The 142,769-nt window shown below is 51.7% G+C and overlaps 3 protein-coding genes across 5 annotated transcripts in view; all 3 read right to left on the bottom strand.

Annotated features, from left to right (window-relative positions):
- Positions 1-24,543: 24,543 nt before the first annotated feature.
- Positions 24,544-98,748, bottom strand: DHX35 (DEAH-box helicase 35). Its single transcript, XM_004612629.2, has 22 exons — positions 98,608-98,748; positions 91,760-91,893; positions 88,998-89,090; positions 75,643-75,720; positions 67,113-67,217; positions 64,550-64,611; positions 63,619-63,688; positions 60,385-60,444; positions 55,800-55,912; positions 54,616-54,712; positions 52,871-53,029; positions 49,981-50,191; positions 46,049-46,173; positions 42,920-42,974; positions 39,382-39,477; positions 37,253-37,347; positions 35,571-35,648; positions 33,730-33,859; positions 30,720-30,801; positions 28,794-28,865; positions 27,856-27,967; positions 24,544-25,454 (listed from the first exon to the last, which is right to left on the bottom strand). The coding sequence occupies exons 1-22, from the start codon at positions 98,645-98,647 to the stop codon at positions 25,401-25,403; spliced, it is 2,121 nt and encodes a 706-aa protein (XP_004612686.1). The 5' UTR covers positions 98,648-98,748; the 3' UTR covers positions 24,544-25,400.
- A 10,589-nt stretch (positions 98,749-109,337) lies between these two features.
- FAM83D (family with sequence similarity 83 member D) lies at positions 109,338-134,540 on the bottom strand. Its single transcript, XM_004612491.2, has 4 exons — positions 134,056-134,540; positions 119,775-119,942; positions 114,177-114,301; positions 109,338-110,941 (listed from the first exon to the last, which is right to left on the bottom strand). Exons 1-4 carry the CDS (start codon positions 134,536-134,538, stop codon positions 109,972-109,974), a joined length of 1,746 nt encoding a protein of 581 aa, XP_004612548.2. The 5' UTR covers positions 134,539-134,540; the 3' UTR covers positions 109,338-109,971.
- Positions 134,541-139,984: 5,444 nt separating this feature from the next.
- Positions 139,985-142,769, bottom strand: part of PPP1R16B (protein phosphatase 1 regulatory subunit 16B) — a 114,019-nt gene continuing 111,234 nt past the window's right edge. For 2 of the 3 annotated variants that reach the window (XM_004612493.2, XM_055137352.1), the window contains exon 11: positions 139,985-142,582. In XM_004612493.2, coding sequence (XP_004612550.1) covers positions 142,073-142,582 — 510 coding nt within the window. In that variant the 3' untranslated portion in view covers positions 139,985-142,072. The remainder of the gene's footprint in view (positions 142,583-142,769) is intronic. The other variant, XM_055137353.1, reaches the window with a different exon arrangement.

The raw sequence follows: 142,769 nt of genomic DNA, 5'->3' as shown, positions 1-142,769 counted from the left end.
CCCCAGGGAGTTCACCAGCACACGGCACCCTTCGACATGCTTTTCTGCGCCTGGGAGAGATTTATATTCATTCTTCGATGATTTATAGGGTTTTGTCCTTTGCTCCTTTAATTTATTGCCAGGGGGTTTCTGTATGAATTTACGGACATTAACCTTTTGCTGTTAGCGATGTTCAAAAGGCTTTGTCAGTTTGACTTTTGGCCTTTCCCTGGCGGTTATGTCTTGACATCCAGGCAGGCAAACAGTCTTTTTCACTGAGGTTCTACCCCAGGATATGGATAAAACTAACTTCCTCGGGAGATTCAATCATTCTCTTTGTAGATGTCCTGTAAACTGGAATTCTTTTTTTTTTTTAAGACTTTCAACTCTTCCACCCATCTGGTTTTCCACTCTTGGACCAAGAATGAGATGTAACTCTACACGAAGTGATTTCCAAATAACCCCATTTACCAGCAACATTTGCTGAATAAACGTCCTGTTGAGGCACAATCCTCCCCTTTTCTCAGACCCAGCTCAAGAATTTAATTTATCCCATTGATTTGTCTGCCTCACCCTCCGGTCACACACTGGTTTTATTATTGTAGCTCTAGAATGCCTTTTAATACCTGCCTAGGCAAGCACACCTTTTACCACATCGATTCAGCTATTCTCATCTTGTTTAGGTCTGTCTCCTATGTGTAGTTTAGAATCTGTTTTTAATCCCTTTTTTTCCCCACTTGTCTTGACGGGACTGTGATCTGGTGAATTTTAGGGCAGCCCCAGGGGTCTTGACCAGAGTTTCTCCCTAGCCATGAGCAGTGGACACTGGGTGACGGAAGGGCCTCTGGGCACAGAGAGCAGGGACAGAAACGTGTGTTCCTTCCGTCCGACCATTTTAGTGTTTCTGCTAAATAAAAGTCCATTTTTATTCTTACAGGAGCTGAGCAGGGAGATGTTTTACACCCTGGTTTTCACCCGCCGTGATCTATGTCCCTTTTACAAACTTATCTCTGGGTTTTTGCTCAGTTTATAAGCGAGGGGCCATCTTTCTTCCCTAAAGCCTCCTTCCACCGGAGGCCGCAGGAACCTTGAGACTTCCTGCCGATGATTTAAAGGGCTATAACACTCGCAGGCTAGATTTGTTTTAGTGTCCATAAAACTCAAAAATTTCATAAAACAATTGGTGAAAATAAAATTACCCAAAAATGATATAGTGCCAGCAGACTGTATAATAGTTACGGGAGAAATGGAGACCATGATTCACTGGGGAATAAAAATGACAATGTATTTATTGCAGTGCACTGACAAGAAACTAATTTGTCCCTTTTACTTTTGAGACAGGGCAAGAATCCCGATTTTTCTCCTGTGGCTCTAACTCTGACAGGGGAGCAGAAGGTGGCAGCAAATAGTTCTCTGCGCGTGTGTGCACACGCACACACGTACTAACATGAGGAAAGGTTTCAATACAAACTATTTTTGCTTTACCTTGGTCTATATCTTTTGGAGCCTCAAAAAAAAAAAAAAGGTTCCAGGGCCAGACAGATAGTACATGGGTAGGGTATTTGCCTTGCATAAGCCAAGTCTGGCTTAATCCCTGGCACTGAGCACCACCAGGAGTGATCCCTGAGCACAGCCAGGTGTGGTTCAAACATCCCCAAAAAATCCCAAAAAAAAATCTCCTTGACCTAAAATATGTAGGTCTGTTCATGGTACATATGTGTGTGAATACATGAGTGTTTCTCATGACCATCATAACGCAGGTGTGTGTGTGTGTGTGTGTGTGTGTGTGTGTGTGTGTGTGTGTGTGTTGTATCTGGCATTCATTCTAGCTATGGTGGAGGCAGGGCGGTGGGAGAAATGGAAGACCCGTTTGCCCAGGACATGAGGGCTCTAGATCAGATTCCCAGTCAAGCACCATATGCCCCCCCCCCCGCCTCTAGGACACTCCAAGGGGGTCTCAGGTGAAAATCTCATCAGTGGGAGCCATGCATGAGACTAGGGGGTCAGGTGTAGCAGGGGGAGGAAGGCAGAGGAAGGAAACAAGATAGAAAGAAGGCCTTGGGGGGTACAGGGGTGAGAAGTACTAGTCTAAGAGGGGAACAAACTGCCATCCAAAGGGGCTGACACCCAAGGACAGTAGATACAAGGGCCGGGAGGATTGCCCCATAGCTGGAAGACTGCACCATGAGCGGAGGGGAGAAGGCAGATGGAACAGAGAAGGGATCACTAAGAAAATGATGGCTGGAGGAATCAGTCGGGATGGGAGATATGTGCCGAAATAATGGACCAAACATGATGACCTCTCAGTGTCGGTGTTGCAAGCCATAATGCCCAAAAGTAGAGAGAGAATATGGGGAATATTGTCTGCCATGGAGGCAGGGGGAGGGTGGGAAAGGGGGTGTATACCGGGGATGGTGGTGGTGGGGAATGTGCATGGTGGAAGGATGGGTGTTTGATCATTGTTTGAGTGTAACACAAACATGAAAGCTTGTAACTATCTCACAGTGATTCAATAAAATTTGAAAAAAAAAAAAGAGGGGGGAGGGGGCAGATAGTGGAAATCAGACCAGCGCCACCTGGTGGTAGGGGGTGGGAGAGTGACCTCTGCAGGGGCTGGAAGTCAGGGAAATACTCCAGATCGGGAGGTGGGTTACTCACGGTAGCCACGTGTCAAAAAGCACAGACCCAATCACCTGAACGGTCTGGGTTTTATCTTCTGCAAATTTAATTTCAAGGGAGTTTATTTTCTTTCTTAATTCCTAGACTGGAAGGAGGGAGCAAAGGGAAGGGAGCTAGCTGCCTCTAGCGTGATGGAGAAGGGGCTCAGTGGGAGTGGCTCTGTGGGGAGGGGGGCAGAAGGCATCCCCTGCAGATGCAAATCCAGACAACAATGAGGTGTCATCTCACACCACAGAGACTGGCACACATCAAAAAGAACAAGAACAACCAGTGCTGGTTCGGATGTGGGGAGAAAGGGACTCTCTTTCACTGTTGGTGGGAATGCCGACTGGTCCAGCCTTTTTGGAAAACAATATGGGCATTTCTTAAAAAACTAGAAATTGAGTTTCCATATGACCCAGCAATACCACTTCTGGGAATATGTCCTGAGGGTGCAAAAAAGCACAGTAGAAATGACATCTGTACCTGTATGTTCATTGCAGCACTGTTCGCAGTAGCCAGAATCTGGAAAAAAAAACCTGAGTGCCCAAGAACAGATGACTGGCTAAAGAAACTTTATTACATCTATACAATGGAATATTATGCAGCTGTTAGGAAAGATGAAGTTATGAAATTTGCTTATAAGTGAATGGACATGGGGAGTATTATGCTAAGTGAAATGAGTCAGAAAGAGAGGGACAGACATAGAATGACTGCACTCATTTGTGAAATTTAAAATAACAGAATATGAAACTGACACCCAAGGACAGTAGACACAAGAGCCAGGAACATTGCTCTGTGGTTGGAAGTCTGTCTCATGAGCTGGGAGAGAAGGCAGCTGGAATAGAGAGGGGATCACCAAGTCAATGATGGTTAGAGGGATCGTTCAGGATGGAAGATGTGTGCTGAAAGAAGATAAAGGATCAAACATGATAGTTTCTCACTACCTGTATTGCAAACCATAATGCCCAAAAGTAGAGAGAGAGTAGGGGGGAAATTTCCATGCCATAGAGGTAGGGGGAGGGTTGGGGTGGGGTGAGTGATACTGGGGACATTAGTGATGGGAAATGTGCACTGGTGGAGGGATGGGTGTGCAATCATTGTGTGACTGAAACTCAAACATGAAAGCTTTGTAACTGTATCTCACAGTGAGGAGGAGGAGGAGAGGAGGAGGAGGAGGAGGAGGAGAAGGAGAAGGAGAAGGAGAAGAAGAAGAAGAAGAAGAAGAAGAAGAAGAAGAAGAAGAAGAAGAAGAAGAAGAAGAAGAAGAAGAAGAAGAAGAAGAAGAGGAGGAGGAGGAGGAGGAGGAGGAGGAAGAAGAAGAAGAAGAGGAGAAGGAATAAGAGGAAGAGGAAGAAGAAGAGGAGGAAAAGGAAGAAGAAGAAGAGGAAGAAGAGGTGGAGGAAGAAGAGGAAGAGGAGGAGGAAGAAGAAGAAGAAGAGGAGGAGGAGGAGGAGGAGAAGGAAGAAGAGGAAGAAGAAGAAGAAGAGGCAGAGGAGAAGGAAGAAGAGGAAGAAGAAGAAGAAGAGGAGGAGGAAGAAGAGGAAGAAGAGGAAGAGGAGGAAGAAGAAGAGGAGGAGGAGGAGAAATAAGAGGAAGAGGAAGAAGAAGAAGAGGAAGAGGAGGAGGAGAAGGAAGAAGAAGAAGAAGAAGAAGAAGAAGAAGGAGGAGGAGGAGGAGGAGGAGGAGGAGGAGGAGGAGGAGGAGGAGGAGGTAGTCCCTGCATGAGAATGAGCGAGTGCAGGGGTGAGTGAAAGCATGAATGAGTGGATGAGTGGATGCAGGGGTGGCTGAGTGCAGGGGTGGGTGAATGCAGGAGTGAGTGGATGTGGGAGTGAGCGAATGCAACTGGCAGCTGCTGGGCTCCTGGGAAGTCAGAGCAAGCAGAAGAGGTTCAGGCAAAGTTTTCTGCACCAAAGGAGAATGAGAGGGAGGGTGAGGCCACCCCAGGGAGCCTGGGAGTCACAGCCAATCTTGCTGCCCACTGCCATCCCTCTGTCCAGCCTGCAGTGCTGGGCCTTGGCTCTGTGCACCATCCCACCCCCTTCCTCTCAGGCCCTGGGGCTCAAGCTAGGCTGACCAACCCTCAGGGCCAGCCTGGTCAGGTCAAATGCCACATCCAGCGAGACCCAGGGCGGTTTGCCGAGAGAGTCAGTCCTGGGTGAGTCTAGAGCCGTGGTAAGCAGGAAACGCCTCCTCAGCTCCGGGGCTAAGCCGGGAAGGGCAAGCCCAGGGGTGCAGCTGACACTTTGAAAAATCAGGAAGCCAGAAAGGAAAGGAAACGAAAGATGAAGCAGAGCCGGCTCCTGATGCCACGGGCCAGTCCCCTGGATCCAGCCCTTCCTGAAGGCAGACGGGGCTTAAGATGTCTTCATTCCATAAATCAATAAAATCCTGACAAACGCGGGACTCAGAAGGTAAAGCAGGAACAAAGGGGAAAGGTGGAGGGGAGGGAGAGCGGGAAGGGGGCAGGCAGTCCTGAAATGAGCAGGGGCTTGAGGGAGTAGGGACCAGGAGGGAGAGGGGCGCCCTGGAGTTTCAGGATGCCCGACACCCATCATTCTAGAGAGAGCGCGGGAGGCCCCCTCCGGTAGCCAAGGTCAGTGTGTGCTGGTCTCATCAGAGCTGGGCGGGGCGACAGCGCGCATGTGCCTTAGACAGTACCTGGCAAGCGCTCAGTACTCCCGCGACCTTTGCGAGGATGCAAGGCTCACCAACTTCCTGCGCCCCTCCCCCACCTGATCCCTCCGAGTCCCCCCAGCTCACCCACGGCGCCCTGCAGCCTCTGCCACTCCCCTGCGCCCTCCTCCATACTCTGCCCAACCGAGTCCAAACCCTCCCAGGTCACGCTGACCCCAAGGTGTCCTCTCTCCTCCCTGGGGGAGGGGTCGCTGAGGCCACCGTCCACATGTGGGCCCCTATGCGCAGCGCCTCGTTCCCCACCTCCCCGCCGGCAGCAGGAAGCCAGCACCCCAAGACCATCCTGCTCCATCACCCACCCTCTCCTCCCCGGCCCCCGCAGACTGCCTTTACTACAGAGGAAAGGGCAAAGGCCAGGAGGCTTAAAAGAGAAAGCCTCAGTTTCCCCTTGCCAGTGAGACAGAAAGCCAGACTCCCAGTTTGTGCCGCGGGGTCATGAGTTTGCCACCTAATAAATTAAAATATTCCAGACCCCCCCCCCAAGGGCACAGACCTGAACACCCAGACATTAGACCACAGACAAGGGATGATTCAAGTAAATGTAACCAGACGTGTTACATTTACTTGTTTCGCTTCTGGACCTCCCTCGCTTGCTCAAGGCTATGAGAATGCACCAGCAGGGGGCACCCAAACCCGAAGCAAGCACCCAGGACCCACAGCAAGCACCAGAAACGCAGCCAGGAGGGCATAGGGCTCAAAAACCTCTCCCGTCTGCCTTCAGGAAGGGCTGGATCCAGGGGACCAGCCCGTGGCATCAGATGCTCTGCTTCATCCTTCCCTTCCCTTCCCTTCCCTTCCCTTCCCTTCCCTTCCCTTCCCTTCCCTTCCCTTCCCTTCCCTTCCCTTCCCTTCCCTTCCCTTCCCTTCCCTTCCCTTCCCTTCCCTTCCCTTCCCTTCCCTTCCCTTCCCTTCCCTTCCCTTCCCTTCCCTTCCCTTCCCTTCCCTTCCCTTCCCTTCCCTTCCCTTCCCTTCCCTTCCCTTCCCTTCCCTTCCCTTCCCTTCCCTTCCCTTCCCTTCCCTTCCCTTCCCTTCCCTTCCCTTCCCTTCCCTTCCTTTCCTTTCCTTTCTTGGTTCCTGATTTTTCAAAGCGTCGACTGCACCCCTGGATTTACCCTTCCCGGCTTAGGCCTGGAGCTGAGGAGGCGTTTCCTGCTTATCATGGTTCTAGGCACCACCCAGGACTGACTCCCGTGGCAAACAGCCCTGGGTCTTACTGGATGTGGCATTTGCCCTGACCAGGCTGGCTCCGAGGGTTGGTCACTGTCAGGGTCCCCAGCCCAGGGAGCCATCCCAGCTTGTGAACCCTCAGCGCTGAGTCCTTGTATGGTGTGTGAACAAAACTTTGAGATCTCTGTCCTGTCTCTGTGCATTTCAGTCGGCGGCTGAGCTCCAACCTGTGGCCCCTTAACACCCACCTGAGGAGCTATTATTCTTTTCTCTTCTACTTCCCAACTCTGAGTCTGAGCATCTTCATTACTCAATATTCTTATTCTTGAAAATATGGACGAACCTGGGGATCGCGCAGCAACAGAGCCTGCCCCTCCCCCTCCCGCCTGACCTGCGTTTGGTTCCAGATCCCCAACACATCAGTGCATGCAGCCCCCAGACTTTTCAAAAGAGACCCAAAGGGGGCTGGAGCAGTAGCACAGCGGGGAGGGCGTTTGCTTTGCACGTGGCTGACCGGGGTTCGATTTCCAGCATCCCATATAGTCTCCTGAGCACCGCCAGGAGTAATTCCTGAGTGCAGAGCCAGGAGTAACCCCTGTGCATCGCCGGATGTGACCCCCCCCCGCCAAAAAAAAAAAGAGGCACAGAAGTGGCCCCTCAAGCCCACTACCGGTCACCGCCCCACAAGGTCAGAGGGGCTCGGTGGCGCCCCCAGTGGCACTGGCGCTTGCTGCACTCTCACTTCCTGAGAGGGTCCCCTGGCAGGGCCCCAGCTGGGGAACTTGGGCACCACAGTCCGCCCGCTGGCCCTGTCCACTGCACGTGCTGACTCTGAGTCCCCGGGAGCGGCTGAGAAGTGTGTCAGCCACCCACGGACACAGGATGCCCTATTCAGGAGCAGGGGGGCGCCTGTGGCTCTGTGCTCAGGGATCACTTCTGGCAGGGCACCTGGGACCACCATATGCCGCATCATATGGAACCAGGGTCAGCAGCAGGCAAGGCAAAAGCCTCCGCGCCCGTCCTGGCCCCAGCCCGTAAAATGCTTTTTCATAGACAGAAAACAGTTGCTTCTCCTGAGTCTGGTCGTGGCGAGGCGCCAGGGGAAGGTTTCAGGCCTGCTGCTTGAGCAGGAAGGACATTCTCAGAGGGATAGGGGGATGTCCAGGGGGAGGCTGGACTTAAGAGAGGCCAGAGGCACCCAGTGAAGCCAGACGCTAACTTAGGCCCAGAATCAAGCATTTATTTTTTTAATTTATTTATTTTTAATTAGAGAATCACCGTGAGGGTACAGTTACAGATTTATACACTTTTGTGCTTATGCTTCCCTCATACAAAGTTCGGGAACCCATCCCTTCACCAGTGCCCATTCTCCACCACCAGTAAACCCAGCGTCCCTCCCACCCTCCCCAATCCCATCTCCCCCCCACCCCACCCTGCCACTGTGGCAGGGCATTCCCTTCTGTTCTCTCTCTCTCTATTTAGCTTCTACGGCCCGCAATAAAGGTGTTGAGTGGCCACTGTGCTCAGTCTCTAGCCCTCATTCAGCCCGCAACTCCCTTCCCCCGCATGGCCTTCGACTACATTATAGTTGGTGATCGCTTCTCTGAGTTGCCCTTTCCCCAGAACGTGAGGCCAGCCTCAAAGCCATGGAGTCAACCTCCTGGTACTTATTTCTACAGTTCTTGGGTGTTAGTCTCCCACTCTGTTATTCTATATACCATAGATGAGTGCAATCTTTCTATATCTGTCTCTCTCTTTCTGACTCATTTCACTCAGCATGAAACTTTTCATGCCCATCCACTTAACTACAAAATTCTTGACCTCCTTTTTTCTAAAAGCTGCATAGTATTCCATTGTATAGATGTACCAAAGTTTCCTCAACCAGTCATCCCATTCTGGGGCATTCGGGTTTTTTCCAGATTCTGGCTATTGTAAACAGTGCTGCGATGAACATACATGTGCAGATGTCGTTTCGATTATACTTTTTTGCCTCTCTGGGATATATTCCCAGCAGTGGTATTGCTGGGTCAAATGGGAGTTCAATATCTAATTTTTTGAGAATCGTCCAAATTGTTTTCCAGAAGGGCTGAACCAGTCGGCATTCCCACCAGCAGTGAAGAAGGGTCCCTTTCTCCCCACATCCTCTCCAACAGTGGTTGCTTTTGTTCTTTGAATCAAGCATTTCTTATAGAAGATTCCAAATCTGGGGCGGGGAGGGGTGTTGGAGGGGGGGGTCAGGAAAATTTCATGGAGCAGAAGAAAGGTCACGACCCCGGCCCCCAGAGCCAGCTAGGCTGTAGCCTGCCTGCAACACAGGCCCGCCCCATGTCCACCCACAGCGTCCCCAGTGGCCGTCCCTAAGTGACGGCCACTGCACAGCTGCACCCAGTGCACAGACATCAAGCAACTCTGACTGCTCCCCAGGGAGGTCAGAGACGGCCAGTCCCCCGGAAGGTGAGTCAGCGCAGTTGACCTTGGCTGGACTCGAGCATCCCCAGACCCCGGGAAGCCTCAGCCGGAACAACTGGTCCCAAGTGACCGTCATCCTCTAGCAGGCTGGCACACACGGGCCGCGGGGCAGCTGGTGAGGCCGCCACGTCCTCAGCCAGCCCTCGGGAGCTTCGGGCCACTTTGAGGCGGTAGTGCAGTGTCCCTCCCACTCGCCCCACTGTCCAAAGCGAGTCTCCAGTTCAGGCCCGTTCGGGGGAAGTAGCAAAGTCAGATGTGGGGGGCCTGGGTCCAGCCAGCGGCAAAGCAGACTTTTGTCATCCACTCGAGCTCCCCGGATGTGTGGCGTGCAGCCCAACGAAGAGCCTCTTAGCTTCAGCCCTGGGGTCTCGGTCTGTGGGAAGCACCCTGGGGGGAGGGATTGGGGGTCTGTGGGTGCACAGCCTGAACTCATGAGAAGTTTCTGTTTGGAAACAGCGTGGGCTGTGTGCTGGCACCGGACAAGACGGACACGCAGGCAGCTGTGTTCAGTGAGTGCAGAGCGATGGGTGTGCACGCGCACACATGTGCACACACGTGTACACATGCACACACGCACACACACACCAGCAGGGCTCCCTGGTTTTCTACCGAATGTACGGCTCAGCCCCCCAGTACCTACCTTCGGGCACACCCAGTTTGGAAAGCCTGGAGCCAGACATGCACACATGCAAGGTCATACGTGCTATGAAGCACGTATGCACACATGTTCACAAGTGTGTGCACAGATGGTTGAAGCTGCCCACGACGTACACACAGTCATCATTGGCCATGTGCTGGGCACTGGCTCCCACCCCCTGGGCACCGTCCAGACCCACACGGGACTGTTGAATGCCTCTCCTCACGCTGCCTTCTGCTTCCAGAAAACACATGTTCTCCTCTCAGAGATGAGGGGCGACCCCTCCCAGCACTGCCCCTTGGCTCCTGTGCCTCCTGGCCCCCAACGCTCCCCCATTACTCGTCCGAAGGAAAGACGCAGAGAGTGATAATTGGACAAGGACAGATCACCTGGGGTTGGGGGTGGCTCCTCTGGGCAAAGGGCGAAGGGCATTTCCCCAGCAAACAGGGCAGGGGACCGAGAAGACCCTCAGTGTGTGGGAATATGGGGAGCTGCAGGCCAGTGCTCAGCCGAGGACTCTGTCCAGCAGACACTTAGGGGTGCTCAGGCCGAGGAAACCTGGAGAATCCAGCACCAACCCCCGGCACCCTCATAAATTTTGCTTTGGAGTCACACACGCGGTGAAGGGAGATGGATGGCTCCCTGTCAGGGCTTCTATTCCACATTAAATGGTGCAAATCTTGCTGGGTTTTTTTTTCCCCCTCAAAAGCCTCTCTTCTGGGGGCTGGAGCAATAGTACAGAGGGTAGGGCATTTGCCTTGTCTGCAGCCAGCCCAGGTTCAATCCCCGGCATCCCATAGGGACCCCTGAGCACCACCAGGAACAATTCCCAACACAGAGCCAGGAGTTACCCAGAGCACCGCTGAATGTGGCCCCCCAAAAAACAAATAAACAAAAGCATCTCTTTTGCTTCTAAAGAGTTAAAATTCTAAGGAAAATGTTTTCTTTCAAAAATATTACATGTGTTAGATGCTTGCTTAAAATTCTTTAAGTAATTTCCTTAAATCAAACCCATTAAACTGAAATATTTTGAATCATCAGTGAGAACACTTGTTAAATTTTATGATAATAGTGCAAGTGACAATTGATGGTAAAATTACTAACTAAATTAATGAATCAATGTAATATTGTAAAAATGAATAGTCATTTTGTTACATTTTGTAAATGATAATATTGTAAAGAATTGAGTAAGTTAAGATGACTGCCTAATGATAGAATTAGATGATGTGAAAACTTTATCCCCTTCACTGTTTCCCCTGAAGTCTACTTCAGGGGAAAGTCTTTACTTTAAAAGGCTGTTGCACAGAATAGAAAGTTTCCAATCTAGACCAAGCGAACACTGTAGCTCTAAAAAACAACATGCTACATAGGTTTGTTTCTTCTTGCTCTTGAAAATGTTCTAAGTCATGTTCTCAGAAAAAAAAATTCTTTAATACGAAATTCATATACAATAAAGAGTAAAGATCCTCTCCTGTAAGCCCCGGGCCGGCTCCCCTAAAACAGCATCATTATCTATTTCTAAACCTTTCTACAGACACTGTTACTCTATACCCAAAACCAGATACACCTGCAGGACAATAGCAGGCGGATCTTTGGGAGTCACTCCCAGACTGCTCTTGGCACTTTTTTTTTTTTTTTTTGCTTTTTGGGTCACACCTGGCAATGCACAGGGGTGACTCCTGGCTCTGCACTCAGAAACCCTGGCGGGGCTCAGGGGACCATATGGGATGCTGGGATTCGAACCCGGGTTGGCCGTGTGCAAGGCAAACGCCCTACCCGCTGTGCTATCACTCCAGCCCCGCTCTTGGCACTTTGTGCAGAGATCATACCTGGCGGGGCCCAAGGGACCAGATGGCTGCCAGGGACTGGTACGTGCAAGAACACCCTACCCACTCGACTCTCTTCACGGCCCTAATATAACCTGAGCATTTGGGACCTGGGGTCGGGCCATTCTTGTGTCTCTCTAGCCCTAGCCCAGACCTTGTAGGGGACTGGACGTTTTCACAACGCGCCCCCTCCACACACACACACACACACACCAATTCCTATGTTGGCGCCCTGAGGCTATACCAATGGGTGGGTTCAGGGGTGGTGCCTTTGCCATCCTGCTGATGGGAGGTGACCAGCTGCAGAAGAGGCTATAAGGATGGGGTCCCCACACGGGAGGTGGGCTCTGACAAGGAGAGGAAGACCACAGATCTCTCTCCATGAGGAAGGGCCTGTAGTCCCCCGTCCCCCGCCCCGCTGCTGTATCTGGTCCAGGAGGCAAGTTCTCGGCTGACCCCAGCCCTGCCGGGCCCCTGACGCTCTGCTCACAGCCTCCAGAACTCTGTGAAAGCACTGTGGCCCCAGGTCACCTGCTGGCAGAGTTTCTTTCTCTCAGCCTCAGTTACCTCTGCAAAGACCCTGGTTCCAAACAGAGGCACATCCATAGGCGTCGAGGGGTCAGAACTCACACTTAAGTCAGGGGGCACACAGTTCCACCTGCAACAGAGCAGTAGCAAAACGGGCTTGAGACGCCCAGCTCCGGGGACCCCCACTCCCTCTCCTGTCTCTTGTGGGGGCTGCTGGAAGCCTGCCCACCCCCATCTCCAGTGCAGGGGGGGTGGCGGGGGAGGTATTGGTCCACCAACCTCTCTCCTAACAATGGTCTGAGCCGATTCAGAAAAAGTTGTGGAGGGGTGCCTGGGGGCTCCCACCTCAAGAGGGTGCCGCATGTTGATGCGACCACATCAGAAACGTCCACTCAGAGACACAGACACACACTGAGCCCCAGACTCTCTCTTCTGGGACCCAGAGAAATGCACCCCGGGTACTTGCGGTCACCTGCTGTAAGTTCATGGCTCCTGGCAGCACTGTTAGCAATCGTTCAAAGTAGGACATCGGCCCTAGACGCAGGGAGCAAGGGGAGCCAGTGAGCAGCTTTCCTCTGTGTCACAGCCGGCGACTGCCTTAGAGTCCCAGGCAAACTCGCACCAGGGAGACAACGTCCACACCCCAAGCGTGATGAGCCTCCACACCGGGATGCTAGTAAATGAGGCGAGACAGAAGGCTAGACGTGACACCATTCCTCTCCCGTCACAAGCCAACAGCCAGCACACAACCCTGGGGCCCGGACAGGCAGGCGAGGACGGGAAGGGCGACAGGGAGGCCCTGGCCAGGGAGCCGTCTGCAGTGTCCGGCCGTGAAATCGAGACTGAGAGGCCACTGTGTGCCGAGGTGGCCTGAAGGGGCCAGGGCTGGCTCCTGAGATGGAAAAACAGAACCCTGGAGGGAGACCGGGCAAGGGGCCTCCTGTCTGCAGCTGTGTACCATCAGGAGGTCCTTCGGCGCCTACATGCCTCCCCCCCACCCCCAACAAGAGCACAAGCTCCCAAGGAAAGGATGGGAATTCTGGAGTCTGAGAGGGCTCAGAGGGCAGGAGCACAGGCTTGGCCTGAGGGAGGTTCAGTCTGCAGGACAGCTCCCCGACCCCTGCCCGCCTCGGTTCGGGGCTCGGGGCTTCTCCTGAAGCCCGCGCCTGGCACCTTTCCGCCCGCCGCCGTCGGATCCTGACCAATCCCCACTCCGCTGCTTAGGGGCGTGTCCTCATCTTAGGGGCGTGGCCTAAAAGTGGGCGTGGCCTCTTTCCAGAGCGGCCGCAGTTAATTTTTTTTTACCATTCCATGCATTGTCCTTTGGCCACAATTGATAGAATTCATTCCTCCTAAGAACTCCCTGATCATCTTAGTTACTATATGTTAATGCTCAACTAACCCACCCTATCGTAACTTCACGAAAACTGTCAATGAACACATCAACTTGCACACAAAAGTCCTTTGGCAAAGGAGCATAGCCCAAAATCTTCAGTTGAGGTTCCTCCCGAGCTAACGAGAGCTCCAGACAGTAAAGCCCATAACAACATGAAGAAACAGAGAAAATTCCCACCACCAGGAGAGAAACAAGAAAACATTAACCTCAGCAGCGACCTCCCAGAAATACATCCTCCTATCAGATAAAGAATTCAGAGAGGAAATTGTGAGGATGGTTCACGAACTCAACACAACTATGGAACGAACATCCAATAAATTAAGGGAGGATATGGATGCAGCATTGGAACGCTCCACCAAGATAATCCAGGAAGAAATGAGAGCAGAAATTTCAAAGCTACGAACAGAAGTCACACCACACACACACGAGCACACTCAGCTTGTGATGAGGGGCTCGTGCCTGACACCAAGTAGGCTCACTCACCGGACACGATTCAGAGACTCAGACAGAAATTTTGAAAGAGACCAACAAGTTGCAGAGATTCTTCCAGCCTCCCATAAGGCTGAGTTGTCCATGGCACCCCAGATCTGGGGCAGAGGGGTTGTGTGAGCCCAGTGCCCTCCCCCCACAAACAGAGCCCGGGCAACCAAAACCCTCCACACTCCACAACTGCCGCCAGGCTCCAAGCTGGACCCCACTGTTAGGTTGAGCCTCATCCAGAAATCAATCTGTTGAAAAATTCAAGTAGGTAGGTTTGGTGATTGAAACCTCCAGGCTCTCACAGAGTCAGTGATGAGCTACCTCCCCCATCTCCCTGTACTTCTAGAAGCCCTGGCAGTCACACACACACCCCAAAGCTGCCACTTGGTTAATATTTTAACTCCATCTGATCACCCCATCAAAAATTTTGGATTTCTTAGAGCACACAGATGCACCCGCAGCCACACAACGTCTCAAACTCTGCACACTGATGAACGAGGAGTAGCACACCAGATTGGATGGGATGTAATGTAGAAGGCCACCAATCTCAATTAACAAAATATAAACAAGGAAGGCTTAACCTGTAACAACATCTTAGTAATCTCTTTTACAAAGGCTTAATGGCTTCATGGTGAGATATAACAACCTTCACTAAATTTCTTCTAAGGAAATATTTTTTGATCATTCTTGGTTTGTTTTGTTGTTGTTGTTGTTGTTGTTGTTTTTGCTTTTTGGGTCACACTCGGCGATGCACAGGGGTTACTCCTGGCTATGCACTCAGTAATTACTCCTGGAGGTGCTCAGGGGACCATATGGGATGCTGGTATTCGAACCCGGGTTGGCCGCGAGCAAGGCAAACACCCTCACCACTGTGCTATCACTCCAGCCCCATTTTTCAATCATTCTTTTAGCAAAATCTTTATCACAAGCAATATAAAATAAATTATTGAGAGCCTGCTAAGGGGGCCGGTAGGCGTAAGGGGTGGTTGAAAACATCAGGACTAAGGTGGCGGAAAGGTGCGACAGTGGTGGGATTGGTGCTGGGATACTGAATGTCTGTAGCAAATCGTCATGAACAGCTCTGTAAACCGGTGTCCATATAAAGCATAAGGGGGAAATAAAATTTAAAAAGTAAGAAGAAAATAAATAAATTAGAATGTGCCGAGGGAGGACCTGAGGCATTTTTCAATGTCAATCCCTTCTTCTTAGGCCCAGGATCCTGTTTATAAAACCCCAAAGGCTTGAGAGCTTAAGGCCAACACCTCCTAGGTCAGCTGCAGGGCCTAGAGGCATAGCACAGCGGGGAGGGTGCTTGCCTTGCACACGGCCGGCCCAGGTTCAATCCCCGGCATCCCATATGGTCCCCCAAGCACCGCCAGGAGTCATTCCTGAGTGCAGAGCCAGGAGTAACCCCTGAGCATCGCTGGGTGTGACACAAAAAGCAAAAAAATCAAATCAAATCAAAAATCAAAAAATAAAGTCAGCTGCCAGGGTAATGGGTCACCGCAGCCCCTCCCATGCACCGAGGTGACCCAGCAGCTAGAGAGAGACGTGGGTACCCACCCGGGAGCTCTTGGAGAGGGGGTGCCCTCCCTGCTGGTGGACGTTGGCTCCAGACAGTTCCTGAGCCCCAGTGCTCAGCCCTTCCCCACCTTTCTCTCTCAGGGACCAAGTGCGATGCTGGGGAACATCCCTACCTCCAGGCCCAGGCTCAGTCTATCTCCCTGGTCCCCGGCACCTGTACTGCACCCGTCAAGGTCTCAGAAATAAAGATGGAGGTAGCCGTGGGCTCTGAGCGAGCCCAGCCCCCGCCTCTGTACTGCCGCATGATTCACACGGTGAAACCACCACAGTCCCAGGAAGCCACCGAGGCCGGGGGAGGAAGCAGTGCCCGAGGACTGGGAAGAGCGGAGGCCGCGTAAGAAAGCAACTTACCAGCGCCCGGAAGCTTCCCCTGCTGGGCTGTCCCTAAGCCACATAAACGCAGCAGGCGCACAGGCCAGTGGCCCCGGGTTGAAGCAGTCTCTCCTTGCTCCACGCAGCCCCCTCTGGCAGTGTCCCTCCCCGCCCCCACCCCCGAACAACCCTCTGTGCTTGCCTGCCCCCCAGGTGCCCCCCAGCACAGCTCACCACCCCGACTTCCCGGCTCCGTGGGCCCCGCGTGCACAGCCTGCACGCCTCCTTCCCGGGCCCACACCTGCTCCCTGCTGCCAGCGAGCCCCAGCCCTCACTCCTCTGTCCCACCCTCCACCCCGTCCCAGCCTGACCCCCAGCACAGATGTCTGCTTCCCGGGGCCACAAGCAGAAGGGGTGCCCTTAGTGGCCAAGTGAAGACAAGAGTCCGTCCTGGGCAGAGGTGCCTGCCCCACAGACACACCTGCACCCACAGACACAGCCTGCACCCACAGACACACCTGCACCCACAGACACAGCCTGTACCCACAGACACAGCCTGCACCCACAGACACAGCCTGCACCCACAGACACACCTGCACCCACAGACACAGCCTGCACCCACAGACACACCTGCACCCACAGACACAGCCTGCACCCACAGATACACCTGCACCCACAGACACAACCTGTACCCACAGACACAGCCTGCACCCACAGACACAGCCTGCACCCACAGACACACCTGCACCCACAGACACAGCCTGCACCCACAGACACACCTGCACCCACAGACACAGCCTGCACCCACAGACACACCTGCACCCACAGACACACCTGCACCCACAGACACAGCCTGCACCCACAGACACAGCCGGCACCCACAGACACAGCCGGCACCCACAGACACAGCCTGCACCCACAGACACACCTGCACCCACAGACACAGCCTGCACGCGCCTGCTCAGATGTGTATGTGGACCCTCCCATGCACACGGGCGTGCCCAGTCACGCGTGCACACGCTCCACACATGGCTCACGCATGACCAGGCAAGTGTCACACGCTGTGCACACAGGGGCTGCGTGTGCAAGGATGTGCACCCACACGCCAGTGCTGTCGATGGGTGCCCTGTGGGCGCCACAACTCGGGCCGTGTCAGACCTGGACGCAGGCCACGCTCCCACCGCTGTCACACAGCGCCCGGCCCGTCCTCAGCCTCCTGAGCCCCCAGAAACAAAGACGGTTCAGCAAGAACTCCCCAGCTAAGCGGTTTTTTTAAGACCTTCAGCAGCAGCCGCTGGGCTGAGCTAAACGTCTCACTTTATTAGTGAGTTTGGCCTTGGGCGTCTGGCTGTTTGATCAATCCTGCCGGGGGTCAGTGATATTTCCTCTGGCCCCCCGGCCCCCCTCCCCCCCGCGAGCACCTGATGAACAGCGGTGCCCCTGGACGCTGATCACCTATTGATTTTCCAGCCCCAGCCTGCGTCTGCCGCCAGCTGCCATCTCCAGCCCTGTCACCAGCCCCTCCTGGTGACTAACTGGTCCCCTGGGACTCTCTCTCTCTCTCTCTCTCTCTCTCTCTCTGCACATCAGACTCAGCACCTACACACACACACACACACACTCTGACCGGCCCTGCCTGGCCAGCTTTGTCCCCTCCCCGCTCTGCTTCCCAGGGCTGAGTGTGGGGACACAGGCACTGACCCCCGGCAAGGAAGCAGGCCCAGGCGGCTGGGCTGGGCTTTGCTTCCCAGCTGCATGAGTCACCACACCTCATGCCCTGCAGGCCTCAGTTTCTTCATTTGTAAGACTGGGACATCTTCAAACCTGCCCAGAGTGGACAGAAGAGAGCCGTGTCCAGAGCAGGGAGACAGCGGGTAGGACACTCTCCTTGCACACAGCCAGACCCAGTTCAATCCCTTGTGGTTTCCCCAGGTCTCACGGGGAGTGATCCCTGAGCACAGAGCCAGGAGTGAAATCTGAGTAGGACAAGGAAGGAGGAAGAGGAGGAAGAGGAGGAGGGGGGGGAGGAGGAGGAGGAAGAGAGGGGGAGGAGGAGGAGGAGGAAGAGAGGGGGAGGAGGAGGAGGAGGAGGAAGAGGAGGAGGAGGGGGGAGGAGGAGGAGGAGGAGGAGGGAGAAGAAGAAGAGTGTCTGGAGACAGAGCACAGCGGGAAGCAAATCCGAGTTCAATCCCTGGTTCCCCATATGGTCCCCAAGCCCCACCAGGAGTGACCCCTGAGTGCAGAGCCAGGAGTAAGCCTTGAGCACCACTAGGAATGCTCCTCCCACCTCCAAAAAGGAAAGAAACTGCAGGGGGGTTGGGGGCTAGGAGTCTTGCCCACCATCTGCTGTCCAGGGAAGGCAGCAGAGTGAGACCAGAGGGCACGCCCCTAACCAGCAGGCCACACTGCCTCTGCAGAGCTCTTCCTGGCCTGTACCCGCTCCTGGACCTGGTGGGCAGGTCCTGCAGGCTCAGGGCTGCACAGAAGGGCGTGGCTGGCCCTGAGCACCAGCCCTGGGCTTGTACCCGCTCCTGGGTCCTCCTGCCCAGGCACTCTGGCCTCTCCGGGCTGCGCAGGGGAGAGCGGGTGTGGGGTGGCCAGGGCTGGCCCCCGCTGCGGGGTTTACTGTGGCCCCGCAGCTCCAGGGCCTTGACCGTGGTGCAGAGGGGATGGGTGTCCACTCGCCGGGCGGAGGTCACTTTCTGGCGCTGGTTGCCCTGGGCTGGGTCTCCCCGCTGGAGCTGGCCGGACCTGAAGGGTCGGACCCATCTCTGCGCAGAGGGGCTCGGTCCTGGGCGGTGCGGGACTGACCGTTCCCTTTGCGGGGGCCCAGGCAGCTGCAGGCGTCCCCCGCGCCGCCGGACTTACTGGGACGAAGCGGTCCCCGGGGTGCAAACGCGGGTCACCAGCGCCCCCTGCCGGCCGCCGTGCGCGGCACCGGCCCGCGGCGTCCGGCCACTCCTGCCGGTACCCGCCGGAAGCCCCAGCCGGCAGCGCGCGGTCCCAGGCTGTGAGTCCCGCGGGACACAAGCACGGGCCGCATCATCCTCGGAGGGGGTTCCCGACCCTGCAGGGCAGGTGGTACTACAGGGAGCTCAGGGCTAGGGAGAGAGGACAGGAGTTAGGGTGCAGCCTTGTGTGGACCCAACCTGGGCTCCATCCCGAGCACCACAGGATCTTCTGAACATCGCTGGGTGCAGCCCTGAAGACCAACCCGCACCCACCAGCACCGCTGGAGTGGCCCAGACGGTCCCTAGAACCCCAGGACCCAAGGACTGCACCGCAGGCCCAATTGCCAGGAGAGGCCCCCAGGCCCCTGAACATCGCTTGGGAACGCTCCCCCACCCCCTCAAAAATCACAAGGGGGTCAGAGCACAGGGATACAGTCTTGGCACTGTCCCTGCCCCTACAGGTTGGCGAGAAACACGGGCCCAAACCAGCGCCACCTGCATCCTCTCAGCCGCGATGGCCCGTTTGGGAGTCGCTGTCTCACGGTGGCCAGCAGAGGGCAGCACAGCCCCATTGCCTCGCAGCCTGAGGCTGCAGACGGGCAGGACTTCAGGGGCTCAAACTCCCCATCAGGGGTCATGATCCGGATTCTCTACACTCCAGGAAAGAAGGGGTGCAAAGCTCGAACACAGGGTGAGGGGTTTCACTGTCTTCCTGCCACGGCTCCCCCAGTGCCTGGTACACAGGAGACGGCCACTGGGCACTGGCTGTTGGCTGTCCCCTGACCTGAGCCCGCTTGCACAGCACCTGATGCCTGCGGGTCTGCATCTAAGCATGGAGACTCTGGAGCTGTCCTGTTCCCCCCGGGTGGCTGGCCCACAGCCTCACACACTTGTCCCCAGATGTCCAGGCCCAAGATGGCCCCTCTCGGCCTGGGTGACCGCCTCTTCTCAGGGGCTGGCTGCTCGGTCCGGCTGGGGGTCCACGCGGCTGTATCAAGACCCTTTCCTGCCGTGCTTCTGTGTCTCACTTAAGCAAAAGGGGGTGTGGGGAGCTGCAGGAGGCACGATGAGCTGTGAGCGGCCTGGCCAGCACCTTCCGGAGCCCCCCGCCCGTACCCCCCCCCTCCAAGAGCAAGCCCAGCTCCCACACTGGTATCTGGGCACAAGCTCTTACCCTCAGTTTACAGACAAGGCAGCGGAGGGGAAGCCGGAAGCTGCATCTCACCCGGCTGCCAGACATCCTGAAACCCAGGTCTTACCTGGACGGGGACGACTGCATTCATTTTCTATAAATAATCCATTTATAAAAAATTCTAGAAAAGACAAAGTTCATCCACAGTAACAGTCGTGTTCTAACTCCTGAGGCTGGGGGAGGTGGGGGCCTGGGGGGCAACTATGGAGACGGGAGGCGGGGGAAGCTGGGCCTAGAGATGTCTGAGACTTTGTTGGGGCAGCCATGGGGGGAAGAGAGAGAGAGAGAGAGAGGGGGGGGGGGGGGAGGGAGAGGGAGAGGGAGAGGGAGAGAGAGAGAGAGAGATCAAACCATCTTTAGAAATGAGTGCATGGGGTTGGAGCGATAATACAGCAGGTAGGGCATTTGTCTTGCACACGGCCGACCTGGGTTCCATACCCAGCATCCCATATGGTCCCCCAAGCACCACCAGGAGTCATTCCTGAGTGCAAAGCCAGGAGTATAGCCGGGTGTGACCCCCCCAAAAAAAAGAGTTCTTTTGGGTCACACTTGGCAATGCTCAGGGGTTACTCCTGGCTCTGCACTCAGAAATTACTCCTGGCGGTTACTGGAGGACTATATGGGGTGTCAGGGATCGAACCCAGGTCGGTTGCATGCAAGGCAAATGCCCAACCCGCCATACTATCACTCCAGCCCACCCAAGTGCATGCCATTTATTAAAAGGTTTTGTTGGCATAAGCAATATTAAGTAAATTCGTTATACACCTAAGGGGGCAAGTTGGAGACAGGAGGGAAATGGGATACTGGTGGAGGGAAGGTCGCAGTTGTGGTGTTGGAACACTCAATGCTTGAAACAACTGTACAATGAATGACTTTGTAAATCATCACCATCCCGTTGATCGTCGATTTTCTCAAGCGGTCTCAGTAATGTCTCCATTCGTCCTAGCCCTGAGGTTTTAGAAGCCTCTCTTTACTCGTCCTTTCCAATGGTGCCGCATTGGAGGCTCTTTCAGGGTCAGGGGAATGAGACCCATCATTGTTACTGGTTTTGGCACATGAATACGCCACAGGGAGCTTGCCAGGCTCTCCCATGTGGGCAGGAAACTCTCAGTAGCTTGCCAGGTTCTCCCAGAGGGAGAACTAGGCTATAAGATATCTACTTCTGGGAGCTTGCCTTTTTAAGTCTCTGGATGTTGGCAGTTAGTGGGATTACACGGCGCCAGGGGCAGTCCCTGTGTGTGACTGCCTAACTACTGGAAAATGGGGAATCTGGGTGGAAGAGGTCCAGTCTCAATCCGAGCAGTCTTGAAGATCTCAGCCCCGGGTCCCACACACCTGGGTTCCTCTGCCGGTTCCTCCATACATGAGGCTCATCTGAACATGTGGAGAGGGGCCCTGAGCATGGCTGTGGCTAGGCGGGGAAGGTCTTTGGACACGGGAGCTCTGCTCGGGGCGGGGAGGGAAGCTGGAGCCCACCCCTTCCAAGGGACCCCAGGGAAAGACAGCCAGGGCAGCCAAGAGACTCTGCGTCGCTCTCTTCCGGGAGCTTGGTGTTATAGTATACATAGTTTTTATTGTTTGTAAATCCATGTTTTTTAATGAGCACATGAGCTGGGGATGGGACGGCATTTGGGCCACACTCCTGAGCCCTGGTGCTCGGTGGCTCTCCCTACTCTGTGCTTGGGAGTGGTTCCCGGCAGTGTTCGGGGACCGTATTTGTCTAGGGATGCAAACTGGTCGACACAAGGCAAGTACCTGACGCCCTTTACCCTCTCGGGCCCGAAATGAGCTCATTTATAGCCAAGATTCCCAGAGAAAGGTTTCCTCACCTCTGAGGACAGGGCTGATGCCCCAGGTCCTCCCGCAAGTGACAGCCAGTCACGGGGTCACTGACACGACCCCGGGTCCTGCGAGCGTTACTCCCGCCCTTCCGGGGCGTGAGAAACTCCTCTGCCCCACCCCCAGGAGTGGCGGGGCCCCGGAACCAGGTCGGCCATGACAGAGGCCCCATCCGTGGGCAGAACTCAAACATAGCTTTGCCTCCACCTGGGCTCCCTCCGGGCCTGGCACAGTCCGGAGAGCTGAGCTGGCCCAACCCCTGAGCCGCTGGGCTCCCGGGACCCCATTCGCTCTGTCCCCGAGCGGCAGAGCCCGGTCCCCGGGGAGCCCCTCTCCAGTGGCAGCACGCAGAGACGAAAAGCGTCCTGGAGGCCCCTCCCCAAGTGAGCGTTGTCTCGCAGACCGAGCCCCGGCCTCCTGGGGAGACCAGACGCCAGCTGACCACGCAGGCTAAGGGCGGCCTGCCCTCCTTGAGCCGCAGACATGTGTCCCCCAAGTGCAAAGGTCACGGAGGCACCCGAGGGTCACCCCTGTCCTGTGCTCTTTACCCTTGGTGAAAGTTCCAGAAGCCGCATGCCCGCAGCTGAAAGGGGACGGTGGTCCCTGTGGGCGGTGGACATAAGCCCCGGGTGCTGCCTGGCATGGACTCGTGGGGGCCACAGCCAATCTGGGAATCTGGATGACCGTGACCCAGCCGACCCCGGGGAGCAGCCGGCCCCGCGGCCTCCACAGGGCCACCCTCCCATCCGCTGGCTCGGTTTCCCTGGAGGCGGGTGAGGCGCTTGGTCTTCTCCCGTCACACGGGCTGACGCTCGAGCTCGCGCTGTAGCCCACGCTCCTCCTTCACTGAGGGAAGCGGGAAAGGCGACTGGGGGCCGGGGGCACGGCCTGCCCGAGCTGAATGCAAAGCCTGCTGAGCACGGTGTGGGGGTGGGTGGTGCGGCCCGTGGCAGGGCACACGCCGTGCAGAAACCAGCTCAGCACTGCCCCTCGCGCCCAGGTGCCGGCTCACCTCCCTCCCTCCCGGCTCCCGGTCCTGGCCTCGGACCTTCACTCCCATCCCCTTAACCGCCGGCGCCCAGGACACCAGGCTGGGGCCAGCACAGTGGGGATGGAGCCCAGCGGGGAGCAGCTGCCTTGCGCATACACACAAGGCCCTGGCTCAATCAGCATCCCCCAACACACACACACACACACACACACACACTCACACACACACACATATACATACACACACACTCACACACACATACACACACACACACTCACACACACATACACACACACATACACACACGGCTGGGGAGCAGCTGCCTTGCACCTACACACAAGGCCTTCGGCTCAATCCCAGCATCCCCCAACACACACATACACACACACACACACACACACACACACACACACACACACACACAGAGCAAAGGGCAAAAACCAAAAACGCAACGACCCCTGGGCTCAGGGGTGGCTCAGGGGTGGCTCTACCGGATATGAGGCCTGGCCACTCCTGCACGGGGTCCCAGGCAGAACCCGTGTCCCGGCTGCAGGCCCAGGAGATGGCTCACCAGAAGCTGAGCACCGGACCCTGCCAAGGGCAGCCGAGCAAAGCCAGAGCTGACGTGCTGGGGACAGGACGGCCCCCAGGCCCCCAGGGGGTGCAGGCCACAGCAATGCTGGCAAGTCTCACAGCCCGCGGGGAGAGGCCCCCGGGGAGCCTAGGAGTCTCTCCGCAAGAGTCTTGGGGACATAGGCATCGGTGTGTGGCCGAGCACTGGGCCCTGCCGCCTGCCCCAGCCGGGCCAGGTCACCCCTTGGCCACAAGCCTGCTCCCAGCCCCGTCAGGACCCACAGCTGTAGCTCGGGCCAGAAAGACCCTCTCCCACCCTGGGCCACAGCGTGCCTGGGGCAGAGCTCAGGGGCCGGGGGCTGGCTTTCCCAGGCACCCTCGCATGTCCCCACCCATGGGTTGGAGCCCCCTGTAGGAACTGCCCCTTCAGTCCACACAGCAGATTCCACTCCCTTTTCCTCCCTCCACCCCCAACACAAGCTTAGTAGGAGCAGTTCTGGTCCCAACCATAGTTTTTAAATAGTTGTGGCCCCAGTCATAGACCTTAAATAGTTCTGGGTTGGGACTATGGCTCAGTGGTAGAGCACTTGGCCCGTGTGTGTGCAGTCTAGGTCCCATTCCTGGGATAAGCAAAAAGAAAAGAAAAAGAAAAAGAAAGAAAAGAAAAGAAGAAAGAAAGAAAGAAAGAAAGGAAGGAAGAAAGGAAGGAAGGAGAGGGGGGAGGGAGGGAGGGAGGAAGGAAGGAAGGAAGGAAGGAAGGAAGGAAGGAAGGAAGGAAGGAAGGAAGGAAGGAAGGAAGGAAGGAAGGAAGGAAGGAAGGGAGGGAAAGGAAGGAAGGAAGGGAAAGGAACGAAGGAAAGAAGGAAGGAAGGAAGGAAGGAAGGAAGGAAGGAAGGAAGGAAGGAAGGAAGGAAGGAAGGAAGGAAGGAAGGAAGGGAGGGAGGGAGGGAGGGAGGGAGGGAGGGAGGGAGGGAGGGAGGGAGGGAGGGAAAGGAAGGAAGGAAAGAAAGCAAAAAGAGAGAGAGAGAGACTACTTGAAGAAATAAGCATGTCTGCCCTCTGCAGAAAGACCCAGTGAGGGCAGGCGCCACCCTTGGGTCTGCGTTTGGTGCTGATAAGGTCCTGCTGCCATCCGGACCCCTGGGCTTGCTGTGCGGGGCTTCCCGGGTCCATGCAGGCGGCCCTGAAAGCTGCCCCGGCCGGTCAGGCCCTCCCCAGGCCCCCTGCAAACACGAAGGCGAGACCGAGTGTGGGAGGGAACGTGTTTACTTCCGGTACAAAGGCTTCCTGTTATCGACAAGTTGCCGCTATTATTTACAAGTTTTATAAAACGGAAATTAAAAATGATGGGCCCGTTTGGCGCCAAAAGTGGCGTGTCCAAACAAATCAGTAGAAAAATAAATGTTCAAGCTATGTGGGTTCAAAATAAACATCACTGGGACGGAGGGGGGGCCCGCACCGGTCAGGGCTGGGACTTGAACATCACCTCAGCAAAGATGCAGCGGGTGCGGGTGGCCGGGGGCAGCCCTGGGCCCAGAGCCTGCTGGAAGAGGCGCCCCGGGGGCCACAGGCACCCGAGCAGACACACAGAAGAGGGGTCATGAGCCGTGTTCCCAGGCTGCACTGCGGCGGGCCCCGCCTGGGGGCTGTGCTAAGAGCTGGGGGCCGCCCCGGTGCTCGGCTGGTGGCATCGGGACTGGGTCCCGCCGTGGAGAAAGCTAAGCCACTTGGGGATAGAAAACTCCTTATTGCTAACGAGGAACAGGACCCTGGCGGGGGTCACCAACGCCCGCCAGAGAAACAGTGACACGGACAGCAGGGAGAAGGCTGGGGGGCGCCGGGGTCTGGGCCGCGGTGGGCACATGCGTGCTCCCACCCGCCATCGAGCCTCGGGTCACCCGGCCAGCCCTGCCCCAGCCCGGCAGGTGCCCGCGGTGGCTCTCTCGTCGCTGCCCGCAGCGCAGGGTCAGGGAGAGGCGCGTGGGACGGACGAGCAGCTGAGCAGCAGGCGGCACAGCCCCGCCAGGCCCCACCCGGACAGGCGCGCACCCTCCGGGACCCCGGGCGGGAAGGAGCCCTTGAAGGGGCCGGGTGGGCGGGCGGCTCCAGCAGCTGAGGTCAGGGTCTCTCACTGTCCTGCAGTTTGGCCCTTTTCGCCTTCAGGGACAGGTGCTGGAAGAGAAGAGAGAACGTGTGACTGGGGTGAGCAGCCGGGCCGGTCTCGGCATCGACCCTCCGCAAACAGCACCGGCGCCCACCCCAAACCCTTCCGCAGCGAACCACACGCCTAGGGGAGGGGTCTGGGGGGAAAGGCCAAGGTGACCCGACTGACACCTGGTACTGGCCCCTAGGGACTCAGCTCACAGGACAGCACCAAGGCCAGACGGGCTCAGGGGACGGGCTCGGGGAGCTTCCACGGGCAACAAGTCCCTGTCCGTCCCCTCGAGTGACCTGGGCTCCTTGGGGTCAGGCCTACACCTCCCTGCCCATCCCCTCTCGTGACCTGGGCTCCTTGGGGTCAGGCCTACACCTCCCTGCCCGTCCCCTCGAGTGACCTGGGCTCCTCGGGGTCAGGCCTGCACCTCCCTGCCCGTCCCCTCGTGTGACCCCGGGGAGGTCAGGCCTGCACCGTCCCTGCCCGTCCCCTCGTGTGACCCCGGGGAGGTCAGGCCTGCACCGTCCCTGCCTGTCCCCTCGTGTGACCCCGGGGAGGTCAGGCCTGCACCGTCCCTGCCCGTCCCCTCGTGTGACCCTGGGGAGGTCAGGCCTGCACCATCCCTGCCCGTCCCCTCGCGTGACCCTGGCAGCTGAGGCCCGCCACCCCCAGTCCTGGCTGGGAAGAGGGAGGTGATGTCACGGGGCCAGAGGGACCATTTTTGGCGTCCTCTCAGGGAAGAATGCTGAGTGTAAACACAGCTGAGCCTCCTCTGGCCCGAGAGGGCGCACGGCCATGGAAAGTTCCGCAGGGGCCGGAGGGACGCGAGGCCCCAGATCGACCCGCTCTCCGCCTGCAAGCTGACGGCAGCCCTGGGGCGGGGCGTGGGGGGGGGCAAACACGGGCGGTTTCTACCCCCTGGGCCAGAGTGAAGCTGGGCGCCCCAGCCCGGCCCTCGGAGGGAAGCAGCCAGCGGGGCTGCAGCCGTCCCTGACCCTGGGGGCTGCCTGTTCTCTGCTCTCGCACCCGGGGCTTGGCCTGAGTGTCTGTCGTCTGGGGCTGAGTATCTGACAGTTTCGGCTCTGTTCTGAGTCCAAAGCGTCCAGGACCCCTGCAGGGGGACTTCCCCGTGTCCGTCCTGTCCTCAACGGCGCCCGGCGACCATGCCAACCTCTCCCCTTCTCGAGTGTCTCTTCCAGAAGGTTCTCGTGGTCTCTGAGTGTGGCCGCACGGCACTCAGTTCACCCTGGCTGGGCTGAGTGAGGAGGGGGAGAAGGCGCTTCCCGGATGCTGCCAGCGGGACACAGACGCCCACGGCCCCAGGTGGGCGGTGGCGGGCACAGCGGGCGACAGGGGGAACCTGGCATCCAGGAGAACGAGGAACCCCAAGTCCAGGGTCACTGCGAACCATGGTTTCAACACAGCCAGCACAGCCCGGGCCTGGGCTTCCCTCCGGGGCAAACCCCTCAAGCAACTGAGTCCAAGCCCAGGACCAGGGGGAGAGAAACAGCCCAGGCCAGCTGGACACCAGGACTCAGGCTTGGGCGTGGACAGGAGCTGAACAGACCACGGCCGCGGCTGGGCAGGAGAGGGAAAGAGGGAGAGGGAGAGGGAGGGAGAGGGAGAGGAGCGGGGTGGGTAAGAGAGAAAGAGAGGAGAGAGAGAGAGAGAGAAAGGGAGGAGAGAGGGAGAGAGAAGAAGAGGAGAGAGGGAGAGGGGAGAGGAGAGAGGGGGAAGAGAGAGAGGTAGAGAGGGAGGAAGGGAGGAAGGGAGGGAGGAAGGGTGAGAGGGAGGGAGAGAGGGGAGAAAGGGAAGAAGGGAGAGGGGAACGGAGAGAGGGACAGAGAGAGAACAGGAGGGAGGAAGGTGCGTGCAGCCTCCAGGGCTGAGAGCCGGCCGGGATGTCAGGGCAGAGTTTGGGTTCCCGTGAATGTTTCTGTGCGTTTCGCAGCACGGGGGCCAGTTCTCACGAACACGAACAGGAGGAAACTGCCCCGGGCCCTCCCGCAGGAAAGCGGGTGCCCTGGGCCACGTGCGGGGAGCATAGGCGCCTTCCTCCTGCGCCGGTGACAGGGCGGAGGTGCTGGGGACGTCCGGTCTGCAAGAGCAGGGGGGCCGGAGGGCCAACCACACGCTGTGTTGGCTCTGCGTCAGGGGGGCTCAGTCCCCAGTGCTCTGTGTTCACCAGGAACGCGTGCTGCTGGCGGAGCACCACGGGTGGCACGCGGTGCAAATGCCGGCTACCCACGGACAACCCGGCGCGCTCACACCGACCAGGGGGTGCGCGATGGTCTGACCCCCCTCCCCCGCACAGTGGAGGGGGCCTAACTCAGGGTCTGCACTGAGGAGACACGGGAGCTCCGGGAACACGGAGGCGCAGGAAGCCGGCGGCCCGGGGCAGACGGCGCTCGCTCCTACCGTGCCCTGCTGGTAGAAGTGCGGCGCCAGCTCCAGCAGCCACGCGGACTCGACGGCGGTCACGTCCCGCATGTAATACTTGGAGGTCTGGATGACCTCGTTGTAGATGACCCTGCAGGGAGAGAAGCGCGCGCTACGCTCCTGCGTGGGTGCAGGGCGGACAGCCGCCGCTGAGCACCCAGAGTCTCTCCCTGGGGGCCCGCCGAGGAAGACCAGCAGAGGGCTAACGGGCTCATGAAAAAGTGCTCACCATCACTGATGAGCAGGGAGAGGGGGACTTTTTTGAAAGACAAAAATACAAGCCCTATCTTTTAAGTAATCAAAGCGAAGAGACATGAATGTAGTCTACCAAAATGCCTCGCTGGGGGCTGGAGAGAAAGCTCACCGGGCAGCAGCCAGCACACTGCGTGGAGGAGAACCAGTCGGACCCTGGCACTTCCCGGTGGCCAACCCCGCCCCGCGCCCGGCACTGCCAGGAGAAACCCCCAGCCCCACCCTGCAAGCACCAAGCTAAGAGGAGGCCCTAGTTACTGCCTGGAACAGAACAAAAAAAAAGAAACAAAACCCAAAAGGGGTCTGTGTGGACCCTCGACTCAGCCCCACCCAGTCTCGCCAGGGTCCTCCCGCCCTGAGACCCTGGGCCCCTCCCCTCACGGCAGCTCCCGGCCCGCTCCCCACCTGGACCCGTCCTCCCGCACTCGGGGGTCCCAGTCTGGAGCAAGGCCGCGCCCCCGCCCAAGGCCAGCTCTGATTCTCCGGGGGACACAAGCCTCCCAAGGTGGACACGCGCTCCGCATGTCTGTCAGCCAGGCGGCAGCCTGGGTAAGCTGGGTGTTTGCCGCTTGTGGCTGGGGTGAGAGTGAGCAGAGAAGAGAGGGTTAGAGGGATGCTGGGTGACTCGGCCTCACACAGGCGGGAACGGGGGCGAGGGGGCTTACCAGCGAGGGGGCTTCTCGGCGTAGAGGACGGAGGCCGGGTGGATGTGCAGCTCGTGGTCGTCACGGATGGTCCTTGGGGAACAGAGGGACAGCGTCACTGACCCCCACAGGGGACCACACGCTCCCTCCCTCGGAAACCAAGACCGAACCTGGCGGCCACACAACATGGCTCTCCTGCGGGCACGGTCCCCGGAAACGTTTCCCGAGTACAGAAACGACGCGAGTCACTGCCACAGACCGAGGGGAACAGGAGAGAGAGAGGCTCTCGGGGCGGGAACGGTCCCAACTGGGCTCCATCACCTGCCCCGAGGGCCTGCAGCCCCCGGGCTCTCCGTCCACACAGCCACGGGGAGGCGCCATCCAGACCGCGACCAGGGCATGCCTGGTGGGCGCCCGGGCCCTCCTAACACGCGTGTGGGCAGATGGGCACCGTCTGCAATGGTGAGGGCACTGACAGACGATGTCTGAGGGCCGAGACTCCGCTCAGGAAGGCCCTCGAGGAGAATGGGGGTCACCGCACAGAAACACCACGGGGGCGCTGATGGGGGGGGGGAGACCACAGGCCTCCAGGGCCGCCTCAGGTGCGGGCGGCTCTCTGCGGGAGCACCACCGGTGAGCCGCAGAATCATGCTGCAGGTTACAGAGCCCTGCGGCACGAGGGCACACTAAGGGAGACTGTAGACACTTCTCAGGGCCAGTCAGCCGCAGGGGTACTGCACAGGAGACCCCAGGGCCGGAAAGTTTAAAAAGCTCCACACTGGGGCTGGAGCGATAGCATAGCAGGTAGGACATTTGTCTTGCACACGGCCAACCTGGGTTTGATTCCCAGCGTCCCGTATGGTTTCCTGAGCACCACCAGGGGTGATTCCTGAGTGCAGAGCCAGGACTAACCATCGCCGGGTGTGACCCTAAAAAAAAAGCTCCACACAATTCTGGACTTGTTAACGAGGCCGTGCCCAGTCCAGGACCATCAGGCGGGCCTCGGGGACAGGCCAGGAGTGTGTCTGAGCGGAGGAGAATGAAAGGCAAGATCGCAGATGCGGAAACCCAAAGAGCTGGGAAGAAAGTCTTCTTTCTTCCCAGAAGAAAGGCTGCTCCCTCGCCACGGGCAGACACGCACGACCCCTGTACTTCAAATACCCCAGGGAAGCCGCAAGGCCAGAGTGAGTCGAGACAAAGAAGACTCAAGGAGCCGGGCTAAGACCTGGAAGGCTCCCATGTGGAGAGAAGAAGGGTGGGCCGTGGCTGGCTTTACTTTCTTTTCCTACGTGGAAGGCATCGCTGGGCTGGCCGTGTCTCCAGCCTAGAAAACCATCCGAGGAAACCAGCGGACATCGTGGGCAAGAGGCGGCTCAGAACCTGAGGGACAGGCATGAGGCCCCCAGGTGTCCATGAACGCTGTGGCTCTGGTCCTGCAGATCGGGGGGCTCAAAGACTCACCCAGGGCGCGAGCCACTCCCCTCGCACCATCACCTCCTAATTCTGTCCTCAGGGAGCTGGAATGACCTCGCTCTCCTGGCCTGCCACTGTCACCCCAGACTTTTTTTGGGTCACCCCCGGCAATGCACAGGGGTTACTCCTGGCTCTGCACTCCGGAATCACTCCTGGTGGTGCTCAGGGGACCACATGGGATGCTGGGAATTGAACCCGGTTGGGCCGTGTGCAAGGCAAATGTTCTACCGACTGTGCTATCACTCCAGCCCGTCACCCCATTCTGTAGCATGTGGATGTGCTAAATAATTGAGGCGCGTGTCCAGGAAAGTATGTTGCTTACATCCATAGACTAACCACCCCAACCAACTTTCAGAAGAAAGCCTGGTATACGTGAAGAGTAACAGTTTCTTTTCATTTCTTGGCAATCCTTGCACATCAACTTTCTCTAGAGTTCGGGCCCATTTCTTAGGATTTCCGACAGCATCAAGTTACCTGTAAGCTCCTGTAGAATGAAACCTCGCCGCGTTGGCAAAGAATCCTGCCACGATGCACCTCAGGACAGGATCCGGGTCACCTGCACGGGGGCCGTAAGCAGAAAGAGGACACGTCTCCTCCTGCCCTGGACCAGGCCAGCACACACGGGACCCAGCCCTGCCTCACTGCACGTGGCTGCGAGCCCTCACGCCCTGGCCCCTGCTCACTGGGGCTGGAGGCCTGCCTGGCACCGTCCATGGTGGTCACCCCTCACCCCCGGGCCCAGCAGCTCGTCCTCTGCCTCCGATGGAAACACTCTGGGCTATTCCACTACTGCCTTGGGACTCCTTTGCCCCCGTAATACCCAGATGACCAGACAGATGCTGGGTCCTACCTGGACCCTATGGCCTGTGTCACAGTCTGGGCAGGGATGCAGGAGGGCATCCTGTGGGAATGCCGGTGCTTCTGGAAGACATTAAGTGGGGATGCAGCACCCCAAAAATGATTTCTGTGGTCAGAAGCTGCAGCATGAGGCTTTGACATTCCATTCCAATTCGTGCTTCTAAACATTTTCCAGAATCAACAGCCTCCCAGATACAGATTTCTACCAGATAATGTCCAAATTAATGTACTACAGGATAATGTCATTTGGACCCTATTTTGTTAATTCAAGACTCACTTTTTAAAAATACTGAAAACTCACTGAAGGGGTCAGAGCAGTAGTATAGTGGGTCAGGGACTTGCCTTGCAGGCATCTGACCCGGGTCCAATTCGTAGCTTCCCTCTGGTCCCCTGAGGCCCACCAGGAGTGATCCCTGAGTACAGAGCCAGGAGTAAGCCCTGAGCATTGCCAGGTGAGGCCCCAAAACCAAAATTAAATAAAATAAAGAGACTTTACCATTACAATTGGCAATCTTTTCTCTTTGTTGGTGGTGCATAAAGTAATGGTGTCTTTCAAATGACCACATATGAAGACCCAAAGATATAGAATATGTGGGTAAGTTCCAAAAAAGTATGAAATTTAAGGCCACCAACTATATATGTGAGAATACCAGTTATGCTGCATTCTTGGTTTTTGGTTGTTGTTGTTTTCGGGGGCGGGGGGAGGAGGGGTGATCTGTGTCCAGGATCACTCCTAGTGGTGTCTGGGGGACCACATGTGGAACCAAGGCTGGTCAGGCACAAACAGGACAGCACTTCAATCCCTGCACGCTCTCTCCAGCCCCCACACTGCTTTCTCACCAGCAATGCGTTGGCAAAATGGAACCTCATCTTTTATTGCATGTTTGTTTGATTACTACCCAATTTCCTTTTGGGTGAATTTTCTAGCCTATTCTTTTGCCCATGTATGTATTTGGAAACTAGTGCATTTTCTTAAAGCGTTACTTAAACTCATTCTGTAGTGCAGCTCTTAGGTTGTTCTCTCGTGCTGCTAAAAATATTTTCACTATTTGCTATGTTTTTAATCACCTAGCTTTAAAATCTGTCTGTATTCTATTGCACCTCCATATTTCTCCCTCCTGTCCCCGGGCACGAACAGATGAATCACAAACCTGCGCTTCTAGCCATAATCTGACGCCAGGCCCAGTCCCTTCTCTCTAGGTGCCCACCGGGAATCTCCATGCGGAACAGAAAGTGCCTCTGATGGAGACACTTTCACTTCCACTGGGTGAAAACTGGTGTTTGGGGCAGAGGGGCGCAGCTACTGCAACACCTGCGATGCTCCAAAACCCAGCCCTGCCTGGCAGAGCCTTATTTCTTAGTTCTGCACTTCCCTCATCGGGACGATCCAAACTTTTCCTCTGCGCGAGGGGATGTGAAAACCGGGGGAGGCAGCACAGACGCAGAAGGAAGAGGATTAGGGCAACAGGTCACCGGTGCCCCGTCAGCGTCCCTGGGAAGTGTCCTGTTTCCATCAGTGACAGCGTCGGGTTTGAGCTGTCATGAACCTACACAGCCATGAAGATGCCCTGAGCTCTCACAGGAGCTCTGCTCCAAGCACTTGTCTCCAGCCCTCCCTCTCTGCCTCCCGCCTTCCCTCCCTCCACATCGGCACCGCGCTCGGGCCCCACGGCTAAGCAGTGCACTCCTTCCACCTCCAAGAAAACATCACCCTCTGGTTAGTCTAAAACTACCGCACCCCTCCCGTCAGCCGCGCACCAGGAGTGAGACTCCGCCTTCACCTGCCTCTGACTGCTTGTCGTGCGTGTGAAGGTAAACTAAGGCGCTGGCATCAAGTCGCCCACGTCCCAGCTCTGACCCCACCACACTGGCACTGGGTGACTTGCAGCAAGTTACCCTGCACCTCTGAGCTGTTGTCTCATCTGTGAAATAGGCAAAACGGCCACGTCAGTGTGGAGCATGAAGTGAAGCCACAAGCGGCGATACTCGGGACACGGGCTGGTCTGTCAGACACTCAGGGTCGAGCCAAGGTGCAGCGGCACCGGGCACCGGACAGGACTCAAAGGACAACAGCGGACTCAAGGACTGGTGTCACCTGCCCTGGAGGATGAGTGTCTGCAGACCCTACGGCTGCAAAGGCGGGGAGGGACAGTGGGAGATGCCCAGGCACAAGCTCCCGTGTGTTTTCAGGCCCTGGACGTCAGCGCTACCAGCAAGAGCCCAGGCTGACACGGGCTCGTCCCTTCCGCCCGCCGGGCCGGACTCGAGTGCTGACACAGTCCTGCCTCGCCAACATCTGGATTCAAAACTAGGTGTGACTCACATATAAAAGGCACGAACAGCCACCACCTGAAGCTACTGTCTCTGCCAAATCCGACATGGGCAATGCATGACACAAGGTACGAGGCAGATGTTAACCGTGTTGCCAGGGCGATCAGCTATTTCTAAGCTATTTTGATAAAGGAAGAACAGCCCTCAGAAAGAAAAGCGACGTCCGTGTTGGGGGGTGGTAACACGGCTCCTTTCCCAGGCAGCTTTCACCCGTGCAGGCGACACCGAGGGGGCAGCTGGCAGCACTGGGGTGCACCTGCATGCGTGCCCGGGGCAGAGCCGAGCGAAGACTCACCTTCGCTGGAGTTCCTGGGCACTTGGAACTTGATGAGAAGCTTCTTCAGCTGTTCTCGCACGGTCGCAGCTCTCACGAGACCCTTGTAATTCAAGAAATGCTCCTGGCACCACTGCGAGCTCTTGCTGTGCTGGGGAGACCCGGACAGGGGGAGGCTGAGGCGGCTGCTCCCCTCCGCTGCCCTCCCCCCAGGGCCCTGCACAGCCCCCAGCAGCACCCGTCACCAGCCCCCGCTGCGCCCCACTCACACCCGGCACGAACCGAGACACCCGAGACAGAGCCCTTTCTAGACCTGAGCACCCACGAGAGGCGGATGCCAGAAAGAAACACCTCCCGGGGCTTCTGCATCAGCCAACCGCCCTTCTCCCGAGAGCTCGCGTGAGCTGATCCCTGCTCTTGGTGGGGCGATGGGGGCTGATGCAGTGGCCACATTCGGTGATGCTCAGGGGTTACTCCTGGCTCTGCACTTAGGGATCACTCTCAGCAGTGCTCGGGGGACCCTATGGGATGCCTGGGGTCAAACCCGAGTCAGCCACGTGTAAGGAGAATGCCCTATATATAAGTACCCTATCATCTCTTTGGTCCCTTGATTTTTTTCTTTTTTCTTTTTTTTGTCTACCAACAAGCAATTTCATACTTAGCAATTTCAAATGATTTGCAAAATACTATTACTTATATAGTATATAAGTTATTACTTATAATAACACATGATTTGATTTCTTTTCTAGCAATAATGTTTCATTTCCCTCCCCCACCCTCACATTCCCTTCCCCGACCCCTCAACCCCCTGCGGTGTCAGGGACTAAACCCGAAGATTGAACATGGTCATTATGCCCTGGATTAAGTTATTACTGTAAGGATAACCTCTGAAATCATATTCTAGGGTAGGAAGCAAAGCATGTTAGATAAGACAATGTGAATCCCAGGGGATTCCCACGAAGAGAACAGAATAGTGTCATATAGACCCAAGGCCGCATTCTACTGGCAGGGCAAAGTCCAGATTGGGGTGCACTGTTTGTAAAATAAATTTCGTTCAGTTAACCCATAATTAGTCGTCTCAACAACAGGTCAAGAAATGCTCAAAGAAAACGTCTTTTCAAAAACATCTCCCCACGATCGCTGATCAAACAGAGTTGGATGTTTCTCTTCTTCTGAGAAAGTATTCAGGGAATGAATGCAAGAGGCTGAGACCCTCTATTGTTCCCACCGTCCCTCACTCTCTTTCAGCCATTACCAGTGACAGCTTTCTGCTGTGCTACTGCCCTCAAAAGGGAGACCTTTAAGAACCACTAAAATGGGGCTGGAGCAATAGCACAGCGGGTAGGGCATTTGCCTTGCACTCGGTTGACCCGGGTTCGATTCCCAGCATCCCATATGGTCCCCCAAGCATGGCTAGGAGTGATTCCTGAGTACAGAGCCAGGAGTAACCCCTGAGCATCACCGGGTGTGACCCAAAAAGCCAAAAAAAAAAAAGAACCACAAAAGTGACCATTTCCTAAGGCTCAGGACGAGCGGTGAGTGCAGCGGCCTGAGCAGCGTGGCCGTGGGCCCTGGGCTCTCCCAGAAGCTCCCGCCCATGGCCAGCAACAGCAGGAGGCTGAGAGAGCAGGCAGAGCGGGCTGGAAAGGGGGGGAGTCCTCCATCCAGGGAGCCCCCCAGGCCAGGAGCAGCAGGACACCATCCCAGGGGGGCGCCCGGACCCTCCCCGTGGGCCAGCAGGAAGGTCACAATCTAACAGGAGAAGGCGCAGGCCTCCCGGCTGTCCCGCCAGGAACTGAACCTTCCAGAAGCCCCGAGCCAAGACCCCCTTCACGTGGGCGGTGCGGGCAGGCTGCGCTTACTTTGATGAAGGCTTCGTACACGTTGAGCATGGTGAGGTGATCCCCCTCCTCCACCGCGAACCGTCGGTGCACGCGCATCTGGGGAGGGACAGGACGCTTAGCCGGGAAGGAAGGCGCCGGCGCGGAGGGCAGCAGCGGCCTCGGGAGTCGGGGACCGGCCAGCGCCCATGCCAGCTCCAGCTCCTGCAAGCCCGCGGGGAGTTACCTCGTCCGTCTGCTTCCTCGCCCCCTAGCCAGACTGCGGAGGGAACGGGCCATCCAGCGGCAGGAGAGAAATGCCAGATTCTGGTCTCTCTCCTCCTCTCGCCAGCCTCCTGCCCCAGTGCTCCTGTCTGCCCCCGCCCGGGAGGAAGCGCCGGGAGAGCAGGGGGCTGCCACCCTGCCCGTCCAGACTCCCCAGCTCCGTTTCTGTAAGACCCCGCGCGTGCCACCTGCTCCCGGGAGCTCAGGGAGCAGCGCACAGGGCACACAGGCAGTCTGCAAACCAACTTAGTGGCTTCGGACTTTCCTCCTTGCAGCAAATGCCGCACAACTTTCCTGCCTTCCTCCCTCCCAGGGCCCCCTCCCGTCCCTGCCTCTCCGACGCTGGCCTGGCGGGGCACCTGCAACAGGCCCGGGCCCACTCTCGAATGTGGGGTCTGACAGTGCGGGGAGAGAAGCAACAAACGCGACCGAGCAGCTGCATGCACAGGAAAGAGGGCGCCGGGTGTGCCAGGGGAACAGGACAGCGGGGCCGGCACGAGAGCGCGGACGCTAAACTGGAAATGAGCTTGGCCCGTCCGAAGGAAGACACGGCAGAAGGCAGCAGGGCAGCAGACGAGCCAGCAAACAAGGGTGCATGGACCGCCTCAGCACAGGGCACGGGGCACTGGGCAGGCCGGTGGCATTCTCCCTGCTGCACAGCCACCGTCGCTTCTGACTTGCCCCCCTGGAACGGACAGAGGCCCAGCTGCCCTGTGCCAAGCCACACACTTCCCTGTGGGGTGCTCCCCAATGCCGCGCCTTCCCGTGTCATGTTCCCCAATGTCGAGTCTTCTTGTGTCATGCTCCCCAATGCCTTGCCTTCCTGTGTGGTGCTCCCCGATGCCCCGCCTTCACTTGTGTGGTGCTCCTGGATACTGCGCCTTCCCGTGTGGTTCTCCCCAATGTGGAACCTTCCCGTGAGATGCTCCCCAATATTGTGCCTTCCCTGTGTGGTGCTCCCCAATGCCCCACTGTCCCCTGTGTGATGCTCCCCAATGTTGTGCCTTCCCGTGTGGTGCTCCCCAATGCCCCGCCTTGCCCTGTGCAGTGCTCCCCAAGGCCGCACCATCCCCTCTGTCTTCCCAGCATCTGCTCTCTCAGCTGTCCCTGATGCTGGGCCGCCTGCAGGTCTGGGCACCAACTCCACTGACTCCAGCAGGGCCCTGGGCTCCCATATGTCACCAATATTCCCAGGGCACCTGAAGGACAACCTCCCGCACTGGAGAGTGGGCCGGGTGAGGGCTGAGACGGGCGGCTCGGCACCGCCTGCCCAACTCCGGCTGTGCAACCCGGAAGGAGCGACAGAGCCCTCGGGCGCCTCCACCTCTAACAGAGAGAGCTGAGAAGCTGTACTGGGCACCTGCTCGCTCAAGCTCTGCCCAGCCAGGCCCAGGGGCTGAACGAGGAAAGCCCGAAGCCCTCTGGGACGCGGGACTCACTGCCTGAGTCTTCTGGTTGGAGGGGATCACAAAGACGTTCTGGATCTGCATCATGGCAGCGATGCTCAGGATTTCCTGCGAGCAGCCGAAAGTTCCTAGGAAACAACAAGCGCCCGTGAGCAGCCAAGACTCGGCCCGTGGGTTAGCATCTCGGTGAGGGCGATGCTCCGGATCTACGTCACCCTAACTCAAGGGGTGTCGGCTGCGTGGTCCAGACCGGGGGAAATGTGCACGGACTCAGAGCGGGGCGGCCGCTCCGTCCGACAGCTGGTCATACCATCGGCCTCACACCTGCTCCGGCTTGTGTGTGGGCGCTCACCTGGCCCACCTGGCAAAGCCGCAGCCTTGCGCCCGGAGCCACACTCTGGGCCTGGGAACCCCCCCCACCCCGGGGGCAGCAGCCAGGGAGCACCAGGGGAGGCGCTGCCCAGCAGGCTCCTGCAGCTGCCCGAGAGCCCCCACCCGGGTCCCGTTCCTCAGCGACAGGCAATGGCCTTCCAGGTGTTCCGAAATACGATGGCAGCTCATTTGCATCAGTTTCCGTAAAACATCCCTTTGTGGACTGCCAGTTCATATACAAGTAGATAAAAAGCATTTAAAAAAAAATAAATACAACACTTCCTTTACAAGGATGGGACCCACACACACCCTTCTCTAGATGATTTTACCTTCCAAGGATACTTTCCTCCTAGTCCCAGTCCTCACAAAAATCTGAAAGCGGGGGTGAGAGAGACAGTTCGGGGAGTGAGGCACTTGTCTGACATGCAGCCTGGCCCAGTCCATTCCTTGGTGCCACATACCGTCTCCTGAGCACCACCAGGGACGGCTCCAATTCCCCCCTCTCTCCTGACCAAAAAAACAAAACAAAAAACCCTCCAAGTATCAGAGAAGCTGAAACCCTTGTGTACTGGTGGTGACACTTACAGAACTGAACAGTCACTATGGAAAACTGGTCTAAGAACCCCTCCAAAAGTTCACCTTAAAATGATCCTACGGGGGGCCGGAGCGATAGCACAGCGGGTAGGGCGTTTGCCTTGCACGCGGCCGACCCGGGTTCGATCCCCGGCATCCCATGTGGTCCCCCAAGCACCGCCAGGAGTAATTCCTGGGTGCAGAGCCAGGAGTAACCCCTGAGCATCGCTGGGTGTGACCCAAAAAGCAAAAAAAAAAAAAAAAAAAATGATCCTACGGGCCAGAGTGATAGTACAGCAGACAGGACGTTTGCCTTGCACGTGGCTGACCTGGGTTTGATTCCCAGCATCCCATATGGTCTCCCACGCACCTCCAGGAGTAATTCCTGAGAGTTCCAGGAGTAGAGCCAGGAGTAACTCCTGAGCATCGCTGGGTGTGACCCAAAATACAAAATTAATAATTTTTTTTTTAAAAAAGAAAACGAACCTAAGATTCCACCCCGTGTGTATGCCCATGGAAAAGAAGAGCAAGGACTTGAGCAGACTCTTATACACTAATAGTTCTGTCCCACTGTTCACAAGAGCCAAAGGACAGGCGCCTGGAGCCCTGGGCTGCTGGGAGGAGGCTCTGACCTGGCTATGGGTGGGTGACCCACACCTGGTGGAAGTCAGGCAGTCGCAGAAGGAAATCTATTACGTGGATCTTCCTGGAGGCTCCCAAGAAGAGCCAAAGTCAGAGACAAAAAGCAGATAGGTGCCTGGAGGGACATGGGGAGAGATGAGGGAATGGGGACAGAACATCAGCTTGAAGAAAAGGCAAGGCTGTGGGGGGGGGGGGTGGCGGTGGCAGTAATGGCTGAACAGTGATGTGAATGCACACTTAGTGTCACAGAACTGTATACGTAAGGATGGTCACACTAGGAAGATATATGTAAAATCACATTCCCCACCCCAAAATAAACACGTTTCCTATGGGAAAAAATATCAATCAAAAGTCACTACTAGGTTCATAGAAAACAACCCAAAGAGCTAAGTGAGTAACTAATGATGACAAACTCTGAATCAAAGTTAGCAACACACCCTGAGCCAGTGTTTGTTTCACGGAAAGCTCCTTTGCGACTCCGTATCTATCAGACCGCCTTCCCCAGGCAGCACAGGATTTGGGGAAATAACTCCACGGAGCAAATACAATCTGTGGGAACTGAGATCCCCACCCACCTGATTCAAGCAGCATCTTCGCAAACATGGGGTTCAGAGGAAATTCTGCTATTCGCATGCCAAGAGGTTCGGTTAGGCGACAGTCTTTGTCCAAACCTGCCACGAGAATAACGAGAGTCAGAAGCATGCACCGTCGCGCTCGCACGGGTGCTGAAAGAACACTGGATGATGCATGCTTCGAAAAAGAAGACAAGGCATTCACAAATGAATCATCCCGTCCACGGTCAGCCTCACACAGGAGAGAGGCCTCGGGACACAGGCAGCAGTAACGCACTTGCCTGGCTTGTGTGAAGCTCTGGGTTCAAGCCCCAGCATAGCAGTAAATTAAAAACTTTAAAAAAAAAAACACGAATGCTGGGGCTGGAGCAATAGCACAGAGGGCAGGGCATTTGCCTTGCACGCGGCTGACCCAAGTTCGATTCCCAGCATCCCATATGGTCCCCTGAGCACCGCCAGGAGTAATTCCTGAGTGCAGAGCCAGGATTAACCCTTGTGCATGGCTGGGTGTGACCCAAAAAGAAAAAAAAAAACACGAATGTTAAGGGCTGGAGGAGAGAAAATAGTATAACAGGTAAGGCATTTGCCCGGCATGCAGCTGACCCAGGTTCAATCCCTGGCATCCCATATGGTCGCCCAACCCCACCAGGGGTGAGCCCTGAGTGCAGAGCTGGGAGTGAGTCAAGTGAGCCCACTTGCCCCCACCCCCCTGCGCCAACAAAGGGAAGAAAAATCTACTTTGGGGGTACATATGGTTGTCCTCTACCAGATTAAGAAAGGCTAAAAATGTAGCAGTTAATCATCACTGACTTTTATTAATTTATTTCCTGATAATTCTATTTGCCATTCCTTTAAGTTTTACTGGACCGAGTAATACGAAATAAATTTATTGCATGATTGCCAAGGGGACATGTTGGGGTGTAGGAGGGAACCTGGGTGTATTTGTGGAGGGAAAAGGACACTTGTGGGATCGGTGGGACTGATGTTAGAATACTACATGCCTGAAACAACTCTATTATGAACAACTTTGTAAATCACAGTGTCTCAATAAACATTCCTAAGAATAAAAAAATAAAATGAATTTTTTAAATTAAAAAAAAAATTTAATGTGGCTGACCTCAGCTCATTCCCCAACATCTTATATGGTCCCCTGAGTCCCCCAGGAAGGATTCTTGAGTACAGAGTCAGAAGTAATCCCTGAGCACTGCCAAGTGTGGCCCCCAAACAAAAAAATAATTAAAAAAATTTAAATAAAAGAAAAAGCAAAGTGAAAAGGGCCAATCATAAAATATCTCTCCAGTACAAGGAACGTCCAGAATATGCATATCTATGCAGCCTGAAGCCAGCAGGAGAACAGGAGAAAAAGGGTTGAGTTCAGTGCTCCCGTGGGCAGGATGACCGAAAAAATGTCCTGAAAGACCTAAACTTCTACAGATGATTGTGCAACCCCCTTACTATCCAGAAAAAAATAAAATAAAAAAACTGAACTGCACATTGTAAATGGTTAAATTATAGTTTGTGAATTCAATGAAGAGAGCTAAAAAAAAAAAAAGGAACAACCCCCCCCCCCGACGGTTCGCCGCCACCTCACCATGGCGAGGGGGTGGCAACGGTGCCAACCAGCAAAGAGCGAACCACCAGGTGCCGCCCAGAGATGCAGGCAGGTGCGGGCTGGACTCCCTGCATCGACTGTGTCGATCTGGCCAGGACTTTCTGTACGTGAGCAGCACGCCCATGCACAAGGTGTGTGGCGTGTTTGTCAGCGGGCAGACCGTTACAACACGCCGCCCGTGTTGTACTCGGTATGCCGAAAACAGTAACAAAAATGGGCCTTATTCCCCTGGCCCTGGAAGAGCCCCCAGTATGGCAGCGTTGAGAAGGACGAGCAAGGAGAGGCTGCTAAAATCTCAGGGCCTAACCAGGCTGCCAAAACAAAGAAGGACTAAAATGACTGTCTGCACTTTCAACTAAAAAGGAATAATATGAAAGGATAAAACCAATCCAAATCCAAATTTTAAAAAATGAAAGGACAAAATTTCCACTGAAATAATACCAAACGGATATTCTACTAACTTAGGGAACATTCAAGAGAAAGACAATCGATTTCCAGGAGGGGTGAATTCAAACTCGGTGTAGGCTCTTGTTTAACCTGGTGTTCTGCCCAGACACCACCACCACTGCAATCCAAGGGAATGCCAGGAACGAGTTAAGGGACTTAGGGAGGGGACACAGACTGGGCTGCAGGCTTCAAGGATGGGAGACGAGACCAAGCGGAAGTTTAGGAGAGGTCATGAGACCCCGAGACCGAGTGAAAGTTTGTGAGAGGTACCATCTAAGATCCCAGGGAATCTTGAACCCAGGCCCAGGGAATCTTCCGGAGATCTCTCTAATGACAGCTATTACTAGTTTTATTAGTACTGACATATTCTAGAAATTCACTGTCACAACTGGGCTTTACATGCCCTTAATCTCATTATGAGTGCTACCTTCTTTACTCTGATAAAACTACAGGATTAAGAGGATTATATATATGGGAAGAATCCATCCCTTCTTTTCTTTTTTCCTAATAGTTTAATAAATGGGACGGCTTTGTTGGCAAGTGACAGAGGCATTCTCCCCATTAAAGCTGGATCAACAAGTTGGGCACAGTATATATTTACTATTGCTACTCTGTAACTCCAAATTATTCTGACTTCAGGTGTGGCTTGCTCCAGTACTGGAAGTCATCTACACAGTGTGGAGATCTATTTCTTTACTGATCCTACTTTTACTAGTCACATATAAAGTGCTTTGACTGTAATAGCTGAAACAACTTTATATATATACACACACACATACATATATTTTTATATATGTATATATATAAAAACTTTATATATACATATATATATATATACACATACATATATTTTTTCCTTGTCTCCATGGCAGGCACCTTCCTTCTTATTCTCCCTCTACTTTGGGTCATCGTGGTTTGCAAAACAGGTAACTGAGAGGGCATCATATTTGGTTCTTAGTCTACTTTCAGCACACATGTCCTATCCCAAGCAATCCTTCCAACTATCATTGACTTAGTGGTCCCTTCTCTATTCCAACTGCCTTCACCCCCAGCACACAAGGCAGGCTTCCAAACTATAGAGCAACCTTCCTGTTTATTTATTCTTTCTCTATGTTTACTGCAGCACTGTTCACAATAGCTAGAATCTGCAAACAACCCAAGTGCCCGAGAACAGACAACTGGTTAAAGAAACTTTGGTACATCTACACAATGGAATACTATGCAGCTGTTAGAAAAGATGAAATCATGAAATTTGCTTTTAAGTGGATGGTCATGGAGAGTATCATGCTACGTGAAATGAGTCAGAAAGAGAGGGACAGACAAAGAAGGACTGCACTCATTTGTGGAGTATAAGATAACATAATATGAGATTAACATCCATCCCCTTCTTGAAGATACAAAGAATCCGGCAGTGAATACTGACTCACTAATAATCACTTATTGGGAAATTAGTAGAGATCACACAGTAAGAGAAAGGCATACCTCCCAGAGCATAGAGTAACTCCAACGCTTGCACCATCGACTGTGCTGGAGGGGGCTGTAAAAAAAAAAAAATCCTCAATTAGTTCTGGTAACAGACATAAAAATGTGAGTACTTCCTTCCCTCCGGCCTGCCCCGGACTTCCATCTCCGAGCTAGCTAACCTCCTGGAGCCCTGTCCTCTCTCTGGCAGGCGTCACAGAGGCTCTTGGACTCTCCATTCACCAAGTCTTTGAATTTTCCTCAGCATTAATCAAAATTATTTATTTTTTCTTGTACATCCCCCCCCCAAATTCTCAGTACTGTTTTTTTAAACCAAACACATATTTACTAGTGCTTCTCCTTGACCCCACCTGCCTGGGATGATACACCATCCTAAGGCCACTAGAAGGACTGTGTGTGTCTAATTTCCATTTCTTGGCTTCACTGCTTGGTTTTCTGCTTCCATTGTTTCTTGACTCACAGAAATTTTACATTTATTGCCCAGAATAGCTGTCTTATATCTAAACAGGATTATAAATAACCCACGAAGTAAGCAATTTTCTTACTATTGGGCAACTAAGCTGTGTTCAGCAGCTATTAGCTACTTTAATACTGCTAAGGGAATAAAATCATATGAACCTTATGATTTCAACTGGGCGAAAAACACAATTTTAGGGGAAAATAACCGGAAGGGAATATATGAAGATAAGTTTGTATGTAACTTTCCTCATATTTCAGGAAAGTTTATGATTTTCACTATTGGTGTTTTAAATATAAAATGATGCTACAAACATCATGCATTTAGGGTTTTTTTTTTCTCCCTTCAAATTAATTTTTCAGGAGAAACTTCCCTACGAGTTGCCAGGCATTTCTAAATGTTCTAAAGTTCCTAAAATAATGTCAGAAAGTCCTCCAAGAAGACTGAAGCAAAGTAAAAAGCCTTTTCACAAATTGTGTCAGCTTTGTCTATCAAACTTCTTTATATTTTATTATAAAAATGACATAAAATTACATTACATCTAATTTAATTTGTATTTTTCTTTCCTTTAGAAAAGCTAAACAAATTCTAATATTAGTTTACTATTGCTTTCTATCCTCTTTTCTGTAACTTTTTCTTTAGTAGCTCTTTCATTTGTTCTAAATGTTTGAATACTCTGTAGCTTTTGTGATACTGAGCTGTCACTTGTCATGTTTTCCTTTCAGACTTTTAATCTGCATATACTGGTCCTTTTTCCTAAATTTCCTAATTTCTTGTTCTACACTCCAATAATCAAAGGGTTCCTCCATATTTACTGTAAACACACAACTGTTTTCTTTGGAAAACTGATCTTCTCCTGATCATGAAACATATGGTATTAAGGACATCATTATCCCAAGAATCCAGACTTGTCACACTCTATAATGAAGACCACTGGGAGTGAAAATGCAATTGACAAATTCTACAAGTCCAGGAAGAAAATGAGTGACTATAACATGGCCCAGATATGAGGACGTGCTTGTCAATCACAGAACAAGAGAGGAACTCATAATGGCGCAGACAGAAAGGCTTTGCTGCAGAAATGCTTAGTGTGCTTTTAAAAGTAATGGGCAACTACAAATAGATACAAAATGAGACTTGAAAAAGCACTACAGGTGAAAGTTATTATCTTCAACAATTAGGGGAGGGGCTGGAGCGATAGTACAGCGGGTTGGGCGTTCGCCTTGCACACGGCCGACCTGACCTGGGTTCAATCCCCGCATCCCATATGGTTCCCCCACACACGGCCAGGAATAATTCCTGAGTGCAGAGCCAGGAAGAACCCTTGAGCATCGCTGGGTGTGACCCAAAAAGCAAAAACAAACAAACAAATAAAAAGCCAGGGTAAATAAGGGCTAGGAGGACTGGTCAATGGTTGGAATCTACCACAAGTGTTTGTGGGGTGGAGGGTAGGTAAGATAGAGAAGGGACCAGCATGACATAATAGTTGGATATAATCACGCAGGACAAGAACTGTTAAAAGCAGGTAAAGAGATATATAAGATAACCTTTCAGTATCTTCAGTATCTGTATTACAATCCACAATGCCCAAAAGTGGGAAGAGAGAGAGAGAGAGAGAGAGAGACAGAGACAGAGACAGAGACAGAGAGACAGAGACAGAGACAGTGTCTGCCATAGAGGCAGCCTAGGGCTGGGGTGAGGGGTGCTGGGAGGGAAATTGGGAAACCGTGTTAGGAAATGTACACTGGTGGCGGGATGGGTGTTGGAGCACTGTATGACTGAAACCTAACCATGAAAAGCTTTGTAAGGGTCTATCTCACAGTGATTCAACAACAACAAAATCAATGACACTAATTCTAACAAATGACTGGCTTACCAATTCAGAGTAAGGGGCCAGAGACCCAGCGCAGGGGTGAGGGAGGCTGCCAGGGGTGCTGCCAAGCCCAGTTTCTCTCCCAGCACCACATACAGTCCCTGAGCAGAGCCAAGAGTAGGTCCTGAGCACTGCCGGTGTGGCCCCAAAACAAAAAACAAACCCCCAAAATTCAAAAAAAAAAAAATCAATAATCATTTTTTAATCATAGAAATTTTTGAAAGACGCAGACAACAGCGCCCACCCCTCACTCCCCCCACCCTGCAATAAAACGAAGAGAACTCAAGGAAAAAAAAAAAAAGACAAGGTTGGGACGGAGGCACAAGAGCAAACACTCACTCCCTGCTTGTGTGCCCGGCAAGCAATCTGGACAAGTGTCCAGAACGAAGGACCAAACAGCTGTGGCCCTCGGGCCCCGTAATTCCCCTCCTGGAAACTGATCTTCAAAAATCGCCAGAAATGCCACCAGCCTCAGGGGCCTTCCCTGAAGTTCTAAACACTCCCCCACCCACCCCGTCACGAGGCTCGGGCCTGCAGCCCCCCAACAGACAGGGCTTCCGGCTGCACTATGGACACAACTCTGCCCCTCGGGGACCCGGGCACTAACTACAACCCCCGCCCCCCATCTGTAACCGCAGGAACGGGAGCTGTGGCTGCTGCATCGGCTATGCCGACCCCACACGGGGTCTGGCTCCGAGCAGGCGCTCAGCACGTGAGCTGTGCGGGGCAACCAAGGAGGTGGCAGCTCCGACACCAGGGCCTGAGCGCCCCGTGGCCCCGGAGGGCAGGCCGGACTTACTGACATGAAGTGGAACCTGAGGACATTGTCGATGCCCAGCGCCTTCAGCTGCAGGATGACGGGGGCCAGGTTGCTCCGCTGCATCTCCGGAACCGTGCACGGGGGCAGCTGCTCGAAGGCTTCCTCTGAGGGGAGGAGGTAAGAGAGGCCTGAGATCAAATGTCACCATCCACTGCAGTCCTCAGGCCAGAGGGACAGTTTTTCAGCTCTAACAAGAGGCCCGAGGAGTCTCGGATCAGACGGACATGTCATGATGCAAAGCCATCTCATATTTCGAAAATACTGTTTGGGGGCCAAAGCAATAGCGCAGTGGGTAGAACATTTCAATCCCCAGCATCCCACATGGGCTGTCAGGAGTAACCCCTGAGCATTACCAGGTGTGGGCCCAAACCACACAGCCACACTCCCCCAACCCCCAAACAGTACCGAAAAATACCATTTTATTTGGAAAAAATACTTAGGAAACTTATTCTTTCCAAGTAATATAGCTATAAAAGCGCATCCATTTACATTAGAATGCTTTCTGTGAGCAAAACAGTAAATCAAAGCAACAAATATTTGCTGACGGGTATGCTATTTCCATTTCTTCTGCTCAATAAGAAGGAAAGGAGCTATATTGATAAGCAAGGAATGTACTTCAAAGTAAATCAGCAAAATAATAACCAAAATCTAGCAAATAACCAAATCTTATGGAGAGCAGAAATTGTCAGCATTTAACTTTTTAACTTTCAAAATCAAGGAACCAGGCACACACACACACACACACACACACACACACACACACACACACACACACACACACACACTTCACACCCAGCATCCAATATTGCCCCAAGCTTCCACGCCTCACTGGAAACAAAGGTGCCCTCCAACAGGAAAAAGCGGAGAGGTGCCAAGATGGGAGAGGCCAAGGCGGGCAGGGAGGGAAAGACTTCGGGAGGCTTTTTCATAAAAGGGTGGGGGAAAAAAAGAGGGAGGAAAAGATTAAATCATTTTTGTGTCTATTCAGAGAGCTTATGGATTACAGAGAGAATGTTCCACCCTCAAAGCCCTCCCACGCCAGTCAGCGTTCGCCCGAGCACGCCCTCCCGAGCACGCCCTCCGTCGGCCGGGGTGGCCGGCCCCCAGCAGGGGCACAGCGCTGTAGTTCCCGAGGGACGAGCAAACCGCAACCCAAAGAGGTCGTGAAGAAACACCATCACTGGAAAACTTAAAAATGGTTGGCGTGGAAAGGCAGACAACTGGTGTCTGTGGACTAACGGATACCAAGTGCACGGGGCCGGTCTACAGGCTCTGACACACGTCAGTGACACGAAAGGGCCTGAGATCTGGGCTAGGACACGCGAGCCCCCAGGAGGAACAGTGCTCGGCCCCAGAGGGAAAAGAAGCCCAAGGTACAAAGGCACATTGCCGTGGCAAGAGGGCACCACGGAGGCCTGTGGGGGGAGCACCTTGCGGGAGCACTGACAGGGAGAGGAGAGAGCTGGATAATGAGGAAACAGCCAGGGAAAGACCAAAGGGGTGCGAGAACGTGTAGGAAAACAGAAGGTATGTCCGGGAGGAGCGTGACTCAGCTGACGCGGAGCGGGGTCGGCGGATGGGGAGTGGCCCGTGTGGGCAAACTGAGGAAGGCCTGTGAGATTCTGGGAGACACGGGAGCACTGTGAAAACTCATCAGAAGTGGGCTGCAGAGAAAGCCTAGAAGCCGGGAGCTGGTGCACCCCAGGACGACTCGTCGGCTCCTCGAAACTAACCCCACTGAGAGAGTGTGAGGCACCTGCTCTCCTCAGGCTGCCTCTGCTTCTGGGAAGCTCAGGGAGAGAACATGGCGCCAGTTCCCCGCTAAAAGCAGCTTATGGAGCAGGGGAGACAGCGCCAAGGGCTGGAGCAACGCTCTGCAGGCGCAAGTCCTGGGTTCAATCCCTGGGACCAGCCTGGACTCCTGAGCAATGCCAGGAGGAACCCCTGAACCCTGAGCCAGGAGTGGCACCCCACCCCAGCATCACCAGGTGTGGCCCTCAAAAGTTAACAAATGATCCCCCAGTTCCATTCCCCAACATGCACCCACAAAAAATTAAAAACAGGGTGTGAGGGCCATCTGGCTGTGACATCTGTCACCCCACTGATCACCAGAGTTGATGTGACTGGTACGGCTGTGACATGTATCCCACCGGTCACCAAACTTGATGTGGCTGATCTGGCTGTGACATCACCAGAGTTGATGCGGTTGATTTGGCTGTGACATGTCACCCCACTGATCAGCAGGGGTTGATGTGGCCTATCTGGCTGGCCAGGCAGGCGTCCCCTTCCTCCCCTCACTGCTCCGTGTACGTCCCTCCCAAGGCTGTGCTCCTGGTAGGAGATGACGGCCTGCCCCGACGAGAGATGGACCGTTCTCCCGTCGAGGGTGTACAAGCAGCTGCGTTCCCTGGCTGGCACCTCCAGAGAAGCTCTCAAGAATTACAAACAGCCACTCACACAAGTCCAGTTGCTGACAGGTTCACAGGAACACTATGCACAACAGCCAGAGGCAGAAACACCCACCCACTGCCGAGCAGAGAAACAAACAGGTCCGTCTCCACGGGGGAGTCTGAGGCGGTCATCGGGGAGAATGAAGCACTGATGTAGCAGAGGAGCAGAGAGGAGCTTCAGAACAACGAGCAAAGCCAGCCACAGACGGTCCCACGTTACAGGAGCCCATGTATAGGGAAGACCCCAAACAGAGAAAGCCACAGACAGGGAGCAGCGACTGGGGTTGCCAGGAGCCGGGAGCAGGGAAGGAGGAAAGAAGCGGCTGAGTGGGCGGGTGGTTTCTTTTGGAGTGAAGGAAAGTTTGTAAAACTAGACAGAGGTGATGGTTACACCTTGAGAACTTAATAAAAGACACAAAACTATTCATTAAAAGAGTTAATGTTGGGGCTAGAGCAATAGCACAGCGGCTAGGGTATTCACTTTGCATGAGGCCAACCCGGGTTTGATACCCGGCATCCCATATGGTCCCTCAAGCACCACCAGGAGTAATTCCTGAGTGCAGAGCCAGGAGTAACCCCTGAGCATCATCGGGTGTGACCCAAAAAGAAAAAAAATAATTTTTTAAATAAAAATAAAGAAACAAAAGGGTTAATGTTATAAAGATTTCACTTCCATGGTTTCTTTTTCTTTAAATTTTTTTTTTGGGGGGTGTCACTCCCAGAAATGCTCAGGGGTTACTCCTGGCTCTGCACTCAGGAATTACTCCTGGTGGTGCTTAGGGGACCATATGGGATGCCGGGGATCAAATCCGGGTCGGCTGCATGCAAGGCAAACACCCTACCCGATGTGCTATCACTCCGGCCCCCACACTTTCTTAAGCATAGTGAAAATTTCTCTCCATTGTATTTCAGCATCCCTTCATACAACCATTCACTGTCCATCCCATTTTATTTTTATTTGATCACACGCGTTGATACATGGCACAGAGCAATAGCTGACCGACGACCTCCTTCCTATCAGTGAGTCTTCGGACGGAACCTTCCACTTTGGCTCCTCTGAAGCTCCTGATTTCAGAGATGCTCTGAAGCAGAAGTGAGGGCCGAGTCCACAGTGAGGGCTGGCAGGTGTAAAGGGTCCCTTGGCCCTACGCTAAGAGACGGGACCTGAGATGCAGAGCCCCAGGCACAGGGGCACCAGGCTAAAGAGAGCACGAGGCCAGGCCTGAGGCTGTCAGGTGACATGTGCCCACTGGTGTGTGGACCACCTCTGAGGAACTGCAGCAAAGAGACGCAGTGTTTAGTGTGAGGAGAGCAGGAGGCGCAGGCCACAGAGGGCCCCGGAGGGGAAGCCTGTGTGTCCTCTCTGGTAAGTTCCGCTCAGGAGGACACAGCCCGGCAACGGTTTCCAATGCTCATGCTGACTGCCAGAAGTAAAGAGCACTGAAGGAGAGCCACACTGACCTGTATAAAGACGGTAACACTTTCCTGAGCGGTTGCGGCCCCCACGGCCCGCTCGCTGGTTGGCTGATGCCTGGGACACGGGCACGACCACCAGGCACTCAATAGCTGTCCGGGGATTATAGGCGCGGAGTTTCATGAAGCCACAGTCAATCACGTACACAATCCCACTGATGGTGATGGAGGTTTCTGCCACGTTGGTGGCCACGACCACCTACATTTCCCCACAGAACAGAGAGAGAAAATACAAGTCACTTGCCTTTTCACTTCTGGTAAACTATTCAAAAATCCTAAAAGCTGTAAAGGTATTTCTGACACTGACGAATCACTGGAAGGAAAACAATTCAGCCACTAAGCAGTTTGAAATAGTAGAAAGAGCCGGAGTTTTAGGATCTGGGTGTCCTGAATTTAAATTCCAACTCCCGGGCCAGAGCGATAGTACAGTAGGTAGGGCATCTGTCTTGCATGTGGCCAACCCAGGTTCGATCCCTGGCATCCCATATAGTCCCCTGAGCACCTTCAGGAGTAATTCCTGAATGCAGAGCCAGGAGCAACCCTCTGAGCACTGCCAGGTGTGACCCAAAAAGCAGAAAAAACAAACAAACAAAGGGAAAAAAGATAAGAAAAAAGAGAGAAAAGGGGAGGAGGGCAGAGTGATAGTACAGCAGGAAGATGTTTGCCTTGCATGTGGCCAACCTGGGTTCGATTCCCAGCATCCCATACGGACCCCTGAGTACGGCCAGGAAAGATTCCTGCGTATGGAGCCAGAAGTAACCCCTGTGCATCACCTGTGTGACCCAAAACACCAAAAATAAATAAATAAATAAATTCCACCTCCTTGGGAGGTGGGAGACAGAACAGCAGGCACACACCTGCACCTGACCGGGGTTCTATCCCCAGCACCCCAGATGGGGCCCTGAGCCCGCCAGGATTGCTCCCTAAGCACAGAGTTAAGAAAGGCCTGAGCACAGCCAGGAGTGGCCAAAAGACAAAACTGAAAACAAAAAAATAAAATAAATATTCAACTTGAGGTGTCACTCAGTCTCCAGAACATGTCTTCTCGTTTATGTAATAACAAGCGACCCCTTCCAGGGGTGCCATAGAGAAAACGCTCATAGGACATATAGATATTTCACTTTCTAATTTTCTAATAATTCACAGTGATGAGAGCCTAACAGATAGCCCACAATAAGAATTCAACAAATATGATTTCTGCCTTTTGGACAACTAAAAGGCATCACCAGGTCATACATATATATTCCTCTCTTCACTCACATCCTAACTAGTTTCTGATTATTTGCAGTCTCCAAGGCATGGTTCAAGGTACAATGAACCAGACAGACTCTTGCTCTCTCCAAATCCACTCCAGAGTGAATGGGTGAATAGCGAACATAAAAAAGTAGATAATTTCAGAGATTAACAAATACCAGGAAGAGAAGGCAGGAAGGCAAGAATAATACGACGTAGTGGTTAAATGTATACTATACTATAGCTGACAGTACTATAATGGGGGGTTGGGAGGGTTGCTACTTTAGGTGCCCAGGAACAGTCTCTCAATGACGATTCTGAGCCGAGCCCTAACTTCTAGCAGCAGCCAATGCTAGAGACGCATGCAGGAAAGACAAAGGAGGAGGAAGAGCCAGGGGGACAGAGACCCAGGTAGAGATGAGCTTGGGAAGGAAAAAGGTGCCAGTCTTCTAGGCCACCTTGGAATAAAAGGTGTTGGCCTTTTATTCCAAGCGCACTACCATTTCATACAATTCACCCCACCAGGGTTCTTTTTTTTTTTTTTGGTTTTGGTTTTTTTGCCTTTTAGGGTCACACCTGGCAATGCACAGGGGTTACTCCTGGCTCTCTGTACTCAGGAATTACTCCTGGTGGTGCTCAGGGGACCATATGGGATGCTGAGAATCGAACCCAGGTCGGCCGTGTGCAAGGCAAACGCCCTACCTGCTGTGCTATCGTTCCAGCCATTTTGTTCTTTTTTATAGTAAGACTTTATGCTACAAAATCACCAACTGTTAATATTATTCCTACTTCACAGTTGATCAAAGCAGGCGTCAAGGTTGATCGCATCCTTCCTGGGAACGGAGCAGCCCAGGGACAGAAGAAGGCAGCCTCCTGAGCAGCTGCCAGCTGGCAGAGGCTCTCACCTCCCTGGGCAGGCTCGATGCTGCCTCGCCCGGGCCGGAAGCTGAGCACTCTCCCCCGAGAAGCCTGAAGCCAGTCTGGTATTAGGAGCCAAAGGAAAGACACGCAATGGATAGAGGGAGGAAGGCAGCAGGCCACAGGGGCCTGGAGATGGAGGTCTGGATGTTAAGTACCACCCGGGACCCTCTGCTACCCTCTCCTCCAGAGCTGCTCCAGTCAACCCCGGCCAGTGCTGGGCACTCCCCAAGGGAAAGCAGGGAAAGCAGAGGAAGGTCCGGGGGGTGAGCCCGGAGCGGGAGCTGCCTGCTGGCTCTCTGAAACAGATGCTCCTCACCGCGCCCTTCCCCACCCCTGTGTAAGGCCGATACTTTGTTAGCCACACCTCAAATTAACTGAGTTAAACCTGGCTCTAAAGGCAAACTGACGCTTAAAACAAATGTTTAGAAACCATTTGCAGCAACTTGTTGTTCCGGGTGGATCACAACCCACCAAGACATTCTCCCGTCCAGGAGACGGGAACAGCAGAGAAGAAATAAGAGGAGGTCACCTGCTCTTCTGGCAGTGCCCAAGCAGCTGTTCTTGGGGCAGGTTTGGAAGTCTGCAAAACCCAATAGCTGTGTGCCTTTAGACCCACCGCCAAAGAAAATAGGCCAAAATCCCAGAAGATTCCACCTGGTCACCAAGTTCCACTTCAACCATTCTAGAAGGCTTCAAGCACCCAGGGCGGTGGGCCCGGCCTCACCTTTCTGACACTGCGTGACACCCTCTCGAACACTTTCATCTGCTCGAAGGAAGGCAGCCCCGCGTACATGGGGAGCACCCGGAGGTGCCTCTTCATCCCCGTCCGGCCAAGGGCGCGAGCCTGCTCGATCAGCAGAGACACGACGGTTTCCACCTCTTCCTAGAAACAGGGACCCGGGAGGGAAAAAGCAAACGAGGTCACCATGCAATATGTATTTTTATTGGACTGAAAGGAAAATAACCCAAGGAGAGGATTTTAATTTTGGGTTAGATTCATGAAATGCTGTGTGAGTGTGCTGCACGCCAGGAAGGGGTTAACCAAGTGCCTGAATAAGGATGCCAATGGGGGGTGGGGGGTGGGAATCTGTACCTGTCGTCTTCATTACTTTTTTTTTTTTTTTTTTTTGCTTTTTGGGTCACACCCAGCAATGCACAGGGGTTACTCCTGGCTCTGCACTCAGGATTCACCCCTGGCGGTGCTCAGGGGACCATATGGGATGCCGGGAATCGAACCCAGGTTGGCCGCGTGCAAGGCAAACGCTCTTCCCGCTGTGCTACCGCTCCAGCCCCTGTCGGCTTCATTGCTGAAGCCTCTGTGATCTGCAGTGAACAGCAGAGTTCCCGATAAACAAAAGCAATGACTACTGAACTCATGGGCTTGGCAGACAAAGCGTCTCACACACGACGGACAAGCCGGGGCACAGAGAGCCGCTATCAGCTCTCCCCAGGAAGATCCCCGCGCGCTGGAAAACATTCGGCGGTGGAAAAGATGACAGCTGGGGCAGAGTCCTGCTCGCTGGCGTCCGCTCAGCTCCCAGCGCCGCGCCCACTCCCACCTCCACGGTGAGCAGGAGGCATCCTCGGCAAAGGCGCTCGCTCCGAGCAGCGGCCTGCGTGCTGCAAATCGTGCCCTGGGCAGTCTCTGATTCTGCTACAAGAATACTCCCCAGCTGAAGGCAGATTGCTCGGGTATCAGCAAATACCTTTAAAACATACTTAACCCGGGGCCGGAGAGACAGAACCCCGGGGCCAAGCACTTGCCTTGCACAGAGCCAACCTGGGTTCTATCCCTGGCATTCCATCACATATGGTGCCTTGAGCACCACAAGGCGTGATTCCTGAGTGCAGAGCCAGGAGTAACCCCTGAGCACTCAAAAAAAAAAAAACCACAAACTAAGACACACACACACACACATATATATCACTGTATCACTGTCATCCTGTTGCTCATCAATTTGCTCGAGCGGGCACCAGTAACGTCTCCATTGTGAGACTTGTTGTTACTGTTTTTAGCATATCAAATGCACCAGAGGTTGCTTGCCAGGCTCTGCCATGTGGGCAAGATACTCTCGGTAGCTTGCCGGGCTCTCCAAGGGGGCGGAGGAATCAAACCCCGGTTGGCTGTGTGCAAGGCAAATGCCCTACCTGCTGTGTTATCGCCCCAACCCACATATATATATATATATATACATGTGTGTGTGTATATATATATATGTATGTATGTATATATATATGTATACATATAAATACATACATATAAAACCCTCTTGAAACAGTACAGCTGGAGTTAAAGACTCCCAGATAATCTGGTCAGTAGGGCCATGACACAAAACCAAACAACTGTTCTGTGATCAGGTAACCACAACATATAGAACAAAACAGGAAATAAGTGACCGAGTAATATAGCAGGTCTCTATATTAGTTCTGGTGCTGCCATAACATGTCTGTTCACCACAGTGGAATTACCTGGCCAGTAAGAAATGCTAATATGTCTCCATCTCCCTCTGTCTGGTGAATTTTCATCACAGTGTCTACTGTTGATTTGATGTAATCTGGAACAGGACTGAAAAGATGGGAGAGATAAGTGCATTACAAGAATACACTCATAAAAAAAAAAGAATACGCTCATTATTTACAGATCGATTACCCTAGTAGTCTGGCAGAGAGACCTCCCAAAAGTTAGAGCCTGCCCGGTAAGTTATCAGTACACGAGTAAATGAAGTAGATAATCACTTTCCTCTTTTTCAAAATGCACCTCTCAAAGACAAATCAAACCGCATTATATAATCACACAATATATCATAATAACATGTAAGCTCGAAGTTTTAGTTCATTTGCTAAACAAAAGCCATAAACCCCACAGACGGACAAGCTCTCTCGCACCTTCCCATGAAGGTAGGGCAGCAGATGCAGACTGGCACACACACACACACACACACACACACACACACACACAAAGAGGCAGCATGTGGGAGCCAGCAGAGAGCCGGTGGGTGTGTCCCCAGTTGGAACAGCTCAGAAGCACATGGCCAAACTCTGGATTTGTCCGCCATGGCTCCTGGGTTTTGTCTAGAGACAGCTGTAGAAACTCGTGATTCCTCCCTGTTCAAAAGGGTCCCTGAAAACATCAACCCGGTCTTCCTGCTAAGACCTGAGCAGAAAGCTGAGAGGCAAATGATTCTTAGGCCTCTCGTGTGGCACCTGTAAGCCGCAGGTGTGGGGAGGGGCGAGCCCTCCCCCTCCCGAGCAGCTTCCGGGCTGCCGAGTTCTGTTCGACTAAGCCAGAGCCGCAGATTCGAAGAAAGGCACATGGCAGCGCCAGGAGCTGAAGCGGATGCATCAGAGATGCCGAGCAGGTTGCTGAGCATCGTGCGGTGACGAAAGGTACGAAGTCTTCTCCCCAGCCCGGCACATCACCCCTGGAGCTGCGGGCAGAGGCCACGCTGCTTTTGTCCTGTAGCAGCCAGGCCTTATAGAGCCAACGGGCCAGAGCTCGGGCCTCCTCGGCTGGCCGCCCAGGTTTTGTCCCAGCATTACGCAGCACCCCGAGCACCGCTGCAAGCAACCTGACCAGAGCCAGGAACAGCCGCTGCGCGCTGCCAGGTGTAGAAACATCTTCCAATATTTGTGAAAAGTAAGACGCGTCAAACCTCTGCAGATAGAAGATATCCACTGGAAACGTCCGCCCTTCCACAGTAAGGATCACACACGTGTCCCGAGTGGAGTCACTGGTCTCGTTCTGATTAAAGAAATCCCGAAATTTCTATTCAAAAAAAAAGAGATAATTTACTTCTCTTCAAAATAAAAAATGATTCATAGCAATGAACAGAAACAAAATAATATAAACGGGCAGCATAGCAGTAGGTGGTAGGGATTGTGTATGTGTGTGCGCGCATGTGTGTGTGTGTGTGTGTGTACATGCATATGCATACATATATGTATATATAGGTATAAAACTATGGGTTGCAAAATTAGTATTAAAAAATTCTTATTACTACAACTTAAGGGAATAATATTTTAATGACAATGATCTGAGTAAAAATAAAGTTCAATGTCAAAACAGCAATGCATGAGTCAACATTTAGCTAGATATTATTTGACTTATTCCAATCTGTGGGTGCATTTAGCCAAAAACTAGGTCAAAGGTGTGACTCCAATTAAATATTAATTAAATCAGGCTAATGTGTTGTTCTAAACTGGAAAGCACAGATCTGATCATACAAGGTTATCAATTGTCAAAGGAAGCGTGTGCTCCCGTGCGCGGTCAGATGTTCTGGTAGCACAATCACAGGTCTACATTCCCAGTAACAGTGCCAACAGTGCCAACAGTGCCGGCAGTTTTAGGCCAACAGCATCCGCCCCCTCTTTTATCTGCTCTAGAGGTGCTATGGCACAGTGCTCCGGACGGGGTTCTGTCATCCATCACACACTTCTCCCACACTCCCACTCTCCAGCTGAGATGGGCATCCTGAGAGTTCCTGCACGGGCCAGATAGTACAGGGGTTAGAGCTCCAGCCCTGCAGGTGGCCAACCCTGGGTCAATCCCTGTGCACCACCTGTGGTCTCCTGAGGACCAATGGTCGCTCCTGAGCACAGAGCCAGGAAGAGCCTCTGAGCACCGCTAGCCTCCTTGCTCTGTCACTGTCACTGTCATCCCGTTGCTCATCGATTTGTTCGAGCGGGCACCAGTAACATCTCTCATTGTGAGACTTATTGTTACTGTCTTTGGCATATCCAATACACCACGGTTAGCTTGCCAGGCTCTGCCATGCGGGCCCCATACTCTCAGTAACTTGCCGGGCTCTCTGAGAGGGGCGGAGGAATTGAACTCGGGTCAGCCGCATGAAAGGCGAACGCCCAACTGCTGTGCTATCGCTCCAGCCCCAGCCTCCTCACTCAAAAAAAAAAAAAATTAATCGATTAATTAATAGTTCCTTCCAGAGGGACTCATTCTCCTCAGTGGCACATGACCACCAGGCCTGCGGTCTATAGAATGGCCTGACCCAAGAGCCCTGACCCAAGAGTCCTGGGAAGGACATGCCACCAACGATCCCCTTGGGGAATACAACCCAAGGTACACAAAGAAGCGAGTCCAGGAAGAACTGGATCACCAAACTGGCAGGTGGCAAGTGAAGTGGGATGAGAAGCAGGGACCAGAGAGACAGCACAGCAAGACGGCACACTTGTCTTGCACCCTGCCAAACTGGGTCCGACCACTCGCACCCCATGTGGTCCCCCAAACCCAGCCGGGAGTCACCCCGAGTGCAGAGCCAGGAGTAAGCCCTGAACAGTCGGGTGCAGTCTCCCACCTGCAAGAAGATGGGGAGCAGGTGTGCCAGGGACTGGGGCAGACAGCCCGAGAGACAAGGCCTGCCATTCTCTGACTCGCCACAACCCTCCTGCGCCCCCACCCCAGCGTTCCCGAGGCCCAGCGGTGTGGCTCTCCAGCCTGTCTCCTTCCTCCTCGGTGCCTCTGGGGCACGTGCCGGGGCCTGGGCCCGGGAACCAGGAGCCGGCCGCACTGGAGCAGTCCCGAGGAAAGAGCTGGCTGGCCTGGGCTACAGAGGCTCGGGCCTGTGTTTGAGACGAGTCAGCCCAGACATCCACGGGCTGCTGCAGGACCACGCGGGGTCACCTGTTGCTCGCCTGGCTGCACCCTTCCCTTTCCTGTCAGGCCAGAGACGTCCCGTCCCGCGGCAGCGAGGGGCTCAGGACAGACCTGCCCGAAGGGAGGCATGGACAAGGGACAGAGGCCCACCCCATCCCCCCAAAGCGTGAGTCATCCCACAAGGGCAGGCGGGCGGAGAACCCTCGGAGATGAACGGAGGCAGAAGCACGCGTGGGGCGGGAACCTGCGGCAGCGAGGCACTGCTCCAGCCAGGGTGGGCGAGAGAGGCCCCAAGAGAGGCAGTCAGTCAAGGCTGGGCTGAAACGCACAGAGGCAAGAGGACATCTGGGACAACAGGCTGGAACGACGGTACACACAGGCGGAGGGTGGAGCACCGGGTGAACTGAGGCAGGCACTGTAAACCTCACCCACCAGAGCGGCAGCTAATCAAGGCAGACATGGCTGGGGTGGGGGCCGGCAGCAGATTAAGAAAAAAGGCCCCCGAGTCTCTGTGTCTCTCTCCCCCTCCTCCATCCCTCCTTCCCTCTTTCCCCCTCCCTCTCCCTGTCTCTTTCCCTCCCTCCATCCCTCCCTCCTTCTCTCTCACCTCCCTCCATCCCTCCATCCTTCTCCCTCTTTCTGTCCTTTCCTCCTCCCTCCAGCCCTCCCTCCTTCTGTCTCTCTCTTGCCTCCCTCCATTCCTCCCTGTCTCTCTTCCTCCCTCCTTCTCTCTCACCTCCCTCTGTCTCTCTCCCTCTTTCTTTCTCCCCCTCCCTCCATCCCACCCTCCTTCTCTGTTTCTCTCCTCCTCCCTCCCTGTCTCTGTCTCTCTTCCTCGCTCTCTCTCCCCGTCTCTCTCTCTTCACCTATGCCCAGGCCAGGTCATGGCACAATCACTGCTTTCACTCAAGACTCAGCCACCAGCTCAGGAGACCCCCAGGCTCGAACAATTCGAATAACTGGCCTGGGAACTCGGAAGTTCCCCCTAGTCCCTCAGGATCAAGGGGAGCTTGCGCGCCTGCAGAGAAGGCACATTCCAGCAGGGACAGATCCTGAGCACAGGCGTCTCTCGGCTGTGTCTGGAGATAGAGGGAAGCCGGGAGAGGATGACAGGAAGTGCGGGGGTCCGTGTGAGAGAGGCCCAGAGCACAGAGATCTCGCCCACACACACGTGGCAGCAGGCTGGAGGCCCAGGAAAGCCAGGACACTGCAGGACCACTGGGACAAGATGGCAGGGAACCACTGGGACACAGGCTAGGAAAGGCTCAGGGACACGGTTCCAGGTTAGCAAAGCATGCCGGGGGACGGGAGCAACGTGGGGCCGGGAGGGACCTGCCTCCACACACGAGAGGCGAGCAGACCATGTGGGACGGGACGGGACGGGACGGGACGGGCAGGTCATACACAGGACAGCACAAGAGACGACATTCCCAGGGAATGGGGAGGCCCGGACATTTGGGGTGGGGGGGACACAGACCTTCTCCTCAAACTGTACGGTAAACTTAATCTTTCCTACATTTCTCAAGACCCGCCACGCAGGGAAATCCACTTTCACGCTAACAGTAAGCGAATACAAATCACCGACCTCGAAGGAGCCCTCCCCAGGCCCGCAGAGGGGGCTGGAGACCGGGGGAGAGGATGACACACAGGAAGCCCGAACGGGAGCTGATGGGGTCGGACAGGTGAGCAAAGGCAGCGCCTCACCTGGAGGGTCCCACTGGCCAACTCAGTCAGACCCGACCGGGCCACACACGGTGCCCGGCCCGTGTTCCGTGTGGGGTTTGGGACAGCCTCCACCCTGCCTGCCCGCCCACCCCCTGGCAAACTCCCGGGCGTCTTGCACAGCCAGCTGGGATGGCCCTGCACCATGAGAGCGTCTCAACACGCGGCACCCCGGCCAGGCCGCGCCACAGAGCGACTGGACTGGCACAGCCACGAACGCCCAGGTCGGTGGCACCACTTCCTGCGGAAGTCAGGAGTGCGGGAGTCAGCCGGCCGAGCTCGACATTTCCACTGGGAAGATGACTCAGCTGCAGGAGTCTCACACATACATTTCAAAGTTGTCAAGACTATTTGTTAGTTACCTGTTCTTTGGGCCAGAAATTAGTCACTGTGAGAATCAGAGTAAACGTGGCTATGAAAAAAGTCCTAACATGGAAACTATTACATGTATAGGAGGAGAGTTTCAACAGTAGCCCTCCACCCAAAAAAAAAAAATTTAAAGGCATTGGTCATAAAGGAAATTCAAGAAACAAAGGCTCACAAGGAAAAAAAAAACCAGTAAGAAACTGCCCATGTAAGGAGAAACACATCTGCAGAGAAACAAGACAAGTAGGTAATTATGAACTCAATTAATTACAGGCTCAGCTGCATCCACCAGCTGAACAGGAGGCGCCTTGGAATCTAGGCCATCGGACGGCCCCAGCAGAAAAGCAGGCATTCGGCCTCAGAGGAACCCACACCAGAGGTGACTTCTCAAGGCCACGGCCACTGGAAGTGCAGGGACCTCCCAAGGCCAGGTCCAACGGGAGCGGATTTTACCAGGGGGAGGGGCAGAGGTGGGAGATGACCGGGTTGGGGTGGCGGGGGGGAATGATGGACAATGATGACACAGAAGACACTCTCACCTCTGCATCCAGAGTGGCTGAGGCCACAATCAGCCGCAGGTCCCCTCGCTTTTTCTGAATCTGAAACACAAGGCGGCAAGGAAACAGTGAGCTGTTTGTGGGTGAAACAATCTGACGGCTGAGATCTAGATCCAGATGACTCCACTTATGTATTTGGGTGGGTAAAAAAACATTTTTTTAGGTGAAGCGGGTAACAAGGAGGTTTGCTACCTTTTCTGATTGTAAGTGAGTAAATGTGCTATACATTTCCAGTGGGGAATGTGTCACATCTCCCAAAGGAAAGCTAGAAAGATAACCAGGAACACAATTCAGTGGAGGAGTACATGCTTCACGTACACGAGGCCCTGGGTTGGATCCCTAGCACCAAAATATGAATGCAAGGGATTTTTAAAATGAAAGAAAGTACATAATCAATCTCTCAATTTCTCCTCCTCTCCCCTCCCACCCTCACTCTTTACATTTGTGAAATAAAACTACTTTACACACACAAAAACAGTCCTGAGCTTCAATTTTCAACTGCAAAACCATGTTTTCTTGATATCAGGATATCTTAATAGTTAGCATATAGGGTTGGAGTGATAGCACAGCGGGTAGGGCATTTGCCTTGCACGCGGCCGACCCGGGTTTGAATCCCAGCATCCCATATGGTCCCCTGAGCACCGCCAGGGGTAATTCCTGAGTGCATGAGCCAGGAATGACCCCTGTGCATTGCCAGGTGTGACCCAAAAAGAAAAAAAAATAGTTAGCATATAAACTTCACATACATACCTATAATTAAGGTATGAAAAAAGCAAATAAAAAGCAAATAAAGGATAATAGAAACATTCAAAGACAAAAACAGTCATTTAAAGAAACTATCAACAGGCACTGAAAAAGTGATCAAATAAACTAAAGCAAAACAATCAATACTAACAATGAAATGACTTTTTCGTTGGCAATGATTTCTTTTCTTAAGACTAATACTCAGTGTTTGCAAGGATTCAGTCAAGCCCAGGGCTGGAGCACAACAGGTAGGGCATGTGCCTTGCAGGCAGCCGACCTGGGTTCAGGATTCCCAGCATCCCATATAGTCCCCCAAGAACCACCAGGAATAATTCCTGAGTGCGGAGCCAGGAGAAAACCCTGAGCATCACCGGGTGTGACCCAAAAGGAAATAAATAAATAAATAAATAAATAAATAAATAAGATTCAGTAAAGCCCTCCTACGATACTGTTCCCGAGACAGTAACAAGCTAGGGGACATAATATCCTCACCAGGATCAAAAATCTCAATTTCTAGCCAAGAAATACAATAAGCGCACAGGAGTCGTGCTGCTCTCAGGGCCTGTGCAGCTGTGCAACACACGTATCGCAGACAGACCCGGCCCAAGAGCCTGGGACGTCTGGAACCCAGTGGCCTGCCCCCAGGCGGCTGTGCACCCTCACAGTGGGCCGCCACCTCCTCACTGACGTAGAGCCTCAGAATCCACGCGTGGCCCTGGACGAGGTGCCACCCTCGGAACTGTAGTTACCTTACTGATGCCTCACAACCAATGATACTCTGAAACAGCTCCATCCCTGGGGCTCTTCAGTGGCGGGAGGTTCCGGCCAATGCAGTCACCACCGGCACCATGTGACCGCAGAGCACATAAGGTACAGCCAGTGTGACGGAAGAACTGAATTTTTTTTCTCTGATTCAATTTGTGTGTGTGTGTGTGGGGGGGAGCATACTCCGAGCTTACTCCAGGTTCTATGCTCAAGTGTTTGGGGGGCAAATGGGGTGCCAGGGATGCAACCCGGGTCAGCTGTGTGCCAGACAAGCACCCTCCCCACTGTAATATTTCCCCAGCCCCTTCTATTCAATTTTAATCTTTATTATTATATTAATCTAAGCTGATGGTGGCTACCAGATAGGGAAGGTGATCACCTTAGACATAAAGACTTCTGCTATTCCCATTTCAGAAGTGAACAAACTCAGTCGAGTAGGAATCGGGAACCCCAAGAGCATGACCAAGTGCATAGCTTCCATCACCACAGTACCATCATCTCTTCCTAGAGGCCTGCAACTGGGAATTCCCACAGAGAAAACAACCAGAAAGCATGGGAAGGACAGAGAGGATGAAGATAAGGTTGAAACAAGACTGGCTATATGCTCAAATGATGGGATCATTAAATCCTCTTGTCTCTGAGGTATGTTTCAAATCATCTACAATAAAGAGGAAAGAAAGAAAAAGAGAAAGAGAGAGAGAAAGAAAGAGAGAAGGAAAGAAAGAAAAGGAAGAAGGAAGGAAGGAAAGAAGGAAGGAAGGAAGGAAGGAAGGAAGGAAGGAAGGAAGGAAGGAAGGAAGGAAGGAAGGAAGGAAGGAAGGAAGAACAGAAATGTAACAGATTTTATTTCAAAGGCAGCACTGTAGCACTGTTGTCCGTTGTTCATCAATTTGCTCAATTTGCTCAAGTGGGCACCAGTAACATCTCCATTGTGAGACTTGTTGTTACTGTTTTTGGCATATTGAATACACCACGGGGAGCTTGCCAGACTCTGACGTGCGGGCGGGATACTCTCGGTAGCTTGCTGGGCTCTCCGAGAGGGCGGAGGAATTGAACCCGGGTGGGCCACGTGCAAGGCAAACACCCTACCCGCTGTGCTATCGCTCCAGTCAATTTCAAAGATACTCAGTGAAAAATACTGCAAATCTGGAAGCTATGCAAATGCTTCACAGTAGAAGAGTCAAATACCTAATGGAAGATACTTAATTTAGTGGTAGATACTAGAATGATCTCTTCTAAGAATATTTAAGGATATAGAAAAATGAGCTTGATATAATGGTGAGACAATGCAAAATACAAATTAGCACATGCAATCTATTTCCTATTACCCAAAATAAATGTGTGTACATGCCACACAACAAAGGAAAACACACCAACATAAAGGGGAAAAGAGATCAAGGATCAAGACACTTGCCTTGCATGCAGCCAACTCAGGTTCAATATCAACACCTCACAGACCCTGGGCTAGGTGTGGCCCAACACCCCAAAACAACATTCTACCAGTGATTTTTCTCACTGGTAGAATTGAGTAGGATCGTGGATTTTTTTTTTTTTTTGGCAGGTGAGGGCAGTACCTGGGATCCAACCCAAGGCTTGGGTTTGATTCTCAGCATTACATACACACACACAGACACACACACACACACACACGCATGCACGCACACGCATGCACGCATGCCAGCACGAAGTCTGGCAGTAAAAACTTACCTTTTTCAGCAAGCCAATGGCAATGTCAGTGTACAAGGTCCTCTCATGGGCTTCATCTAGCATAATGACACTAAGGATCAGAGGTAAGACCTCAGGCATCATCAGAAAAAACTTCACCCTTAAGCCCAACCAGACCATCCTTGGAGCTCTGGTAGACAGACCCCGACCCATGCAACCCAGTATCAAAAGGAAAACCTGAATTCTTCTGATACAAGGAAGCAACACTTAACACAACTAAAAACAGGGTCAATGTATCCTGGTTTCTTTGAAGAGCTTTACCACCCCCATTAGTGTCCAATAAGATCTAACACCCGATTTTAAGTTAAGTTATAATATAAATGTTTAAAATTCACAGAGCATATAAAAATCAAAGCAAGGTTGGAGCTGGAGCAATAGCACAGCGGGTAGGGCGTTTGCCTTGCATGTGGCCGACCCAGGTTCAATTACCAGCATCCCATATGGTCCCCCAAGCACCGCCAGGAGTAACCCCTGAGCGTCGCCAGGTGTGACCCAAAAAGAAAAAAAAAAAGTCAAAGCAAGGTTCAACTAACTCTAACAGAAAAGAGGCAAAAGAAAGAGACAGGTGATGTGATGTGGGCTACCTAGAAGTTAAATGTGACATCCTTTCCCAGAATACTCCCGAGCCTGGGTGGGTCCACTTCAAGGTCACAGTGATGGACAAAGACATGCAAGTGTAAATTCTGATTTGGATCTGGCAAACTATTTTCAACGGAACATCACCCAGCGCTACATTGTAATTCTGCAGTTACCATCAAACATGGGATATGATGGAGAAAAACAGCCATGATGAGGAGAAAGGCTCTGAGTTGCTGATTTAAGACACAAACCCCCACTATAACAAACTGCTTCTCCTGCTACCTATGTGCTTTTGGAACTTGAGGAAAAACTTCAGAGCAAAAACTACATTTACCTGTATTTTGTTAACAATGGATCAACCATCATTTCCCTGACCAACATTCCATCAGTCAGAAACTGGAAAACAAAAACATGAAGTTTGAGAATGAATTTATACTCTGGACTAAATTCAAGTGCATTCAAATACCTTTCACCTCTTCACTGGCATTTATATAATTCCCACCAAAAACAAAACTGTCAGGAAATATCCCAGAATTTTAGCATTAAGCAATGGAACTGTTCACAGGATTTCGAACAGATTTCCTCAGCTGGAGGCAGTAAATCTTTCAGCAGAACTGAATTCTGATAGCATCTGTACTGATGATCAGACATGGGTCAGCCCAGGCCTCCAGGCCTGCAGCTCTTAAGACTCCCGAAGAACAGGTAGTGAAGACAAACGTGCCCGCCCAACGGATAATTGGTCTTGAAACATCCCAAAGGGGGCAGACGTGCAGTGCTTGAGGTCATTAACCTCTCTTTCAAATGCTATTATTTGAGGGAGGCTGCATGGGGCTGTGGTTATGGGAACAGGTGTCAGAGCTCTGGGAATTCAGGTCCAGACTATTTCTGACCACTGTCTGGGCTATGGGCAGTTATTCACTCCGAGCCTGAGTCTTCACTTAAAAAAAACAGACACCTTAGTGGGTTATTGTGAGGACTGAAAGAGTGCATGTGAAGCATGGAGATCAGGCCCCAGGACACAGATAATGTTCAAACGTTCAGCTCTTACCACTTTCGACTGATGGATATTTATAAAGTACTTTAGAACAAAATACTAGATCTTGTTACTTTCTCCCCAAAACAATTTGGTACTTTCACAAAGTTGAACATAAACATCTCTCTCACAGGTTATATAAATTAGCATGTTGGGTCTTTTTTTCACTTTTTGTTTGTAAGAACAGGATGTTTTCCCATTTTTCTGAGGAGCGGGGATATTTGGGCCATATCTGCAGTGCTCAGGGTGTACATCTGGCTCTGTGCTCAGGGTCACTTCTGTGGTATTGAGGGGACCACACGGGGTGCCAGGAACTGAACAGGAGCAAACACCTTACCCCAATACTCTCTCAAACACACTTTATCTTATTTTTCTTAGAGTGGATAGCCACTGCCACATACATTGAAGAGAAGGAAGAACTTGCCACCAAAACCAGATGATCCGCCAAGACTGAGCACATGTGGCTAGAGAGATGGTACAGTGGGTAGAGCCTTGCCTTGCACACAGCAAACCCAGGTTCAATCCCCAGAACTGCAAATGGTCTCCTGAGCCATGCCAGAAGTGATCCCTGAGTGCTGAACCAGGTGTAGTTCTTGAGCACTGGTGAGTATAGCCCCAAAACAATAAAAAAGTGGGAGGGGACACCTTCAAATTCTGAGCAAATGTGTAACACACTTTTCACAAAAGACATGCATTTCATGAACTTACTCATTTGCTTATGTGATCTACTGGAAAAGTATCTGAATTGACAAATTTAAATAGATTTGATGGTACAGAAGACTATTTCTTCTTTTACTTAGCAAAATGAATATCGAAGATAACAAAACAAAGAAATTTAGAAAAGGCCAATTTTTTGAACAAATCACTGCATTATTCATTTACCTGACCTGATTTTCAATTTTCCTGCACTGCAAGTTGAGAGGTGACTGACATCTCGTAACCAACATCCATTTCTTTTTTTTTTTTTTTTTTTTTGCTTTTTTTGGGTCACACCTGGCGATGCACAGGGGTTACTCCTGGCTCTGCACTCAGGAATTACCCCTGGTGGCGCTTAGGGGACCATATGGGATGCTGGAAATGGAACCCGGTTCGGCCGTGTGCAAGGCAAACGCCCTACCCGCTGTGCTATTGCTCCAGCCCCCACCAACATCCATTTCTTCAGGGCATTTTTATTCACTGTTTTACAGTCCTGATTAGACTTTGATCCCAGCACAGTGGTACACAGTAGAAACTGTGTTGAGTCGATTGTACACTGATTACTATTGATGCTAATTATTTTTAATATTAGAAACTAGGTCAAAGAACATATACAAAAATACCTACCATCATCTACCATGGAAGATTCGGACCAGCATAAAGATATTTGTGATTCTAGACTTTGTCAATTTGCCCCTGTTATTTTCGTTTTGGTTTTTTTTTTTTTACTGAATTGCCATGAATGACAAAGTTACAAAGATATTTCTGATTGAGTTTCAGGCGCACAATGTCCTACAAGATGAAAACATCTTGTCCCAGTTTTTAAAGCTTCTCCAGGCAACTTTCAATACTTAGACTTAAAGACTTGGATGAGTGGAAAAGCAACAATACACACACAAGGAAAGACAGCCCTGAATCCTCTGCTACCACCGAGGGACGTGTCCGGCCAGTATTTCAGCTTCCTAGGCCCTCAACACCCTCATCTATAGGACCCATCTTACTTCATGGCTCTTTGTGGAAGATTCGAGGCTCCGCCAAAGCTCCGAAGCTAACAGCAGATGCTATCCTATACTTTCTGCCATGGTCCCGGGGTCCTGGTCAGCAGCAATGACTGCACCTTTCTGATTCCCCCTCACTCCCAACAGGACAAGCGGGTGGAGCAGCTCACCTTAATTCGTGTCGCCAGCGCGTCCGTGCAGTCATCGAAGCGGATGCAGTAGCCCACCTCGTGGCCCAGCACTGCACCCCGTTCCTCGGCCACTCTCCCTGCAACCTTTGGGAAGAAAGATCATGCTGAAAATAGAGACACAGAAATTACTGCACGGAGCACAGACTATGCAAAACCAAAAGGTCATTTATCTTTAAGCCGCAAGGCGGCACAGAAGAAAATCAAAAGGGGACAGGTCATTAGTGAATAAGTGGGACAACTTGGGATATTTAGGAACTTCATTCTTTCTCGCCTCATTCTACAACTGGCTTGAGACAACCTATAAGAACAGAGACAATAAGAACTGAATCCCCTAAAAGCGTTACATGGTCAAATCAAAGAAATTACAGACAGAATCCAAAAGATCAGGGCCGGAGAGATAGCTCAGTGGGTAAGGCACCGCTGGCCTTGCACCAACCAGAGTTCAATCCCCGGCATCCCATATGGACCCATATGGACCCTGAGCATCTCTAGGAACAGTCCCTGAGTTCAGAGCCAAGAGTAATTCCAGAGCATCACCAGGTGTGGCCCCCAAACACACGAACAGAAAAATAACAATAAAAAAGAATTCAAAAGATCAAAACCAATAAGAAAATTTCAAAACTAAAGCCATGCACAAATTATTCAAGTCACAAAAATGCTCTGAATTTCATGGCAGCAAAGCAAAAAGGAAGGGAAAAGATAAGAAGCTCCCCTGTTCCTAATGCTTTTTTTTTTAAGCACACTATGCGTGAAGAAATGCTCATGTCTTCATGACTTGAAACAAGGCATCTTTTACTCGACCATGAGGGCAGGAGAAGAGAAGTAACCTAGCTGAATATTGGATAAGCTAATTTTCTCTTACTAGCAAATAGGTAACTTTCCAAGAGTCAGTTAACCTCAAACAATTTGCAACAGTACCCCAGCTACCAAAGAAGAACTGAAAACAAGAATGCAGGTTAAAAAAAATAAAGGCTAAATGAGATTAATAGAGATCCAAATTAACACAGTAAAGTCAAAGAAAACAATATTCATAATATACTATGAAAACGGTAAACCATAGATCAACGTTTCACTCGTCAATAAGGAAAGAGAAGAAAAGAATCAAACAGCAAGATCCCCTACAGCCCTCTAAAGTTTATTAAAGTTTATTAACTCATGAATAGGAAGTATTTGAAATAATAACTATAAAAGTGAAAGAGCAATAGCTAGTTTAACGTCAAAGCAAATAGTTTCAAGGAAGGAAGGAGGAAGGGAGGGAGGGAGGGAGGGAGGGAGGGAGGAAGAAAGAAAGAGGGAGGGAGGGAGGGAGGAAGGAAGGAAGGAAGGAAGGAAGGAAGGAAGGAAGGAAGGAAGGAAGGAAGGAAGGAAGGAAGGAAGGAAGGAAGGAAGGAAGGAAGGAAGGAAGGAAGACGGAGGGAGGGAGGGAGGGAGGGAGGGAGGGGGGGGGAGGGAGGGAAGAGGGAAGGAAGGAAGGAAGGAAGGAAGGAAGGAAGGAAGGAAGGAAGGAAGGAAGGAAGGAAGGAAGGAAGGAAGGAAGGAAGGAAGGAAGGAAGGAAGGAAGGAAGGAAGGAAGGTGCAGAGCACACTGATGCGGAAGAGAAGTGACTCTGCCTAATGACTTGAAATTACAGACCTGGTTGGCCAAAACAGACTCAGTCACTGAGCAGCTGGTCTCCACCACGCAGTCTTTCAAAACATCTTCTGAGACCAGAACTCCATCCCACACTGCTCTATGTCTGCAAGTTACCAGAACCCTAATAATCAGTATTTCTCCAGGTGTGATTTCATCTTCACCCCAGCCATCAGGACACTGTAAACCTTGGGCTAAGGTACAAGGAGAGCATGTGAGCCTAGAGATAAAAGAGCTTCTGAGGAAAATAGGCTTGTGCATAAACGGACCAACCCTCTCTCTAAAATTGCAATCATCTATGGGTCTATAAAGTACAAGGAAACATATCATTATTATTTCATTATTGGCATAAATTTACTATAAAAATCATTCGTATGAAACCCTATCAACAACATACCATAAACTACAATGAAAAAGTTTATATATATATGAAGATCCGGAGCTGCCGTGCTCAAAACAGACCCTCTGCTCCTAAAGACTATGATTCGAGAGGTCTTCTAACCCATTTTGGCACCCAGAGCGGCTTCTTACAGAAATGCATCTAGACGGTGAGCTGTGCTACAACCCCATGCCGCCCGGGGAGGGATTTTCCCTCTCTACCCTGTTTTTTTGCACAGAAAATGGTGGCGGCGGCAACATCCACATGGCAAGAGCCACCTCCTAAGTCTCCCAACCCAGAGGTATGAGTTTGCAGTGATGTGGCTCGTAGGCAATCATGGGAGGGGGGCGTTACTGGCACGCCCTCCGCCCAGATAAGATCTGGAGCTCCCGCTCCCGAAATGGACTCTCTCCTCCTAAAGACTATGATCGGAGAGGTCTTCCAACCCATTTTGGCACCCAGAGTGGCTTCTAACAGAAATGCATCTAGATTGTGAACTGAGCTAAAGTACCAGAAACTTCATTCTCAGCAATGAAAAGAAATGATTAAATGATGCCTTTTCAGCAGGCCTGATTGCTGGGGGAAAATTCCAAACAATAATTGTGAGTTTTCTATTTAAATATTGAATGCATTCAAAGTATAGAGAGAATAAAGTGAAGATCATTAGCTACGTAGGTGGGGGTGGGTGGGAGGGGGGTATATTGGGGTTCTTGGTGGTGGAACATGTGCACTAGTGAAGGGATGGGGGTTTAATCATTATATGACTGAGACTTAAACCTGAAAGCTTTGTATTTTTTTCACGGTAATTCAATAAAATAAAAACTTTTTTAAAAAGTTTATATATAAATAAAGCTTTTATATACACAAAGCTTTTATATATACAAAACTTTTATATACATATATATATGGGCTGGAGCGATAGCACAACAGGTAGTGCATTTGCCTTACACGCGGCCGACCCAGGTTCAATTCTTCCGCCCCTCTCGGAGAGCCCAGCAAGCTACTGAGAGTATCCCGCCCGCACAGCAGAGCCTGGCAAGCTACCCGTGACGTATTCGATATGCCAAAAACAGTTAACAACAAGTCTCACAATGGAGACATTACTGGTGCCCGCTCAAGAAAATCAATGAGCAATGGGATGACAGTGATACTTTTATATATAAAGAGTCTCTGAGGCTGGAGCAATAATACAACGGGTAGGGAGTTTGACTGGCATGCAGCCAACCCAGGTTCATCCTTGGCACAACAAACGGTTCCCCAAGTACCACATAGGAGTGATCCCCGAGTAGAGTCAGGAGTAAGCCCTGAGCACTGCCAAATGTGGCTCAAAACACAAAAAAAACAAAGAAAAGGAAAGGAAAAAAATGTCATTTATGGTCTTAACACTTGACATTTGAAAGGTATATTATACGGATTCAATTAATAATTTTTACCTCTATTGTTTATAATATAATCAAAATTAGAAAAAAAATAAGATAAAATCTAATCAAAACAGATAACGCAATGGGTTGAGCACACTCTGCATGCAGGAAGCACAAGTTTAGTGTCTGGTACCACATGGTCCCCAGCACCGCTGGGAGCAAACCAGAACATAGAGTCAGGAGAGACCCCAAGTGCCCCTAAGTGTTGCTTGCCCCCCAAAAAAAGATAAACATAAAAATTTTTTTTCACGATCAGGGTCACACCTAGCATGCCCAGAGCCTACTCCTGGCTCTGACCCCAGTGACTGTACGTAGTGCCAGGGGTCACTATGAACTGGGTGCAAACAAGACAAGCGCCTTACCCACTGTACTAGCTCTCTCGACCCCAAATTAAAATATATGTGCATATAGTTAATTAAAACAGCACTAAGAACTGAATGAATATTCTATTTTTTAACAGAAACAAATAAGCATAGAAAAAGGGGGACACAAAACAATAAACAGTCCACAAGAGGCACTTGGTGTGGAATAAGATTTTATAGCCCAGGCGGTGGCCAGAATGTTCTCTTTATTCTTTTTGCCTGGTTCGGGGCTCAGGGGCTTATTCCCAGGGGGCCAGGGATCAAACCCGAGGCTCCGGCTGGCGGAGTGTCCACCCCAGGCCTGTGAGCTCTCTCTCCCCTGCCCCAAGATGCTCTTGCTTTCACCCAGGAAGAAACTCAAGGAAATCGGGCATTAGAGTTTATCCTGGATCCCAGGTCAAGGCAGGGCCTGCCGAGAAGTCAAGCCCAGACCGTAGGAGTCCCCGGGGCACGGGCAGCAGTAATTGCCTCTCACGGAGATCAAGCCACAGCTTATGCAATCTGTTCTTAGGTGCTGCGCTTGTTTTCAGATTTTTGTGCACGCAAAGTACTTTCTGAGATGCAGCTTTTCAAACTCGACAACTCTATTAATATTACACGGCTAATTTATAAACTCTTTGTTCTTTCCAGAGAAAGCATGTGGTTTCATGGAAATTATCCACAGCTACAAATTTGGAACTAAACTGCAGGGCGAGGAAGAGCGGAGATTCCAAGCCACAAACAGAGGAGCACGGCTCTAATTTCCAAGTGAGTGAGTCACCTTGAGTGACATGAGAGTTCTCCCCAGTTTTCCACACACCCGAGTCAGAAAGCGTCTATCAGTAATTTCAGCAGGCAGAGTGCTGGGGCCCAAGAGCTGTCAGTGGAGACGCGTTCTGACAGCAAAGAGTCGCAGAAGAAGGGGAGCCGGAGGAGGAGGCAGGCAAATCCCACGTCACTGAGCCCAAAGAACTGTGAGTCCTGCAGACCCTTCACACCACTGAGGACTGCGCCATCAAATCTTCACTCTCACTCCCCAACAGGAGAAGAGAGAGGTAGACAAGAGCCCGCACGCTGGCCAGACCAGCGTAAGTCTGCAGTATTCAGTGACTGCACTCAAAGGTGTGCAATCAGCAGAAAAATGCCTACACAACGGCCAGGGCGATTGTTCCAGGCTGGAACAACATTGCGCACGTGGCTTCAGCTTGCGCAGGCATTATAGGGCGTCCCAGGTACCCCAGGCGTTGCCCTGGTGGCCCCTGCAACTGCAGTCCGTAACACTTGGCCAGGCCCCTGCGTGCAACTGTCAGGCCCACCCCACCAGGCTGAAGATAGCAGGCAGCAGCGGCTCCTGGACTCCTGAGCACTGCTGGGCAGGGCCCCCCAGAGAAGAGGGCTCACGTGAGCCCCTTGCATTATAACAGTACAGGAAAGAAGGATAAAAAGGAAGAAAGACACACAAACGAAAAGAAGCTCCAAAGAAAACATCGAAAGAGGAGAATTTACTCATAGAAATCCGGTTTCTGAGAAATCACGGGTTCATGCTAAAACCTCCCTAAGGAAGAGACACGGTGTGCAGGACAGCTGAGGGAAACACGGTCGCCCATCCCCAGCTCGGAAGCCAGGAGAGCTCACGGACACGGTCCAGTCAGGCTGCAGAAACCCTCAGGTCTCACAGAGGCTCTCCCCAAATTCAAGAACAGTGATTTTCCTGGCCACTTACAAAGCCACAGGAACTTTTTTCACTGCATCAATAATAAAAGGGAAATTTATAAGGGCCGGAAAGATAGTACAGCAGGTAAGGTGCTCGGTTTGCACTCCGCAGACCTCAGTTTGATCCCCAAATCCAGGAGTGACCCCTGAGCACAGAGACAGGAGTAAACCCTGGGCATCGCTGGGTGTGATCCAAAACAAAAACAAACAAAAAATAAAAAAGGGGGGGGGAGGGAATGTGAATTGACCATGATAAACAGTAAAATGTTTTGCTCTCTCCGTAGGAAAAAAAAGGTAAGAAAATCACTGGCATGATAATGTAGCCAAATTTTCAGGGGGAAATATTATAGAAATGGATCATGCGGTTAAAAGAAACACTGTCCTGGTTTTTTGGATTTTAAAAATTGTGGTGTTAGCAAGATATACAGTGACCAGAATACAAAGACTATCCACAGAATGGGAAAGGATATTTACACAATACCCATCAGATAAGGGGTTGATATCAATGGTATATAAAGCACTGGTTGAACTCTACAAAAAGAAAACATCCAACCCCATCAAAAAATGGGGCGAAGAAATGAACAGAAACTTTACCAAGGAAGAAATACGAATGGCCAAAAGGCACATGAAAAAGTGCTCTGCATCACTAATCAGAGAGATGCAGATCAAAACAACCATGAGATACCACCTCACACCACAGAGACTAGCACACATCCAAAAGAACAAAAGCAACCGCTGTTGGAGAGGATGTGGGGAGAAAGGGACCCTTCTACACTGCTGGTGGGAATGCCGGCTAGTTCAGCCCTTTTGGAAAACAGTATGGACGATTCTCAGAAAACTAGAGGTTGAGCTCCCATTTGACCCAGCAATACCACTGCTGGGAATATATCCCAGAGAGGCAAAAAAGTACAATCGAAACAACATCTGCACATGTATGTTCATCGTAGCACTGTTTACAATAGCCAGAATCTGGAAAAAACCCGAATGCCCCAAAACGGATGACTGGTTGAGGAAACTTTGGTACATCTATACAATGGAATACTATGCAGCTGTTAGAAAAAAGGAAGTCAAGAATTTTGTAGTTAAGTGGATGGGCATGAAAAGTTTCATGCTGAGTGAAATGAGTCAGAAAGAGAGAGACAGACATAGAAAGACTGCACTCATCTATGGTATATAGAATATCAGAGTGGGAGACTAATACCCAAGAACTGTAGAAATAAGTACCAGGAGGTTGACCCCATGGCTTCTCGGCTGGCCTCACCTTCCGGGGAAAGGGCAACTCAGAGAAGTGATCACCAACTACATTGTAGTTGAAGGCCATGTGGGGGAAGGGAGTTGCGGGCTGAATGAGGGCTAGAGACTGAGCACAGCGGCCACTCAACACCTTTATTGCAAACCACAACAGCTAATTAGAGAGAGAAAACAGAAGGGAATGCCTTGCCACAGTGGCAGGGTGGGGTGGGGGGGAGATGGGATTGGGGAGGGTGGGAGGGACGCCGGGTTTACGGGTGGTGGAGAATGGGCACTGGTGAAGGGATGGGTTCCCGAACTTTGTATGAGGGAAGTATAAGCACAAAAGTGTATAAATCTGTAACTGTACCCTCACGGTGATTCTCTAATTAAAAATAAATAAATTATTAAAAAAAAAAATTGTGGTGTTATCAGGTTTAAAAATTCTTAATGAATTACAGTATCTACTCCCATATTCACTTCCCTACCTATTATCAAAAAATTAAAAAGTATTATGAGATCTAGGTAGAAATATAAAGGAAGCAACATAATTGACTTAAAAAATCATGAACATCATGGATGGGATTAATGAAACAGGCCAATTAAGAAATAAAAGGAACTATTATACTGGAATTACAGCAACAGAAGGGGAAGAAAATATGTACCAAACAAAAGTAAGGTGTTAAGAACAGTGCCATATTAGGGATATCTATTGTTGTAACTATTGTTATTACTCTAAAAAATAAAAAAAGTAAGTGCACTAAAAGAGGGGGGGTGGGAAAAGGAAGAAAAGGGAAAGATGCATCAGAGTTAGTAAAACCATAAGAAATAATTAGTGATGAATGCTGAATCTATTTAAAATAGAATTAAAATTAAACCCTTGGGAGTTATGACTGTAGAAGAGAATGTAATATAAATTTTAAAATAAAAATTATAGACCTACATCGATAAGTAGAGAAAAGGTAGAAAGAATAAGGTTCCTTATTTTTGTATAGTTATAACACAAAACTATAACAATTTCAAAAAAAGTAGTAACAACTTAAAGATTTTTATAAGCTTTTTTTCTTAATTTTGAAACTTAAAAAAAAAAACTTCTGATGCTGAATTATAAACTCTTCACTTCTGGAGCATATTTAAATAAGAAAGAACTTCTTATTTATACAAAAACCAAAAACCTCTGGTGAACAAATACATATCCAAAATTCAATAACTAGAGTTATTCCAATTCAGTTCCCCCTTTCATCAAACTTGGCAAAAGCAAATATACCTGGCCCTGGTCTCATTTCTGAGGCCAGAGAGATACTCCAGGAGCTGAGGTCTTGTCTCGCCCAGGGCTAACCCCAGTTCAATTCCTGGCACCACATCTATGTGGTCCTGAGAGCACTGCGAGGAGCACAGAGCAGGGCTAAGCCCTGAAGACCACCACGGGAGGCCCCAAAACAAACCAAAAAATCATTTCTGTTCATCTGGCCAACCATTTACCTTTATGGAAACTTAAAAGAGAAACTTGAATTGATGTTCATAGATATTCACATTGTTTTCTTTATTGGGGGGTGACATTTTGGTTATTTTTAAGTACTTTTACTGTTTACTTTGACTTGCAATGTACTTTGTGATAACTACAAACCCACTGAATAGGCACTGAAAGTACTAAAATAATCAGACCATAGGTCTTTTTTAAACTAAAGAATTAAATTCTCAGTTCATCCCATTTGGGGTTTTTAGGAAATGAAAAAATACATCAGTGCAACAGCAGACACAGATTGAATCTTTGCAACATGAAACAGATACTCACTGTGACGGTGGCCACTCTACGAGGCTGGGTGATGCCCACGACCCTTCCTTCCGCCGTCCATCCAGCTTCTGCCAGGTACTGCAAGGTACAACATCACCACGGCTAAGGAGACACCAGACACAACTCCAAAACAAAGCTCCCCCCAGTGACCCTCCATTGCACTTAAATCCCTGAGAAGGGAAGTAACAGATGGTTCTCATCCAAGCATACATTTTGAAAATCATTCTGCAAATGAGCTATCTGAAACTTGAAACTATTAGGTAATTAGACTGAATTCACTTCATTCTGCAGAAGAGAATTTTAAAGCACAGAGACAACGCAATCTAAATACCAACCATACAAAATACTTGAATCAACTTAAATAAATAGATATTATGTACACAAATATATGCCATTATACTGGTAGCATTCATACAAATTGATCATATATTTATCTGATTTGTATTAGTTAATATATGTTTGGTTACAAGCATTTTTTAAAATCTAAAATGGATAACACTGATTACCAAGATTACATGTTTTTATGTCTGACATATTTAAATGAATATATATATTACAACTACAATGGAGAAAAAAACTTGAAAGTGTTACCTGTTTTAGCGTCATTTAACTTGTCAAACTATATTTACCTTCTAATTCAAAATAAAAATAGACAAAATGCATAAGGGGAGTTGGTTAATATGCATATGTCTGGTACCCATTCTTAGAGATTTAGATTCCATTAGGATGGAAAAGTATTCACATCTTTGTTCTGGTTTAGGGTCACACCCAGTGATACTCAGGGCTTATTCCTGGCTCTGCATTCAGGGATCACTCCTGGCAGGACTCCGGGGACCCTATCTGGTACCAGCGATCAAACCGGGGTCGACAGCATGCAAGTGCCCTATTCACTGCACTGTACTATCTCTCCAGCCCAAGAGTTTGCATTTAACTAAATATCCCAACTCTGAGTGATAAAAATGCTAGCGGCTCAAGTATCTAAGATATAACTACTAAAGAAACAAAGCGTAACCAGAAACTACAGTGAATGGCTGTCTGCGAAGGCTATGTGGGAAGGGCAGCAGGGGAGGAAGTGACACTACACAGGTCTTTTTGGGTAAGTCTGGCTCTGAGAGCCACACAGCTTATAACACATACCCTTCAAATACCCCCCAAATAAACACAACCTAACAGGAGGCAGAGAGAAAACAAAAGAAAACACAAGCACTAAAGATGGCCCTTCCTGCATCACAAATGAATTCCATAACCATACTGAAGAGCGGAAGACAGACTGAACCTAAGTAACAGGGAAAGATGGTCTCATGGCTAGACACTGAGGCTGAAGATGAAGGATCTGTCCAAGTGTATGCTTAGGGCTGTGCAGAAACATACATCCTGTCATCCAGTCAGCAACCAGACTGATGACTCTAAAACTGCAGCACTGTCATCCTGTTGTTCATCAATTTTCTCAAGCGGGCACCAGTAACGTCTCCATTGTGAGACTTGTTACTGTTTTTGGCATATCAAATATGCCATGGATACCTTGCCAGGCTCTGTTGTGCGGGCGGGATACTCTCGGTAGCTTGCCAGGCTCTCCGAGAGGAACGGAAGAATCAAACCCGGGTCGGCCACACAAGGCAAAAGCCCTACCCACTGTGCTATCACTCCAGCCCAGTTTCTTTTTGTTTGTTTGTTTGTTTGCTTTTTGCTTTTTGGGTCACACCCGGCGATGCACAGGGGTTACTCCTGGCTCATGCACTCAGGAATCACCCCTGGCGGTGCTCAGGGGACCATATGGGATGCTGGGATTTGAACCCGGGTCAGCCGCGTGCAAGGCAAACGCCCTACCCGCTGTGCTATTGCTCCAGCCCCCCAGCCCAGTTTTAGATTCTAAAACCATCCCAAGTATGTACTAGAGTTGAGCATGTAAGCACTTAGAATAGAAAATGAAAACTGGGTTTCTCACTGTTGGTGGAAAAGTTCAAAGTAAAAGTTAAAATGAGCCCTGCGGTGAGCAGGGAGAGAGGGCAAAGGGCTGGAGCACATGCTGGTGCGGAAGCCCCAGGCTGACCCCCAACACCGCACGGTCCATCCCCATCGGGAACAGCCCAGCAGACCCCGCCAGGAGCAGTTCCGGAGTAGCACCAGGTACGTTCCAAACACAATGACAACAAAAACTAAAACCAAAATGAGCTCTATGCCAACGAGCTAGAATCAGAGGTGTCAACATAAACTCGTGGCTTCTATTGTACATCCACATAGACTGACAGTGATTTTTTTATATATAAGTGTAGGTTGTTCCTACATTGCCTACGTCTATCCGCTGAGACATTATTACAAGGGCATTTTCGTAGCAATAAGCACGCTAACAACTAAATCTTGAATTCTATACACCATTCTCCAAGAAGCAGCTGATTGATCTCTGGGCTAGTACAAGAAAAACTTATGTCAATCCTGAAACGCCTCGTGGTCACAGAAACTAAGGAAGAATTCACGAAAAGAGGCTTTTTGGCAAAATAGCAGAGAGACCAGGAATGTGGCTTAGCTGTAGAGTACTTGTCTTACATGTGTGAGGGCCTGGGTTCAAGTCCCAGGGATAAAGGGAGGAAGGAAGGAAGGAAGGAAGGATGGGGAGGGAGGGAGGGAGGAAGGAAGAAAGGAGGGAGGGAAGGAGGGAGCAAGAAGTCAAATAGTCAAACTGAAAGTCAAACAGTCAAACTCAAAGGTCAAACAATCAAAGGTGGACTATTTTGAACAATACCAACATACATAAATAACTGAACAATTCTTCCTTGAAGATTCCACCTTGAAGAGGTGGAAGGGAAAAAAATCTTAGGCAAAATATCCAGTTTCTTGTCTCAAATAAGATAACTCAGTCTTTTGAATATCTAAGTATATTGTCCTTGAAGATCCAATGATGGATGCTAAAATTCACGGACAAAAGTCTGAAAATAAGCAGAGATTTTTTTTTTTCAGATACATGAAAATATCTACCCCAAAATACATAGAGATGGTTCTCAAGTAACCTTGGTTCATTCAAACTCTTCTTGTTCAACACAGATTTGTCATAACATTGATGGGGGTGGGAGATCTCCTGGCCAATTCTGTACAACACATTATCTGAGGATCCAATTTCTTTAGAATGATTTTGCTCAAAGTTCCAGTTTCCAATGCCTTCCGGGGACAGGAAGCAAGGACACATGGGAACCAGGAACTGCAGAGGGACAGGCAGTGATGTCTCCCAGTGAAGCAGGGCATCTCAGCTACAGGGTCAAAATCCACCAGTGCTCAAGTGGCAACACCTCAAACCTCTTGCCACGATGCACTAAACAGAATGCATCACTTCTGTGGCATTCTTGCCAAAAATGCATTTTTGCATTCTAATCACAAGTGACATGAAATAAACCCACCGCTGGAACATGGACAAAAACAAAATCAAAAACAAAAAAAACCCCAGCACTCTTCAAATATGCCAGCGCCAGGAAAGAGGCGTGCAAAAAAAAAAAAAAGGGCTGGAGCAATAGCACAGCGGGTAGGGCATTTGCCTTGCAGTCGGCCGACCCGGGTTCGATTCCCAGCATCCCATATGGTCCCCCGAGCCCCGCCAGGAGTGATTCCTGAGTGCATGAGCCAGGAGTAACCCCTGTGCATCGCCGGGTGTGACCCAAAAACCAAAAAAAAAAAAAAAAGGAAAGAGGCGTGCAGTAGTGTGGGGGTTCGCAAGGGAGTTGCACCAGGCCAGGGAGAAAAAACACCTCAAGGCAATTGCGGGGTCTGGGTATCAGCTAAAAACTACGCTGGCAAGAAGCTGGAGCCTGGCTCCAGGACCATCCCCATGCTGCCCCCCTGATTCTGATGACAGCGACACAGGAGTACACTCCTGGGAGCGGCAAAAGGAACTTCTAACTTTGATGACTTTTGCGACCCTTCTGTCGGTCTTAATTAGTTTCAAAAAAAAGTGATTGTAAAAAGTCGACAAGCACCACAATTTAAACAAAGTGTGAGCACAGGCCAGGGGTGCGGCCAACCCCTGGAGCACATCTGTATGAGCTCCGGAGTCCAGCCCTACAAACAGAATGTGGGGAGCACCACAACTAAGGAAGGGTGGGTGAGCGGGGCCACCAGAACGATCACAGCAATAAAGGGGAAGGGAGGGGGGGACTGAACGCACCGTAAAAACAAGGGCTGAGGGGACAGCTGGCTGGATGGACCGAGCACATCAGCGTTGCGAGGAGGAAGCCTGAATCAGCTGCCAGCACGTGGCACCTCAGCACCACTGGGACGGGTCCCCAAGGATAAGGGTGCCACAGGGTCAGGAACGGCCCCCAGGCACCGCCAGGTATGGCCCCCAAACCAACCCTATCAAAAAGTTCTTTCTAAAGTAAGGGATAAAACGTTTGAGAGAATGCAGGCTCCTTCCAGACTGCAGTTCCGGGGCCTGAGAGCGAGTCCAGTGGGCTCCTGCCGGGTTCCCCGGCCGGGTCCCTGCACTGCCTGGTCGCCCAGGCAGCGAGCCAGGAGCAGTCCCTGAGCATTTATTTTCTTCAGATAAATGAATAAAAGCTGTGATTTCCCTCTCGGGTTCAACACAAAATACTACCCCTCACCCCAATCAACAGAAATGCAAGAATAGTTGAGATTCATAGATTCACAATGGACGTTACTAAGTGCCAGGAATTGTCCCCAGTTCTTGGCATGCGTAACCCTGTTTAATCCTCATGACAAATCCTATAAGGAAGGTGAAGGCATCATCAACAATTCAGAAATGAGGAAACCAGAGAGGTCACGTAACTTGTCTAAGGGTACCGATAAAAGTCTCAGGGCTAGGATTTCAGCTCTGCCAAACCACAGCTGTGCCACATAACCAGGGTACAATCACACACACACACACACACACACACACACACACACACACACACACACACAAAGTCAGTCTCTTAGAAGGGGAAGAAAAGTAATTTCCATCATACACAGGCCAGCCTCTCTGGTCTCCCTGGTATCGCCAGCAGGAGGAAGTTCAGAGACCATGAAAGTAGTTGTAGTGTTGACTCCCAGAGGTGAGGGATGCCACACAGGGACCCGCTGAATCCTTCCCCATTCTCTCTGCCCTTTTTCTGTGTTTGTTTTTTCTGCTTTTGGGGGTCCCACCCAGCAATGTTCAGAGTTATTCCTAGCTCTGCACTCAGGAATTACTTCTGGCGGCACTCAGGAACCACATGAGATGCGGGGGGTCGAACCCAGGTTGGCCGCAAATGCCCTATCCACTGTACTATTGCTCTGGCCCCTCTCTCCGCTTCTTTTAAGGGTCACCGAATCTGAGCTTTTTGAAAGGCTGCCATCCGAAAAACACAGCACAATTCAAAGTTGTAGTAAAAAAGTTTGCTTTCCTAGCCACAATTTTGAGAGTTCTAGGAAAATTATCACCTAAGTTCACATAGAGTTTGTGGAATTTCAAACCTGGTGCTTGGAGCCTTAGCATGCTGTACGTTTCCAAGGAACGATATTACATAAATCTAGCTTATTGAGAAGAAGCCATTACATACCTTTGCTGTAACCCAGTCTTCCCAATTTTTTTTTAAATTCAGCCTCACAAGAAGGTAGAAAAAGGTAGAAAATCTCAGAAAAGGAATGTGAATGGTAAGGGGGCAAAGAAACTAATCCTTCCATAAAAGGGACAGCAGAGGGTGTGGAGGGAGAGTACAGCGGGCAGGGCATTTGCCTTGCACGCGGCTGACCTGGGTTCAATCTCTGGCATCCCATATAGTTCCCCGAGCCTTCCAGGAGTGATTCCTGAGCACAGGGCAAGGAGTAAGCCTTCAGCACCGGCCAGTGTGGGACAGTGGCTCTCTGAACTACTAAGATAATCTATCACAGGATCAGAGTGATAGTACAGCAGCTAGGGCACTAGTTTTGCACATGGCTGATCCAAATTCAATCCCTAGCACTACATAAGGGCCCCCAGTCCTACAAGGAGGAATCCCAGAGGCCTGAACACTCTCAGGTGTGGTCTCCAAAATAAAATTAATTAATTCCGAATGCATATATCCCTTGATCCAGTAACTCTAACTTCTATATTTATTATTAAAATAGACCCCTGTGTACAAATTTATATATATACGAACCAGCTCACTGCATCATTACCATAACACGAAACTAGAAAAATCTGCGATGTCTAGCAAAAGGAAACTATAAAATAGTTTATATTGAAAGTTTCACAATTGTAAAAATATTGACACATAAGTAAGTTACCATTACTAGCTTTTTAATTAATTTATTAATTTTTTGTTTTGGGGCCACACCCAGTTATGCTCAGAAATCACTCCTGGAGGGCCTTGGGGCACCACATGAGGTGCCAGGGATCAAACCCAGGCCATTCATATTTTTTTAAAAGGGAGTGGGAGGGGCCGGAGAGATAGCACAATGGGTAGGGCGCTTGCCTTGCACAAGGTTGACCCTATGTCCCATATGGTGCCCAGAGCAATGCCAGGAGTGATTCCTGAGTGCAGAGCAGGAATAACCCCTGAGCATCTCCAGGTGTGACTCAAAAAGGAAAAAAATAAATAAAATAAAAATAAATAAACAAAAGGAAGTGGAATACACACACACACACTTTTCTCAGTAAAAGCAAACAACAGGGGCAGAAAGATAGCGCAGGAGGCAGGTCACCTGCCTTGCATGCAGTTTAACCCCCCAGTATCACATTCGACCCCCTGAGCACCACCAGGACCACTCCTGGCACAGCCCTGAGCACCACCAGGGGTGGTGCAACCTCCCACCCACACACACACACACACAAAAGCACATGTAAACAATGGTCCAGCGACAACTTGAAGGGACACAGGTCTTCAGCTGAAGCCTCTGGGCGCCCTGGGAGGGACCGAGCAAGCCTAACAGCCCACAGCCACTGCGCTCAACAGCCCGGCTCCAGTGCTCCACTGCTAGTCTCCGCAGAGACAACAAGCAGGTGACGCAGATGGAAACCAGGTACACCGGTGTGCAGGCTCAAAACTCAGGGGTCTGCTCGAGTGGGGGTGATCGGCCTCCCCCACTCACCCTGCAGGAAGTCCGGGTGGCCGCACCCACACCCCACAGCCAAGGCCTTGGGAAAAACAGCCCAGCCTCCCAGCTCCACCACTAACCTCAGGAGAGATGCCAGGCCACCCACGCGGGGGCAAGTCACGGGAACACCGGACTGGGCGCTGAAAGCCCCAGGGCCCGTTCAGGAAGGGGGTGGGCCGAGAGCCATCCCCCACTCCACAGATCTGACAGCAACTGGAGCCCGAGGCCCTGATCCCTCCAATTCTACAATACTCACACGCCGGTAGGAGCCCAGCATATGAGATGGGGAAGCAGCACAGACGGCAACGGCAACGGCAACGACACTCGGCAGACAAACAGAAAATAACACAGAAGGACCCGCCAGCCACGGGCGCTCAGGACACACCCAGTGACGTTAGTAGCCCCACTGTGAGATGGGACCATTCTCACAAACTTTCTTTCACTGAAGCATGTTTCAATGATTCCATGTGGCTTTTTTTGTTAAATGTGATATGAAATAAATTATTTTGTGCCTGCCAAGGAGGCAGGCTTGGGAGAGGTGTGGGTGGGACAGGGGGAGTGGGGGGGGACGGTCGCGCCGGTGCTGGGATCAGTGCCGAGACTGAATGCCTGGAGACAGCTGCACTACAGAGAACTCTGGGGACCTCGAGGCTAGAGAAATTCAGAATATTTTTTGTAATTTCTGTTTTAAAAAAAACTGACAATATTTGTTGCATCTGAATAAAGGAAAGGAATGTCCGAAGATGGAAGGGAAATCTTTGCATCCTTCCGTGTCTTTTGAATTTAAAATTTTCTAAACCCATTGAAATTCTTTAATCTAAAATATATATATGTATATTTCAGTAAGTCAAAGTCCAAATTAGAGGCACTGGAGTGATAGCACAGCGGGTAGGGCGTTTGCCTTGCATGCGGCCAACCCGGGTTCAATTCCCAGCATCCCATAGGGTCCCCCGAGCACTGTCAGGAGTAATTCCTAAGTGCAGAGCCAGGAGTAACCCCTGCGCATCGCCAGGTGTGACCCAAAAAGAAAAAAAACAAAAAAACAAAGTCCAAATCAGAAACAACCACTCTGCTTCTACTCGCTGCCACAAGGCCCGTGCTGAGCCCTTAGCACTACTCCTCGCTCCACTTCCGCCATCCTCTCCCAGGACCACGCCCTCTGTCTCTCTGTCCCTGGGCAGCTACGCCTCACTGATGGGTACAACAGTGACCACTGATCCGAGTGCCTGCAGCCCACCCCCGTGGCAGGCGTCCATCCACTGCCACCCGCCTGCTATCAGGCCCCGCCACGTCACGGGCTCTGACCACGGCTATGTGGGCAGGAGTGCCACTGCTAGCCGGAAGTTTCGAGAGCCACCTCATGGTCCTGCCATCCACCACAAGATCCACAAGCCCAGGACAGAGCCACTCCACCGCCAGGAAACCAGTGACGACGTGGAGCAGTGCACAGCCTGGGTCACCAGCCCAAGATAACCACGTAGAATGAGGAAGAAGTAAACATTTGTGTTTTTAAGCCATTGAGATTTTCAGATTCTTTGCTATCATAACATAGCTTATCCGCAAGTGACGAATCAACCACACTGGCTAGTTCCAAGACGCCAAAACCAACGAAGGCCCAGCAGCCTCCGACCTTTGTTCCATATTCTGCGCCCTTGCTACTCTCCATAGCCCATTGTCTACCGAGGATAATAACAGTCCCTGCCTCCGGGGTCATGGAGAATTAACCGCCCTTCTACAGAGGGATGTCACTCTACAGAGGACTATGATGCAGCACTTATTATAATTAACACCTTACCTTACTATTACTCCCTGACAATCTCAGTACTTTAACAAGGCCCTTGTCTCTTATTAAAAAAGTAATTTGTGAGAATTGATGCTATCTGCGCACTTTTTCCCTCCAGGCCACCATTTCCTCGGCTGCCTGCATTCACACTACCCCTCTGCCATTCCCTTGGGTTTGCCTCTGCCCTGTCGCACTTGAGACCACCGTGGGAACTGTGGCCTCATACCTACCTTGGGCTGGGGCGGGGGAGCAGACAGAGATCAACAGTTCTCTGGAGACACCCCCCCCCCAGCCCACGGGTCAGCACCAGATGGTGGAGAACACACATCGTCACAGTGTTCAAAAACGCCAAGAGGACGTCTGTCCCATCCCCAGGTCTCTCGTGCCCATGCAAGCCCCTCTTGACGTCCTCCCATCGAGCCCAGGCGCTGCCATCTCTGTCTGGCACCTCCAGCCCCAGTTCCCCACACTGCTCCCCGCCCTGTACCTCCTCCCCTCACCTCCTCCCCGCTACCCCCACGCTCGGGCCCTGCTCTCTCCAACACAAACAACCCCGGATGGAAGTCACTCGCCTCTCCCCGGCCGCTCCTTAGGCTGAAACTGCCACCCACGCCTAAGACGGGAAGCCTCACCCCCCTGCTGCCGCTGACCTTCTGACCGCCCAGGCCCACCCTTCCACGGCCCCCGCCACCAGCTGCCACTGTCTCCTCTCTCGGTGCCGCTGCTGGGCCAGAGAGCTGGCTCCAGGGGCTCCAGGCCTCTTTCCGGACCCCATCCCTGGCACCGCATGGTTCCCTGGGCACTGCCAGGGGTGTCCTCTCCAAAAAGTTCACGCTCACCGGTGGTTATCTCTCATTTATTCATTATTCATTATCTCATTGATAAAGGTGGCTCTCAACTCTTCCCAGTCCTGACTCTCACCCCAGTAAATATCGGATGTCAGAGTCCTCCTGTCCGCAGTCTTTCTACCAGGCTTCAGAACCCCAAGCCAATTGCCAAGTTCAATCCCCAGCCCCCCTTCATGCCCCCACTCAAGCCCGCCAAGAATGATTCCTGAGCACAGAGCCACGAATACACCCTGAGCACCAGCAGGTGTGGCCCCTCCCCAAAAAATGAAATTCATGACATAGGTCCTTGGAAAATAAAACAAGTCATTTCAAAAAGAATTCCCTTTTCACTTTTCTATCACATGTATTTGCACCCCTGTTCTCCAAGGCGGTGAGGCTGGCTTGCCCGGTGTCCGTCCCCCTTTTCATTCACATATGTCCTCCAGTTTCTATTTTCCGCAAGCCCCAACTCTCCAACTGTTCTAATTCCTACCCTCCCACGCCCTTCCCCCCAAGAGCACGGCGACAGCCTTCTGCGCCCTGCCTTCTCCAGCCCCTAATTCATTTCGTATCAAAACTTTAAAAGCTACCGAAAGCTCAGTCCTTAATACACGGTTTCCATGTCACAAACTCGACAAGGCCACCAACACTCTGAAATTATGTCAGACGTCACTTACTACAGCTGAACACCAAACCAAAGAAAGCTACTCTTACATAAATGTGCACAGATGGTCACTGAAGTACAAAAATGTTCAAGGTGCACGACTCATGATAGAAAAAAAAAAACACAGATGCAACTCCAAGAAACTCCAACTCCAGGCAACGGTGGGCAGCAGAGGTGGGCACAGATAGCTCACACACAAAAGCACTGCAGGGCAAAGGTCTGCGAGTCTGCTGGACCCTGCCACAACAGCCAACAGGGCCATCTGGACATGAAAGCAGTCGTGGGCAATACCAAAAAATCAGTGTGGCTATTCCAATAAAGTTTTATTTATAAAATCCAGACTGTGGGCTGGGCTTGGCACCTGGGCAGTGATTTGCTCACACCTGTCATACGGCAATGGTGACGGACAAACTACAACTACATTGAATGCAGGGAAGGGTCTCACCTGCATTAACAGTGGACAAATGAAGCCACACCTGGCTGCGGAGAGGCTTAAAGGGCTAGCGGCCATGCTCTGCATGTGGGAACCCCAGGTTCAATCCCTGGCACCACACTGGTCCCCAGAGCACCACAGCAAGCAAGCCCAGGCACCAGGACAAAAGGAGACTCCAAGCACCACCAGGAGTGGAACAAAAACAACAATTAAAAAAAGAAGCACCAGGCTTAGTATTTCTTTACAGAACTTCAGGAACAGGCAAAACTAAAGTCTGATGCTAGAAGTCAGAATAAGAGCTATGCACGAGTATATAGATGGGGACAAGGACACAGGCACATTAAGAGACCAAAAGGGAACACAAGGACTTTGGAGTTCTGATAATGCTCTATTTCTTAATCTGGGAGCAGGCAGCACAGGTGGATTCGCACATCCAAGTTTATCAAGCTACACAACAGTAACAGAGGTGTTCTATACTCGGATAGGCAGCTCCATTAGAGGGGCTGGAGAGAGAGTGCAAGGGCTACTGTCCTTGCCGAGCACTTGTCTTGCATGTAACCAACCCAGATCAGTCCCCGGCACCGCATATAGCTCTCCTCGCCCCAAGCCAGGAGTAAGCTCTGAGCACATTCAGGTACGGCCCTCAAGTGAAAACAAACCAAATGAACCAAAATCCACATTAAAAAAGAAAAGCATCATCTGAAGCGGGGGGAGGGGTGGGGAGGCATAGCTGGAGAACCAGGACTATTTTTAAAACATTAGCTTTCATTAGTTTTTAATATAAATACAACTCACAACTGCTAGATTATGGGGGTGAAAAGGGGGATGGGGGAATGTGTGGTCTTTGTTTTAATTTGTTGGTTAGACCTTAAAGTAGGATGTTTTTGACATCATTGGACCATCATTATATGTGTACTGTGAAGAGATTAATGATATGTATAAGGTCTTTAGCAAAGTCCGCTAAATAAGCACTATTCAAGAACAGAATGCAAACCAAAATGTGTGTTACAATGTTAATTGCATATAGTATGGTGCTAAAGTCCACACCAACGAAATCAGATGAGTGCTATTTTTAAAATAAAACTAGTTTTCAGTAAAAATGAAAGAAAAAGGCTTGGAATGTTCCTCTTGGGTAAATCACATGCTCAGCACATATGAAGTCCCGGGTTTGACCCAAAACAGAAAGAAGGCCTACCAAGACTTCTCACTTACTCATCAATCTTCATCCTTCAAGTCAAGACTCTAAAAACACAGCTTGACCTCACCCTCCCTTTCCTCTCCTGAAGTCTGGCTGCCTCAAGAACGTCTCCACCCCTGTAACTCTAACCACAGTATTCACCGGATTAGAACACCTTCCCGACCAGCTCTCAACAACTGTTCAAGGGCTGCTGCAACTGTCATTTCTTTCATGAGAGCCTCCCTTTTTTTCTTTTAATCCTCCCTTCCAATTCTATTCCACCCGAAATCGGATCCTGCCTGGTAAGAGAGTTTCTTACCTTACCCTGCACGATTCTGTAATAATCGTTTCCATTCCCAGCAGCATGCCTTTCACCCCACCTCTTCTACCATAACTATCTGGGGGCGCGGGGGCTATGCACCACACACTTCTATATGAGTCTCCACTACTCCTTTCAAAGTATCGCGATTCTGCGGTTATTTTAGAATGATCATAAACCAGAGGAATGATACTTCAGTACTGGCCAAAGAAGTCATAGTTCCAAATGTTTAATAAAGGTATCCAGCTGGACTAGTCTCTGAGAGACTTTAAAATGCAAGTGATAGGCCCAGAAAGACAGTACCACGAGGTGAGATACTTGCCTTCCACATGGTCCATCCATCCTGGTTCTGTCCCAGGCACCACAGATGGTCCCCTCAGAACCTCCAGGAGTGATTCCTGAGAACTACCAAGTGTGACCCAAAACCCCAAAAGAAAATAAGCATGATATGCTGAGTGAAATGAGTCAGAAAGAGAGAGACAGACATAGAAAGATTGCACTCATTTATGGTATATAGAATAACAGAGTGGGAGACTAACACCCAAGAACTGTAGAAATAAGTACCAGGAGGTTGACTCCATGGCTTCGAGGCTGGCCTCACGTTCCGGGGAAAGGTCAACTCAGAGAAGTGATCACCAACTACATTGTAGTCGAAGGCCATGTGGGGGAAGGGAGTTGCGGGCTGAATGAGGGCTAGAGACTGAGCACAGCGGCCACTCAACACCTTTATTGCAAACCACAACAGCTAATTAGAGAGAGAAAACAGAAGGGAATGCCTTGCCACAAGTGGCAGGGTGGGGTGGGGGGGAGATGGGATTGGGGAGGGTGGGAGGGACACTGGGTTTACGGGTGGTGGAGAATGGGCACTGGGGAAGGGATGGGTTCCCAAACTTTGTATGAGGGAAGTATAAGCACAAAAGTGTATAAATCTGTAACTGTACCCTCACGGTGATTCTCTAATTAAAAATAAATAAATTAAAAAAAAAAAAAAAGAAAATAAGCATGATAATGATCACGAAAAAATTAAGTACAAATGGCAGGAAGGAGAATTTTCAAGCTTTGTAAGTCCTCCCATCACTCTGAAGTGCAAAGACCCATGTACGTGTGTGCTCACCTGTGGAATCTGCGTGCTCTTCCCACATCCTGTTTCTCCAACAATCACCACCGTCTGGTAGTTTTCTATCAAGTATAATATGTGATTCCTAAGCTGAAAAATACAATCATACATTGTCAGTAGGCAGGCGGCGGACGGTGCTGCAATCTATACGGGTCTAAAGGATATCACGGTGGGGCTGGAGCGATAGCACAGTGGGTAGGGCCAATTAGTGATTACGCTATGACATTGGCCTATATGAATAAGAAAAGTAAAATCATTTAATACAGGGGCTGAAGCACAGCGGGTAGGGCATTTGTCTTGCACACGGCCGACCCGGGTTCGATTCCCAGCATCCCATATGGTCTCCTGAGCACCGCCAGGAGTAATTCCTGAGTGCAGAGCCAGGAGTAACCCCTGAGCATCGCCAGGTAAGACCCAAAAAGAAAGAAAAATTCTTTTTGGGACAGAAGAGTTAGGTGATTGCATAAAAAAAGTTCTTTGGGGACAGAAGAGTTAGGTGATTGTGTTTCAAGCATCCCATATGGTCCCCCGTGCACCACCAGGAATAATTCCTGAGTGCAGAGCCAGGAGTATCCCCTATGCATTGCCAGGTGTGACCCAAAAAGCCAAAAAAACTAAAATAAAAATAAAAAAATAAAGGATATCACTGCCGAGTGAAGTCAGTCAGAAGGAAAGGGAGAGATACACAATGATCTCTCTCCGATGTGAGCCTTAAAGATACACAGCAAGACAGCAAACTAAGGGCCAAAGGCAACACAGCAGAACTGATTCACAGAACTGAGTCTGAGGCGGGGGGTGTCTGAAAGGGAGACTGAAAGGGAGACCTCAGGGGAGGGAAGCGGGTACACTGGTGAAGAATGTGGTGTTGGAATTACGTACACAGAAAACCATCACTAACAGTGGTGTAAACCACAGTACCTCAATCAACAAAGATTAAAAATTGAAAAGGAGAGAGAGAGAGAGAGAGTCATCCTGTAAATACATCTAAATTACTTCGTTTCTGATTCTTTATTTTCTCCTGGTTTGGGGGCCACACTCCACAGTCCACAGACTACTCCTGATTCCATGCTTGGGGGCTGCACCAGTGGGGCTTGAGGGACCACTTTTGGAGACAAAAGCTGATCCTCTGACAAGCAGGGCACTGACACTACCCCTCTGAGCTACCTTCCTTCCAGTCCTTCTTTTTATTTTAAAATTTCCTTTGATTTTGGGATCATACCCAGTGCTCAGGGGCCATGCCTGGCTCGATGCTCAGAGATCACTCCTAGGGTTGCTTAGGGGAGCTACACATGGTGCTGGACATTCAAAGCCAGGTTAGCAGGATGTGAGGAAGGTCTTCATCCTGTGTCCATCTCTCCAGGCCCCTGAGATGACTTTTTTTTAACTTTTGACCACACCCAGTAGTGCTCAGGGCTAACTCCTTGCTCTGAGCTCAAGGATCACTCCTGGTGGGATCCAGGAGACCATATTGAGCTCTGGGAATTAAACCTTGGTCAACTGTATGGAAGGCAAGTACCCCACCTGCCTGCGGTACAATCTCTCCAGCCCCGAGCTGACTTCTTCATAGCACTGTGGATTGCCAGCAGGAAGAAAGTAACTATCTGGACGGAAAACTAAGACTAACACCACCCAAAAGGGTTCTGGATTCTAGCTTATGCTTTGGCCTCTTATGAGATGAAAGGCAATCATTACGTAACACTAATAAAATCAAGGTCCAGATATAATAGCCACCCCCAAGTCCCATCATTCAGTGGAAGAGTAGTAATTCACCTATTCAACAGAAATAACTCAGCATTCCCAATTAGTTTTGTTTAAACAAACATTCCATCAAAAGAAAAAAAGAATTGGCCTTGGGGGCTGGAGTGATAGCACAGCGGGTAGGGCGTTTGCCTTGCACGCGGCCGACCCGGGTTCGATTCCCAGCATCCCATATGGTTCCCTGAGCACCGCCAGGGGTAATTCCTGAGTGCAGAGCCAGGAGTGACCTTTGTGCATCGCCGGGTGTGACCCAAAAAAGAAAAAAAAAATGGCCTTCTGAGTACATTTTGTTGAAGGCAGATGCATGAACTTTCACTGTGCTGTTTTCTCTATTTTTCTCTCTGTTTGAAATTATCCATAAATGAAAACAAGGGGGGGGAAGGGAATGATATAATTCTAGTCCTTCCAGTATTTTAGTATATACACTCTAACTGAAAAAAACTTTGAAGGATTGTTAGGATTTATAACAGATAACTGCACACACATATTTTGAAAAGCTAGTCCCTTCAGATAAGGGTAACTGAGTTCACTATGCTGTAAAGACTCACTGTCATCCTGTTGCTCATTGACTTGTTCGAGCGGGGCACCAGTAACGTCTCCCATTGAGAGACTTATTGTTACTGTTTTGGGCATATCCAATATGCCAAAGGTAGCTTGCCAGGTTCTGCCATGCGGGCGCAGATACTCTCGGTAGCTTGCCGGGCTCTCCAAGAGAGACGGAGGAATCGAACTCGGGTCGGCTGCGTAAAAGTCAAACACCCTACCACTGTGTTATCGCTCCAGCCCTGTAAAGACTCATTAAAAAGAAACCCTTCCCGATGGGTTTTCGAGCATTGTATAACTGAGATTTAAACCTGAAAACTTTGTAACTTTTCACATGGTGACTCAATAAAAAATTAAAAAAAAAAAAAAGAAGAAACCCTTCCCATTGCAAGTCCAGTATAAGGCCCGTGCACACACCAACCACGGGGCCACAGACTGGACATGTGTGTCCAACGTACCCTGAACACCGGTAGCTTCTGCCTCTGCTGCTCAATGGAAAGGGTGGCGTGCGGGTTGTAAACGATGGTTGTCGCCGAGTTCTCGGCGAGACTCTGCCTCTCTTCAGAGATGCTGACACCTGGCCCCTCGGTACCTGGAAAAGAAACATTTTCTCAGGGTTTCTGATACCGTGAACGGGAAACGTACCAAAGTCCTAGCCTCAGTGTCAAGGGCACACCACAGGGGCGCTGTATTCTAGCTCGAAGCACGGAGCTCATCCAACCGGAACTTCAGGAACAGTCCGAGCGAAAAGTGCTGATTTGAAACTGAAAGTCTTTGTCCTGAGGCTTCACTAGGGGATCAGGACAGAGGAGCTGCTGGGGGCCACGCACCTTTCTTTCTGGCCCTCCCAGAGTACGGCCGAACTCTGAGCACAGTGGCTGAAGTTCACTGGGCACCAGCTAAGGCAAAGAATTAATCCTGCGACTGCAGGATGGTGGTAAGATGGGGCGGGGGGAGGGAAGGTGCAGGAATCAGGGCGCAAGGGCTACCTGGCCTGCTCTCATTTCAACAAGTTCATCTCAGGCTGTGTGGAGGTTCGACAGGAACCAGAGCCTGGCAACCAAGGCTACCGAGAGGCCAAAGCTCACGGCTCCCCCAACTACCATAGGGCAAGGCGGGAAGGACGGAAGGTATAGCAGTGATGCCACGGGCGCAGGCGGTACACTTGTACAGCTTATTTCTTTGATCCTTCTTCCCAGGAACATGGAGCCGAGGATGGGAGGTGACAAGTAGCACTGGGGAGAAGATTAACAGGGTGGGGTGAGGGGATGAGCAGAGTTCCGGGCAAGTGTTGTCTGCCGGAGAGTGGCAGGCTCTTTCATGCTGGATGGTCAGGGGCTGACCTGTTCTCAACAGCCATCCCGTTTCAACCAAGGATGACCAGCTCAGTGAGAGACAAGGACAGACAGCCTCCACTTTGGATCAGGGAACTACAGTGGCCGAATCACTGCAAATTCAAAACAATCAGTGTGCTGGGCAGAGTAAGCAACAGAAAGCCACTTCAGTTTCTTGGTAAGAGCAAACTGGTCTCAGGATGATAGAAAGCAGATGCCACATCCCCTCAAAATAAGCTACTCAAGGGACCCTGGAAATTTGGCTGGAAAAGAAAAAAGTGCTAGAAGAATATGGGTTCAGGGGTCAGAGGAATAGAACAGCAGGTAGGGCGTTTGCCTTGCACCCAGCCAACCTGGGTTCAATCCCTGGTATCCCATATGGTCCCCTAAGCAACGCCAGGATTAATTCCTGTGTGCAGAGCCAGAAGTAACCCTTGAGCATCGCTAGGTGTAACCCAAAAAAGAAAAAAATATATATATGGGTCCAATATTTTGGGGGGAGGGAGTAAAAAACAGGATTTGGAAATTTTGATGAAGTAGGATGGGGAGAGAGAGAGAGAGGAGAGAGAGAGAGAGAGAGAGAGAGAGAGAGAGAGAGAGAGAAAGAGAATATAATACACTTTAAAAGAAAATGTGGGTTTCTCCAGAGGGGAGAGAATCCCAGTACGTATCCCAGCAGCAGATATGAAAGTATAAAAGTACACATCTCAAGAGAGGAGACGAGGGTGACACATGCTTGGACACCGCATGCGCTCAGCAGCAGTACACGGGCACAGGTAACACATGGGCTTAGGCAGCAGGTGCGGTCTCCTTTGTTCAAGTTGGCTTTTACAAGGTTTCTCCCAACCTGCCCCAACTGGGCCTTTCCACCTGGGTAAGAGTCCGTTGCTAGGGTGGTTGCCAAGGGGGAAGAGTAGAGAGTAGTGGATGGTCGTCTTTGATATTCCTTATCTGGCCTCTGTTCCCGCTGGAGCTTGGTTGGGGGTTCGGGGGGCGCGGGAAGGGATCAGGATCTTCTGTGAGTTTGTGCTGGCACCTGGGAAAGATCTTTGTGTTTAATTTTTACGATCAATTTCCATAACTTTTCCCACCAATGGGCGTGTGTAGCCCAAGGGCAGAATTAAGAGTGATGAGTCAATGGCACGGGGTTCAGACTTCAGCTCAACATAAGGAAGTTTACTGCTAAAAGCTAGCGCTGTTCTACACTAGAGCTGCCTGTGTGAATCAATAAAAACCCTAAAAGTTCAAACACATGCTGCACAGCCGTCTGTTTAGGGGTGCCTCGGGGAAATACCCAAATCGATCATCTCCCAGGCCTTCTGCACTCAGAATCTGTCATACTAAGGGAAAGAATGCAGCTTTGTAACCGTATTTCTTGTGCCCTGTGATTTCTTTTTCCTTCTTCTGGGGCCTTCTGGCCCCTCCAATTATCTGATAAAGGCCAAGAACACCCTTTCCTGAAAAATACACCAGAGAGATGTGTGCTGAAAGTAGATAAAGGACCAAACATGATAACCTCTCAGTATCTGTATTGCAAACCATAATGCCCAAAAGTACAGAGAGTATGGCGGAAATTGTCTGCTATGGAGACGGGTAGGGTGGGAAAGGGGTGGGGGGTGGTATACTGGGGACATTGGTGTGGAAAATGTGCACTGGTGGGGAGGGATGGTGTTTGACCATTGTATGATTGTAACTCAAACATGAACGCTTGTAACTGTATCTCACAGTGATTCAATAAAATAAACAAATTTTTTAAAAAAACAAAAAAACACCAGAATGTAACTGACCAGAACATAAAATGCTTGAAGGTTCACAAACCCTATAGAGCTTAGCAGAATCGATGCTATAAAACTGGATCCCTTCGCCATTACTTCTAGGAATACATCTGTGTCCCAAAGAGCCAAGATTGCCAAAAAACAGGTAAGCTGGATACTTACCGTCACTGCTATGTGGTTTATGCCCAAATGTTGACCTTCAACAAGGTAAAAGAAAGGAACCCAGAACAAAGCCTGCACTCAGAGTAGCAGATTTTCTTTTCTGCATCACTTCCTTTGAGTAATGTCTTGTCATGTTTACCCAAGAAAACTACTGCCGAAGCGACCTGGTTCTGGCCTGAATTTGCTCCTTCTTCAAACATGTTTTAAACTTCAACAAGCAGGCCGAGAATATTTCAACGTTATTCCTGCCTGCTTTCTGACTTCCTCCCACACAGGATTTAAACGGCCCAGGTGTCTTCACTACCCCACCCCTCCTGGACTCTACCCTACGCCAAGTCATTTTACAAGAGCAGCTACCATCGGTCCAGATGGTGCGTGTCTTCCTCACAAAAGGCCTCATTCAACGAAACCAGCTCTGCCTTTCCTCTATGCGTCCTATAACCTATATAACTGCTGATGGCTGTTCTTCCCTTGGGAACATTCTCTATGCATAAGGAATTAACAAGTTCGTAATTCTTGCAAGCCATGATTGCCTTCATTTCTCCATCTATAAAACAAGGCTGATAGGGGCTGGAGCGATAGCACAGCGGGTAGGGCGTTTGCCTTGCACGCGGCTGACCCGGGTTCAAATCCCAGCATCCCATATGGTCCCCTGAGCACCACCAGGGGTAATTCCTGAGTGCATGAGCCAGGAATGACCCCTGTGCATTGCCGGGTATGACTCAAAAAGAAAAAAAAAAAAAAAACAAGGCTGATAACAACATCCTCCAAACCAGCATTCCCTTTAAAAATAGTTTCAAAAGGTGAGTGCTGACACATTGCCAGTTATGAATACATGGAGTGGGGTCATCATAAGCCTTGATCAATAGTGAACTGATAGAAACAGAATAGGAAAAGCATCTTGAGTGTACCACCAGGACAATCCCCGAGCAGAGGCGGGGTTAAGTCCTGAGCACTGCTGGGTGTGGCCCCAGAGAAAACAATACAAAAGTAAACCAAGCAAACAAACAAAAACATAGCTCTAGAGGCCTAAATTGGGCCCCCCAAGTACCTCTGGGAGCAATCACAAATACAGATCTTGAAACTGGAGCAATAGTATAGTGGGTAAGGCTTGTACACAGCCAACCCAGGCTAGATCCCCAGCAACCAACATGGTCCCCCAACTCTCCAGGAGTAATCAATGAGCACAGAGCCAGGAGTAAGTCCTAAGCACACACCAGGTGTGGCCCCAAAACAAAATAAAACAAAACAAAAAGAGCTGTTTTAACCCTTGGCCTAATGACAACAATGAGGTGGCAGAAGACAGCTTCCTTTTAAGGAAGGACCAAACATGATAACCTCTGCAAAGTAATATGCATATGCGAATTAATCTGAATATCTATACTGTCTAGCAGATTGGTGGGTGAACATTGCATTCTGCCCCAGTTCCCACCACTCTCTATTCCTTCCATCTAGCAGCTTCACTTATTAAGAACGAAGAGAGAGTAGGTAAGGCACTTGCCTTCCATGCACCAGACCTGGGTTCGAACCCTGGAACCACAGCAGCAGGAGTGATCCCTAAGCACAGAACCAAGAGTCAGCACTAAGAAAGCCAGGCATAGCTCAAAAACAGAAACAAAAAGATTGCGTGGGTACTGAAAAGTTAGTACGGCAGGTAGGATGCTTGCCTTGCTCTTGATGTGGGTTTGATACCTGACATCCCATATGGTCTACTGAGCCCATCAGGAGTGATTCCTGAGTGCAGAGCCAGGAGTAACGCATGAGCATTGCCAGGTGTGCCCCACCCCCTTCAAAAAGAGATTGTCTGGAAGGCCCTTGTAGCTACCTGGGCTACAAGATACATTCATGATTCCAACATAGTCTTTTTTTTTTTTATTTTATTGAATCATTGTGAGATAGTTACAAGCTTTCATGTTTGGGTTACAATCACCACAATGATCAAACACCCATCCCTCCACCAGTACACAGTCCCCACCACCAATATCCCCAGCAAACATACCCAGCCTTATACCCAACTTCAACCCTCTGGCTAACCTCCCTGACCTTTATCCCATTATTTTCTACATCCTATTCCCATATCTTAAACTTCAATTTCCTGTTCTCTGATGGTCATACTCCATCAAAGAGATGCTGTGGCTGCTTAATAAAATCATTTAAACGGCTGACACAAAGATCCCCATAAGTGCCTGCTAAATGCACTCCCTTATCTAGACCACTATTTCCCAAACGTGCTAGAACCACCTGGTGTCATTTGAACTCAAAATGGATCACTGGCAGATGAAAAGCTGAATCATGGAAACATTCGTTAAGTCATATGCTAAAGATTTAAAGTTCATTTTACTGATTTATTTTTTGGTTTCTGGACTACATCTGGCACTGCTCAGGGCTTACTCCTGGCTCAGCACTCGAGGATCACTCCTGGCAGTGCTCAGGGGACCATATGAGATGCAGGGGATAGAACCAAGGTTGGTCACATGCAAGGCCATCAACCTGTCTGTTGTACTGTCTCCACTGCCCTTACAGATTTTTTTTTTAATAAAAAATAAACACATCCGTTGTTTGGGTTTACTTTCCACATCCCTTGTATGCTCTGTTAAGAATTTCAGGGAACTGGGGCTGGAGTGATAGCACAGCGGGTAGGGCGTCTGCCTTGCATGCGGCCGACCTGGGTTCGAATCCCAGCGTCCCATATGGTCCCCTGAGCACCGCCAGGGGTAATTCCTGAGTGCATGAGCCAGGAATGACCCCTGTGCATTGCCGGGTGTGACCCAAAAAGCAAAAAAAAAAAAAAAAAAGAATTTCAGGGAACTTCTCTCAAACTCCCTTTAAAAGTTCTCCTCCCCTGCTACTCTCTTATGCTGGCCTTAAATATGTAGCAAGGTAGCAATAAAGGGCCAAGGGCAACACAATAGGAAAATGATACACACAAATAAGGTGGGAGCTGTGGCTGGGTTGAAAGAAAGTGGCACTGAAGTCCCTGGGAGGGGCGGGGGTGGGGAGGGGAGGGGTGTGGTGCTGGCATTATCAGCAAGGGAAACCATCTAATGATAGACTACTGTAAGTCACAGAACCCCAATCAATAAAATCACAAGAATACAAATTATACTATTTCCCTCTATCTCTTTTCATTCGATATGCCAAAAACAGTAACAAGTCTCACAATGGAGACGTCACTGGCGCCCGCGGGAGCAAATACATGAGCAACTGGACGACAGTGCTACAGTGCTCTTTTCATTTTAGCTGCACAGGTAGACTTGGGGAGGAGCGAGGGAGAAGCTGGTTAACTGTTAAAAAAAAAAAAAAAACTTTTGCAGTTCACAAGAAACTGATAGAAAGGGGAGTCTGTTCCGTTACTGCAGTCTGTCACGCACATTTAGGTAAAACTCTGCCTCCTGAATAAACTATAGGCAAAAGCAAAAATGCTATGAGCAAGCTTCACACTAGCTTGCCATGGAAGAGGGTGGCAGGGTGGCAGATGGGAGCGCGGGTGTTCGCTTTCTGGGCGACCCGCGAGCCTGCCAATGATGAAGCCAAGGGAAATCAAGGCACTTTCCCTATTCGTGACTGCGGGTCCAGGGGCCGTGCTCGCTATTCACGCCCTCGGGACAGAGGGGTTGTGAGGCTGGTCCGCAAGGCAGCAAAGGGGAACTGTCCAACCCGGCCGGTCCGACTCCTGAACCCTGAAGCAGCAGCTGTCGGGCCCCCAACGTAACCCCGGGACACGCGGAACCAACAGGACTCTCGTGGGCGCTTGAGCGTTTCCCCAGCCCGCGGGCTGGGAAGGGCAGGATCGAGCAGGGAAGAAAACGAGGCCCGGGATGCTGAGACTCCAGCAAGGTCACACCGGGAGTTGCCATGCTAACTGGGGCGGACCCCGAATCCTCCGGAGCACTGTGGGGGGCCCGGGAGTCCACCGGCACGTAGACGGCGTGGACGGCCCGCCTGGGAGCGGGTCTGCAGGTCCCCGAGCCAGCCGCGGGGTGCAGACCCGAGTCAGGCCGCCGCCGCTGCCCAGCGTTCCTCCAAGGGCCTTACCGGGTCGCCAGAACCTCACCGGTCCCACGGGCGCAGCCATGCTGGGGTGAAAGGTCACAGGAAGCTCCGCCCCTCCTTCGCGCGCGAGCCCCGAAGGGGCAGGGGGCGGGGCCCGCGAACAGCCTCGGCTTCCGCGGCTCCCACCGGAGGCACACAGCCACGCCCCCTGGGCGCGGCCCCAGGGTCACGTGATCCCGAACTAGGCTCCCGCGAACGTCCCGGCCCCGCCCCTGGCCCACGTGATCCCTCCGCGCCCTATTGGAATCGGAGGCGTGCGCATCTCAATCAGCGGGGCGGGGCTGCTTGCGGCTGTGCCTCCTTAGGGTCTTGGCACTGGCTGGGATGCTGCTGCACCTCCTTGTCATGAGATTCGGGAAAGCACTGCTGACCGGACGCGGCTGCCTTCCACGAATAAACTGCTAAATGCCCCAACATGTCACATGTTTGGCCATTTCTCATCCAGTCTCCTCAACTTAAAATCGAAGAGCAAGGATAGTTAACTACATCCGGGCTTGGCTGCTTCATTAAATACTAGGTGCTCTGCGCCCTAATAGCTGCATTTTCGGCCCCCTTGCTTCACGAAACTTCTAAAGCAGGGGAGACGGCGAGTAGTAAATGAATAAATAGGAGCATGAGATAGTACAGAGGTTAAAGTGGTTGCTTTGCATGCCCTGACCCGGGTTCAAATTCCCTGGCGTTACATATGGTCCTCTGAACATAAAGCCAGGGATAGTCCCTGATCACTGGTGGGTGTGATTCAAAGCCAAAAAAAAAAAAAATAGAGAAACAGTAAACGGTACTGTTCAGTAGTGGTAGTAAATAAATAGGGAATAAAGTGGAACTCTTCAGAGGCCTTCGAAAGAAACGGGACTGGATACGGTGGGGGGTCTGTTGGGGAGTAGTTTGAATTAAGAAACTAGAAATGTGTAAATCAGCAAAGAGCTTAAATCCAATATACCCTTCATGTTTACTGCTCCAGTAATTTAAATGGATGTTAAAAACACAGATTCTAGGAGTTGGAGCATAGAGGGTTACAAGGCGTGAATGCAATCCCCAGATATCCTGGTCCCCTAAGCACTGCATTGGGCAGCTCACCTGCACACTACACCCTCCCCGCCACCTGCCACCTCACACACCAGCTAGGCTAAGCCCCTGAACAACACTGTTGTAGCCAAAAACCAAGAAAATAATAAGAGAATGTAGAAGGACCCAATCTTGGCCTTAGCACTACAGGGTAAGACCCAAAGAATAGAAGATAGTATTCAGTGAGTTAATATGTCATACATGTATCTGGCTCTGTTAAATACAACAAGTCCACCGGAAGAAATAAAAAGAGAAGTACGTGCATCCATGGGCCTGAGAGTTCTTTTACTGCACACGACTTGTTCTGGTTCAATTCCCAGCATCCCATACGGGCCCCTGAATGTCTGGCAGAAATTATTCCTGAGTGCAGAGCCAGGAACAATCCCTGAGCATCACTAGATATGACCCCACCACCACCATCAAAAAAAAAAAATTACATACATTCACTTTCCAAATATCTCCTTTTACTTATTTCCATCACTGTTTCACTGTATCACTGTCATCTTGTTGTTCATCGATTTGCTCAAGCGGGCGCCAGCAACATCTCCATTCATCCCTGTCCCATGCTAGTGCAGCTTGATGGCATATTGGGGCCTCTTTCAGGGTCAGGGGAATGAGGACCATCATTGTTACTGTTTTTGATATATCAAGTATGCCACAAGTAGCTTGCCAGGCTCTGCCGCTTATTTCCATAATGAATAAAATTAGGGTTCAACATATAAAAATCCCTCTGCCTGGAATTATAGTTCATCTTATAAATATCATTAGACCTTTCTTTAACTTCACTATCCAATTTAAAGCCTTCCACCTCTGTAGGTTAAGAATGTGAGCAAGGACTGGAGCAACAGCACAGCGGGTAGGGCATTTGCCTTGCACATGGCCAACCCGGGTTCGATTCCCAGCATTCCATATGGTCCCCTGAGCACTGCCAGGAGTAATTCCTGAGTGCAGAGCCAGGAGTAAGACCTGAGCATCGCCAGGTGTGACCCAAAAGAAATAAAAAAGAATGTGAGCAAAAAATATTTTGTGATAATACATAGTTGAACTATAATCTGCCTCCACTATTACTCTGAGGATTTGAGATTAAGGACCACGTCAGGCACTCCTAGCCCAGGAACACGGTGACAGTTGACTAATGTGGACACTATGCCCCTATACTTAGTTTTATTTCTTCTTGACACATAGCTGCCCTTATATTTTTCCATTTTTCCTAAAGATCAACATATAGAACATAAGATTATGCATGAATAAATAACTAAATGCCACTCCATATTTTTTACTTCATAAATAACTTGTAATTTCTGGGAAGACTTTTAAAAAATAGACCATGCCCAAATTACTGGGTCAGAGTAATTAAAGCTGACAGAGACTTCTACCAACTTAGAACCTAAATCCTTTATTGTATAGAAAGAAAAAAGAAAGATGTCATGGAAGTGATTAGGACTTGGTCAAAATCAACAAGCCAATTAAGTATCAAATAAAACCAGAACTTAGATTTTCCCATTTATAGGCCAACATTTTTCAACCATGTGGGTCATTTAAAACCAGTAGAGGGACTGGAGCGATAGCACAGCGGGTAAGGTGTTTGCCTTGCACGTGGCCAACCCGGGTTCAATTCCCAGCATCCCATATGGTCCCCCAAGCACCGCCAGGAGTAATTCCTGAATGCAGAACCAGGAGTAACCCCTGTGCATTGCTGGGTGTGACCCAAAAAGCAAAATAATAATAATAATAAAAACTAGTAGAGTATAGTCCTTCTAGATGGGAAATAGTCCATCTCCCCCCGAAAGTTCTCAAAGCCCCCCAAAAAAGCTCATAAGTTGCTTCACTTACAGAGATGTCTAAGTAAAACCTAGATATTGATGATGTTTTGACACAAGTTAGGAATGGTCTCAATAGACTAACTTTTCAATTATTTTCACAAAGAATGACCTAAAATAAAAATTAAAACTACATTTTTTTAGGATGAGATCAAAAATGTATTTGGGTCTTTGACAATATTTAAATATACATATATATATATATATATACACACACACACACACACACACATATACATACATATGAGCTGCACCCAGTGATACTTTGAGCCAGTATTTCTCAGTATATTCCAAAGGAGTCCCTCTCGGACATCCCGGCAAGCTACTGAGAGTATCCTGCCTGCATAGCAGAGCCTGGCAAGCTCCTTTCAATATGCCAAAAACAGTAACAAGTCTCACAATGGAGACATTACTGTTGCCCGCTTGAGCAAATCGATGAGCAACAGGATGACAGTGATACAGACAGTGATTCCAAAGAAGTCACAGGAAAAAAACACATAAAAGGAAGGCCAAGATGACCTTCCAACTTGTAGAACAAGGGATCACAGGAGGGAAAACAGAAAAAGAGAATTGGAAGGAGCAACCGTGTAGAAAAGTTTGAGAGGTCCTGTCCTTGCTATCCAGGCCACACCCAGCAGTGCAGAAGGGGCCACGCAGTTCCGGGCATTAAATCAGGGACCTCGCCCGAGCAAAGCACCATCTATCATCTGAGTTACACGTTTACCAAGCAAGGTATGCTCTGCCACCTGAGCCCTGACGATAATTCCAGAATTATCTTGCTTGATAATTTTATTATGAAAGAAAGCTTGATCATTTTATTATGTAGAGTACATTTTATAACCTTATAATAAACTTCTACAGAAAGTTAATATTCCTCCAAAGCATGTTTCATGAGCACACTATAGTCTTTCTGTGCCTATGTTTGAGTAGTTGGTATTTTCTGCTTTGAAATAGCTCCAGTCCAGTCCAATCATTTTGGCCTGGTTTAGGAGGCAAAGAAATAAGGAATTTTCATGTGTGTACAGTGAAAGCTAACAATGTAACAATGTAACATTGAAAAGTAACAATGATTTTTTTGTTTAGCTTTTTTTGTTTTCAATGAAATTTTTTTGTGCTAATGAATTTTTTTAAGTTAGGTAACATTGTTTCAACATCTAATGTTGTTTTCATTAGATGTTATCCCTCCCCTTGCTTTGTAACAATGAGTGTTTAATCTAATCAGTTTATTCTCATTTGCAAAAGTGGCTCATAGAATCTAAAAAGACCCAACAGTGTTTCTTTTTGGTTTTTTTTTTTTAATTTGATTTTGGTGCGCTACACCTAGTGGTGCTCGGGAATCACTCCTGGATGCTCAGAGTTCCAACACAGGATGCCAACAATCGAACACCGGTCGGCTGCATACAAGGCAGGCGCCTTACCTGCTCTACCATCCAACTATCAACAGTTGCTCTGTTTTGAGACACTGCTGCATTAGAGTATGTCTAATGACCAGGGCTCGTCGCTGGTCATACCTTCCTGCCTTTTCACTAGATGCAATCACCACATCCTCTTAAGCATCAACCCTCCAAAGTCTCTGATCAAGGTACCCCTGACTGGTCGGGCAGCCATCCCTGAGTCAGTCAGCAGGGCCAGCAAATAGCATATACCACCTGACTTCAACCAGATAACATACCCTGCCCCAAACACAGTGAGAGCGGGAGCCAAGTGCTTCCTCAAAAGGAACTGTGAGTGTGAGAGCAGCAGAGGGTCAGTGAGTGCATAGAGCAAAACCAGCAGTCCTGCTTCTGAAGAAAAATCCTGACGTCCTCAAGTCTCTTCCATCAAGCCAGATCAGGGTGCAATCCCCCCACTTGGAAAGAAGTGCTTTCTGCAGGAATGCCTCTCCTCACCTGGTCTATCCTGAGGTCTTCTACTGATGCAGAAAATGCACTTTTCCATGGTGCAGCCCTCAGCAGTTTGTGACATTTGTGGGTCTAACTGATGTGCCTTGCAGAGAGAAGGCCAAGCTCTCATATGTATTAGCATAAGCAAAAGTGTTTACAGAGGTGGGTAGAGGGGTGTGGAGAGAAGCAGCTGCCACAGGTGACTCGGTCACACTGGTCTAAGGAACGTGCACAGCTATCAAGTTAGACCAGTTGGGGAGGGCCTCCACTGTCTACCAGGAACTTTCTAGATTACATAGAGTGTTCAAACTGGGATACTTCTGTGGATGAAAGGGGGCTCACAGCCATACGCTGGAAATGCCAGGCAAACTCGGGCATATCTCTAGGCACGTGGCACCAGGGACTTTAGTATAATGCTCTTCGGAACATATTCCACATAAGCTGTAATTTTGTGCTCATAGAACACATAACGCAGCCCACTCAACAGCTTTTGGCCATTGGTTTTCCTTTTTTTTTTTTTTTTTTTTTTGCTTTTTGGGTCACACCTGCCTATGCACAGGGGTTACTCCTGGCTCTGCATTCAGGAACTACCCCTTGACAGTGCTCAGGGGACCATATGGGATGCTGGGAATCAAACCCGGGTCAGTCACATGCAAGGCAAATGCTCTACCCGCTGTGCTATTGCTCCAGCCCCCGGTTTTCCATCTTTTTACACATGCGGTTTAAATAAAGAAATATTTTATGACAAATTAAAAAGCATTTTGTTTAAGAATATTTATAGATTCATGTTTATAATAGCATCAGATCCAGGTGTACCATGTGTTCAATACTAATAGCATCGTAGACAAAAATAGCTTTTTCACCACCTGGCTGGAAACCAATGCTTCAGACAATGTAAAAAGCTGGCTTGTAGAGCTCAGTGCTCCCCCAGTCGCACCCCTGCACCCCTGCACAATAATCCATCCTGTGATTAGTATCAGAAGGATACTCCGAGAATGCCTCACAGTTATCGTTTATATGAAAAAGTTTACAAGAAATTCTACTTTAGTTTGTGGGCATTGTGAGTGGCAAGTCTGTCTTGGTCTAGCTTCGCTGTCTTGAGTTCTGAGTAGCTTCAGGTTAAATGTGGGCACAACCCGGGTGTTGGCTGTGGCACACACTTTAGCCCCAATCCTGACTGTTTGTCTTTCCCACCCTTGGCTTTTCTTGTAAGTCTGCATCAGCATGAAAACGTTTTGGGTTTCCTTGTTTCCCAGATTAGGTCCTGTAAATAAGAGAAAATCCCAGCCCCGCTACCCAGAGTTGAGGGACAGGACAACATCTCTTCGTTCCTTTATTTATCACTATTTTTCTTTCCAGTTTTTGGGACACACCTGGGAGTACTCAAGGAATCATTCCTGGCACAGGAGACCCTGTGGGGTGCCAGGGATCATACCCAGATCAGCTGCGTGCCAGGCAAAGTCCCTACCCTCTGTAATATCTCTCTAGCCCTTCATTTCTTTTTCAAGAGGATGCTTTAGGTTGATTTGGGCTGACCTTGAACTTATATGGAGCTCTTATTACAAGCAAATCCTATGGGAGAAATAAGTAAACTATCTGTATTGAATAGAGTTGTTTACTTGACAATGAGCATGTTTTTATAGCAGTGTTCAATGTAAAAATGTGGTTACTTTTGCGGAGTTTTTGCTTTTTAGCTTTATTTTGCAAACAGTTTCTTTTTATCTTTTCGAGACACTCGCCAAAACCATGACATCCAGCCTGCCACTAGACAGATGGAAACATCATTCTCTCCCAGGGAGAGGCAAGAAATAGGTTTGAACCGGTCTGTCACCTCACCATTTCCTCCCTGGGGGTAGGGCTAGTGATGGACAGGGTCACAGGGACTCCCCAGTGACTCACATAGAGGGGGGGTTCCTCAGATCTCACTCTAAAGATCTGCCCTTAAAAGAATATTGTTTTGTTTTGTTTGGGGGCCACATCCAGAGATGCTTAGAGTTTACTTCTGGTTCTGCATTTGAGGGATTACTCCCGTAGCTCTAGAGACCATCTGGGATGCTGGTGATCGAACCTCAGTCAGCCTCATGCAAGGCAAGTGCCCTACCCATTCTTTTTTTTCTTTTTGGGTCACACCTGACAATGCTCGGGGGTTACTCCTGGCTCTGAACTCAGGAATTACTCCTGGTTGTGCTCAGGGAACCATATGGGATGCTGGGAATCGAACCCGGGTCGGCCTCGTGCAAGGCAAACGCCCTACCTGCTGTACTATTGCTCTAGCTCCATGCCCTCCCCATTCTCATCTCTCTAGTCCCCTAAAGAGAATATTCTTTCCAGACATCAATGCCAGAACATTTTCTTAGAAATGGGTGCAATCTTATTTCTAATTATTGGCAATTCAGTGGGTAGACAAGCACTGACAGGCCATCAGCCTGCTCCTCTGGCAGCCACTGATCACTCGGTCACTGAAAAGTCAGTGTTGGCCCGTGGGGTAGAATCCTCTGTGGGCTGTAGTACACAGCCCTGAGACCCCAGGAGCAACCTGCAGAGTTATAAGTGGACCCCAAGAAAAAAGAACAAGGAATCCACTTTATGTTTATTTAACCCATTATTTCCCAGTCTGCATGCAAACTTTTTTTTTAAGAAATGTGTTATTGAAACTTCCATGAAACAGTTGCAGGGAACTAGAGCGAGTGAGTGAGCGAGAGAGAGGGAGACAGAGAGAGAGAGAGAGAGAGAGAGAGAGAGAGGGAGACAGAGACAGAGAGAAAGAGAGAGGGAGACAGAGACAGAGAGAGGGAGAGGGAGAGAAAGAGAGAGAATACAGTAGGTAAAGAAGTAGCCTTTTACATGGCCAACCTGGATTTGATTCCTGGCACCTGCATGGTCCCCCAGTACAGCCAGGAGAGATCCCTGAGCATGCAGCCATGAGTAAGCTCTGAGCACCGCCAGGTGTGGCCCACAAGCAAAACAACAACAACAACAACAAAATCATCTGCCTGTCTGCAGGCATATTAAGGTTGAAAACCACCGAGGTCATTCATTGGGGGTTGGCGGACAGTGCTCGGCCAGGTGCCAGTCCCGAGGGGAGAAAAGGTGAAAATCACTGCTATGAATCAGTGAGTAGAAATTTCAAGTGTGAAATTTCATGAAATTTGTTGAGGATTGTGTTTTCAACTCAGAGGCATTACTCACCAACCCTATAATGGTACACCCTCTTATGCTTCCACAACAATCCATCTATGTACTGCAATAAAATCTGAAAACCTGTTCATTAGTACCTTTTTATTTTGGGGTCATACCCAGTGGTGCTTAGGGATCACCCCTGGCAGTACTTGAAGGACCCTGTCATCCTGGGGATCGAACCCATGCCTCCTCGTGCAGATCATGTGCTCACCCCATTGAGCTTCCTCTCTGGCCCCTGGAAATCTGTGCTTAAATACTAGAGTCTCCATTTCCAGCCACTGTGGCACTTGAGTCTGCTAGTTATTCAGTGCTTCCATTTCTTCACTTACAAATTGGGAATAACAGCTGCCAACCATTATATTGTTGTGAGGGTCAAAACTAGTCCAGGGGACCAATTAAATTTGCAAATGGGGCAGGAGAGATACTATCACAGATACTATGGTACTTGCTTCACAAACCAGTAACCTGGGTTCAAGCCCCAGAAACACTTAGGGTTCCCTGAGCCCATCAGGATTGATACCTGAGCACTGGCAAGTGTGACCCTCGCTCCCCAAAACCAACCCAAAAGTCAATTTGCAAATAGTTTCTGTTGGATATTAACCCTAAGTGCTTTAGGCTTCATCAGTGAATTTCCCCCTTTGCTCATCCCAGAGAAGCTTACCATGCTCTTGCTAGCATCCCTAATTTAAAATCTATCTTTAACCATTCCTTTATATTTTACCTCTCATTGTCACAGTTCCCCAAGTCAGTCTTGATTATCTATTTATAAGCCAAAACTTTCTGGTAATTCTGAACTTTGCATTTGTACTGTTTTGTATTTGAAGTGCTGCGTATTGTATTTGAAGGTGCTTTTCTATTTCCCCTATAGCCTTTTTATATTTTACTATAGAGCAGTGTTCTTTGGTTAAACACAGAAAGACCATTAATGCTATGCTCCTAATAATTGGGAGTTGATTGACTCTGAAATATATCTACTGGGCATCCCTCATAATTACGTGACTCAGGCTTCAGTTGCTGTGGTTCCTAATACCCCAAAAGGGAGTTCCCACCGTAAGATCCGGGAACCCAGGGCGAGTGGCAAAGCTACCCCGGTATTGAAATTGGACAGTCTAGAAAGCATAAATGCATGGTCTTCATGCAAGCTGCTATGACTTAAGAGACAGGACACCCCCCCACCCAGGGGGAAGGACAAGCTGAACTGGCCTGAGGACTCAGTCTGAGATTTACGGTAATCTCTTGCTCTCAGAGCCCAGAGAACTAGGTGTCGGGATCTTTGTCTCTTACTGTATTTATCCAAACAACTGCAAGTATTGATAACTTATACAACTAGAGGGAAAAATATAAGCATTGTAGATGTCCCGGGGAGAGAGTCTCCTTGAGTCAATCTCTCCAAGAGAATTTCCTCTGCTAAATGTTTTTTGTTTGTTTGTTTGTTTGCTTTTTGGGTCACACCCAGCGATGTTCAGGGGTTACTCCTGGCTTTGCACTCAGGAATTGCTCCTGGCAGTGCTTGGGGGACCATATGGGATGCCGGGGATCGAACCCAGGTCGGCCGTGTGCAAGGCAAATGCCCTACCCGCTGTGCTATTGCTCCGGCCCCACCTCTGCTGAATGTTTATAGTAAATGATCAATCACACCTCTGACCGCACCTCAACCCCCCTTCAGATGTTCTATAAGCATGCGAGCAGATCTGCACTAAATGGACCATTTTCACCATCAGGCCATGGATCCCTTTCTCTGTCTCTCTGTCTCCCTGCTGGGGAGGCGGGGAGGCAGCTCTGGGCCACCAAATGCACACACGTCCCCACATTCTACTTTGTGAACACACAGTTCCAAATAACAATCATTTCCTTCTAGGTTCGGGCCAGATTTATTTACATGATCCAATGGTCGGTTGACTTCCCAGCCCCGCTCACAGCACTTTTCTCTGTGAGCATGCAGACCCCCATCCCATGGGTGCAGAACCTGCAGGTGGGCTCTCTGATCAAGAGCCACAGCAGCACAGGGCGGGTGGCAGACAACGCCCTTCCTGCTTACAGATCACCTCCCACCAAATCAGGAGGAGGAAGCCATCGTTCATTAACGTCTTCCTTTTGGCTGTCAGTACAAGAGATTAGGAAAAGAAAAAAAAAAAAAAACAGATTCCACAGCCAAACCAATCCTGATGAGCAGGATATAGAAACCAGTTGCATTGCCTGCCACTGGACTAGGAATCTGGGATAATTGTCAGTGTCCTCTTTGGCCCCTACTGCAGAATATTAGATTGCTAAATCATTGTCGATACGCCCATCTGATGAAATTAGGCCCATGGGCCTAAATGGGGCCACTCAGTTAATCTGAGGGATGAACCCAGGAATGTATAGGCACTAAGGTCTCTGTTGGCAGATAACCAGAGAAGTGTGATCCGTGTCTAAACAACTTAAGCTCTTCTTTGAAAAGACAAGCTGGAGCATAGGAAAGGCCCTGCGAGTTCTGCCGTTTCCTCCTTCTGAGTCCTGTGTTCATGCTGCAGGGGAGGGTCTGGCCCAACAAGGGCTCCACAGTGTCTTCCGACTTTCAAGTGGATTATTTTCTCTCTTATAGTTAGTTGGACCCTCCAAACACACAGCCAAATGGCATCAATAGCTAATAGGTGCACTTTATTGTGCTTATTCAAGTTCTGTACCTGAAATGTGTCTGAGCATGAATAACTTTCCACCAATGCAATCATCAAAAGTTGTCTATATATTTATTTAATGATAAGGACAGAGGTTTCCAGGAAGAGACAGACAATTTAAAAGGTCTTTCCTAAACAGGCTTCTTCTTCTTTTTCTTTCTTTCTTTTTTCTTTCCTTTTATTTTTTTAAGGTAACAGTAGTGCACAACACCGCCAAAGTCCTTTTGGGGGTTTGGCTTTGACCAGTGACTTTAACCCTGTATGACCCACATTCTGAGCACCCCCACGTCTCTTCAGCCCCCGCCATCCATGCTCCCCCATCCGTCCATTTTACCTGCCACCCACCCTCATAACGACCATTCAGTTGTCGATTCTGTGTGTTTTGTTTTGCTTTTCTGTTTATCTCAAAACAGAATGTTGATCATAAACACTAGTGATCCAACCCTCTAAAACAGGAAACCATAGGAATCCAGAAAAGGAGAAAACACATAATCTATCCTCTATCCCGTACCTGAATTAACCTGCACACAGCCCAAAGTGCTCTTTCAGATATAGCAATAGTAAAAAAAAAATTGGGTAAAGACACCCTATCTGTAGTGTTCAAATCATAAAGCCTACGTGTGGATAATACGTGACAAAAACAAGACACAACAGCGTGCAAAATCCCCTGTGGGTTACAGGATTCAGAGAAAAAGGCAGGGTGACTGTCGCAGGTGAAACCGACCGGGCCGGGCTTGGTGGTCACTGATAGGATGGGTATAGCGGGATGTCGCGAATGGTCAGCAGGTTCACGGTGGCCCGCGAGCCGCTGGCCGGGTGCAGGCCGAGGTAGTTGTCGGTGAAGCACGCCCGCCGGGACAGCAGGGCCAGCATGTGGTTGAGGCGGGACCGCAGCCCGGCCAGGTGGAGCTGCCGCTCCTTGTTCAGGTTTCGGAAGGAGTCTCGGAGGCACAGGTCCAAGGCGGGGCTGCCCCGGAACTTGGCGTGTCCGGGGGTGACCAAGTCCGTGGCGCGGAGGGACGTCTGGGAGCCCAGGGAGCTCGCCACGGAGCCCTGGGAGGAGAGCGAGGACGAGGACCGCAGGCTGGACGACCGTGACACGGACATCCTGGACACCGGGGAGCTTTCCTTAGATGAGGCTGCCCGGGGTGACCCATCGGTGGCGGCGTCCGTCTGGGTGGCCGCCGCCCTGGACCAGAGCGCCGTCTGGCAGCCGGTGGCCCGAGTGCTGGCCGAGGCCTGGGTGCCTGCGCACGCTGTGTCCGGGCAGCTCTGCGTGGCGGCGTCGCGCACCCTGGCCGGCAGCTCCGCGCTGGGCTCTGTCTGGGTGGCCACACTGGCCACCTGCGCACCTGCGGGCTCGTCCCGGTGGCTGCTGAGGTAGTCCTCGTCGCTGATGGTGGAGGCCTCGGAGTCGCGGCGCCCGGCGCGGGGGACCGCCCCCTCCTCGGGCTCGGCCTTCCGGGGGGTGCTGGAGAGCCGGGCCAGCCGCAGGCGCAGCAGGTTCCCCAGGGTGGGCTCCCGGGGCAGCGGCTTCCAGTCCACCAGGTGGTCAAACTTGCCGCTGATGCGGAAGCTGGACAGGAGTTTGGCACTGATGGGCTTGGACTGTGCGTACAGGATTCGGAACTCCAGGTCGAAGTGCTCCACCACTTGGCCGGAGAGGACCACCAGGTTACTGCTGTTGAGCTTGCCGTCCGTCCAGGTGAAACTGAAGACAAAACAGAAGCTGGTAAGAACCGGCCATCGGGGGCTACTTCCTGTCCATCTGTGATAACGGCTGGATATCCCACAAAGAAACAGGGTTTGGAGAATGCATAGCCACTGTTCAGCGTGGACCCAACAAAAGGTGGGTATCCAACACACTAAAACCCTCAACCTCCAGGCTTCCAAAAGGAGCGCACTCAGACAGCAGGCAGGGAAGTGGCATTGCTGGGGGAGGAGTCCTGGCCTGACATTGCTCTCTCCTGCACCGCCAGGTTCACGGCGGAAGATAAGCCCATGTTGCCCACCCGTGGTCTGAGCCCCCTCTCTGTGGAGGAGGCTTTCACAGCAGGCGTGGGCCTGTGACCACAGTGGCCAGCATGGATCCAAGTATCTACCCAGGGTGGGCCAGCAACCCAGCTGGGGAAAAGCAACTGTTCCAAGGCTCCTAGTTAACTGCTGAGAACACGCTTCTTGCACCTGGGAGAAAGCTACACAGGCTGCGTCTGTCTCTGCACCTCAGCCTTCAGATGCAGGCTGACTGGGAAACAGCACCACCAGGGCAGACACTGCATCAATGTCTGGCCTAAAAGGCAAGATGAGCTGGAAACCACTGCACCTTCCCGCGCTGCTAAGCCGTGTGGGTCGCTCAATCCCACCTGCCCGAAAGGGTCTGAGTTAGGATTGGGGGCTTAGTCACCCCATGAGAGAGAAATTTCTATCCGGAGTACTGTCTTTTAAATGGAAGGCCATAAAGCAGAGTATCAACTATCCCTTGCAAGCAGGAATCCCAGCTAATGCAAATCCCATCTCTCCCACTTGGAAAACCGCTTTCAAATACTGAGAGGGAAGACTCTTTCAGAAACTGACATCACAGACGCAGGACACGTGGCCACCGTCAGAACTATAAGATGCCCACCACAAATGCAAGTTACCCGTAGCAGCAGCCTGCACCATAGCCTCATCACCTCCGAGGGCACTTCCCTGATTTATACTTTAGAATCCCAAACCTCTTGGAGCGAAGATCGTTAACACGAATAACTCCCACTCTAGCTGAAAACCTGGTTTCTCATAAACACCACGTGAGGAAGAGCTGAGTCTTGTTCTGAGCATCACTGAAGCATCAGTTTCTTTAGGGCAGGAGAAGGCGCGACAGGACGGCGGGGAGGGCACTTCCCTTGCACATGTCTGACCTGGGCTTAGTCCCTGGCTTGCCATATGGTCCCTGGAGCCCACCAGGAGTGATCCCTGAGTGCAAAGTGCCCAGAATAAGCCTTGAGCACAATTGGGTGTGGCCCCCAAACCAAAACAAAGCAAAAAAGGTGGTTTTTGGTTGTTTTTTTTTTTTTCTTTTTGGGTCACACCTGGCGATGCACAGGGGTTTCTCCTGGCTCATGCACTCAGGAATTACTCCTGGCAGTGCTCAGGGGACCATATGGGATGCTGGGACTCGAACCCCAATCAGCCGTGTGCAAGGCAAATGCTCTACCTGCTGTACTATCGCTCCAGCCCCAAAAATGAGTTTCCTGAGCTGACAGTCTCACCTTCCATAAACCTTTGCATGTTCGCCTTTATCCTGAGCTGGCACATAATTAGCACCCAGGGATGCACGCCTCTCCAAAAACGCCTCTCCAAAAACGGGAGTTTTTCTTTCAAACTCTAGACACGCCTCCTGCATACCATCCATGGGATAAGCACCCCCCCTCACCCCCCTCTCGGGAGCCTCAGGGGTAAAAATAGTGAATCTCCGCCCCTGGGGATTAGTACCAGCCACTCATTACTCCCCACCCTCCATTCAACATCCCCGCACTCTGCCCTCGGATGCCACTGCAGAGTGAGACATCAAAGGCAGAGGCAGAAGTGGGCACTGGTACTTTCTGGACTAAAGCCCTAAATGACAAGGTGAGGGACTTAAGTATAAGGCTCATCCTGGGCTCAGCCCTACGCACTGATGCACAGGTCTGCACGTGCCCACCCTTCTAGGGAGTGAAGACTAAGAGGGCCACCGTTCCCTCAGAATAGGAGTCACAGCCGCTCTCCACCCAGACGTGATACCGAGCGGCCACACACGAATGGCTCCTCCATTCCTGAACGCCCATGATCCCGGAGGCCAACTAACTACTTTCGGCACCCAGCGGCTTCTTGCAGAAATGCCTCTAGACTGTAACCTAAGCTATGGCCCCATGCCGTCCCGGGAGGGGAAAGGTTTTTCTCTCTCGGCCTTTCCTTTCCTCGGCAGCGTGGCGACAGCCATCTTATAAGGCCCACTAAACAGAGGTACGAGCTTGCAGTGATGCGACTTCTGGCCTTAATTTCTCTGGACTTAATTACTAAAATACCAGAAATCCAAACCCGCGCGGCCACAGTGGCTACACAACCTTGTATGCTCTTCATTCTCAGCAATGGGAAACAAATTATCAAGTGTTGCCTTTCGGCAGGTCTGATTGTTGGGGGAAATTTCCAAATAATAATAGTGAGTTTTCTGTTGGAATATTGAATGTAATCAAAGTAAAGAGAGTGTAAAGTGAAAATCATCAGCCACACAGGCAGGGGTGGGGGGTAATGGGAGGTTTACTGGGGTTCTTGGTGATGGAATATGTGCACTGATGAAGGGATGGGTGTTTGATCATTGTATGACTGAGACTTAAGCCTGAAAGCTTTGTAACTTTTCACATGGTGATTCAATAAAAAATTTTAAAAATTAAAAAAAAAAAGAATAGGAGTCACAACGTCACTATTAGGAGCCGGAATATAGTACAGCCAGTAGAGAGCATTTGCCTTGCATGTGGCCCACCCGGGTTTGATTCCCAGCTCTCCATATGGTATCCCAAGCACTGCGAGGAATAATCCCTGAGAACAGAGCCAGCTGTAAGACCTGAACACTGCTAGCTAGTGTGCCCCCCTCACCCCCAACCCCTGCAATAAAGACATCACTGCTCAATGTTAACCCATCCCCTGCAAGCCTGGCAAGGTCTGAATCTAGCACTCACTCGGGATGGGATGTCCACCTCTGTACTTCAGTCTTGTGGGCCACGGACATCCTGGACACTGGAAAAAAACCCCATAGCCTGTTTCCTTCTATGGGAGGCAGGCGGCTGATGAGCTCACAGCAAGACGCACCCACATGGGAATTACCTGACGTTAAAGGCTTGCATGGAGAGGGAACAGGAGCGCTGGCCTCTGTGTAAAACACTGCCTCCAAAAAGTTTAGATAATGAAGCATGAGCAGGTGAGACACTTACCTGTAGGAGCCTGTGGCCACTCGGATGCCATCGATCAGTGTGAACTTCTCATGAACCTTCCCGACAATTTTCGTTCCTGACCTGGCATAGTAGATATTTCCGGTAATAGTCCGAACCGTCATCAGCTGTTAGGAGGGGAGTGAGGAGAAACAGAACAATTCAACAAGCACCGGGGCGAGGGCTCGGCTCGAAGCTCCCAAAGAGACCACGGTATTGGTGGTGATTAGCCACTGTCACCCCTCCCTGGCATGCCCAGCGCATGGGATTCTCGGCCTCACGGGGCCGCTCCCAGGTCGTGCCCTCACCTCATGCACCCCCTTCTTACAGGGGCTGCTGAGACCCTTGGCTTGGAAGGATGTTCGCCTGCAAGACCACTCACTTTGGAGGGACGCTAAGTAACAGAATCCGGGAAAGAATGCTGAAACAGACGGTAGGGGCAAAAATCGTGAAAAAAGCAAAACATGCGGCTGCTGACGTTTTAACAAAGGCTGAAAGAAGCAAAGCTGGCATTTCTCCTGCTCGCCTGTCGACAGCATCACTGCAGAAGAATGTAACAGCCCCCGCTCACAGACATGACCATAATGGGCCCGGCGGGCAGGCCCGGAGGACAAGCCCTCCGACGTGAGGCGGAAGCGTCTGGACCCCAGGTGCTGGATCAGCAACACGGCGGCTGCGACGAGCACAGAGACAACACGAGCAGTACGCGGGCGCTGCTGCGGACCGCGTGTCCACGAAGGATCAGTCTTGCAAAATGACACACATCATGTACAGATAATCATATGCAAAATACTGAGACAATTTACATTCTTGGAGTGGATCGGTGCTGACTTATCTTTAGAAATCTTCCACGTCCAAATTGAATGTGTAAGATTTTTGCTCAACCCTCTCACTCATTCTACACAGAACAGCCCAACAATGTGACAAGCTCTGAGGCACTGCAGATGAAAGACAGAGTCCAGGCCTTCATGGAACTACAAGAGGGCCGGGGACGGTAATGAATAGTTTCAAAGAGCTGAAACAAAGCAAAAAAAAAAAAAGAGAGAGAAACAGAGCAAGGGTCAGGGGAGATAACTCAGAGTTGAAATTCGGGTACAGGGGGCTGGAGCAATAGCACAGCAGATAGGGCGTTTGCCTTGCACATGGCTGACCTGGGTTCAATTCCCAGCAACCCATATGGTCCCCCAAGCAATGCCAGGTGTAATTCCTGAGTGCATGAGCCAGGAGTAACTCCTGTACATCGATGGGTGTGACCCAAAAAGGAAAAAAAAAAAAGGAACTGGGGTACAACACAGGTCCCCAAGCAACACCAAATGAAGCCTGGAGAGCCCCAAGCACCAGCTGGGTGGCCCTGATGTCCCTGGTATCGAAGGGCCTGAGCTGTTCTGCACCCTAGGCTCTCACACTGGACCCGGCTGGCCCTGTTGGCTGAGTATCCCTGGGAGTGGCCCCCAACCCTCCTGAGCATCTCTGGGGGGAGCCCAAAATTAGAAACCTTGAAACTGGGGCCAGAGTTGATAGCACAGCAGACAGGGCACCTGCCTCATACACAGTGGATCCAGGTTAGAGCCCCTGTACCTCATATGGTCCCCTGGGCTCTGCCAGGAGTAATCCCTGAGCACAGAACTAGGAGCAAGCCCTGAGCACTGCTGTGTGTTTATTTATTTATTTATTTTTAATGTTTTTTAGAATTTTTATTTTATTTATTTATTTTTAAATTTTATTTTTTAATTAGTGAATCACCGTGAGGGTACAGTTACAGATATATACATTTTCATGCTCGCGTTTCCCTCGTAACTGCTGTGTTTTTAAAAAGAAAAACATTTAAAATCTACAGGAATACATGACTCAGAGAAGCAGAAACCTACTTCTACACAAAACCTGGTACCTGAGTCTTCCAAGTACCCCAGTATCCTGCACAGCGGGAAAGTGGGCACTCTCCAGCATCCTGCAGGGGGTGAGGGGGGTAGTTTAACACCCTGCGCCAAGCCTGCCCAGCGGCCGTGACCCCGGAGGAGAGAACACATCTGCCACACCAGGCACGTTGGTGGATCTTAAAGACACTGTGCCAAGAGGAAAAAGCCAGTCTCACAGGTCATGTGTTACTAAAATTCCACTTATGTAATATTCTCTGAAGAACAAATTGCAGAGATATGGAGCAAACCAGGGGTTAAAACTGGGGCAAGTACACAGAGAGGGTTGTGAATGTTCAGCGTGGGGGAGATCTTTGCCGGGATGGAGAAGTTCTGGCTTGGCCGGGCTAGAGGTGACATACAGCCACACAGGTGATAAGGTAGTAGCAAACAACAGCCACACCTTAGACAAACTTCCAGATGTTGACATTATACAGTAAGTTATATAAGATGCATCTATGGCACCTCTTTCTAGTAGCAATTTATGTGAATCTATTCTGATTCCAAAGTAAACACAGAGACATTTGTCACCCAAAAAGGAAAAATTTTTTTTAAAAAAAGGAAGAAAAAGAAATCTAGGGCAAGACCTGCATTACATCCATGGTATTCTTATCAAAAGGTATACTCTGAATTTAATCAGAGAAGCATCAGAGAAATGCAAGTTCTATAGAAAACGGCTGGTATTCTTTTATCTTGTTTTTGGAGCTGGCTTACTCCTGGCTCTGCAGTCATTCCTGGCAGGGCTCAGGAGACCATATGGCACATGATTGAACCCAGGTCAGCTAGGTGCAAGGCAAGTACACTACCCCATAGTACTATCTCTCCAGTCCCTGTTCATTCTTCAAAAGCACCAAAACCCTGAAAGGCAAAAGGAAGTGCTCCAGAGGAGAGGACGCTAAGGGGAACAAGGACTAACTGTCAGCGAAGGTCCCGGGAGGGATCCCACACAAGAAAACAGGGCAGCAGCGAGACGATGAATGAAACTTAGACACAAGTTTCAAAGGAAGTTTATTTCTTCATTTTCAAATTTGTAGTGAGGCTTGTAAGATGTTACTACTTAGAGAATCTCAGCCAAGACTATTCAGGCATTCTTTGTGTTGATTTTCTAACTCCTTTGCAAATCTGATCTCAGAATGAAAATTAAAAGTAAACAACAGAGGCTGGAGAGAGTACAGCGGGTCGGGCACTTGCTTTGCATGAGACTTGACCCAGGTTCGATCCCTTGGCACCCCATGCAGTCCCCAAGCACTGCCATGAGTGATCTCTGAACGCAGAGCCCAGAGTGAGGCCTGAGCACTGCCAGGTATGGGTCCCTCCTACACACAGAAAAAGAAATGACCTATCACCCAACTAGGGACATCCATGGGGCAGCTAGAGGGGAAAGGAAGAGGCATGAGCCTGGGCCAAATCCAGAGGAGCACAAAACTGGTCCCCCCGCACAGACTGAAGCAGGTTCTGTGCGCCTTTCGGCCTTCTCCGAATGGCATGCAGGTCCCTGTGACTGCAGCCAAAGCCCTGCTGAGGCCCCTACAGCCAGGGCACCTGGGGCTCTGCAGCCAGCCAGGAGGAGAAGGTGCCGGGGACCAATCCCCTCGAGGAGGGCTACAGCAGGGACTGAAGGGGAGAGAAGCAGGGGAGAGAAGCAGTTGGGGAAGACGAGGGTTCTCTAGGCAGCAGCAGGGACACAGGGAACGGTGAGGCCAGAGGTCCAGACTGCCTTCCACCCATCCGAGAGCATGAAGACGCTCAGGAAGGCAGCAGTCGAGTTAGGAAATGCAAGAAATGAATCAGCGACAGTCACCTGGATCGATGCAGAGGCCGGAATGATGCTGGATTTTCTGCTGCTGTCACATAGCCTGACAGGAAGAGCACTGAGAAGTGAGCCCATTGCTGCCTTCATTTCTTCTCCCAGCCTTCAGACAGCGCTCCCTGACTGAGCAATTTATCTGGCTACATAGTAATGGCTTTCCAAAATCTCACTGTCCCCGGCCCCACATCTTATCCTCTTTAATGGACTCTTTTTAATCCGTGGCTGGTTTGGTTTGTTCCGCCTGCAAGTTTCAATTCTATTCCATGAAGAATTTGTTTTTGTGAAAAAATAAATACAATTATTTCTTTGCAGCACTGATGCCAAGTTAGTTAATGGTTAAATAAGTCTAATCTTCAGTTTCCTCATTAGAGGGAAAACACCAAAAAGAGACCCAGACAAAGTCTACTCTAAAGTCTGTAAAGGGGCTGGAGCGATAGCACAGCGGGTAGGGCCTTTGCCTTGCACACGGCCGACCCAGGTTCGATTCCCAGCATCCCATATGGTCCCCTGAGCACCGCCAGAGTAATTCCTAAGTGCAAAGCTAGGAGTAACCCCTGCGCATCGCTGGGTGTGACCCAAAAAGCCAAAAAATATAAATAAATAAAAAATAAATTAAAAAAAAAGAGTCTGTAGAGCCAGTTGTGGAGTGACAGGCGGTGAGCTCACGAGGCCCAGATGCCTTGCTCCTTACACTCACTGCTTCATTCCCACTCCTGGGGACAGCGGCAGCACGTTCTCACACATGACGGCCGGGTGGATAATTAAGTTCCAATGATCACATGTGAACTTGCTCAATTTAGAAAATATGATGGGAGGCCAGGGAGATGGCTCAAAGGGCTGGCGCACATGTTTCGCATGCCAGAAGCCCAGGTCTGATCCCCGGCACCGCGTGGTCCCTACAGCACTCCCAGGAGCAGCCCCTGAGCAGCCCTGGCTATGGCCCCAAACCAAAGAACACACACGCATGATGTCAGAGAGAGGCTCTTCTTACTCTTTCTACTAAAGACAAGAAGCTAGGCCAGATGGTTGTTTTTTTTTTTTAAATTTAAAAACTTAAGTTTAAGTTACTTTCATACTCAGAGTAAAGGATATACAAAGACTACTTTTATTTTATTATTTTTTTGCTTGTGGCGTTGGATATGGACTTCACCACTGGGCCACATTCCTACCCTCTGGATGGCTAACTTGATAATGAGAACGTGACAGTCTTTGGAGCAGAGCTCGGAGCCTGTAGACTCAGTCCTCTGACCCCCTCTGTGTGGCCCCTGGGCTCTGTGTCACTACTGAGCTAAAACCTCGGTAGAATGGGCAGCCGGAGTGACAGTACAGCAGGTGGGGCACTTGCCTTGCATGTGACCAACCAGGTCGACCTAGATTCGATCCCCAGCATCCCATATGGTCCCCTGAGCACTGCCAGGAGTGATCCCTTACAGAGTCAGGGTAAGCCCTGAGCCCTGGTGGATATGGTCCCCAAACCAAAATAAATAAACAAATAAATAAATAAAATGTCAGTAGAAGGCCCCTTACCTGGCAGGGCTGCTCTAAGGACTAAGCTGACATTTGTCAAATGTCCAGGCAGTGCCAAGGCCAGAGCAGGCACTGGTCATGTGATAACAACAGGCGATGTCCACACACTGCCCAGGGCAGCAGCGCCCAGCAGCCTCTGCAGCCCAGCTGCCCAGCCCTGAGAGCGGCAGGGCACTGCCTGGGAGAGGCCAGGGTCCGAGTCCTGACTGGCCTTCCCGAGGCCGACCACCACCGTGCCCAGGTCTCCCTTCCCTCGCCCGCCCATGAGGACACACCACCCCCCACTGCGCTGCTCGCAGACCCTCGGTCACGTGGTTGGATGCGCGACCCTAGGCCTGGGAGGACACGAACCTTTTCCTGCTCGGGGTGCACTTTCAGGTCCATGCACATCTCCAAAAACTGAGAGAGCAGAGCCTGGTCCAGAAGGATGTACACGGCGACGCCCTGTCTCCGGCTGATGTCCTGCAGGTCTCGGAAGATGTCGATGTCGGTGAAAACATCCATCACCACCGCGATGACCTACGGCGTGAGCAGGGGGCAGAGCAGAGAGTGAGTGGTCCCCGCCCTTCGCAGGGTCCTTCCCGAGCAGGGCGCTCCTCCAAAACGCCTCCACTTCCCAAGAGGCTGGGGCCACTCCATCCTACAAACCCAGGGGGCCCCGAAAACTCTTGCAAATGGCTCAAGAACGCAGGGGAGGCCTCCGCCCTGCCGGCCTGCTCCATTCCACTTCTCTCCCTTCACTAACTCCCCGTCGTCCGGGCCCAGCTCAGACCAACAAGCCCTCAAGGTCTCGGAGCTTGCACCCCTGTCACCAACGGATCTATGGCTTGAGTTTCCTAACTATACAAAACAAGTGACAAGACCTCAGAATTTGAGCCCCTTCTGGGTGAAACATTCCACAAACCTATAATCACTATCTGATTTTGGCTCATAATTCCTGTGGGGGTGTTTTTGCCTTAAGAAAAAAATCATTATGATCTTTCTAGAAAGGCCTTTGCCCATCACTCCCCCTCCTCCAACTCTGGGCTTCAGACTAGGCAGGCTTGGTAGCCAGCCCCTCGCATCTCCCGCCTCTCCCATAGCCCTCTCCTTCCCCTGGTGGTCTAGAGCCACCCAATGCCTCCCAAAGCCCCCGCTCCTCGTCTCCCGAAGGCGGGCTCTGCAATTCTTTGGACTCTGCCCATGCAAGCCTGCAACAAGAACGTGGAAATGCGTCCCGGGGATTCTGCTCCGAAGCCCACACCAGCCCATTCTCCTCAACAACAAGACCCCCTCAGCACCCTCTTCCATCACTCTCCGCCCCCTCTCGGCCGCGTACCCCTAGGCAACTCAGAGCTGTCTGGGACATGGGTTGTGTAACCGCAGAGCAGGTGTGCGGGGAGGACTCGATGCCGGCTCCAGGAAGGACAAGTTCCAAGGTCCCGTACACGGATCTGCTCATTGGTCCACTCACTCCCTAGTGCAGGCTTGGGCTGGCCACACGGCTGAGCCCGGGGGACAGCACCGGGGTGGACCTTCCCTCGCTCCAGCGGCAGGTTTAGAACGGGCACCCACAGTCACCTTTCGGAGACGCTGAGGGCGCCCAACGCACACTGCGGGGCCGGGCCCGGCCCCGACACTGAGAAACCTGGACTTCTGAGGGCGCCAAGGGAAAGGCAGGGTGACCCAGGGACAGGAGTGCCCCGGGGCCCTGCTGGGAGGGGCCCGCGCAGGCTGGAGTGACTGGGAGCAGCGCCCAGGGAACAGAGCCAAGAGGTGAATTTTGATTCACTGCTCAATAAAGCGTGTACAAACAACACCCCCACCAGATGGTGAACAAGGATCTAAATCTGCTGGGACGTTCCTTGTTTGGCTCTGAAAGTCTCAAACTTTCTGCCCCGGAAGGAGAGCTGGATGGGAGTGATGCTTGTCCCGAATGCCTACAGGAAGGTCGGACAGGCCCTCTCCTCAGATGCCTTCCACCCCCCACCCCCGACTCCCCAAGTCTAGCTTCTTGGGGTCATGATACGTTTCACATTTCGCTTTAGGGCCAGAGAGATAGGTCACGGGCCTTGCAGCAGCCAGCCCCAGCCGGACCCTCAGAAGGCGCTCGCCCAAGCACAACGCTGGAAGCAGACTCTCTAGCCGCCACCAGGCAGGGCCGTAAATAAAAAAAAAATTTTTTAAGTTACTTTAGGGACAGAAGAGAGAGCACAGGTGTTAAGACGCTGGTCTGGCATACGGCGGATCCCAGTTAGGTCCCCAGCCCACCGGGACCCCAAGCCCTCCAGGAGTGATCCCTGAGCTCAGAACCAGAGTAAGGCCTGAGCACTCCTGGGCATAGGGGGTCCAGCCCCCTTCCCCCAAAATAGCTTTCAAAATATGTATCTGTTTAATTATTAGTAAATGTTTGATCTGTCTGCCTAAACCTCTGGCACTTGCAAACCCCTTTTGTCCCTCAAATTGCCAAAGTATGGAGATGTTATAAAACAGGGAAACAAATATTTACTGATAATTATATAGACATTTGGGCTGGAGTGATAGCACAGTGGGTAGGGCGTTTGCCTTGCACGTGGCCGACCTGGGTTTGACTCCTCCGTCCTTCTCAGAGAGCCCAGCAAGCTACCGAGAGTATCCTGCCCGCACGGCAGAGCCTGGCAAGCTACCCGTGGCATATTCGATATGCCAAAAACAGTAACAAGTAGTCTCACGATGGAGACGTTATGGTGCCTGCTCGAGCAAATCGATGAACAATGGGATGACAGTGCTATGGTGCTATCCAGACATTTATTTTGAAACAAATTGCTAAAGTTACATGACACCCCTTCTCCCCCCGCCCCGGTACCCCCCATATGGGCTCAGACTCACGCCGTGTAAGCAGCCACAGTCTAGAGCAGGACCCGGAAGCAGTCAGCGGCAGGAATCCCCGAGGCCCCAGCCTTGCTACCGTCCTCCCCCTCAGTCCCTCCGGCCCCTCCAGCCCCTGGGCCGCGGGTCTGCAGAGCTGACCTAGCCCTGGGCCTTCTCACACCTCTGCAGGGCATCTCCGCTGAGCGAGTCTGGGCTGGAAGTCCAGCCGCTGACCAACCAGCACAGTGCCTCGGGGTCGGTGCTCACGCTGCAGCTGCTGCCCCGAGGAGGAGCCCGGGGCTTGAAAGAGCTTTGGGATGGCCCAGGGCTCCCCTTTCCGGGAGCACGGAGAGGGAGAGATGCCAGGATATGGGGGTGCGGGGGGAGCCCGTGCCCATCGTGTCCACCAGGTGCCGTTGGTTCTCCCAGCCAGGCCCACGCAGCCTGGCCACGCTGAGGCCTAGTGAGTCCTGCTACGGCGACTTCTGGGAGTCTGGCCCAGGGAACGCCGGGTGACAGGGGCCAATCCGCCCCCTGCCCGGAGCTGTGCTTCTCCCGCCAGACCTGTGTGGAGTCCCAGCCGGCCATCAAGGTGACAAAACGCCCAGCCTGACCCAACTAGCCCCTGGGCAGCTGCAGGGGGGACCCCTTGAGGCCTGCAGCTGCAGAGGAAGGAGGCTGGGGGGAGCTGGAAAGGCTCCGGGGAGGCTCATGCGACCTTCCACTCAACTGCAATGCTGCCCTTGCCTTCTTGCAAAGAAATCCTAGGGAGATACCGCCAATTCCAAAACCCCATCAACTATTACTCCCAATTTATAGGTAAGCACCGGAAGCGTGGTGAGATTACGGAATTTGTTCAAAGCAATTGTCACTGTCATCCCGATGCTCATCGATTTGTTCGAGCGGGCACCAGTAACGTCTCTCATTGTGAGACTTATTGTTAATGTTTTTGGCATATCCAATACGCACGGGTAGCTTGCCAGGCTCTGCCGTGCGGGCTCCATACTCTCAGTAGCTTGCCGGGCTCTCCGAGAGGGGCGGAGGAATCGAACTCAGGTCGGCCCCATGAAAGGCGAACGCCCAACCGCTGTGCTATCGCTCCAGCCCATTCAAAGCGATACATTTCATAAATCTCAAAAGATACCAACTAGGGGGTTGTAGCAATAGCACAGCGGGTAGGGCGTTCGCCTCGCACGCGGCCGACCCAGGTTCGATTCCAAGCATCTCATCAATAAGTCATCGGATAGCTGCTCCTGGCAGGGACCTCTGGGGCGTTGTCGGGAGTGGGGTGGGCTGAGTTCCCGCCCCGCCAAAGCCTGGGCAGCCCCGCCCACACCCCAGAGTCACTGCCATGCCTCTAGCCAGACTGCCCGGGGTAAATATTCTGGATTTGCTGGAGCAATGTTTCCAGAAAATGCACCCCAGTAGCAGCACGCCAGGCTGGATGGGACGTAGTGTAGAAGACAACCCCTCGCAACTAGCAGAAACACGAACACGGAAGCTCAGCTTCCCACTGCAGCTTACAAGACTTAAGGTCTCCGTGGTGAGCAGCCACAAGCTTCACAAACTTTCTTCTAGGGAAATATTTTGTTTTCCATCATTCTGTTAGTCCTTTAGTGGCAGCAACAAGCGATATAAGATAAATTATTGTAGGCCTCCTACCCACGCGGCTTGAGGCGTGATTGGGCAAATGGAGTTGGGGTGGAAGGAAGGGAACAGTCTCGGTGAGATTGGAGTCAGGTACCGAAGGCCTGGAACAAATCAGCACGAACAACTTTCTAAACCACAGTGTTTAAAGCGGGGGGGGGGGGGGGGAAAGAGCGACACATCTCATGTGTGCAAGGGGCTGGAATCTCAGCCCAGGACCACGCCAGTCCAGAGTTCTGCGGGAAAGCGTTAGAACTGGACAGTATCCAAGGCAACGTTAACCAACAGTCTGCAAGTGATGGGGAGCTTGGAATAAATGCTTAAAGGATCAGTCGACAATTTCACATAAAGGACAGGGGCTCAAGCCCACCTCAAAGCGAGGAACACAAAACCCACAGATTCAGACACCATGCTCCCCCCGCTGCTGGGGGCCTGAGCAGACTGGGGAACAGGCTGTGGACTTAGGGGGGAATCTGATGCCCCCCTTCCTCACACACGAGCAGGTTAGGCCCCTGGGTCAGTGAGCGTCTGTGAGCTGCAAACTCCTACTGCCGACTGGCCAGGCGTGAGGGTCAGTCAGGGCGAAATCTCCTGCCAGCTCCGCATCCCGAACCCTCCTCAGCTACCTGGGCCACCCACCGGGCCCCCTCAGGCTCGACGCAGTCTGAATCAGGCACCTCTGGGGCTGGTTTGGAACCCAGCTGGGCACATGAGCAGCCTCCAGGGGCCACTCGGGGCCAGTTGTTCCAGTTCTGAATCCAGCTCTTCCGGGGTGGGAAGCAGGAAGTTCGTTCCAATCCTCCCTCCCGCTGTACCTCGGTTTCCCTCCCTCCGCTTCCAGGGTCACCTGTACAACATGCCTGGCACCCCCCAAGCTTCTGTGCACCCTGGTCAGTGGCGGCTCATCTGCGTGGCTCCTGCTGCTGACCAAATGACCCCTGAGCCCCACTCCTCAGCTTCCCGGGACCCTTGCCAGGTCTTCCGGACAACTTCGCACTCACAGAGTAAAAGATCTATTTCCTCCCCCACTTTCCACATGTCGTAACAGAACAAAAACTATCTCTTGGAAATCTCTAGAAATCCTCACACAGGAGTGAAGAGCTAGTACAACAGGGAGGGCACTTGCCTCGCCTGAGGCTGACCCGGGTTCAATCCCTGGCACAGCACATGGGTCCCCTCCCACCCCTACATCCCTCCCCCCCCACCAGGAGTGAACCCTAAGTACAGAACCAGGAATGAGCCCTAAGCACTCCTGGGTGTGGCCCCCAAATCAAAAGATAACAAGTCTTTAAACTATTTCGCTTTCACGGTCAGGGTTTAAAAACAAAAATGTAGGGGCAGAGAGAAGGGATAAGAAATGAAGGGGCTTAAATGAAGTGAAATTCATCAGTTATACAGTTGGGGTGGGGGGCGGGGGTAAACCGGGGATTTTGGTGGTGGAATATGGGCACTGGTGAAGGGATGGTGTTTGAATACGGTATAACTGAGACATACCTGAGAACTCTGTAACTTTCCACATGGTGATAAAATAAAAAAAAATAAAAATTAGGGGCTGGAGTGATAGCATAGCGGGTAGGGCGTTTGCCTTGCACGCGGCCGACCCGGGTTCAAATCCCAGCATCCCATATGGTCCCCTGAGCACCGCCAGGAGTAATTCCTGAGTGCAGAGCCAGGAGTAACCCCTGTGCATCGCCGGGTGTGACCCAAAAACCAAAAAAATAAAAAAAATTAAAAAATAAAAAAAAAATAAAAATTTAAAAAAAAAAAAGAAATGAAGGGGCTTGTCCCGAACAGGGCCAACCCTGGCACCACACAGGGCACTGCAAGGAGCGCCAGGAGTGACCCCTGAAGTAAGCCCACAGCCCCACCCAGTGTGACCCAATGCAACCCCCATTGCAAAAGAAGAAAAAAAAAGTAAATTTCCACAACAAAGCCCACCTTTGTCTATGTACACTGATCGCTCAGTTTCACAACCTCTTGTTCTAAAAATTCAGTGTAAGTATCAACTTGTGGGCAGAATCTCAGCTGACTGGCACCGTGGAGCTGGGGGGCATCGGGCAGCTGAGAAGGGCCGGACCCCACATTAGCGGTTCCTTCGCAGGGCGCCAGGGAGGGAGAAGCAGCAAGAGTGGGGAGAAAAGGCTCAGCTCTCTGAGCCACTTTTCTTTTAGAATTGTGCAAACACTTGCCTGCTTGCAAAAATGCAGTCTACAGCGCAGTCGATTCAGAGATACCTGGTTACTGTGCTTACTCCTTCCCTCCTTTTTTCTACTTGGACTTTTCTACCTTCCTCCCTGTCCATCAAGATAATAATTTCCATTAGTTTTTATTCTATTCTTTCCACTTTTGAAAATACTGAGTTTCTATATGTATGCATAAAACAATTGTTTGATGCAAACAAGTCTGTGTACCATGCACGTGCGCACGCATGTGTGTGTGTGTGTGTTCGTTCATTTCCTTCCTCTAGATATACGGTGATGATACACACGTTACCCTAGGCTAGGCAAGAGCCATCCAACAGAACCTTCTGGGAAGTAGGCAATGTTCTGTGTCTGCGCTGCCCTACCTGGCAGTTCAGAGCTTGAAGGATGTCTAGTGCAATCAAGGAACTGGATCTCACTGCATTTCTGCTTGTTTTGAGGCCACACCTGGGTGTGCTTTAGGGACCAGGTGGTGCTTCGGAGCAAATCCAGAGTTCCCAGAGGCAAAACACAGCTCCATTTCTTTGAGCTGTCTGTCTCCCAGGCCCCACAATTCACTTTAATTCCTATAAAAAAATAAATAAATAAACAGTCCACAGGAAGCTAAGGAGCCCACAGCTTCAGACTCTTTCTAAGAGCAAACAGAGCTTCGGAGTGACAGATGAGAGTCACTGTTCAATGGGTCCAAAGTTACTTCTGAAGAAGATTAAGAAAAAAAAAAGTGGGGCTGGAGTGATAGTACAGTGGATAGGGCGCTTGCCTTGCATGTGGCTGACCCGGGTTCAATCCTCAGCATCCCATATGGTTCCCTGGACTCCATCAGGAGTCAATTTCTGAGTGCAGAGCAAGGAGTAACCAGAGCAAGGAGTAACTGAGCATCTCTGTGTGTGACCCATAAAGGAAAAAAAAATCTTTTAAAATTTTAGAATTCCTGGAGCGCTCGGTTGCATTCATGGCCTCATGACATCTCATACTTTATGTCACCGATATACCAAGAGTAGCACACCACATTTGACAGGGTGTAAAGTACAAGGCAACTAATCTTGATTAAAAAAAAAAGTTTGCACACAGGCTCAACCTTTAACCACATGTTAGTAATTTCTTTTACAGGAGCTTAACGGCTCCAGGCTGAGATATAACAATCTTCATACACTTTCCGCTAAGGAAACTTTTCTGGATCATTTTTTAGCAGATTACTCATAATGAGCAATACAAAATAAATTATTCAGGGGCAGGCTCTTGGAGTGGTGGGAATATTCGAAATAATGCTATTCGAAATAAAGGTGTAATGGTGGTCGAATTGGTGTTGGAATATTGAACATAATAAATTATTGTGAACAACTTTACAAAAATAAAATTGAATGAAAAAAAAAGCACTGCACTGTAGCACTATCATCCCTGTTGTTCATCGATTTGCTCAAGTGGGCACCAGTCATGTCTCCATTGTGAGACTTGTTGTGACTGTTTTTGGCATATTGAATATGCCACAGGGAGCTTGCCACGTTCTGCTGTGCGGGCGGGATACTCTCAGTAGCTTGCCAGGCTCTCGAGAGGGACAGAGGAATCGAACCCGGGTCAGCCGCGTGCAAGGCAAACGCCCTACCCGCTGTGCTATCGATCTAGTCCAAAAAATTAAAAAGTTCTGGAGATGGGTGGCTGGTGTGATGGTGAAAACATGGGGTGCCACCGAACAATACACTTTCAAAAGCGTGGTCAATTGGTCTATATTTTACCGCAGTTAGAAAGAAGTGGGAGGCCGGGGTGTGCCCAGAAGCAGCTGCCTCACCGCGGGGGCGCTCCTGTGACCCCAGCTTCGAGCGCACTAGAGTGCTCCCAGTGGGACTGCCTTTTGGGAGTCCCAGTGTCACATGATGTTGGTTTTCTCTATAGCACCATGACCAAGTACACGGCCCTGGTCACCGCAACCACAAAAATACAGGGAGGGGTGGGCAAACTAAATAAATAATTAGCAAAATGTCCAAAGACCCCCCTCTCCCATCACCAAATCCAAACCGTGACACCTAAGGATCAAAGACCACATTTAATCCAGCAGGACACATCCCTGTCTGCTGAGTCCAGGGCCCCAGACACAGGCGAGGGGCCGGTGTGCGGTCACAGAGCCACACCACACTAGCCGGCACCAGGCACTGGCCAGCGGGGGGTCACAGAGACCAGCAGGTGAGGCCGGCACTTCTCATTCAGGGGCAGTTTCGTGCCCCAGGAGACAGTAGGAACACCTGGGGTATCTTCGAAAACGGTGGTAAAATATGGGGCCAGAGCAGTAGTGCAACGGATAGAGCACTCACCTTGCACGTGACTGGCCAGGGTTCGATCCCCAGCATCCCACCTGGTCCCCCCCTTCGCCCCCCCCCCAACCCACTAGGAGTAATTCCTGAATGTAGAACCAGGAGTAACCACTGAGCACCGCTGGGTGTGGCCCAATAACAAAACAAACAACAAAATACTTCGGTAAAATACATCACTGTATCACTGTCATCCCATTGGCCATCGATTTGCTTGAGCGGGCACCAGTAATGTCTCCATTCATAAAGCCCTGAGATTTTAGCAGCCTCTCTTTACACGTCTTTCCCAACGATTGGAGGCTCTTTCAGGGTCAGGGGGATGAGACCTGTTATTGTTACTGTTTTTGGCATATCGAATATGCCCCAGGGAGCTCCCTGGAAGACAAAGTGTCATCTGAATTTCTAAGCATTCAATTCAGCAGCAACAACACAACCAGGATGTTGTGCAAGCATCACAATTTGTTCCCAAGACATTTTCATCACCCAAACTCCTAGCATAAAGTGACAGCGCCCCCCAGTCACGAGGATGACTGTTACAGGTGCGGGGGGGGGGGGGGGGAAACTTTTGATACCTAGGGGCGGACGCCAGCTGGGCACAGACCAGCGCCCCAGGATGGAGACGCAGCGGCTGAGGTAAGAGCCCCGCCCTGGGACGATGGGGGCTTCCGGACAGGAACTGATCCCACTGCACGGGTTCAATGGGAACGCAGGGGACAGACCGGTGGCGCAGGACCGGGAGGGCCTCCTCAGAACATCCACGGGCGCACCGGAGCCTCCAACACATTCCTCAGCTGCTCGTCCTCCCCGTCAGCACCAGATCCTTCCACGCATGTCCCGGTCATCCAAAGGATGCCCGAGCGGGAGGTCAGCACCAAAGCACCTGGTTCCACAAAGCAGCTGGATAGGACAGGGCGGGCAGGTGAGAACCTGCGGGCGGGCTGAGCTCAGGCCAGGAACCCCCCACCAGGGACCAGGAAGGCCAACAGCCACCGCGAAAACGTGGCCAGATGGGGCATGCGGCACTTCCAGACGGGGTGTGTGTGTGTGTGTGTATGGTGGGGGGTCACCACGTCCTTCTGATGAGTGGGGGTCACTGCCCGGCCAAACACTGATTCACAGGGCCATGGAGGCATGGAGTGACGCACTGGCCGTCTGGGAGCAGGGGAGGTGCTGGGGCGGGGATGCCAGGGAAAATCTATGTAGCTCCGAATCATCTCTCAAATGCCTCGGGAAGCGAATGTCTCAGCTCCACAAAGTGCAAGACTGTCCGCATTTCCTCCTGCTCTGGGGAAACCTGACCAAACACGTCAGCAGTCAGTGGGCACTCAAGATGGGGACACACGCCCTGTGGGGTTTTCTGCGTGTTTTTTTTTTCCATTTGGGGGCCACACCCAGCCCTGCAGTGGTGGTGCTGGGGGAGGGAGGGAGGGAGGGAATCCCAGAGGCAGGGCTGGGGATGGAACTGGGATTGACCAAACGCAGGGCAAGTGCCTGAGCCCCCCAAAACTCTCTCTCGGGCCCGTCCCTAGTGTTTTTTAAAGTCGGTGCCTCACCTGGTGGGGCTGAAGGCACAGAGAAACGTCAGTGGAGCTCCTAGAGACAGCCCCATTCCGGACAGGCGGGACCCATCCGTGACCTCCTTTCCTTCGTCCGCGCCCCCTAACCGGACAGTCACCAGAGCGGGCCCTAAGCACTATAAGCCAAAGGGTTTGAAATGCAGCCTGGCTCCTGGGGCGTCTGCTCAGCTCCCGGATGCCTGCAGGCAGCCTGCACGGCTGGGGTCGGCGCTGCGCTGGCTTCTCATGCCCATGCCGCGCTCCTGCCAGAGCCACACCTGACGATGCAAGTTGGGGCAAATCGAGCCGCACACAGTAAGCCTCGGTGCCAGCCCCCTCCTGCTCCAGCCGGGCTCCGCCCTCTGGTCACTGTTGGAACCCTGGTGTTGAATGCCTGGGCGGCTCCTTCCAGTCAGGTGCCTCCATTCACTGCCAGGTGAGTCCCTGCTCTCCCCAGGTCCTGGGCCAGAACGAGCGACATGTCAGCCTGAAACGCACGCCAACGGCAAAGCCAAATCTCGGGGCCCTGTTCTCTGGAGTCATCAACTCCCTTCCCACATGATGGGCCGGGGGAATTCTCTGCCAGCTTCATGCTTCTTCCTCTTCAAACTGACCACCTTAGTCATCTTCCTGGAAGGGGCCATGCCACTGTTCTGTTACTAGGGCACACAACTCAAAGATTTAAAAGGAAAAAAAAGAAAATCCCTTGGGGCTGGAGCAAATAGTATAGCCGGTAGGGTAGGGCACTTGTCATTTATACAGCTCACTCAGGCTTGACCCCTGACACCCCATGTGGTCCCCCAACCCTGCCAGGTGAGATCCCTGAGTGCAGAGCCAGGAGTAAACCCTGAGTACCGCAAGATGTGGCCCCCAAACCAAGTTTCGTCTAAGACACTTGAAACCAGGGCTGGAGCGATAGTACAGTGGGGGGGTGTTTGCCTTGCCAACCCGGGTTCGATCCCCGGCATCCCATATGGTACCCAAAGCACTGCCAGCAGTAATTCCTGAGTGCAGAGCCAAGAACAACCCCTGAGCATCGTTGGGTATGACCCCAAAAGCAAAAAATAGAAAAGGAACTTGAAACCTCCAGCCTGCTGAGAACCAGGGTCCTGTCCATCCCTCCTCCCATCGAGCTGTCTCCGAAACTGAGAGGGCTGCAGCCAGTCACTGAACCTCTAGAGAGAGGTGGCACTGGGGCCTCCTGCCGGCCCAGGCTGGCTGCACCACGCGCTTCCAGGCCCAGTGAGGACCCCCACCTCTGAACGAGCTCCATCACATCCCAAGTGCCTGGCCATGGGGACCCCCTGCCCCAAGCGCCCATCTCTCAGCTCCCCTGGAAACGGCCTACGTACGACCTGTGGCTCCCCGGCCACCATGGCAGTCCCTGGGGAGGGCTGTAGCCAGCGGCAGGGCCACTCCTGCGCCCACATGACCCGCCTCCTCCCAGAGTAGGGACCCCTGCTCCCTGTCACTGCTCCAGCCACTGACCCCCGGGGCCAGAGACGGCTCCTGACACAAGATGCACCAGGCAGAGCGTGGAGGCCGACAGTGGGCAAGAGATGCTGTGCCTTGTCACAGCCTCACTGGGGGACCTCCAGCAACTACTCCGTGTCTCCCGCCAGAAGGAGAAGCAATCACACCTACCTGGGGATTGCTCAGAACCACACCTGGGGGGCTGGAGAGACAGCGCTGTGGGTAGGGCATTTGTCTTGCACGCGGCCGACCCGGGTTCCATTCCCGGCATCCCATAGGGTCCCCCGAGCACCACCAGGAGTCATTCCTGAGTGCAGAGCCAGGAGTGACCCTTGAGCATCACCAGGTATGACCCAAAAATCAAGGAAAAAAAGAAAAAAAAGAACCTCGCCTGGCACAGCACTGTCACACACGCAGGACACGCATTTGCCACAGAGACCCCTGGCCCTGGCCACTGTGACACCCCCACCCCAAGCTAAACTCTCCATCTTCTCCTCATCTCAGCTTCGCCTTGACCCCGGCCCCTCCCCCGCCCGCTGCATTCCCTTTCCTGTCCAAGCACAGCCAAGTCCAGTCAGTTCTGCCTGACATTCCTCACAGCTTCCCACACCACCAGGCACGGCCCCCCCCCCTCCTCTCGTCCGGCCCTCCCTACAGGGTTCAGCCACCAGGAGCCCTGTGTCACCTCTAACCCATCACCTTCGTGCCCTATACCAGGACCCCAGCCCAATCTGATCATGCTCCCCTCCTCCCCCTACACCTCCCATGGCTTCCCCTTGTGCCTTCAGGTCACGGGGCAAAGCCCTGGGTGGCCTGGCCCTCACCTGCCCCCGCACCTCCTCTCCCTTCATCACCCTCGGCCTCTGTTCCAACCGAGAGGCTGCTCCACTCCCGGGCTCAGCCCAGGCTCTGGACCCCCGGGTCCACCCAGTCCTCCAGAACCCCACTCCATGTCCCCCACCTGGGGCTTTTTCCCCACTGCCTGGAGCAAATCAACAAATGGTCAGCTGTCGAATGCAGGCCAGGCTGGCTCCCCGGAGCCCCAGGCACTGAATAAGCAAGGAAGGTGGCATGTGTCGGCCACGCAGAGAACCGCTCATTGGGGTTCAACCTCTCCACTGCTGCAGTTAAAATGGCCCAAGTTCCAAACACAGAAGCGAGAAGACAGCAGCGCGTGGCTGGATCAGGACAGCAGGTGCTGGCCAGGAGGGCCAGCCTGAGAGAGCCCCCAGCGTGACAGGGACACCGGGAAGCACGCAAGGCCAGGCATGAGTCGGCAGGCCGTCTTCTCTCCGGCCTTAGCTCGCTACCCCTTCGCTGCCATGGGGAACTGGCAGAGGGTGAACAAAACTCTGCAGAGACCCACTGGTCAGGTGCTGTGGGCTGGATGGGGCAGCGGGGTGGGGGTGACGGTGCTTTATGTTCTCTGTGAGCCTAAGTGTCTGTGGCAGCAGCAAAATAAAACCCTGGCATCCCCAGACCACTGCCGGGCTGCCCTGCCACCTGTGACTGTGGCAACTCCCACCCTGATGGCCCCCAACTCACTCTCTCTCTCTCTCTCTCTCTCTCTCTCTCTCTCTCTCTCTCTCTCTCTCTCTTTATCCCAGGCACACCGAGACACCAGACACTTCGAGCCAAGGGTGGCAGCAGGCAGTGGTTCTGGACTAGAGTCTGCTGCCGCACCCTGGCCTGTTCCGCCACCCCCCACCCGCCCCCCACCTTGCCTGCTGCCTTTGTCCTCCCTGACCCACAGGCAGGCTCCAGGCTGGCAGGGGGGACCCAGCCCTAAGGGGCCCCAAGCCCATGTGAACAGAGATCATTTCAGCCCGGGGTCTCTACATTTGGGGAAGCTGCGGGCCCCAGCCTCATCCTGTGAATGAGAAGACGCCCTCCTCTCTGGAGGGGCACTCCCTCCTCAGGGTGTGTTGGTGGGAGCACACCAGTGACCCCTGCAGTTACAGCAGGGCGTTAAAGGATCAAAACCCAACAAAATCCTAAGGTCACACTCTAGTGGTCTCTGGACACAATCTTTCCGGAAAAACATCTCTGAAACTGCCGTGCTTGGGGCGGGGGAGGGGGGGTGTCTGGAGAGTCCAACTGGCCAGAGCACTTGCCCTGCAAGGAGCTGACTGGAGTTCCATCCCCAGCTTCCCTATATGGTGCCCCAAGCACCACCTGGAGTGACCCTGAGCATCGCCCCCCAGGGGCAGGGCGGGCGGGGGGGGGGGGTGCCCAACAGTCAGAGCGGGGAGTGGGGAAGGGAAAGCAAGGGGGGGGAACCTCAAAAAAGAGCCCTGCTGGGACAGTAGAAATCTAGGGTTGGCTGTCAGCCAGGAAAATTGGTCATGCGCTTGGATTTGAACTGAGATTTGTAAACTGGAAGGAACTCTGGGTCCCCTCTCACAGGAGGGGGTGGGAAGGGCACCCGTTGGAACTCCAGCCCAATTCCCAGCATCCCTGGGACCCTCCTTGAGATTTCCCCAGCTACCGGGGGCAGCCAGCGGCGGGGGTGGGGTGGGGTCAGGGAACGGAAGGGGCGTTGAGAGCCGGCCCCCCTCGCCCCCCAGGCCCGCGCTCCCTCGAGGCCCCGGTGTCCCCGCCGCCCCCCACCCCGGGCGCTCACCTCGCGCGCCGAGCGCAGCTGCTGGCGCAGCGCGTCCTTGCAGCCGTAGGGGCCGCCGGCGCCCGCGCCGCGGGGCTGGAAGTGCGCGTGGACGCGCGTGGCGCCGCGGTAGGCGCCCTGGTAGAAGGAGGGCCAGCCGAGCTCCAGCGGCGGCGGCTCCACGTCCGACAGCTCGGGGAAGTAGGTGCCGGACGAGCAGTCGTGCGAGGAGCCGAACGAGTCCTCGGCGCCCGCCGCCGCGGCCGCGCCGTCCTGGCCGGGCCGCTGGGCAGCGCGCAGGATGGCCCGCACCTCGTCGGGGTTCAGGAAGCGGCCCAGGCGCTCGCGCCGCAGGAAGGCGGCGAAGGCGTCGGCGCCGCCCGCCAGCAGCTCCTCCAGCGCCAGGCGCTGCGCCTCGCTGTACAGCTCGGCGGGGTTGGGCGGCCCGCACGGCGACAGGCAGGCGGCGGGCAGGTCGTCCAGGCGCTCGGGGAGCAGGGCCATGGCTGGGCGACGGCGGCTGCGGCGCGGCGCGGACTCGAACTCGACGGCTGCCCCGGCCCCCTGCGCGTCGCCTTATAAGCGCCTTTGAATCAGCCCGGCCCGCGTTCCGCGTCTCCCATTGGCTGCTTGCCCCTAACGGCAAAGTCGGGACGCCGCTACCGCCCCGCCCCCGCGGCCTGCTATTGGTCGAGGTGCCGGCCCGGCACCGCCCCTCAAGCCTCCGTATTGGCTGCCGCTTAGCGGCCCCGCCCCGGAGCTGGCTGCGGACTTGCTACGGGAAATTTAAACTTGAAAGATTTTTGTCCAGTCGCTGTTCTACGCCGTCCTACGACTCTGGAGGTGGAGACCCAGCTCTTTCCATGCGGCTGGAGAGGAGAGGGCATGCCCAGCCTTCATGATTGGCTGTGCGGTTCCCGGTCGCAACGCTGGCAGGGGAGTCCCAGAGCTTGCACCCAACCCCCGGCGCGAGCACGTCCCCTGCCGGTCAGCACGCGAAGTGCGGCCTTAAGTGGGCAAACCTGGAGGGGCCGGCCCCCTCCCGGGGCGCCTGGACCAGTGCACTGATTGCTCCTGAGTTCTCAGAGCTTGATGGAGTGGCCTGTCATTCCATGCCACCGTTAGCCCCTGCCTGAAGTTTCACTCGAAGTTTTCCGGTCCGTCAAAATCGTGATTATGCTTGCAGGTGGGTTTTGCTCCGTTTCTGCAAAACCCCCAAATCCTGGTGAAAACCTCTTTTCCACCTATTTCCACCTGCACCGGGGAAGCTGTACAAAAGGGGAAATGCAGCCCTGCTGTCTAACTGGTTGTGCTTTAAACCCAGAATGTGGAACCCATAATGTTACTCTGCTAGTCTCTGCCTCTTCTGGACTTGTGGTCCCATCTCCCTCCCATCCTTTGGAACCATGTCTGAGTTTCAGAAGAAAAGCAGGTGGGGACTGCAGGGACTGGAGCATTTGGTGTCTGAGAGCGGTTCCCCTGGCCGGCCCACTGCATCGGACAGACAAAGGACTCAGGGAACGGAGAAACAGGGCCTGGGCCCCAGGCTGGTAGTCAGTTTATTTCTCTCTCCTCCCCAACGTAGTCGGATCTCTCCCTTACAGCACAATCGTAGTCGTAGTTTTGTTTGTAGTCCCACTCATCATAGTTTCATCATCCTTGTCCCCTCATAGCCCTCCTAGTTTTTATCTAGTAGTCATAGTCTTCGTCTTCCTTATCTTTCTAATAGTCCCCAGTCTCCCCTTACAGCACAGTTAAATAGAAATCGTGAAGGTGGGGGTACACGTAGTTGGGGTTGAACATTGTTATAACAATAAACAGCTGTAAAGCCACTCCTTCAGGGGAAGTTCTAGGAGATTAACTCAAGGACAGAATCTCATCTGGGGGTTCAGCACTCTAGATTAGTAGGAGATCCGCTCAAGGGCCGGATTCCATCTAGAGTGAATTGCTTTCTCCTTTCCTCAGCTAGTAATCCGTTTAAGCATGAACCAATCATAATACATTTACTTCTTTTAATATTTCTAGTCATTTCACATGGGACTGGAGCAATAGCGCAGCGGGTAGGGCGTTCGCCTTGCACGCAGCCAACCTGGGTTTGATTCCTCCACCCCTCTCAGAGAGCCCGGCAAGCTACCGAGAATATCTCGCCCACACGGCAGAGCCTGGCAAGCTACCCATGATGTATTCCATATGCCAAAAACAGTAACAACAAGTCTCACGATGGAGATGTTACTGGTGCCCGCTCGAGCAAATCAATGAGCAACGGGATGACAGTGACAGTGATATTTCATATGAACACAGTAAGAGATATATTAAGCTTAAAGATTGGCTCTTCCTGGAGACATCTCGCTATATATCCCAGACCACTGTCCTCAGGCCAGGTTAGTCTTTCCTAACCCCAACAGGGTCCTTATTCATTTACTTCTTTTGGGGTCATGACAGAGTTTGTTCCATGACAGTTCTCTTATTATACTTCTTATGGCACTTAGCTTGTCCCCTTTCAATACCAGGGTAGCTTACAACTTGTCTGGGTCCATCCAATCCCTTCATTGGGGCCCTCCTTTTGGGGGTGTTAGGAAGTAAGGGCAACTGAGGCTTACGTCAGGTAAATATGATAAATGCCCAGGAATAAATATTATTTTGGAGTCAATTAACTCCCATGTTACAAAGCATAGCATGAACCATCTTCCTGTGTCTATATAAAAAGGACCTTGCTAAACCATGCAAGTGACATAAAGGAAAGAGAAAAGCAATATAGGATTATTAGTGCTTGATGGAATTGGGTGTGCCTCAGGGGCACTGTTGTGGGAGTAACTCAATAAACCTAAGCTCCCTGCAGGAGGAGCAAGAACAACCCAATGTTATCCAACACATGTCCAAGCAAATCCGGCGCCTTCCTCCACTGCTCTGTCAGGACCTCCTATTACGGTCATTGTCAGTTCTGCCCTGCTGAATCCAATCTATTTTTAGGTCTCACTTTATCTGTGTCCACAAGAAAGCATAGTAGGGCTGTAAAGTACTTCCCGTAAGAGATTACGGTTGTTACTCAGAATCCCATGTACGATGCCCACGGCTGCAAGCACTGCCTTGCACCCTCCTCTCCTTATCACGCCCTCTCCCCTGCCTTCCTGGGGAGGGTTTCTAAGCCCAAGTGTGAGCACTTCCTTGTGAGGAAGAAAGCAAGAATAACCAGAAACTCACTTGCTGCATTATTGAAACAATGCGGGGTCTTATATATATAGTGATTGACTTCCCAGGCTAAATCCCATGAGAAAGACTGGGGTGGGGGTGGATGATAGGCCAGGTCATTGGACCCCAAATACAGAAGAGAAGATAGGGCCAACATTTCAACAACATCATTGTACCAATCTTTTGTGTGTGGCGGGGGGGAGAGGTTCGGAGGTGAGGGGCACACCCAGAAGTGCTCAAGGTTACTCCTGGATCTACCCTCAGGAATTACTCCTGGTGGGGCTCAGGGAACCATATAGGCTGCTGGGGATCAAACCCAGGTCTGCTGCCTTCAAGGAAAACCCCTCCCCCCACTGTACTATCTCTCTGGTCCCATCTTCGGAAGCTGGAAAGAAATCTGTGTGCAGAGGAGCTGCGTGTTCGTTCCGAAGGGATGCTTTGGCAGTGTGGTGCTCCTTCCTGCCCACCTATCTTCTCTCCGCTAATCAGACTGCAGGATCCTGATGGCCCCATGCCTGAACTCTCAGAACTCTCTGTTTTAGGGGCCCAGGGGAACGGGGGGGAGGGGTGGGGACCAGCCCATGCACTCTCCCACACCCTCCATCCCAGACTTGAAATCTCCGCCCTCATTCGGAATTCAAACCGGCACAGTTTGGGGGACTTCACGGCAATGACCCACAGCCACACAAACAGATGTTATTAAAAGGAATTTAATAATCTTAATTAAAAACTCTTTAACAGCAAATTCCGTCACTGGCCTTGGCAGCTGGAAGCAACTCCAGGGGCTTGCCCCTTTGGGTTCGGCGGCGCTGCGGTCTTGACTAGGAGCCCACCGCAGGTGCATGGCGCGGAGCTACCTGGGAGTTACCTTAATACAATATCAAAGATCCGAGAGGATTTTTTTTTTAAAAAAGTTTTAAATATATTAGACTCTCTTGATTGCCATTTTTTACACAAAGCTGCTGATACAGTATACAGAGTTTTAACTTTTTTTCTTTTCACATAAAATACAGTTTTCGTAAGTGTTCTCTGTACATCAGTGGCTTCTGATCTGGGGGGGGGGGAATTATTGCGGGGGGCTGGGGGTCTGCAGGCTTTTCTGTGGTGTGCAGAGCCAGGCCCCCACTGTGGCACTTATGATGCCCATGGGAAGCAGGGTTTCTGGCCAACCGACTTACGTGGGCGCCTAGGGTTACAGTCTCTGCAGAGGGGTCACGTCTCAGCTATCCCACCCACCACAGCAGCCTGGCTCTTATGTGCCCTGGGGGAGGGGTGCCATTCCAGGACGTCACAGCACAGGATCAGGACTGTCCTTTGAGACTCCTCTAAGGGGCACCCTTCCGGGAAGTGCCCCAGTCTCCTGCGCTGGGGAAGGAAGTAGGGGGAAGAGCTCCAGATCAGAGGGAATTAGTGCCAAGAACCAACATGGTTTCATATTCCAAAGCCAGCAAACCAAACTGGGGAAGGTGGGGTGGGCAGGGGCGTGCAAGGGTGGAAGCCAGAGAAAACACCCTCGTTCACTTTTCTAAGCCCCTTGGAGATGGGTCACAGGCTGCGAAGCAGTTTCCCCACGCTGCGTGTCGGACTAAAGAACGACGCCCTGCGCCTTTCAGGAGACCTGGGCCTCGGGCTCATCCCATTCCCTGAGCAATACCGGCCAGGAATTCCCCGTCAGGTGACCGCCACTGGTGCTTCAATTGTTTGGGGGGTGCAGAGCGGGAGCCAGGTGGGGCGGGGGGCACCTCTGCCAGGGGCGGACTGTGCCCAGCCCCGGGGCTCAGCGCAAGCAGGGTCTGTGGGGGAACGTGTCTGCTTCCTCCCCAGCTCCCTGCCGCTGCCAGAGCGAGGCCAGCCTCTGAGGAAAGGCTTCCGTGCCTGAGGGGGGGACACTCCTCTGCTCCCACGGATCAGTGGTGGCGCGGGAAGGCTGCAGAATAAAGGAACAAGACTGGACGAGTTGAAGAACCTGAGTTGCATTTGGCAGCAAAGTCTAGACTCCTTGGCCTTCTGGAAACTGGCCTCAGACTGCTCTGCTAAAGTGTCCCAGAGAGGCTGGCCCGGGTGCACCCCCCCTGCACCCCATATAAAAGCTCCCTCCCCACAGAGTTGGGGGGTATGTATCTGCCTGGAACCGAGGATCCAGCATCTCCAATTAGCGGCAAACGGAATCCACGAGGGGTGGCCGCGAATGCTGTTCTAAGCCAAAGGACTCATGGTGTTGGGGTTCTAGACGCTGAAAAGCCAGGGGGCTGCTGTGCCTGACTGCCTCACCCCCCACCCCAGTGGCCTGTTCTCGGTGAACTAAAGGGGTCTCCAGGGCCGCCCAGGTCGAAACTGTCCAAAGCAGCTCTGCTCTCTGCTCACCTTCCTCCTCCTCAAGCCCTCGAACCTGCAGATGCTGCAGTGCTGCAGCTGCTCCGTCCATGGCCCGAGTGAGTCCGCAGGGGGTCCCACCCAGAGCTGTCCCTTGACATACAGGCGACCCACGGGGATGGCTTACCCCTGGCTGATGCCGAGACTGCAGGCAGCTCTGTTCTTGGAACCAGCTGGGATTCCAGCGTTCTGGGTGAAGGGATGCCCCGGAGAGAAGGAGAGCATGACCAGGTGGCTCAGAGGGGACAAGAATGGCTTCAGAGTCCTGCTCTAGGGTACACAAGGACATCCTGGCACAGCGCTCGCTCTCTCTCTCTCTCTCTCTCTCTCTCTCTCTCTCTCTCTCTCTCTCTCCTCTCTCTCTCTCTCTCTCTCTCTCTCTCTCTCTCTCTCTCTCTCTCTCTCTCTCTCTCTCTCTCTCTCTCTCTCTCTCTCTCTCTCTCTCTGTGCAGCTGTTTCCCTCAGGGGTCCCGAGTGTGCGGGAAAGTCAGCTTGGGAGGAATTTCGCCGTGGGTCTGGTGAAAGCCTTGTCTGAAAGCCACGGGAGGTATGCATGTGTTGACTCCTCCTGTCCAGCACTGCCCCCAGGCTGCAGTGGTGGACACGCTGCCCAGACTCAGGGCAGGCCCCTGGCATGGGCATCATCTGCAGTCTCTGAACTGCCCATGCCCCAGAGAGAGAGTGGGGGTGGCCCGGGGTTCTTGTCCCCCCTGTACCCAGGGACCATCCGGGAAAGAGTGATGTCACTGACCCTTCTAGTGGGCAAACGTTAGCCAGGCCCTTGGGATCCAGCCCTCTCCTGGGCTGGTGCCCGGGAAACCGCAGTGTGGGACTGGAACCGACCAATAGCAGGGCCCGTTGCAGGGGTTGGGCATGAGGGTACTGCCCTAGCCCCAGTCCTCGGGTCTGGGTACCCATCTGGGCTCCTGTCTCATAGACTCAGGAAGAAGACGGCAAAAGGGAATACAAACTTGTCCCTCAAATCTTAGAAGATGGACCAAAGGTGGGGGACTTTCCAAGCCCTGAGGAGGTAGTTTTTGGACAAATAAAAGGCAGACCGCGCAGGGAACAAACTTCATTACCCCAGTGGGTTTGGCCGAGCCCGTGGATGGCGCCCAATTCAAGGGGAAACGGAAATACCGCTGAGGGGAGATGGGCAGCATGTCCCCCCACTGGTCCTCTGTTTTTTTTTTTAGCAACAGGATGATGGAAACTCTGGAACTGCAGGGCTGAGGGGAGACCCAACCCCAGCCCTCCTTCCACCCCTGAATGCAGAGTAGGGGGTGTTGGCCAGGGGGCCAAGGGTACCTTGAATGTGTGGCGAGGAGCATCACTACTTTAGCAGGAGCAGGCCGGGAGCCCCAATACTTGGCCCCACTTCACAGAAGCAACTGGCAAACTCGTCTCACCAGAGTACCCCAAAAAGGCAGTGCCGAGCCCCAGGTCCCAGCTCACTCTGGTGAGGGGACACGGAGCCCAGCAGGACGCCAACAGTCTGCAGTCAGAGACCAGCCAGGCTCACGGCTCCCTCTGGCTACTCCACAAGCTGGCTGGGATGGACAAGAGATCTCCCCTCACCCCGGGAAGGCCCGTCCAAAAGCTACATGGGTCCAGCACCCATCAGGAAAGCCTGGTGGTCGGGAAACGACCCCAAGCAAACCCAGTGACCTGCCCCCAAGAGCTGTGCGGCCTGAAAGAACTCCTCTCGGCCACTCCTGGGAAACGTTACCCACGTCTGCCTCCCCTCCCAAGAGCAAAAGTCTGATCAGGATGAAACCACATTAGCTGAATTCCCCACGTGGGCCCCTGGTGGTCACATAGCTGCCTCCTGGCAATGGGTTGAGACTGGAGGGAACAGGCCTGAGGCCCCCTCCTCTCACCACCCAGCCCACACCTCCTTCGGAACACCGAGAACAGCCCGTGCTGGCCAGACTCTGCAGGGGGGGCCCTGATCTCAGCCTAGTAGGCCCCTCCCCTGCTACGGCCATGGTGGCAGTGGTGGTGATCAGTCCCTTGAAATCTCAATCCTTTGGGGAACAGCCCGGCCTGCTTCCCATGAGCCCCACTGCACCATTCCAACCCATGCTGATGGACCACGTGTGTGTGTGTGTGCGTGTCTGTGTGTGTGTGTGCACGTGTGTGGACTGGGATGTGCCATGCGAGTACTGGCGCCCAGAGAAGCTGTTCCCAAGAAAAATGGGATCCCCACCTGCCCCCTCCCCAGTCGGACAGCCAGCGAGGAGCAGCCGGAAGCCAGTGCGGCCGGGGTTTTGTCCCCAGCAGACAATGCAGCAGGAAGCAGAGGGGAGTGGGGCGGATGGCAGGGCAGCTGCGGGCGAGGTGGACTCTGCGTTCCCTGGGAAAGCCGAGCCCACCTGCCGCCCCTGCTGCCCGGCGCCGCCTCCCCAGGGGGAGCTGCCCGGCTTCCAGGGACCGCCCTCCCCAAGCAGCTCTCTCCTCCTCCGGCACACCGAGACTAGGAGATGCGGCAGCAGCCGTGGACTTTCTCCTCCATCTCCTCCATGGGCGCCTTGAACTTCAGGAGCGGGGGGTCGCCGCTGGTGACCGTGTAATACACCGAGCCGCTATTGCTGCTGTACGGGGAAGTTCTGCCTCCGATCAGGGGGGCCTTGCCTTCGCTGCCGCCCTCGCCCGTCCGGGCCATGCTGCCGCCCAGGTGGGTACTCAGGAAGGGGTGGCTGAGCAGTTTGGCAGCCGCCCGCTGCCGCTTCAGTTCCAGAAGCGTCTGGGGGCTCTGTTCCTTGTAGCCAGTCCAGGGAGGGGTGGCCTCGGCCACGCCAGGGTTGACGTAGGCCACGTTGTAGTCGGGCATCTCGTGCACTTTCCAGACGTCTCCGTTGGACAGCGCGTACGGGTAGGTGCTGACCGGAGCCCGGAGGCCGTTCTCGACGGGCATGTCCATGTCACCGCGGGGGATCTTGGTGGGAAACTCAGAGAGCAGCACGGGCTTCTCCAGCCTGGGGTTCTGAGGCGGAGAGGGACTCCGTTAGCAGCCCGCTGGACGCCCTGCCGCCCGAGGGGGGCGCTCTTCCAGCAACCTGTCCTCCGCTTAGCTCTCAACGGGGAGCTGGCCACCCCACCCCACAGCCCCACCCCTGCTCTAGGGCTGTACCGAGAGCCTGGCCTGGGCCAGCCGCACTGTGACTAGGACA

This window comes from Sorex araneus, chromosome 5 (genome assembly GCF_027595985.1).
Source record: "Sorex araneus isolate mSorAra2 chromosome 5, mSorAra2.pri, whole genome shotgun sequence".
In the NCBI taxonomy this organism is placed as follows: domain Eukaryota; kingdom Metazoa; phylum Chordata; class Mammalia; order Eulipotyphla; family Soricidae; genus Sorex; species Sorex araneus.
Note: the sequence above shows the minus strand (reverse complement) of the source record. Positions and strands in the feature narration are given on the sequence as shown.

Coding starts and splice junctions, on each gene's coding strand:
- FAM83D (XM_004612491.2), bottom strand. CDS start 134,538: ATGGCCCTGCTCCCCGAGCGCCTGGACGACCTGCCCGCCGCCTGCCTG. Junction 119,943..134,055: donor AGCTGCGCTCGGCGCGCGAG/GTGAGCGCCCGG, acceptor CTCACGCCGTAG/GTCATCGCGGTGGTGATGGA. Junction 110,942..114,176: donor GTGGCCACAGGCTCCTACAG/GTAAGTGTCTCA, acceptor TTTTGTCTTCAG/TTTCACCTGGACGGACGGCA.
- DHX35 (XM_004612629.2), bottom strand. CDS start 98,647: ATGGCTGCGCCCGTGGGACCGGTGAGGTTCTGGCGACCCG. Junction 39,478..42,919: donor GTTACTCTATGCTCTGGGAG/GTATGCCTTTCT, acceptor TTCTCGTGGCAG/GTTTGGACAAAGACTGTCGC. Junction 33,860..35,570: donor TGTACGAAGCCTTCATCAAA/GTAAGCGCAGCC, acceptor GGGTCTCCCCAG/CACAGCAAGAGCTCGCAGTG.